The sequence below is a fragment of the Juglans microcarpa x Juglans regia genome, chromosome 5D, assembly GCF_004785595.1.
Source record: "Juglans microcarpa x Juglans regia isolate MS1-56 chromosome 5D, Jm3101_v1.0, whole genome shotgun sequence".
NCBI lineage: Eukaryota > Viridiplantae > Streptophyta > Magnoliopsida > Fagales > Juglandaceae > Juglans > Juglans microcarpa x Juglans regia.
The window spans coordinates 31,506,234-31,650,063 of record NC_054602.1 but is presented as its reverse complement, the minus strand read 5'-3'; the positions used below and the strand labels follow the sequence as shown (position 1 = coordinate 31,650,063).

At 35.6% G+C, this 143,830-nt stretch overlaps 10 protein-coding genes, 3 long non-coding RNA genes and 2 pseudogenes across 20 annotated transcripts; 12 read left to right on the top strand and 3 right to left on the bottom strand.

Moving 5' to 3' along the window:
* The first annotated feature begins 37,014 nt into the window (after window positions 1–37,014).
* LOC121266595 (L-type lectin-domain containing receptor kinase IV.1) lies at window positions 37,015–39,335 on the top strand. The gene has a single exon (XM_041170467.1). The coding sequence runs from the start codon at window positions 37,191–37,193 to the stop codon at window positions 39,207–39,209; it is 2,019 nt and encodes a 672-aa protein (XP_041026401.1). The 5' UTR covers window positions 37,015–37,190; the 3' UTR covers window positions 39,210–39,335.
* Window positions 39,336–45,597: 6,262 nt separating this feature from the next.
* On the top strand, window positions 45,598–48,828 carry LOC121266594. Its single transcript, XR_005940838.1, has 2 exons — window positions 45,598–46,997; window positions 48,135–48,828. It is a non-coding gene; the product is annotated as an uncharacterized LOC121266594 (long non-coding RNA).
* Window positions 48,829–55,901: 7,073 nt separating this feature from the next.
* LOC121266593 (glucose-induced degradation protein 4 homolog) lies at window positions 55,902–59,739 on the top strand. 4 transcript variants are annotated; one of them, XR_005940836.1, is made up of 10 exons: window positions 55,902–56,119; window positions 56,522–56,626; window positions 56,900–56,955; window positions 57,472–57,615; window positions 58,607–58,680; window positions 58,783–58,837; window positions 58,907–58,969; window positions 59,061–59,188; window positions 59,305–59,509; window positions 59,641–59,739. XR_005940836.1 is itself a non-coding variant. In XM_041170464.1 (9 exons), the coding sequence occupies exons 2-9, from the start codon at window positions 56,581–56,583 to the stop codon at window positions 59,393–59,395; spliced, it is 657 nt and encodes a 218-aa protein (XP_041026398.1). In that variant the 5' UTR covers window positions 55,902–56,119; window positions 56,522–56,580; the 3' UTR covers window positions 59,396–59,739. The 4 variants fall into 4 exon arrangements, 2 of the variants coding, with proteins under 2 accessions (XP_041026398.1, XP_041026399.1); XR_005940837.1 differs by having other exon boundaries at window positions 55,903–56,119; window positions 59,373–59,509; XM_041170464.1 differs by having other exon boundaries at window positions 59,305–59,739.
* A 1,375-nt stretch (window positions 59,740–61,114) lies between these two features.
* On the top strand, window positions 61,115–63,473 carry LOC121266591 (putative cyclin-D7-1). The gene is made up of 6 exons (XM_041170463.1): window positions 61,115–62,005; window positions 62,200–62,286; window positions 62,371–62,472; window positions 62,560–62,764; window positions 62,995–63,128; window positions 63,218–63,473. The coding sequence occupies exons 1-6, from the start codon at window positions 61,742–61,744 to the stop codon at window positions 63,446–63,448; spliced, it is 1,023 nt and encodes a 340-aa protein (XP_041026397.1). The 5' UTR covers window positions 61,115–61,741; the 3' UTR covers window positions 63,449–63,473.
* Window positions 63,474–66,060: 2,587 nt separating this feature from the next.
* On the bottom strand, window positions 66,061–69,607 carry LOC121266590. 4 transcript variants are annotated; one of them, XM_041170460.1, is made up of 12 exons: window positions 69,216–69,607; window positions 68,996–69,122; window positions 68,843–68,916; window positions 68,681–68,727; window positions 68,412–68,562; window positions 68,287–68,328; window positions 68,013–68,217; window positions 67,876–67,937; window positions 67,525–67,625; window positions 66,886–66,940; window positions 66,742–66,807; window positions 66,061–66,500 (listed from the first exon to the last, which is right to left on the bottom strand). In XM_041170460.1, the coding sequence occupies exons 1-12, from the start codon at window positions 69,415–69,417 to the stop codon at window positions 66,322–66,324; spliced, it is 1,311 nt and encodes a 436-aa protein (XP_041026394.1). In that variant the 5' UTR covers window positions 69,418–69,607; the 3' UTR covers window positions 66,061–66,321. The 4 variants fall into 4 exon arrangements, with proteins under 4 accessions (XP_041026394.1, XP_041026393.1, XP_041026396.1 ...); XM_041170459.1 differs by having other exon boundaries at window positions 68,287–68,331; window positions 69,216–69,606; XM_041170462.1 differs by having other exon boundaries at window positions 66,742–66,789; window positions 69,216–69,606.
* Window positions 69,608–72,920: 3,313 nt separating this feature from the next.
* Window positions 72,921–74,288, top strand: LOC121266589 (thaumatin-like protein). Its single transcript, XM_041170458.1, has 2 exons — window positions 72,921–73,184; window positions 73,285–74,288. Exons 1-2 carry the CDS (start codon window positions 73,094–73,096, stop codon window positions 73,956–73,958), a joined length of 765 nt encoding a protein of 254 aa, XP_041026392.1. The 5' UTR covers window positions 72,921–73,093; the 3' UTR covers window positions 73,959–74,288.
* Window positions 74,289–75,658: 1,370 nt separating this feature from the next.
* LOC121266588 (protein SRG1-like) lies at window positions 75,659–78,352 on the top strand. Its single transcript, XM_041170457.1, has 5 exons — window positions 75,659–75,998; window positions 76,139–76,386; window positions 76,466–76,790; window positions 77,727–78,244; window positions 78,313–78,352. The coding sequence occupies exons 1-4, from the start codon at window positions 75,726–75,728 to the stop codon at window positions 77,994–77,996; spliced, it is 1,116 nt and encodes a 371-aa protein (XP_041026391.1). The 5' UTR covers window positions 75,659–75,725; the 3' UTR covers window positions 77,997–78,244; window positions 78,313–78,352.
* A 14-nt stretch (window positions 78,353–78,366) lies between these two features.
* On the bottom strand, window positions 78,367–81,133 carry LOC121266587 (hsp70-binding protein 1). The gene is made up of 6 exons (XM_041170456.1): window positions 80,859–81,133; window positions 80,515–80,657; window positions 80,355–80,405; window positions 79,506–79,727; window positions 79,299–79,401; window positions 78,367–79,090 (listed from the first exon to the last, which is right to left on the bottom strand). The coding sequence occupies exons 1-6, from the start codon at window positions 80,942–80,944 to the stop codon at window positions 78,517–78,519; spliced, it is 1,179 nt and encodes a 392-aa protein (XP_041026390.1). The 5' UTR covers window positions 80,945–81,133; the 3' UTR covers window positions 78,367–78,516.
* An 8,495-nt stretch (window positions 81,134–89,628) lies between these two features.
* Window positions 89,629–91,581, top strand: LOC121266584 (E3 ubiquitin-protein ligase RDUF1-like). Its single transcript, XM_041170453.1, has one exon. The coding sequence runs from the start codon at window positions 90,021–90,023 to the stop codon at window positions 91,140–91,142; it is 1,122 nt and encodes a 373-aa protein (XP_041026387.1). The 5' UTR covers window positions 89,629–90,020; the 3' UTR covers window positions 91,143–91,581.
* Window positions 91,582–94,627: 3,046 nt separating this feature from the next.
* Window positions 94,628–95,838, top strand: LOC121266585. Its single transcript, XM_041170454.1, has 2 exons — window positions 94,628–95,009; window positions 95,508–95,838. Exons 1-2 carry the CDS (start codon window positions 94,720–94,722, stop codon window positions 95,644–95,646), a joined length of 429 nt encoding a protein of 142 aa, XP_041026388.1. The 5' UTR covers window positions 94,628–94,719; the 3' UTR covers window positions 95,647–95,838.
* A 4,097-nt stretch (window positions 95,839–99,935) lies between these two features.
* On the top strand, window positions 99,936–100,810 carry LOC121265906 (annotated as a pseudogene).
* Window positions 100,809–105,201, top strand: LOC121265905 (annotated as a pseudogene).
* Window positions 105,202–109,025: 3,824 nt separating this feature from the next.
* Window positions 109,026–110,587, bottom strand: LOC121266586. Its single transcript, XR_005940835.1, has 2 exons — window positions 110,237–110,587; window positions 109,026–110,116 (listed from the first exon to the last, which is right to left on the bottom strand). It is a non-coding gene; the product is annotated as an uncharacterized LOC121266586 (long non-coding RNA).
* A 12,215-nt stretch (window positions 110,588–122,802) lies between these two features.
* On the top strand, window positions 122,803–126,170 carry LOC121266581 (protein FAR-RED-ELONGATED HYPOCOTYL 1-LIKE). 2 transcript variants are annotated; one of them, XM_041170452.1, is made up of 3 exons: window positions 122,803–123,009; window positions 125,036–125,658; window positions 125,864–126,170. In XM_041170452.1, the coding sequence occupies exons 1-3, from the start codon at window positions 122,972–122,974 to the stop codon at window positions 125,935–125,937; spliced, it is 735 nt and encodes a 244-aa protein (XP_041026386.1). In that variant the 5' UTR covers window positions 122,803–122,971; the 3' UTR covers window positions 125,938–126,170. The 2 variants fall into 2 exon arrangements, with proteins under 2 accessions (XP_041026386.1, XP_041026385.1); XM_041170451.1 differs by having other exon boundaries at window positions 122,815–123,009; window positions 124,982–125,658.
* On the top strand, window positions 123,016–123,855 carry LOC121266583. The gene is made up of 2 exons (XR_005940834.1): window positions 123,016–123,282; window positions 123,317–123,855. It is a non-coding gene; the product is annotated as an uncharacterized LOC121266583 (long non-coding RNA).
* Window positions 126,171–143,830: the final 17,660 nt, after the last annotated feature.

Sequence of the window (143,830 nt, the reverse complement as noted above, 5' to 3'; positions counted from 1 at the left end):
TTTGGGTTTGACAGGTTATTACCGAAAGTTCGTCAAGGATTACGGCATCATAGCACGGCCTCTCACCAATCTTCTCAAAAAAGGCCAATTCGGATGGCATGAAGAAGATGAAAAAGCCTTCCTTGCTCTCAAACAGGCTATGACAACCACGCCAATATTAGCCATGCCAAACTTCGATGATGCTTTCACTATTGAAACGGACGCATCTGGAAAGGGAATTGGAGCTGTCCTGTCGCAACAAGGCAAACCAGTGGCATACATGAGTCGAACCCTTGGAGTGACAAAAAAATCCTGGTCGACGTACGCTAAAGAGATGTTGGCTATCGACGAAGCCATACGTACCTGGCGGCCTTATCTTCTAGGCCAAAAATTCTATATCCAGATCGATCAACGTAGCCTCAAATATTTTCTAGAGCAGCGAATAGCAACGCCGGAGCAACAAAAATGGGTTGCTAAACTCTTGGGCTACGATTACGAAATTAAATATAGACTGGGCCGTGAGAATTCCGCAGCTGATGCTCTCTCGCAAAAACAGGGCAATCCCATTCTTCATGGTATTTTCTTTCCGTAGGTTAGCTTATGTAAAGAAATAAAAAAGGCTACAGAAGAAGACCAGTACATTCAGTCAAAGGGCTGTGCGGCCACTGAGCAACCAGGAGGATCATATATATGGCGCCAAGGTCTGTTACTTTACAATGGAAGGGTCATTGTGCCGAATGATGCTGCCTTAAAGGCAAAACTATTACATGAAATGCACGACACCAAAGTAGGGGGTCATTCGGGCATCCTACGCATGTTCAGGAAATTAAGACAACAGTTTTATTGGCCTGGGATGCATAAATCAGTGCAAGACTACATCACGGGATGCGAGGTATGCCAGAAAATAAAAGCTGAGACGTTAGCTCCAGCTGGCTTTCTTCAACCACTGCCAATCCCGTGTCAAGTATGGGACGATATCACCGTAGACTTCATCGAGGGCTTACAAGTGTCGCAAGGAAAGGACACCATCATGGTGGTTGTCGATAGACTTAGTAAGTCCGCTCATTTCCTTACTTTAAGTCATCCTTTTACTGCAAAAACTGTAGCAGAAAAATTTGTGGAAGGCATCATCAAGCTTCACGGTATGCCCAAATCAATTGTTAGTGATCGGGACCCAATTTTCATCAGTAACTTCTGGAAAGAATTTTTCAAGCTATCGGGCACCAAACTGCAGCTTAGTTCCGCATACCATCCACAGACGGATGGCCAGACAGAAGTCACCAATCGCTACGTCGAACAATATCTTCGGTGTTTTGTTCATCAGTGGCCACAGAAATGGAGTGACTATTTACCTTGGGCGGAATACTGGTATAATACGACATACCATATTTCAACAGGGATGACCCCTTTTCAGGTGCTGTATGGAAGATTGCCACCTTCCATTCCGACGTACAAAGATGGACTATCACCGGTACATGAAGTTGACCAGCAACTCATAAATCGGGATGAACTGCTACAGCAACTGAAGGCCAACTTAGAGAGATCAGTGAATAGAATGAAGCAAATGGCAGATAAGAAGCGAAGAGACATTTCATTCGATGTCGGCGAGTGCGTACTTTTGAAGCTGCACCCATACCGGCAGCAAACGGTCTTCAAACGGGTCCATTAGAAACTAGCTAGCCATTTTTATAGACACTACCAGATTTTTGAGAAGATCGGGCCTGTTGCATACAAATTACAGTTCCTAGAAGGGGCGCATATTAACCCGGTGTTTCACGTGTCACTCCTCAAACGATATCAAGACAATGGGGGGAACGCTGAAACGCTACAGACCGAGTTACCACCATTCATTGATGAAGGGGTAGTCTTAGTGGAGCCACAAACTGTTTTAGACTACCGTTGGATCAAGCAAGGAACTCAACTGGTCGAAGAAAACTTAGTGCAATGGAAACACCTTCCAGCCGAGGAGGCAACTTGGGAGCCAACAAAGAAGTTACGGGAGATGTTTCCGAATTTGGACCTTGAGGACAAGGATCCACTTGATGGGGGAGGTATTGTTAGGCCACGTCGTTCGGAGAGGGGCCATAAGCCAAATCCCAAATTGGGATAAGTTGGGACGTGAAGAACCATTGCATGCATGCAGGCAGAGCCATTAAACACGTGAAAAGTAGGAATGGACTGGGTCTTGGCAGGCGAGAGATTTACGTGCGAGTGGTTCAGTGGGATTGTGTGAATGGGTCTTCAGAAGTGCAGAGTTTTTCGTTATTTTTATTTCCGTTAGTCATGTTCTGTTTTACGTGTATTGGCATACTCTGTTTTACGTGTTGTTTCCGTTATGTTGTTAGCTCTGTTTTACGTGTGTTTCCCTTAAGTTGTAAGTGGCCTTGCTTATTTAAGCAGTCGAAGTTGTTAATGAAAAGGAGAAAAATCATTTGCATTCAAATTGTGGTTCTATTCTCACCCGAAGAGAATATAATTATTCTTACACTTTACTATCTGTATTTGGGACTTATCAGATCTGGAGAGGGATGGGGGTTCGAGTATTCCTTGGTTGATATCTGGAGATTTTAATGTCATTTCTAATGATAATGAGAGGAGAGGTGGAAAGCCTTGCTCATTGCAGGCTATGAATGAATTTAATTCCTTGATTCATACATGTGGTTTGATGGAGATGAAGTTCCTGGGAAAAAGTTTTTCTTGGTGTAACGGCCTCTATGCGTTATTTACCTCGCACTACGTCTGATCATGCACCAATGGTTATTTCCTCAGCAAGCAAGGTAGTATCGTATGGTCCCTCTCCTTTCCATTTTCAACAAATGTCGGTGGAATATGCTGGGTTTTTAGATTGTGTATAAGAGTCCTGGGATCAAGATGCTCAAGGTATGGGATTGGTTAAATTGGTTTCTAAAATTAAAAGATTGAAGGTGAGACTAAAAAGCTGGAATAGAACTATTTTTGGATGGACGAATCAACACATTCAGGAGTTGGAGTGTCGGTTAAAAGGCCTCAAGTCCAGTTTGCAGAGGCAGTATAGTGAAGATATTGAGCAAGACTTGTTAGCTACCAAGATCGAGCTTGACACCTGGGAAAAGTTGGAGTATCCGTCTGGCGCAATGTGCACAAGTGCAGTGGATGGAGCAAGGAGATAAAAATACTTGGTATTTCCACACATTGCTCAAATATAGAAAATAGAGTCAGGTTTGTGAGATGCGGCTTCAGAATGGGTTGTCTTAAAGTCTCCACAAGAAGTTCATGATGGTGCGGTTTCTTATTTGGACAAGTTTTTGGGTCAATCTTCTAGTGTGGAGTATCCAAAGTTGGAGGGTTTAGTTGAGCCTGTTATATCAGATGAGCAAAACTGCCAGTTGAGTCATTCACCTTTGGTGAAGGAAGTTAAAGAAGTTGTTTTTAGCATTCTCGTTGATAGCGGCCCCAGATCAGATGGATTTGGTTCTGGATTCTATAGAGCATGTTGACTCACTCAAAAATGAGCAGTACAAAGGCTATCCCAAGTGCAGGAAGATGTCGCGTAATAATTAGGAATAAATTCCTAGATCGTCTCTTCCGGGAAAGTTACTTAAAATCAAACTCGTTTAAAATAGTGAAAATATTCACAAAGAAAAAATAAAAATGATGGTATGTGCAATGGATTGAAGAGTGCAACAATAATGAAAAGGGCACTAGTCATGAACTAGATTCATATTTTTGGATTTTTGAGTGTCGAAATGAATTGTAAAAGACTAATAAATTGAAATTAACAATCAAAGAATCAACTAAACTGAACAATCTTAATTAATCTGAAAATTAAACAATAAAACTAAAATTATTTAAGTCCTAATTAAAATTTGATCAATCTAATATGCAATGGAACTAAGAGATTAATAAAACTAAGTTAAGAATTAAACTAGATTAGAAAGTAATTGAAAATATGAACTTAAAATTGAAAAACCCCAAAATCAAGATTCTAGGGTTCATCCTTATATTCAAATCAAAAATTTTCAAAATTAATCCATAGCAATTGTAATCATTATTAAATAAAAGCTTAAAGAAGGGAGAAAAATAAATAACACGAAGTAAATAAACACCAAATAAAATGCCTAAAAGTCTAAGCTAAATATCTCAAAAATATTTCATAAACTTTAAACTAAAATTGAATAAAAGGTAGGGAATGAAAAGAGCAAGCCAAATGAATGGAGATGGAGGTGGTAGGCAATGGAGGAGGCGGCTGGAGCGGCAATTGGACCCTAGAAAAGTTCTTCAAATGTGCGGCGTTGCTCTCCAAAAGTTTCCAATTTCGTGCTAATGATATACTTAAATAAGGTAGGAAAGAAACTCTAATGTCTTCATATTTCCGCACATAAAATCGCTTAAATTTTAGGACTCAACTTGGCAGCCACGTATGTGCTTCAGGAGTTTGAATTTGGAAATCCTTATTAGAGACAACTTTGTATCCCTTTAAGATAGATTTTCAACGCATCAAGAATCGTATCAATATGATATTTGAGCAAAAAATTATGATTAAAATACTAAATTGTGTCCATTCTGTAAACTTGATTTTTCTCAAGTTTTTCATTTCTTGACCTTTTGGTACATTGACTTCTCTCAAACTTTTCATTTCTTGACCGATAAAAACAATAGAAAGTATAAATAAATAAAAAAAGAATAATAGAATCTCAAAAATATATTGTGCATGTAAATGAACATTATCCAATTAAATCATAAGTTATAAAATTAAGTATAAATCATGTTATTAACCAATTTAAAACACAACTCGGATTTATTCATCTTAACTATTTTTTCATTTAAAACCAATAATAATGTAATGAAATAAATAAAATATATTGGTTCTAAATATATAAAATATGCAATAATTCAGCTTAATCACATTTTGAAAATTTATTTGCAATGATGTTATAGATGTAGCCAAGGAATTTTTTAGTGGAAGTCCTCTGCCGAGATTTTTTACATCCTCTCTGTTGGTGCTTATTCCTAAGGTATTGCAACCTTCAGACTTTCATAACTTCCGCCCCATTAATTTATGCTCAGTTTTTTATAAGATATGTTCCAAGGTTCTTGTTAATCATTTAACACACCTGCTTTCATCTATGATCTCTACGGAACAAAGTGCTTTTATACCCGAAAGAAGTATCTTTGATAATATAAGTTAAATGCAAGAAATGGTTTCTTGTATTAATAGAAAGAATCTGGGAGGTAATGTGATTTTCAAGATTGATATGGCAAAGGCCTATGACAAGGTGAAATGGGACTTTCTTTTATATGTTTTGGAGAGGTTTGGATTGTCTAACGTTGTGTGTGGGGTGATTAGAAATTGTATTCAGTCGCCGTGGTATTCTATTAAGATGAATGGAACGGTTCGTGGGTTTTTTCAAGGGAGAAGAGGGTTGAGGCAAGGAGATCCCCTCTCGCATTACCTTTTTATTATCTTGGAAGAAGTCTTATCCCGTCTATTGAAGCAAAATTTTTCATATGGAAGGATTGGTAATTTTTCTCAACCATGAGGGATGCCAATAATTTTGCATCTTCTATATGCGGATGATATTGTCATTTTTGCAAATGGGAGTAAGAAATCTGTGAAAGCATTGATGGAAGTGATCAGCACGTATGAGAAATGGTCTGGGCAATGTGTAAACAAAGACAAAACAACAGTTTATTTTGCAAAAAAAAACTTCAACTGGTAGGAAGAGGGAGCTGCTTCGGATTACGGGTTTTGTACAAGGATCTTTTCCTTTTACATACCTTAGTGTTCTGATTGCTTCAGGGAAATTATTAAGAAGATTTTTGGATCCTCTCATCACAAGGGTCCGGGATAAGATTGGTGGATGGAAAAATAAAATGTTTGTTTGTTGGGGGTAAACTGGTTTTGATGAAGCATGTTTTCAACTGGAAGGTTGTGTTTTTGGTTTGATAACTAGTGGGATGGGAGTCCACTTGCTAATGTTAATCAGGTAATGGAAGAGCCGAAATTGCAAATATGTGAGTTAAAGGTAGAGAATGGCTGGGATATTGATAAGCTGGAAAGGATGGTCGACATTGAGAGGGCAATCGAAATTTGTAATTATTTGTGTTCACACAGAGAAGGCCAAGATATATTGGTTTGGACAAAAAATAATGATGGGAGGCTCTCAACAAAAAGTGCTTGGGAGTGTGTTTGTCTTCATGCTCCAGAAGTGTGCTAGGCTGATTGGGTTTAGCATGAAAGGTTACCAAAAAAAATTTGTGTTTATGTGGAAGGCAATGAATAACTGTCTTAGTGTTGATGAGAGGTTGATAAGGATTGGCATTCCAATCCCTTCAAAATGTGATTGCTGTGCAGGAGGGGATACAGAGGATTTAAATCACGTTCTAATGGCGGGTGCAGTTGCTTCAGAGGTTTGGAGATTCTTCTCGGACAGTGTTGGTGTGGTTCAGGAGGGCTTCAAGAACAACGCAAATGGGTAGTATAATTGGCTTACTACCATCTATTATTTCATAAAGGTTATGGTTCGGTCGATGTAAAGCAAAGATGGAAGGAAAATTATTTTCAATTGAGGAAATAAACCAACTGATCCATTTCACAGTAGGTAAATTGTAGAATGTAAAGTCAAAGGCTACAAGATATTCACGTGCAGATGAAGCGTCGCTACATGAGCTCAATGTCCCAATCATCCCAGTAAAATAGAAGGTGCTACAGGCTGTAGTTTGGAAGAAACCAATGTCTGGCAGAGTTAAACTAAACATAGACGGTAGTAGTTTGGGGAACCCGAGAGCTTCAGGGGTAGGAGGAGTTTTACATGATTCTTACGGAAATATTGTTCTGGCTTTTTCAAAACACCTTGATGAAGGAACTAATACTAGTGCAGAGTTGCAGGCTATGCTTTTTGGGTTACGATATTGCCAAGACATGCGTTTTCAAACAATAGAGGTGGAATCAAACTCGAAAGTGTGTGTGAAGTGGGTGCATTGGCAGCGATGTAATGTGTGGTATCTAGAAGATTTTTGGGATGAAATAATGGGTTTTGTTCATAGGGGGATGTTACTATGCAGCATATTTTTGGAGAAGGAAATGCTCCGGCCGATTATTTGGCAAAATTGGGAGCAAATGGAGTTTCGTGTGAGTGGACTTCTTTAAGTCAGGTTCCAAGGTTTTTTAGAGGTTTGATCTGCACAGATAAATTAGCGTTGCCTTATTTACAGTCTTGCTAATTTTTGTTATTTTTGGGTATGTTAGTTTTCTTTAACGATTATAATTTTGGTCATAAGGTTGTTTCAGGTTTTAGTGGAAAATTGTCAATTGAAAAAATGTAACCAAGGTATTCCCCTACCAAAAGAGAGAGCATTTCAATAAAGCCTTCGGGCAATTTATATTAAAAAAGAAAAAGAAAAAAAAAAAACTTCCTCGCCCATATAGACATAACATGGTCATGAGGTACCCACTGCTAACATTTCTCACTTGTCCACAATGGGTACAATGCCCACTAATAATCTCCACCTAATCTCTCATTAAAATGAAGCATACAACCTGACGAGAAGGCAAAGGGTATGAGTACTGAAATTACCCAAGTACCCCTGTAACGCAGCGGAAATATCTACCAATTCACTCAACAAATTGGTTAGCCGTCAAGCATACAATTAATTTAATAATTAAACAATAACATAAAATAAATAAATTGCATAACACTAAGATTGGTATCGAAGGGAAACCCTTTAAAGAACTCTTTCAAGGTAAAATTCTACGGGGCAGCCAAACCCAGAAAAGTCAATTTTATTATTTGAAAATCAATTACAAGTAAAGCTCAATTACAAAACCTTTGTCAATTGACACTCTTACTTGACCTGACAAATGACCTATTTGTCTTCTACCGCAGTAGCAGCCATAACCTCTGACGATCTTCAAACATTGGCTTTTCTCCTGGAACTCCAGTGGCTGAAACTCGACCAATCAATTCTCCAACATGGAGTATGCACGCACTAAAAAAAGAGAGATAAAACACAAGAAAATTCTCAAGAGAATTTTCTCACACTCAAGTACCACTCTCTTAGAGAAACAGTATGAAAATTCTCTAAGGAATTTTCTCACTAAAATATGCACTTGAAAGTACTCTAAAAAATATGCAAATCTGAATCTCTGCTGATCCTAACCTATAGGATCTCTAAATAAACAATCTGAAAATCAATTTCAATTGCAGTAGGATTCTACTAACGGAACAAATCTGATGGGAGTTTGATCTGTAGTAGGACTCTGCTGACGGAATGAGCCTGGTAGGAATTTGATCTGCAGTAGGACTCTGCTGAGGTCGCGAAGTCGTCTCCTGACGAAATGCTGATGTTTCACGATAACTCTTCATTGCAGTAACAGATTTCAGATCAACCTCTTCTCTAGATAAGTGCAGATTTCTTGGGACTCGATTTTTTAATTTATAACTTATCTAAACAACTTCTAATACCTCCAAGATAAACTTAATATTGTTATAGATAAAGTCAATAAATAATTTACATTCATCCAAAATTACTAACTTAATGATAGGATAAACTCTATCATTTTAGTCACCTAATCATATACAAACTAATCAACTTAGTCACCTAGTCCTAGCCAAACATTTACATCTACAATCTCCCCCTTTGGCGGATTGGTGACAAAGTCAACTTGAGGAATGTCTTGCATCTACAATCTCCTCCTTTGGCAGATTGGTGACAAAACCAACTTGATGAATGTAAAGTGTACCTGGGACAAACACAACCAGCAGACCAACATCTCGTGAAAAGAAATCTTAATACAGTAATAAAAAGAAATGACATAGAACACTCTTTGAAATTAGTCTTAATAAAATCAAAGGTTAGACGTAATCTAAACCTACTAAAATAGTGTTCTAGTCATCATCAATAACCATGTTTTGTACTTAGTTCTCCCCCTCAATATTCTACTGCTCCCCCTTAAGTGTATAGTTCTCCCCCTCAATATTCTGTTGCTCCTCCTTAATCTCTCCCACTTTTTTTTTTCAGCAATACACTTTCTTCACTTATTCATTTAACTCCCCCTCAACAACACATTTGAATCTCTCCATTTTTGTCACTAATTTGACAAGACTTATAAGATAATAAATATCACTTATGTGAGCTGAGATGAAGACACTAAAAAAGACATGATGAACAACTCCCATGTGTCTCAACTTTTCATGGATTAAATGCATCTGATGTATGAGTATGAATGCAACTAAAATCATGACAAAATGAATGAAATAGTTTGGTTCAGACATAAAAACAAACACTTGGTAGGCATAGCATAAAAACCGAAGTGTATAATCCCAACACTAACTCATACCTCAATATATTTTACATAAACCAAAATAAATAATAATAAAAATTTTTAACAAAAATTTTTATTTATTTTTATATATAAGCAATGGGGCAAGTAACATGTCTATATACATCTTAGTTCAAAATATAGTGTTACTCACAAAAAAACATTCAATAGAGTACACCCTCTTATTTGTATCAATCACCATGGATGTTCACACCTCATAAGATCATCAATGTCAAAGTTCATGTGAGTGTGTGAGTGAGCAAACTTATAGATAAAATTAACTCTTTATTTCTTTTTCTCTTCAATATATTTTAGATAAATTTATTCATGAGTATTTTCTTCTTATAGATGTGCCCAAGAGATTGTCACTCACCTCAAAAGTCAAATTTTATGCTAGGGCCTAGATACATGAGCATCTCCTCCAAACACTAGTTTGCACAATCCTTTTTTTGTGTTCATGTTTGTTGCTCATCTCTTTCCATAATGATTAGAGCAACGATTTTTTCTATAAGAACTTAAGGGGGTAGATCCGTGTAGGGTGTTTGTCTTTTTCCACAATGATTAAACACCAACTTTTTCTATATGGATCAACTCTTTGTGTTTGGCAATGGGAGATCTCTTTATTATTGTACTAGGTTCAACTAGTATTAGTCAATTCAAGGCATGTACTTCCTCTATGGTAAGCATCTCAATAATAAATATGAAATTTAATTATGAGGTGCATACACATAAGCTTCTCACAGTGTTTTGTAAATGAACTTTGTCAAGATGACTTATAGGATTAGTATGCACAAAGTGAACTGCTCAAAGTAGAGAGATGCATAAGTTCAAAAATTTATTTTGTGAGAACACATGTACTCAAACCTTTGACATATCAAGCATGCACTTCCCAAAAACAAAATAAAAACAAACCAAAAAATAATGTATTTCACACTGAAAAATAAAATCATAAAACAAACACTAAACAAAAATGCATGTCCTAGGCTAATGATATGCAAGGAATGCAAGAACATGCAAGTAGTCCTATCGCTTAATATCACACACACGTTCATCTAAAGACTTTAGGAAAACCTTCATACGAACTTCCTAATAAGCATAGTTTTTCTCATCAAAGTGTGACGGGACATATAATGACGACGACATGATCTACAGGGACACGGATCATACTCGGATGAGTGAACCACGCTTTAATACCAATTGAAATTACCCAAGTACTCCTATAACGCAGCGAAAATATCTACCAATTCACTTAACAAATTGGTTAGCCGTCAAGCATGTAATTAATTTAATAATTAAACAATAACATAAAATAAATAAATTGCATAACACTAAGATTGGTATCGAAGGAAAACCCTTTAAAGAACTCTTTAAAGGTAAAAAAACCCTACGGGGCGGCCAAATCCAGAAAAGTCAATTTTATTATTTGAAAATCAATTACAAGTAAAACTCAATTACAAAACCTTTGTAAATTGACACTCTTACTTGACTAGACAAATGACCTATTTGTCTTCTACCGCAGTAACAGTCAGAACCTCTGACGATCTTCAAACATTGGCTTTTCTCCTAGAACTCTAATAGCTAAAACTCAACCAATCAATTCTCCAACATGAAGTATGCATGCACTCAAAAAATAGAGATAAAACACGAGAAAATTCTCAATTTTCTCACACTCAAGTACCACTCTCTGAGAGAAACAGTATGAAAATTTTCTAAGAAATTTTCTCACTAAAATATGCACTTGAAAGTGCTATAGAAAATATGCAAATCTGAATCTCTGCTGATCCTAACCTATAGGATCTCTTAAATAAATAATATGAAAATCAATTCCAATTGCAGTAAGATTCTGCTGACGGAACAAATCTGATGGAAGTTTGATCTGTAGCAGGACTCTGTTGACGGAATGAGCCTAGTAGGAATTTGATCTGCAGTAGGACTCTGCTGATGGTCGCGAAGTCGTCTCCTGACGAAATGCTGACGTTTCATGATTACTCTTCATTGCAGTAACATATTTCAAATCAACATCTTCTCTGGATAAGTGCAGATTTCTTGGAACTCGAATTTTCCATTTATGACTTATCTAAACAACCTCTAATACCTCCAAGATAAACTTAATATTGTTATAGATAAAGTCAATAAATAATTTACATTCATCCAAAATTATCAACTTAATGATAGGATAAACTCTATCATTTTACAACATTAAGTTTTCATCTCATAATATAGTTCTAGGTTCAAGGGCATAGAAATTATTGATTCATTAGGGTTCACATAATGATGGAATAGTTTCATATGGTCGTTTATAGCACATACAATATGAATATATGTTACAGTAGAACTCCAACTCAATTAGGCATGTCATGTTCAAACATCGTAGGAATCTTATTCAAGTTGCCACAAAGGGATCCTAACTTAAGTTTCTTAACACAATCACTCATCTAGCACATGTCTAAGATCTCACATTCCGTTTTAATCAGGTTTTATGAAGTTGTGCAAATATTTCATATACGACTTTTGTATGTTTCATCTAAGACAAGCTAAGAAGACATTTTTTAAATTTATCTTGAATGCTTCCAAAGCACCAAGATGTTTTTACTTGCTCGTTTTTCAAGCACCAAAGTAATCAATTTGTCTCATCTTGCTCGCTATTCCAGTGCCAAGATGATCATCCATGTGAGTAGACTAATATTTGCCAAGTGACATCTTTATAATGTGTGTTTTTCACTTAGTATCAATTAGCTTATAATACGAGATAAAAACAATAATCTTATTGATACAGTAGATACTAACAATGTCAACTATATAATAAGCTCTAAGTTATTCTTAATACAACATATATCAAATTAGTTGATGTCCCATACTCTTAACATTAGTTTGGAAAACATTTCTACTAGTAGTCTTAGCAAGAGGATCGACTACCATCTTATTAGTAGAGATATGTTGTATGGTCACCCAATCTCATGCAACAACATCTCGAATGTAGTGAAAACAAATATCTATATATTTGGTTCTGCCATGGTATTTGGAATCCTTGGCATATGCCAAATATGTCATACTATCACTATATATCTTAACGACTTCATTTGCAAGAGCTGTAACCTCTAGGCACTAAAAAAATGTCCTCGATTAAAAAAAAAAAAAGAAAAAAAAATCCTCTTGTAACTATGCTAAACAAGCAACATATTCTGGCTCCATCATGGGCAAAGCAATGCATGATTGTTTCTTGTTACACTAAGAAACAACTCTCCCATTAAGCATAAATGCGTAACCCGCAGTGGATTTATGCTCATTTTTATCACTAGCCCAACCAGCATCGTTATAACTCCTCAGTCTCATATCTACATCTTGATAGCAAAGAACAAGGTCTGTTATCCAATGAAGATATCGAAAAATCTTCTTAACTACTTGCTAATGAACATGTCACGTGTTACTCTAATAACGACTAATCAATTCAATTGCAAAGCGAATGTCATGTTGTGTACATAACATAGTGTACATCAAACTTCCAATTACACTTGCATAAGGAACTCTGGTCATCTATTTCGATTTATTTTCTTCATCATTCTTAGGGCAATGTCTAGGCTCAATGTATAACCCTTCTCAATTGGAATGTGTAGAATTTTCTTAATGTAAGTCTCTTGAGACAAACCAAGAAGGAAAGAAGCTTCCTAGGTTCATCCCTTGAGATTTTAACTCCTAGCACATAATTTTCTTCACCCATGTTCTTCATCTCAAAAGTAGAGGACAACCCCTCTTTATGGTGAAACTTATTTCCATATCATTTCCAGCTAATAAAATGTCATCCATATATAGAGATAAAATTAGAAAACTCTTTCATGCAAGTTTGACATACACACAATGGTATTATTCTAGCATCTCAAAGCCAGTTGAAGTAATGGCCTCGTGAAATTTGAAGTACCATTATCTAAACGGTTGTTTAAGATCATAAATGAAACGTTTTAGCTGGCATAGTTTGCACTCGTCCCTCAACCTCAAAACCAAGAAGTTGATCCATATAGATCTCATCGTGTAGCTCTTCATTGAGAAATATAGTTTTCACATTTATTTAGAAAAGTTTCAAATCTAGATGTTCAACTATAGTCATAATGAGGCAAATTGAAGCAAATCTCATGACAATGGAGAATGTGTCTTAATAATCTTTACTCTTTCTTTGGGTATAACCATTCGCTATGACTCGGGCCATAAAACTCATTTAATCTCTCATATCAACCAGTCATTTATTTAAACAAGCCATGACCGATGGTGGACTTGAGATATCATAGAACCCTATCAGCAGCAGTGAGATGTGGTTCCTTGCTTGGTCCATGAACTGGCTAAGAACTTGACTGTAAGATTAGATCTAATGATAGTTAAGTAGAGTAATCTTCCAACTAATATGCGATAAAGGGAAGGATCTTTAAGGAGGGACCATCAGTCCTCTTTAGCTTTAACTTTTGGTCCATAAGTGTAGTAACTGGTCGAGCACCAATCAAACCAGAATCCTAAAGAATATCACGTGCATATTTCCTTTCACGTAGGGAAATAGCACTAGATGATCGAAGTAGTACTTGAGGTTGCCAAGATCCTTAAACTTGAATTTATCATCCAAACAAGACTTCAAAGAATCCACTTCAATCAAATCATTTCCATCAATAATGATGTCATCAACATATACTAAAAAACTAGTGAATGATGAATCAATGGACTTGTAAACAATGAGTAATCAACTTTAGATTGGACGAAACCAAGCTATAGAATAGAATCTTAAAGTTTGCAAGCCATTGCCTAGAAGCTTCTTTTAGTCCATAAAGGGACTTCATCAGTCGACATACCTTATTCTCCCACTTTCTAAGAAAACCTGGAGGAATGGTCATGTAGACCTCTTCATTTAGATCATCGAGTAAAAATGGATTATTAACATCTAGCTGAAAAATATGCCAATTTTTAATGAGAAATGCTTTAGCCGCAAAAAGATCTTACAAAAGTATTCCCACAAATTGACGTGGCTTGATGTTATATGTTAGATTGTAAAGCTATTTTTATTGTAAATTAGATCTAATGTACTACATCAAGCCATGTCAATTTGTAGGATTACATTTGTAGAATCTCTTTGTAGATGTAACATTTCTTATTTTTAATAGTTGCAACAAGAAGTAAACATCTGATTGTAGGAAGTTTTGCAATTGGGGAGAAAGTCTCTAAGTAATCGAGACATTCTTGTTGTGTGTAACCCTTTGCTACCAACCTGACTTTGTAGCGTTCTATAAAACCATCTGAGTGATATTTAATTCTATAAATGCATTTACACGTAATGGGAGGTTTCTCATTTAGGTAAATCAATTACAGTCCAAGTATTATTGGTCTCAAGTGCCTTTATTTTAGAATTCTTGGCCACACACCACTAAGGATCCTTAACAACTTGATTAAGAGTCTTAGGTTCATTGTGAGAGGTAATATTGGTAGCAAAACACTTATGAGAGGGTGAAAGTTTATGATATGAAAGAAAAGAAGATAGAGGGTAGGGTGTAGAAGAACTTGCCTAGGAAGAGGTGAAGGATGGTGATGAAGAAATGAATTGACAATGATATTGCTACCGGTAAGTAGGAGCATGTCTAATCCTCACAGATCTTCTTGGAGGAGCGGAGTTATTTGGAACCTGAGAATCAATTGGATTGTTGGAGACTTGAAAAATAGGCATATCAGGATTATCAGGAAGAGCAATGGGGAATACCATATCAAGATAAGAATCTTGGCGTTTGGAAGAAGAAAATGAAAAAACTTTTTAATAGAAAACTATATTTCGAGAGAGGAACACAGACTGATTTTGTAGGTCATAAAGCTTATAGCCTTTGACACCATATGGATAACCAAGAAAGATGCAAGCTTTGGCATGTGGATCAAATTTGTGTATGTTATGATAAATGCAAAAGCATAACAAAGACATCCAAAAACTCGTAAATAATCATAATAGGAGGTGAAGAGAAGAAGATTTAGTAAGGAGATTTATCTAAGAGTAATGGAGTGGGGATTCAATTAATGAGATAAGCAGTTGTCAATACACAATCACAACAAGATTTTAAGGGTAAGTTAGCTTGAAATCAAACTGATCTAACCACATTGAGCAAGTGATGGTGTTGACGCTCCACAACACCATTTTGTTGCAAGGTATCAACACAAGACTTTTGATGGAGTACACCTTTAGCATAGAAGAAATTGGACATAAGAAATTCAGAACCATTATCAATTCTAACGTGTTGAATCTTTGTACGAAATTGAGTCTCAACCATATTGAAGAAAAACTTTATTCAGAATTGAGATTGGGAGTTGTTGTGCATGAGGTAAACCCAAGTGCACCGTGAGAAATCGTCCACAATGGTTAAGAAATATTGAGAACCAGTCAAGGAAGGTGTATGAAAGGGTCCCCAAACATAACAGTGAATGAGTGCAAAACATTGTTTGGAAGTACATTGACTCGATGGGAATGGCAATCTATGTTGCTTGGAAATTGGGCAAATAGTACAATGAAGATCTTTATTGAAATTCTTGATGGTAGGTACAATATTGTGTAACATATTCAGTCTAGCATGAGACAAATGGCCTAATCTATATAATGTCATATATGAAAATCTGACAAAGTAGGACAATTGAAATTGAAAGAAGACGACAATGAAAATGAAGAAACTAGCTTTCCAACAATATCACTTGAATAGTTAGAACAAGTTCGTTGCAGGTAATATAGCCCATTTCTTTCTTTACCCAAGCCAGTCATCTTCCAAGCGGACAAGTCCTGAAGAAAACAATAAGTTGATGGAAAGACGAGACAATAAGGTAGATGTTGTGTGACTTTTCTACCTGAAATGAGGTTAAAGTTGAAACTTGGAACACATAGTACATTTGTAAGAATAAGAGAATTAGAAAGTAGAACAACACCAATATGAGGTAAGGGAACAGAGTTGCCATTTGGTAGTTTAATGGAAGTTTAAACAATAGTCAAGATTTTAGTGATCCAAGTTTTACAAAAATTTGTAGCCCATGATCCAAGGTATATTAGAGAATGCAGTGGAAAAAATGGAAGCATAAATAGAAGAGTTTGAGAATCTGATGCAAGGAAAACTGAATGTTTACTTGACATTTCCATTAGAGATTGAGTTGGATATGGAGTTAACTGAGAATGCCTACTTAGTTTCCAGAAGCACAACCTTTAACGTTAGATTGCTATTATAAGAAACTCAAAAGCTATTGGCACTGTTTTTTAGTAATAGGCAATTGAGGAACCGTAACACCATGGTAAGGGTTCCATAAGCAAAATTTTGATTCTTGCTTGAGAAAAGGAATTGTTCAAACTCATCAAGAATTGCATTGTATATTCTCGTTGTTGGTGATCCATAAGTGATATGAACCCGTGGGAATGAATTCCCTTGAACCCACAATCAATTTGAAAACTCCCCAAGAAAGCCAAAAAATCAAGTCAATGATGGAGAATCTAGACCCGATGAGAACCCTTTTCAAGAACCTAGATTATATTAAAATCTAGACCCGTTGAAGAACCCGTCTCAAGAACCCAGATTACAAAGAAGGAACTCCACAAAGGTTGTGATTTACCTTTGATAAGTTCAAGAGTTCAATCAAGAACAAGAGGAGAAAACTCAACTCACAAATAAAATTCAATATTGCCTAATCTCTCAAATGAGGCTACAAAGAGTTTTTAAACCCAAACCTAATCAAAACCTAGCCAAAATAAAGCCCCATTTACCCAAAATTACCCTTGATGAACAGTACCGGCTACAGTACCCGCGGCTACAGTAACCCCTACAATAAATTGATGAAACCCTAGTTCCTAAAATGTAACTTTCCAAATAAGCCCTTAGCCAAAATACAAGGCCTTCCCAAAAATATAGTTCATAAGAAATAAGACATGTGAGCCAAGCATCTTCAAACCCACTTATTCTAAACTAGTAAAATAAATCATTTAACCAAATTAGAAGCCTCCAATAACAATAGGCCGTATCTCTAAGTCATGTCTTCCACAGTTTGAATAAAGTGGATCAAAGCTAGTTCTCCTTCTTTCAAGCCCATCTTGAGTGTTGGGCTCTTGCCAGCTTCATCCCAAGTGGATTGCACCAATTCGTGCATTGCTTCCTTGATCTTCTTGGCCCTTGATCTTGTAATTAGCCCATCTGGAATTTGCAAATGATCTTTAAGACTAGGCCCACCTTGGTTCCCATCATTCCCCCTCTCCTCAAAAGTATTCGACCTCGAATCTCCACCTGGATCAAAAGGAAAAATGTTAGTAACATTGAAAATAGCAAAAACTTGATACTTACTTGAAAGATCTACTTCATGTTTATTTTCATTAATTTTCTCAAGAAATTGAAAATGTTCATCCAAGCTACTCCTATCATCAACAAGCAAAGCCATCAAAGGTAAAGGAGTAAGTGATTAAAACCATAAACAACCACAAATGGAGAATAAGAAATAGTAGTATGCAAGGTTTTATATGCACACTCTAATAAGGGCAAATGATACTCCCGCAAATGTCCATGTAGCAATTCAATGAATGGCAAATGATACTCCCACAAACGTTCATGAAACACACCTGAAATTTTTCTTACACCACTCTAATTATATGCAAACTCAATGAATGGCAAGTAATACTTCCACAAATGTTCATGCAACACGTTAATGAATGACAAATGATACTTCCACAAACGTTCATGCAATACATCAGTGAATAGCAAATGATACTCCCACAAACGTTCATGCAACATATTGAAAGTCTTCCTTACACCAAAGTTACCCAACAAACCACCATGTCTATCACACACAAGCAACTTAAGCATAAAACTAGTTGGCACACAAAATCTATTCTCTCTAAACAAGTACCAATCTAATTTATAGAACTTACCAAACGATGCTTTTCACATGTTCCATACACACTAGCAAAGTCATCATCATTAGCATGCAATTCCTTATTATATTCAAGTCTCAACAATTTTGCATCCAAAATGAAGATAAGGACGTACCTTCTTGCTAAAGCATCAACCACAAAATTTTCCATACCTTGTGTGTATTTGAATACATGAGGAAAAGTCTCAACACAATCCTCCCGCTTAGCATGCATTATAGTCAACGACTTACCTTGTCCCTTCAAGTGTGAAAAAAACTGATGTTCTTCAAAAAAATGTCGGTTAGGAATTGTCGCACCTGGCACAAAATCAATGTAGTACTCTATCTCCCTAATAGGTGGCAATCCACTAAACACACCTCTAGGAAACATGATCTCATATCCCTGCAACAAAAAGACAATAACACTAGGCAAAGATATGTCAAGTTCGTTAGTATTAAGACTTGCCTTAGCATAAAAACTCACTTTTCTTTTTGTTTTTCTCTCACTTTCTTCACTCTCTCTTTTCTTTCCACAATTCTTTTCTTTTTCACTCTCTTTTTGCTTTTCACTCTATTTTTTTTGTCACTCTCTTTTCCTTCATCTTGTTTTGAACTCTCAACCTGACAACTGTTTTTCAACTCATTCTCTCTTTCTCTTGAGGTTTCAACCTCACCCTCATCTTTTATCTCTCTCATTTTACTCTCTCTCTCTCGTTTTCGGCCTCACTATTTCTTTTTTTCTCAATCTCACTTTCACTCTTGCTTTTTAGCTCAATCTCCTTTGAACTTTTTCTTTTTTGATCACACTCATTTTCACTCTTTCTTTTTTGAGCAACCTCACTTTTCAGTTCCAAATGGTCCCCATGGACTTGTGTTGGAGTTAAAGGAGCAAGTTTGATTGTTTTTCCATCCTTTTCAAAACTGTACATGTTCCTTAACCCATCATGGATCACCTTCCTATCATACTCCCATGGCTTCCCCAACAAAATATGACCAGCATGCATAGGCACTACATCACAAAGGATCATATCCTGGTATTTTCCAATTGAAAAAGTAACTAACACTTGCTTATTGACCCTAACCTCCCCACAATCACTCAACCACTGCAACATGTATGGTCTAGGGTGTTTTAAGGTAGGTAAATTCAATTTCTCAACTAAAGCAGTGCTAGCCAAATTAATACAACTCCGCAAATCAATGATCATACTACATACCTTGTTGTTGATGTGGCATCTAGTATGAAAAATGTTCTCGCTCTGCTTCTCTGTATCATCCATCTTAATTTGTATATTGAGATCATGCCTGGCAACAAGAGACTCACCATACTCTTCATTCTTACAGTTATGTTCAATACAAGGTTCACTCATCCTCCTATCTCTCCTGCCTTGTAAATTTCTAATTACCACTTCTTGATGATCCATCCTATCCCTCACTTCACCTAACACCAAGTTCAACCGCTCAAACTGTTGTTGCATGGATTGCAACACAAATGATGAGTTATCTACCATCCCCTTTGGTGAAGAGCCACTCCAATGAGACATTGTAAAGTGCTGTACAAATGAATATTAGTGGAAAAACCTCACACACTCCCTTACGTGTTTATGCTCGAATAATGGCATTCCACTCGTGTTTCACTCCTAATTGGCTTTTCCCCGATAGTCTCACACTCTCTTGCCTTTTACCTTAATAGTTTTTCCTCTCAAGTTCTTTAAGAACTAGTTGAACTAAATCAAGACAATACAACCTTGTATTATTCCAACCAGTAATATAGATCCAAGAAACAAGAAACAAGGAAGGAATAAAACGACACGGGACTCAAGGAATTTATATGAGGGAAAGAGTAATTATAGAACAAGATACCAACTACAAATATGTATTCAGCCCCTTTGAGGATAAAACTCAATCAACAAATATTTTTCTTTGTTTTTGTTGTAACTATGTAGCAACCTTTAAATATGCTACATCTCCTTATCTTCATCTCTTTCTTCTTCTTCTTCTTCTTCTTCTTCTTCTTCTTCTTCTTCTTCTCTTCTTTTTTTTTTCGAATTTTCTTTTCTTTTCTTTTCTTTTCCTTTCATTTCCTTTCTTTTCTTTTCTTTTCTTTTCCTTTCCTTTCTTTTCTTTTCTTTTCTTTTCTTTTTTTCTAATTCAATCACAAACAGAAATACTCAATTGTAAAAATCAAGCAATTGAATTGAAGCACACAAGAATTGACAACGAAATAGAAGAGAATCAATGGAACGACATTCCAAGCAATTGACAAACTCAGATATGCATTAAACCCTAGAATTTTGAAACCCTAGGTGATGCAAATTTCAGCCAAACCCAAAACCCTTAGAATTTTGGCAGCCTACTTTTCGTTTCTGCAATTTTTTTTTTTTTTTGGCAACTCTAGAACAATGTAGCCCTAGAATTAAATTTAAGGATGCAAGAAATTAAAAGATAGAATCAGACCGGTTTGGAAACCTGGCTCTGATACCAAATGATATGAACCCGTGGGAATGAATTCCCTTGAACCCACAATCAATTTGAAAACTCCCCAAGAAAGCCAAAAAATAAGTCAAGGATGGAGAATCTAGACCCGATGAGAACCCGTTTCAAGAACCTAGATTATATTAAAATCTAGACCCGTTGAAGAACCCGTCTCAAGAACCCAGATTACAAAGGAGGAACGCCACAAAGGTTGTGATTTACCTTTGATAAGTTCAAGAGTTCAATCAAGAACAAGAGGAGAAAACTCAACTCACAAATAAAATTCAATATTGTCTAATCTCTCAAATAAGGCTACAAAGAGTTTTTAAACCCAAACCTAATCAAAACCTAGCCAAAATAAAGCCCCTTTTACCCAAAATTACCCTTGATGAACAGTACCAGCTACAGTACCCGTGGCTACAGTAACCCCTACAATAAATTGATGAAACCCTAGTTCCTAAAATGTAACTTTCCAAATAAGCCCTTGGCCAAAATACAAGGCCTTCCCAAAAACATAGTTCATAAGAAATAAGACATGTGAGCCAAGCATCTTCAAGCCCACTTATTCTAAACTAGTAAAATAAATCATTTAACCAAATTAGAAGCCTCCAATAACAATAGGCCGTATCTCTAAGTCATGTCTTCCACAGCTTGAATAAAGTGGATCAAAGCTAGTTCTCCTTCTTTCAAGCCCATCTTGAGTGTTGGGCTCTTGCCAGCTTCATCCCAAGTGGATTGCACCAATTCGTGCATTGCTTCCTTGATCTTCTTGGCCCTTGATCTTGTAATTGGCCCATCTGGAATTTGCAAATGATCTTTAAGACTAGGCCCACCTTGGTTCCCATCAATAAGAGTCTTCTGAATCCCACTAGTGTAAGAACCACAAGAACATCCAGGCAATGGATTGTAATTTTCTAGTTCATCCCAAAATGCCATTGCTATGAGAAAATCGATTATTGAGTTCATCCTATAGTTCTTTTGCTAAATTCCCAAATAAGGCACTGCTACCTATATCTTTCAAAAGAGAGTTTATAATCCATGATTGAATCATACTATCGCATATGTCCCATACTTCATAGAAGGAATTAGTAAAAGAGGGCTTTTGAATTCTTCCATTGATAAATCCTATTTTGTTTTTGTCTTTGAGTGCCATGATCATGGAACTGCTCCATGAATGATAGCTGTCAACCGTTAATGGCTATGACACAAGCACAGATCTTGGGTTGTCTCCATTGTGTAGAAAATAAGGGTTTGAACAATCTTCAATCACTACAGACAAAAATACTAACATATTGACTGATGAATAAAACCTCACAAAAAATCATTGTAGATTCTTTGATACCATGAAGATATTAGTATTATTAATTTTCATTTGGAGAGCAAGAAAAAGTAGAGAGAAACAGAGAAGAAAAAACTTTTGTATATTTCATGTTTACTATATTTGAACATTTGAACTAAAATGTATCATTTACATCTAGGTCTGTGCACAAAAACCGCAGATCCGGTCCATCCAAATGGACCAAATCCGACCTTACTGCTAAATACGGTTTAAACTGATCTTCGGGTCGAACCCATGAAATGTTGGTTTCAACCCAAGCAACCCATGTAAAGTCATGTTTTAAGCATAAAATACAAATCAAACCCTAGACGCTGAAAGCTTGGCTCCATTCTCTTCCTCGTTATTCCTTCCAATCGTTTGCCCCCATTTAATTCCTTCTCAGAGAGCCAGCGAAGACTGATGATGAGGATGATAAGGAAGAAGAACTGACGCTCAACTCATCTTCTCATCTCTGTGAGGAAGGGATCAAAGATGAAGAGTTTGGAATCCCCCTACCTGCATAAATCTCTTTTGTGTGAGCACCAAGGAAGAAGCAGTCGAATTCTAAGCTTTGATCTCAAGCACCCGAGTGATAGGTACCCTTTTCGAGTATCACAAAGGGCATGCCCATATTTCATTTCAAGAGTATCACAGAGGATGCCCATATTTTTTATCGAACCAATAACCCCAACAAGCATTTTGGTCCAAGAAATGGCATCAGGGCTGCCCTCTTAAAGGTACTGATACCTTCCCCTGTTTTTCCCAAAGATCTTGAAAACCCTCCTCAATCTCCCAAAATTTGAGATGATCTTCGTGGCCCACAAAAATAAATTATAGTCATATTTAACAAAACCATTTTTCTTTATGTAAAAAGAATAAAAAGCTTTTAATAGAACTAATCTTCTCGTTTTTGTTGTTTGACAGATAATTTATGGTCAGTGAGTGAGAAGTTTTTTATTTTTGATCTGTTAAGTTCCAAGATTTGAAATTGTTTTGAACTAGAATTAATATATTTTGTTTTCTTTGTTAAAACGAAAGGTCTGGATAGAAGAATGTAATTTTATTTTACTTTTCTGCGTTTCTCAACAATGAAGGTCTGGATAGAAGAGAGGTCATGGGATGAGAAAGAGAGCTCAAGATGCAAAGAGGTCATGTAGAGCTAGGCACAAAAGTAAACCCACTTTGAAGATCTAGTATTTTTTTTCCTTTGTTTCCTTTCCTTCTTGCCAAACATATCACAGAGATATAATTTCCTGCAGAAGCAATTTAACCCAACTGAGAAAGAGAGCTCAAGGTGCAGAGAGATCAGCGAGGAGGGATGTGATGTAGAGAGCTCAAGATGCAGAGAGGTCATCCAAAGCTAGGTGCAAAAGCAAACCCACTTTCAAGATCCAGTTTTTTTTTTTTTTTTTTTTTCCCTTTGTTTCCTTTCCTTCTTCCCAAACATATCACAAAGATATAATTTTCTTGTAGAAGCAATTTGACCCAGCTATTATTTAAAAAAAAAAAAAAAAAGGTGGGGGAGGAGGGGGAACAAACAAATGGGTTGACCAGACTAAAGTCGGGTCAGATCTTTGTCTGTCACCCTGGCCACCGGGTCGGTTCGGGTCCAAATCCATACCAGATTAGTCGGGTTGCAAGCCTGTTTACATCAACTAAGCCACATCATCAAAAAAACCAAGTAACTCAGTATGTCTCATACTTAACTTGTACTCTGTAACAATATCACGCATGCACATCAGCCACGTAATGCCAAAATTGTTCTCGATCGAAATCCAGATCGCCACAGCTACGACGCAATTCTACTGCCTGCCAAGTCCCCATTTTTGTTTGCTAGGTTGGGTTGCTCACCTAATCGTGGGCTATTCTTGGGGTTGGACCATTGGTTCTTCATGGGCCTCAGCGGCCCACATACTCAACAAAATAAATTGAGCATCCAATGAAAATATGTACGAAATAAGATAATAGGTGCGTATAAGTGATTGATTAGCTCTTGCAAAAGGAAAAACAGCATTTGGAGCCTAAAAATGAGTAATGTTTGAGGTGAAAAGATTTCCTTTTAGTTATTATTAATAAAACTTTTTTGTGATAAAATTAAATATTAAATAACTCATTTAATGTGTCCGCATTTGGTGCACTGTTGCTTGAGGTTGCCCGTGGCCGGAGACGCAACGCCCGAGGAGTTAGTTCTGGTGGATTGGGTCTGGGACAGATTCATAGAAGGGAAGGTCCTTGATGTTATAGACCCTAAGCTGAATGGAAAGTACGAGGAGGCTGAGGTGGTGATGGTTCTGAAGTTGGGGCTCATGTGTTCAAGCAACACGCCAATGGCACGGCCAAGCATGCGGCAAGTGGTGAGGTATTTGGAAGGAGAGGTTGAGATCCCGGACAACTTGAAGGAGCCAGGTGAGTACGTTAATGGAGGCAAGGGTCATCTTGCAGAGGGTTTCGATGATTTTGTGCACTCGTTTCCGTCTACAACCATTGATCGATAGAGTTCGTACATATTCACGAGGAACTGAGATCAGATGGATGCTAGTTTTGCTTCTTTCTCTACTTCTCCTTTCTCCCTTCTCAGTGAGAAACTGGCTAGCTTAATTGTCATTAGGAAATAAGTTCATAATTATTATTAATGTTCATTATAGTTTTTCATAATTTCCTTCTTTATTATTGCACTCTGAGTTCTCTAAAAACACTAATTCCTCATAAGGGGGAGGAGGGTGAATTAGATCATGATCTTTAGTTGTCAACGATGTAGAAAAGTCTTAAAAATCACGTAGACCTGCAAGTCTTCTTTTCTTTGGATCTATACTTCCAATATATAGTCGTTGGTATTGTGGAGTCGCGCAAAAGTTGATGATAATGTAACGTGAGTGGGTGTTGGGGAAATGTTACATGCAGTCGTAAAGTGCACAAGTGCCATATAGTCGCTTTAAAAAATAGTAAAGTTCACTATTAAAAAATTAAATTTTTTATGTGTATCCCGTATTTATTCACTTTTTCAAAATGATTGTGCAGTGCTTGTACATTGAGATATATTTAAATATAAATAGATTAATATATGTATTTGAATTTATGAAATAGATTCAGATGTGTTTAATTTTTTATTAAGAATTAAAAAAATAATAAATACCATCAATAATTGATAGTTGCACTCGTGAGCATACAAGCACCACGTAATCACTTTGAGAAAAGTAAATAAATACAGGACTCATATGAAAAAATGTAATTTTTTAATAGTAGATTTTACTCTTTTTTAAAGTGACTGCATAACACCTACGCACTCTACGACTGCATGTAACATTTCCCCAACACCCACTCACGTTACATTATCATCACCTTTCGCGCGACTCCACAACACCAACGACTATATGTTGGAAGTATAGATCCAAAGAAAAGAAGACTTGCAGGTCTACGTGATTTTTTAAGACATTTCTACATCGTCGACAACTAAAGATCCTCCTCCTCCTCCTCCTCTATCATCACCTTTCGCGTGACTCCACAACACCAACGACTATATGTTGGAAGTATAGATCCAAAGAAAAGAAGACTTGCAGGTCTACGTGATTTTTTAAGACATTTCTACATCGTCGACAACTAAAGATCCTCCTCCTCCTCCTCCTCCTCCTCCTCCTCCTCCTCTCCACAACACCAACGACTATATGTTGGAAGTATAGATCCAAAGAAAAGAAGACTTACAGGTCTAAGTGATTTTTTAAGACATTTCTACATCGTCGACAACTAAAGATCATGATCTAATTCACCCTCCTCCTCCTCCTCCTCCTCAAGAATTAAGGTTTTTAGAGAACTAAGAGTGCAATAATAAAGAAGGAAATTATGAAAAACTATAATGAACATTAATAATAATTATGAACTTATTTCCTGATAACTCTACGACTACACGGTACTTGCGTACTCCACGACTACATGTAGCATTTTTTTATCAATTTTTTCTCCCAAAATGCAAAGAGAAGCCCCATATTTTATGCTAATTCAAATTAGCAAACACAAATCTAATTGGTAGTTGCGTCTTGTCATCTAATCCGGTATTAATATTATTGTAACCAAAATATCGCCAACTACCCATATCTTTGTGAGAAAACACGATGATGATTTTAGATCAAAAAATCCAAATTTGTGCTAATTTGCTAATGAAATTGTGAATGAAGTCAACTCGATCGGTCCATGCTCATCATGTACATCATCATGAAACACGACTTATGATCACTCGCCATCTATTTCATGACTGAAAGTTTTGGCATGTCTCCCTTCATAAGGAACCGTGTAGCACAGGTTACTTTACAAACAAACGAATAGACCATATTAGATATGATTTATCATACCCGTATGGCGATAATATATGTCACGTTCGGTCAATTTCATATCATTAAGAAACGAAATAAGCGATATTGAGTTTGATATAAACAAGTTTAAGTCAAAATTGATTAACTTAATAAAACACAACTAATAAACGGATTAAGTACAGATTAATTGATGAAATCCGTAATCCATCGGTATATCATGAAGAACTTTTATTTTTAAATTTTATAAGTATATAGTATTATATTTTTCTATTGTGATATTAATATTAGTATTTGACTATGTTATATCTCAAACTATTAAACGATTTTGTTAATATGTAATTTTATTTTATAAAAATAATAGTACTTTTTGTATATATTATAGGTTTGGATATTAATAATAAAATATTTTATCATCAATCTAATTGTAATTGTGAATTATTTATATAGTTATGATTTTTTTTATATATGAAATTATATGAATTAGGTTAAAAAATAAATATACAGGTAAGTTCAACCTATTTATATGAAATGAAATAAACTGGTTAGAGCAAATTAATCCAATAAAAATTAATTATTAAACATGTTAAGCGGGTCGTATCATGTAACCTATTAATTAAATGGGTCGAGTTCGTGTTTTAGGATTTGACCTGTTATATTAAATTGGTTAGGTTAGGGTTGACTCATATAATCAAATACTTATTATTTAACATGACTCATAAACACAAATTGCCACCCTTGTAACACATACAACCATTTTTAATACCCTTTATACAACCATATTTTAAAATGTGGATATTTATTAAAAAAATAATAATAGTTACACTTTTTTAAATTGCTTTATAAAAATGTTTCTCATTTATAATTGTGTATATCATTTTACATTACACGTTGCTTTGTATAACAACAAACCCCACCATTTGAATCAAGGAGTTATCAGTAGTTTTGATTGTATAACAACAAACCCCACCATTTCAAATTAATTAGGGTGATCCCAAAGCAAATTCATAAACAATAAATGTAACAATGATAAATATATACCTGATGAAGAAGTTTTAATTCTCACCGGAAACATGAATGCCTCTTTGAGACAGTTCATTTAAAATAATTTATTTAAAAATTAAGGGTCCATGGGAGTTTTGAAGGAATGACCCACAGAGTTGAATTGTCAATAGTTTTTTAAAGGAGAAAAGCGGTGACTTTGTTTGTCTTACACCCACTAATGAAATTAAGACATGTAATACAGAGCATTAGACTAATTGTAAGTGTGAGTCCAGTGGAACCTCCCCCTCCCCCCCCCCCCCCCCCCCCCCCCCCCAACCCCAAAAGAAATCTCCTTCTTCTCAACTCCAAAAATCTCCCTCTTCACAAGAGACACCATCGTCTCACCCCCGTCATCTTCTTCCCCACAAATCTCCCTCTTCTCAACCCCAAAAATCTCTCTCGTTTATCCAAGATTCCTTATGTTAAATTCGTTTAATTTGAATTACTTCAAGTGGATTGGAATTTTGACAAGTCCAGATATTTACTTGTTTTATAGTCCAAGTCAAATTATTATGATTGCACTTCTACGTCATTTAGAAGGCTACTAGAGTCCTCTAAAATAATTTCAAAATAGTTGCTCTAAGAAATTATAGAGAGACATGATAGCCTTTAATTTGTACCTCCACTTTTTCTACACTCTCAATTAACATAAAACTCTCATTTATAGAGTTTTCTAATGGGGTGGTTAATCATCTAACCTAAACTTAAGTACCGGTGGTTGGGAGTTAATTAATTGCAATTGGCAAAAAGCGATTTTGGTTCTAGAGTTTTTACTTGTTTCTGCATGGCAACCGCAAGACCCCTTGGTGGTCCTATACCAGCGGCCAAAACTCGTTCCTTTGTAGACCTGGTATCTGCCACCTCTCAGCCACTTCTTAAGCTTCCTTTATCCACGAGAGCTCCAAAAGTGATGGATGTGGAGATTTACTTTCAGATTTCAAAAGAGGAGATTCAAAAATCAGCGGAACCATTTTGGTTTTCGTTGGTTTTGAAATTTTTAAGGCAACGCTCGTCTTTGGATGCCATCTGTTTGTTCATAAAGAGTAGATGGGGATTATTAGGGGTGGCAGTAGTCTCTGTCATGATATTGCATCGTAAAGTTTTTATCCATCTTACATCGGAAGGGGATTTCAACAAGGTTTTTTCGCGTAAGGCTTGTGACATTGATGGTATTCAATATAAACCGTTTCACCAGTCTCCAGATTTTGTTAAGGAGGAGGAGCCATCTATTGTGCCAGTCTGGGTACTCCTTCATGGTCTAGCCCCAAACTTTTATCAGTCCTCTATTTTACGTATTCTAACTGCGCCCATTGGAAAGCTTATTCGTAGTGATAATTCTACGTGATGCGCGACAATAACAGATGGTGCGAGGGTTTGTTTAAAGTTGGATGCAGCAAAGAAACCTATCACATATTTTCACAAGTCCATTCTACAATCGCAAGCCCTAAAATTTTTCTTTCACCAACCTTGTCCCAACAAAAAGAAGATATACATTTCCTCCCATAAAGCGCCATACCAATGCTCGTCTGGTAACTGTTATATAAGCAAACTCCACTAAAGGTAGATAGTCAGTCCAACTCCCTTTAAAATCTATCACATAAGCTCTTAACATATCCTTTAAGACTTGGATAGTTCTCTCAGACTATCCATCTATCTCCAAATGGAATGTTGTACTAAAAGCTAATTTCGTACCTAAGGCTTGTTTCAATTTACTCTAAAATTGTAAAGTAAAATGTGGATCTCTATCTGGATGGTTACTAGCACACCGTGTAACCTTACAATCTCTCATATATAAATTTGGGCAAACTTGTCGAGAGGATAGTTCACCTTAATTGGAAGAAAATGCGTTGATTTCGTCAGTCTATCCACCACTACCCAAATTGCATCTTGTCCTTTATTTGACCTCGGTAACCCTGACACAAAATCCATAGTTATATGCTCCCACTTCCATTCTAGAATAAGAAGTGGTTGCAATCAACTCAAAGGTTGTTGGTGTTCCACTTTCACCTGTCAACACGTTAAACATTGCTCAATAAATCTGGCTATTTCTTGTTTAATGTTATTCCACCAATATGTACCTCGAATATCTTTGTACATTTTAGTACTCCCTGGGTGTATGGTATAACGAGAATTATGAGCCTCTTCTAAAATTTGTCCTTTTCTTTTTGGATTATTTGGCATACACAGCCTGTCTCTAAATCTCAAAATACCATTATCTGGCATGTTGAATTCATACTTCTTTCCATTTTGTACTTCCTCCATGATCTTTAGCAATTTTGCATCCTTGCCAGGGTTTTCCTTAATTTTCTCAATCAGAGTGGCTTGTACACTTAAGTCACATACCTCTCTAAGTGCGTCTGCCACTACATTGGCCTTACCAGGGTGATAGTTGATTGTACAATCATAATTCTTAATTAATTATAAGCACCTTCATTGCTTCAAATTTAATTCTTTTTAAGTAAATAGATACTTTAGACCTTTATGATCGGTGTAAATTTTGCACTTCTCACAATATAAATAGTGCCTCCAAATTTTTAATGCAAATACTACAACACCTAGCTCTAAGTCATGAGTAAAATAATTTAGTTCATAGCCCTTCAATTGGCGGGAAGCATATGCAATCATGTTTCCTTGTTGCATCAACACACAACTCAATCCTTTATATGAGACATCACTATAAATGACAAAATTACCAGAATCAGAGGATATGGTTAACACCTAAGTTATGCTTATGCTCTTGGAAACTACTCTCGCATTCATCAGTCCACTCAAGCTTAACATTTGTCCTAGTTAGTTGAGTCAATGGCACTGCTATACGAGAAAAGTCCTCTACAAATCTACTATAATATCCCACGAGACCTAAGAAACTACGAACTTCACTCACATTAGTAGGCCTAGTCCATGTAGTCACAACCTCAATTTTACTAGGGTCTACCATAATTTCATCTTTGGATACCACATGTCCTAGGAAAGCAAGTTGACCAAGAAAAACTCACATTTCTTTAATTTGGCATAAAACTGTCTTTCCTTCAAAATTTGTAGTACCAACCTTAAATGCCCTTCATGTTCCTTCTGACTCTTAGAATAGACCAAAATATCATCAATAAAGATAATTACAAATTGATCTAAATACTCTTGAAAAACTCTATTTATTAAATCCATGATGACAACTAGGGTATTGGTCAATCCAAATGGCGTAACTAAAAATTTGTAGTGCCCATATCTAGTCCTACAAGCCATCTTTGGTACATCTTCCTTTTTCACCTTCAACTGATGATATCTAAAATGAAAGTCAATCTTATAAAATACTTGAGCTCCTTGTATTTGATCAAATAAGTCATCAATGAGGGGAAGGGGGTATCTATTCCTCATAGTAACCTTATTTAACTCATGGTAGTCTATGCATAATCTCATACTCCCATCCTTTCTCTTCACGAATAATACTGGAGCTCTCCAAGGTGATATACTCGAACGAATGAACCCCTTCTAATAACTCTTGCAATTATTCCTTAAGTTCCTTTAACTCCATTGGGCCATTCTATAAGGTGTCTTAGAAATAGGGTTGGTACCAGGGGTAAGATCGATAGAAAAGTCTATTTCTAGATCTGGGGGTAATCCAAGTAAATCCTTGGGAAATACGTCAAGAAAGTCTCTAACTACAAGTATATCCGCAAGTTTCAACTCTTCCTTTTGGATATCTACTATGCTAGCCAAGAACCCATAACATTCCTTCCTAAGTAACAGGTTGGCCTTTAAAACGATATAATTCGTAATGGAGACTTGGTGGACAATCCTTTAAATCTAAACTCAGATTCTCCAAAAGGTTTAAAAACTACTTCATTTTCAAAACAATGAATATTAGCATGATATACAGCCAACCAATCCATTCCTAAGATAACATCAAAATCATGCATATCTAAGACTATCAAATTTGCTAACAATTCCCTACACTTAATAATAATCATGCATGACCTGAGTACAAGATTTGTTATTAATGTACTGCCTGTAGGAGTTGAAACTACTAACTCATAATCAAGTAGTTTTGGTTCCTTATCACAATTCTTAGCAAATACCCTGGAAACAAAGAAATGAGTCGATCCAAAATAAAAAAAGTATGTTGGCATTTACGGAAATAAATTGAGTATACATGTGACCATCTCATTCGTAGCCTAGGCATCTTGCGTTGTCATAGCATATACTCGCCCTTGAACTTGTTTCCCCATACTACTATTATTTTTCTGAATTGGTTGTGGTTGTTTATTATTCGGACATTCAAGAGAAAAATGACCTGGTTGTTTACAAGTGTAACATAAATTGACCTCAGTAGTACATGGTTGCCCTCCATGATATTTTCCACATCGTGACTACCACTCATTTGCTGGGAAGAATGTCCCTTTTTATCACCCCTATTAACAATTCTCTTTTTAAAACCTTGCCCTTGGTCCTTTTCTAGTTGGGCACTAGGTTGCAAGTATCTCTTCTTGTATACATTGGTAGAATCTCTCAATGTAAAATTTTTCTCTAATTCCATGGCTCTCCTAACTATTTTCGTATGTGTTAACACCTGAAACCAGTATGAGGTGACGTATTCTATCACTCAAACCCTTATGAAATTTTTGAACTCTTTTCCCATCATTCGGAATCAAGTGAGGGGCAAAACGGGAGAGTTCAGTAAACTTAGCAGCTTATTGCTCTATGGTCATGGGCCCTTGAACTAAGTTTGCAAAATCATTTTCCTTTGGATCCTTTACCACTTCAGGATGGTAGTTATCATTGAAAATTCTTTGAATTTATCCCAAGTAGTGGTGGTACCTTAGCCAAGTTCTTCTTTTAATAGCAAATATGTACTATCTCACCACCTCTTAGAAGCGTCCTCTAAGGTGAAAATAGCATATTGGACCTTTTGTGTGTTAGTACAATTTAACACTCTTAACAGTTTCTCCATTCTAAATAACCATTTTTCCGTTACTATGAGATTTGGCTCTCCAGAAAAGGTAGGAGGGTTGTGTACTTTAAACTCTCCAAAAGAGCAACCCTCTCTTAGATTTTTATGTCTCCTAGTACTCCGTCCAATTCTAGAACATATTCTATCAGTTACTTCATCAATTTCATCTGTCTTAGTCACAACAAACATTTCTTCCTCTAAATTACGTTCCAAGGCCAAAATTTCAACAACAAACTTCTTATTTTGCTTTGGCGGCATATTTAACCTATTTTATCACCAAAATGAGTTATATAAATAAAAGCACAATAATAAGTCCAGCAAACAAAATTTTTTTAAAAATCAATAAACCTCAAATCAACTTTAGACTATAATCAACAAAACTACCACTATCAATCGACATCCAAACCAAAATATAATGAGGATCAAATCCTAATTCTATGATATCTTTAACCTATGCTACAACCATAATCAACATCCTTATTCATTTCTTAAGTGTCTACAGAATCATAAGCCTAAGCTTTGATACCACCATTGTTACGCCTCAAACCCAAAACCATAAACGGACAAAGTTCTGCCTATATTTTTAAAACTTTTTCTCTGTTTACAAATATATATTAAATACACAACCTCTAAACTATTCACAACCATAATACAATGATCCTCAAAAACTCATTCATAAGTTCGGCTAGTCATTAAGTTCTAAATAATTACAATACAGATACTTCAACAAAAACTATAAAATATCTAAAATATGACTATAAGAAAACTTTCTGTACAACCGAAACCATCTTTACACAACAAAATCATCAATCCCCAAAATTTCTAACCTAGAGTTACTAAACCAAGTCCACTCTGGAATCTTTGTGCTCACAAGTTATCGCTTCAAAGGAATGAACTTTCTACAACTCTAAAAAATATGTGAAATGAAGTGATGAGTTATCACGTGCTCAGTAAGTAGCAATTTAATGAGGGAGGGAGAGTTGACAATTTTCTTGACTATAAGAGAGTGAATAAATTCCAAATAAAATAATGTGAGCAATATAATTTTATCTCAACCAATATATTTAGCTAAATATCATATTCAATGACACATGATAATAGAGAAATCACTAATATACCACAAAGATATCAGGCCATGAAGACATCATGTCGTGAGGGCATCAATATACCACAAAGATATCATGCCATGAAAACATCACGCCACGAGGGACATCAAACATGTCAGAAAGACATTCATATCATGGGCTCAAGAATAAATAGCACGCTCACATTTAACTTTCAAGTCTAACAAGTCATATAGCATTTTTCAAACATTCCATCCATTACAAAACTTGCACAAATCCCACAATTCGAGTCAAAATAGCATAAGAATGTGCACAAATCTAAATTGTACGCAAGTTTGAAATATAATATCCAAGTGCACCATTTCAAAAAAAAACTAAGTCATTTTATTAAAAACTCATTAAAAAGTCACTTACCTCGATTTCTAGTCAAAATAATCAAGATATTCTTTTGCCAACGGTCACTCAGAACCTATTTCAAGGCCACTATAATCCGTCAACTTCTACTCTAAAAATGATCTCACTTAAATCTAAAATTTTACACAATCCTTAATAACATGAATTTAGATTTGTTTTAAAATATTATCCTCCAAAATTGATAAATTCCAAATTTCTAATTTGCAAATACGTTGCCGGATAGCACGTACACCGGCCTCTATAACCTTATTATTTCAACATAAATAAGGTCTACAGTCAACCATATAACAGTGACATATACATAGATTTATTCTAACTAATACTCAACACTAACACTTGAATATTAAATTCATCTTCAATACACTCTTACAGCCTAATCAATTAGGTATGTTATCAACAATTCACAACACTAAATATTAATAAATTTTATATTTAAAATTCATTAAATATATTATTTATGAGGGATGAGAATTTACTAATATTATCGTTAGTAATGATGAAACAACAAAAAGAAATAGTTGTGGATTAAGGTTACAGAGAGAGAATATGTATGTTCGAGGGAAGGAATTGAGAAAGAAATACGGGAGATTGAGAGAAAATATGTGTGTATATATATATATATATATATGTGGGGTTAGAGAGAGAGAATGACGGAAGTTGGGAGAAAGAATAGGAGAAAGAGAGGGTGTGTGTGGTCGAGAGAGAGAAAGATGCCCACTGGTGGGGCGGGGCAGGAGGAATTAAGGGGGCTAGTCCTTTTGGGTGGGTGGGTGGGTTGGGTTATTATATAGATAATCTTGAAATAGAAATTCTTATTCATCATCCTATTAACTATTATCATTTTATCGTTTTATAATGTGATATTAAATTATTAAAAAACTATTTTTTACTTTTCACTAATCTATTAATCATATGATCCCATCTTAAGTTTTTAAGTCGATACAACGTTCCGTAGTTGAAACGTTTTTAAGTCAACTTCAGAGTCAAGTCCCGCTCCCTCGTCATGGAATATGATGTTAAGATTCTAAAGGTGTGTTTGGGTAGTGAGAGTATTTGAGATATTCTCACTATTATTTTTTATTTTATTATTACTTTTTATCTATTTTTTATTATTTATTATTTTTTACCTATTTTTTATTATTATTTAATATTTTATTATTATTTTATTATTATTATTTATAAATATTCTCAATACTTTTCAAATATTTTTATTATTTAAACGTAGCTTAAGTTTCTGCAAGTTGGAAACGAGGAACTATTAATAATAAGACTATGGGGTGCATCTATCGAAACTGACATTTGAGCAGATACATATCGATATCAAAGACAGTTTTATTAATTAGTGGAACAGAATGAAAATGAATACTCTGATTTTGATTTTTACCGAAAAGACGGCGAAGTTCCACTGCAATAAATTTGATGGGAGCTTCCAGAAGACATGGTCCACTCATCTGCTATTTCTTCTTGTCCAAGATTCTTTGTAGACTTCATTTGCTGTGAAATTCATATTTCATCTTTTACATCAACATGAAGGTTATCCATAAGAATCCCAGAATATATAGCAAAACATCTCTAAGCATCTCTTGATTCTTGAAGACTTACCTCCTAATTCACATGATTCATGCATGTATGCATTTATCAAAAGAAAATTAAAAAAAAAAAATATATAATTTAATATGATATGTTAAATCTAAACTTTACATTAAAAATAATTTTATAATCTAATATATCATAGGATAATATTATAGCCCTTATTGGGAGCTCTTGCTGGGGACTAGCATTATTCTTTCAAGTGTTTTTTTTTAAGTTATTTATTATATAGATTTTTTTAACACTTTTACATATTTTAAAAAAATAAAATAAATTTAGAACATTATTAAAAAGCATTTCTTTAATAAGAAAGTAAAAACAATTATTAAAAAATACTTTCTTAATCACAAAGTAAAATAAAAAATTATTTTTTATTTTATTTTGTGATTAAGAAAGTATTTTTTAATAATATTATAAATTTTTTTATTTTTTTTAATATTTAAAATTAATAACAAATTCTATATAAAATAAGAATTAAAAAAAACATATAAAAATATACATTAATACAAACGGTATCTCTCAGCGGAAGTTAGAAGCGGGATGCTGAGTATTTTCCAATATTATACCTGTTTGTCAAACAGTTTTTTATAATTTTTTCTCTTTGCTTTGGAGCTGTGATTTGCTTAGGAAATTGCCAAGTAATATCGACGGTGCAGGTATCCACTTGGGTTTCTTTATTTTAATTAAGAGGGGTGCTACTCAGCTCAAAGTGTCCATTCTGTGTGCCACTTAATATAATTTATATTTTTTTTTATTTTTATGTTAAATATTTTTTAAATATATTTAAATATTTTTAAAAAATAAAAAAAATATATTAATCTATTAATAGTCAATTTTTTAATTATTTAAAAAAATTTAAAATAAAATTAAATATATAAACAGTTAAAATGAAATGATAAAATAAAGAATATACTCATTATACTTTAATTAAATATAATAAAATAATGCTCTTTATTTTAAATCTTATTATTTTTAATAATATATTTGATATCACATGTTTATCTACCTATCATACATAAAAGTATATTTAAAAAAAAATAAAGAAAAGTATGTGCTACGTGTCAAAAGAGATGTTTACTAGTTAAAAACAAAAGTCTACCACCGGCCTAGAAGGGGCAGTTGGGCAATCATCTCAACTCAACCTCGGGGTCTAAAATGGACGCATTCGAAATCTTCCCACGTAATCAAGAATGGCAGCTGTAATGGTCCCATGGCTGCTGCACTTTCATAGCACTGTCCATCGATCGTACAGAGACTATAGACCATATATATATTTTTTTCTAATCAAACATATTATATATAAATAAACATATAAAAAATTTAAAATGAATTATTTCTACTATCAATATATAAGAAATAGTTAGAAATATTCTCTAAGAATAAATTTCTAAAAACATGTTTAATAGCTGTTCATTATTTCACTGAGTGCGAATATCGATTTTGAAACCGATGTATTTTAATAAATTTTTAGTCTTAATAATGTTAGGAGATGAAAAGAATGCCTCTAATAATTATTGAGATGTTCCAAGTGGACTATAGACCATATTACTTGCAATCACACATGTTTACAAGTTTGAAAATGCAAATTATTTAGGTTTGTCATGAGACTCCAATATGCATAAATCTAGACTTATCCCCCCCTATTTTTGTGGTGGAAAATGAGAGATTCTGTCTCGTATTTCATGGGGGCCCCTGCATTGAAACTTGGGTGGAATTTAAGTGGATATTCCACGGTGATTTCGGGGCATTCACAAAGTGGGTGAGAATGTAAATACTCGAAAGTTCTTCATCTTGTAATGACGGATACGTAACCAAACGCTGCATTTACTTGATATTTAAGTACTGAAACTAAGAAACCGTGCGAAGAAGAGAGAGGTGTATGCAAAATATAGCCATGTTTTCGAAGCTTGGAATATTGTTGTCTCTGCTGGTAGGCTTCGTAGCTTCAGAAGATATCAGCTTCACCTTCAATGGATTTAGATCGGCGAATCTAAGCCTAGACGGCATAGCCGAAATCACTGCTAATGGCCTTTTGAAGCTCACCAATGACACCAAACAGCAGAAGGGTCATGCTTTCTATCCCAATCCAATAAGCTTCAAGAATTCCTTAAATGGTAACTCTTCTTCCTTCTCTACGACTTTTGTGTTCTCTATCATTTCCCAATATCCCACTTTGAGCGGTCATGGGATTTCATTCGTGATTGCTCCAACTAAAGGGATCCCAGGAGCACTTCCAAGCCAGTACCTTGGCCTTTTCAATGAGACCAACAATGGTAATTCCACCAATCATGTGGTTGCCATAGAACTCGATACAATCCAGAGCAACGAGTTTGCCGACATAAACGACAATCATGCTGGGATTGATATAAATGGGTTGAAGTCCGAAGAATCTGCTCCTGCAGGATACTTTGCTGATAATAATGGTGGGTTTAAGAACATGAGCCTTATTAGCGGCCACCAAATTCAAGTTTGGGTGGATTATGATGGTGTGGAGAGGCAAATCAATGTCACTTTAGCTCCTATCAGTGTCGATAAACCCAAAATCCCGCTGTTGTCTTTGTCTCGTGATCTTTCACCTATCATTAACGACAATATGTATGTTGGCTTCACTTCCTCGACTGGCTCTGTTCTATCAAACCATTATGTTTTGGGTTGGAGTTTTAAGATGAATGGCCAGGCTCCAGCACTTGTCCTCTCTCAACTTCCCAAGCTGCCTCGGATTGGAGGTAAAAAGAGATCTAAACTTCTGACAATTGGGTTACCTATGATGATTGTTAGTTTAGTCTCGGTGGCAATTTCAGCTGCAGTTTTTGTTGTAAAAAGGAAGAGGAAGTTTGCAGAATTGGTAGAAGACTGGGAGCTTGACTATGGGCCTCACAGATTCAAATACAAAGATCTTTATATTGCCACAAAAGGATTCAAGGATAAAGAACTATTGGGCGTTGGTGGATTTGGTAGGGTTTATAGAGGTGTATTACCTACCTCTAAAATTGAGATTGCAGTGAAGAAAATCTCCCATGAATCAAGACAGGGAATGAGAGAATTTGTTGCAGAAATTGTAAGTATAGGTCGACTTCGCCACAGGAATTTAGTTTCACTCTTGGGCTATTGCCGGCGCAAGGGAGAGCTGCTTTTGGTGTATGACTACATGCCCAATAGAAGCCTAGACAAATACCTATTCGATCAACCCAAGATCACACTCAATTGGGACCAGAGATTTCGAGTAATTAAAGGCGTGGCATCGGGTCTGCTATATCTACACGAAGAATGGGAGCAAGTTGTAGTGCATAGAGATGTCAAGGCCAGCAATGTCTTGCTAGATGGTGCAATGAATAGTAGATTAGGAGACTTTGGTCTTGCAAGATTGTATGATCACGGAACTGATCCTCAAACTACCCATGTGGTAGGAACTCTTGGGTATCTTGCCCCAGAGCATACTCGAAACGGCAAGGCCACAACAAGCACAGATGTGTTTGCTTTTGGGGCCTTTTTGCTTGAGGTTGCTTGTGGAAGAAGACCAATAGAGAAAGGAGCCGAGGATGCCGTTTTGGTCGATTGGGTTTTTTCTTTTTGGAATCGAGGGGAAATTCTTGAGGCAAGGGATCCAAATCTAGGTGCAGATTATGTGGTAAAGGAACTGGAGTTGGTATTGAAACTTGGGTTGCTATGTTCTCATTCAGAGCCTGCAGCTAGGCCAAGCATGCGCCAAGTTGTGCAATACTTGGAGGGTGATATTCCTCTTCCTGAGTTGTCATCGCTTGGTCTATGTGCCAGCGGCTTGATATTTGCGCACAACTTAGGTTTCACTGATCTCGCTATGTCCTATCCGTCTTCTATGAGCAAGGCGTTTACGCATCCCTCTTCTGTTGCAGACTCGCTTCTCTCGGGGGGTCGCTGATTCAAAGTCACTCTTGTTTTGGGTATGTGAGCAGTCGCAACTTTTTGAAATCTGTTGTAAATCGTTGTCGTGAAAAACGAATACCGAGTTAAATATCAACACAGTTCCTGTTGTTTATCTTTGGACGGATTAGTTTCTCTGTTCTACTTTTAATGTGCTTTTAGGTTGTTGGAACAAATTCATTTCATTTTAAACTAATTAGCGATGAGATTTATTATTTTTTTAATTTTTTATAAAAAAATTAAATTTATTTCAATTTATTTCATATATTTTAATTTAAAAAGTTAAAAATAATATTACGCACGATCTCTATTTAAAGACTTCAATACAAGTCTAAGTAATTTTATCTTTAAAATTTTTTAAAATTACAAAAATATTTTTTTTAAAATGATTTTTTTTTTTATTTAATGAAGGGTTTATACATATCGTTCTCAAATGAAGACTATAAATAAAATTTTTCAAAAGTTAAATATATCTCAATTTTAAAAAGTTAAACTCATCTCAATGAGATTTATAAAGTATTATTATTCACAATTCAATTTAACTCATCTGAACATCTAAACGTAAATTTTGTATCTCTTTAAATCGTTTTTAATTTTTTGTTTTAATTTATCTTTTTAATCTGTAGATTACATGTGACGTCCAGTCATTGGTGCCTGATATAACACCATTAACGGTGCATTAATGAAAGTACAAAATACTAATACTAATTCCAATTAAGTTGAAAGTACAAATAGAAAAAACTTTTAAATTAGAGAAGTGCTAATTCGACTAAAATGTAATATCAGTAGACTATTTTAGTGAATGATATAAAAGAGAAATATTTATAAAAATATTTTACACCAAGAAATTTATAATTTAATGTAATTTTATTTAATATATTAGAATTACATTATAATAAAAATAATTTTAAACTATGACATCAAATAATATTATTATGTCATTTTATTTTTATAAAATCTTTTTATAATTTTTCTCGATACAAAAACTAAAGGCTAAGGCAAGTCTCAATCCTAAATGGGTGGGTAGTTACGTCGCCTCTTCCCCATTGTTGAACTGGTTATTTCTCCTCTCCCCACACCTTCTTCCTGCCCACGATTTTATGTGTTAATACAAGATGAGTGAGCTAAATCCATGAAATGGGTATCTCACCTGCCACTTGCCTGATTTATTTGGAAAGATTACAACCCGTCCATTACTTTGGATAAATGATAGTAAGAGATAGACTAAGATTGTTTTTGGATGTTGAAGTGAGTTGAGTTGAGTTAAGTTGAGATGATAAAATATTGTTAGAATATTATTTTTTAATATTATTATTATTTTGAGATTTGAAAAAGTTGAATTGTTTATTATATTTTGTGTTGAAATTTAAAAAAGTTGTAATGATGAGTTGAGAGGTGTTTAGTTACCAAACGTATCCTAATATTTCCTATCACTTGTTTACTAGTCTATAGTATATTTGAAATTTTTATTTTTTTTATTTTTTTAAGTATTTTTTTCAACATCCTTAATCATTAAGAAAAAATTTAAAAATATATATAACATCACTAATAGTCACTTCCTTAATTATTAAGTAAAAAAATAATAATAAGAAAAATAGAAAGAGTAGTAAACATGTGATACGAGATAGTATAGCTATCATTATCTTATTTTAAATTTTCTTAGTTGTTGATATGTTATGACTTATTTTTCATCTTAAATTTTTTTCATCTTCAATCTCATATGATAATGTTTAATGTTTTAAGTGATCTCTTCTATAACTCATTTAAGTAGTGCCCACTTGAAATATGTCACATCATTATTGTGACCGGAAATGATTAGATCGAGATGAAAGAAGTACTACTCTACATATTAATGCACACACATATATCCACGAAATACATAATCCCATAGTAACAACTTATTTACCAATATTGGTTTCTTAATACTATTTTCCTTATTTGTAATGGAAAACTGCATCTAATTTTCTCGAATTAAATTTTTACTAATTGGTTTGTTGACTTTGAAATTTTCTTTGTAACTGCTCGGTTGGATTTTGTGGACTCTTTTAGTTAACGTTGGTAGTCTATTTTTTTTTTTTTTTCCTCTAAGCAAACAAATATATTTCATTAATTAAGATGATACAAAAGGAGGGGGTGTGATTCTCTAATAAACACCTCTAAAACAATAACAACAGTGTAAAATGGTGGATAAAAAAAGAAAAAAAATAATTTTTTACGACCAATATCTTGGTTGTCACCCATGTTCTACCAAGAGGATGTCGTCTTAAAAGACGGTAATAAGCTATTTGCAAAAATTTATTAACAATGGAACCACCGCCGGTAGCGGTGGAACCTTTACTGTTCGCAAAAAGCAAAAGATGTCGGTAGTCTATTTGCTTCCGTAACTTGAGAGTTGATTCTTGTTACTAATACGAGTTTGATCGATCCCTCTCTTTGGGTTGTGTTTGGAATTATTCATCTTATAATAGATGATGATCCATTTGAGAAGTGGCAGAAATTATCTTTGTCGGAGGTTGAGAAGGCTGAAGTTATACGGCCGAATTCCTCCCTTGATTCTATGGTGAATTATTCTAATAGTTGTCTCATCTTTTGATTATTCACACGAAAATTCTATAATAAGGATGTTTTTAAGTCAATTATGCGTACTGTGTGGAACCCATTTAAATGTGTGAAGTTTTTTTATTCAGGTGAAAATTTGTTCTTGGCTCAATTCACATAACAAAGTGATAAGGAGAGGGTATTTCTTTATAGTGCATAGTCTTTTGATAAGCATTTGGTGCTCTCAACGAAATACGTTTGTAATGCCCCGATCCCGTAGGGGTCGGAGAGTTACTTATTGTCACTAACACTCACATTTCATCAATATAAGTATAGACTCCAAATTCTCAATATCATAAAGAAATTTCGATTCAAACTAATTTCCTCAATATAACCAATTTTCCAAAATGCCAAGTCATCAGAACACAATAACATTTCTTAATAAAAATCGTAAATACTCATTGAAAACTTTCTATACTTAATCTACTACTCTTAAATCATCTCACCCAAAGCTTCAAAATCTTGATCCCCAGCTGAAATATCCAAAATCATTTGAAAAATATTGTGGAGATAAGGAATGGGTTATCTACAACTCAGTAAGTAGAGAATATATACTAGCATGTAAACATGAACATTTATAAAGTTCGGTATGCAGAAAAAAAGGACATTCACTTTCAGAATACAGAAACAACATATTTTCTTTCATAATGCATAAACAAAACTTGTTACAAAACATAGAACAAAATTTAAAAAAAAACAAACTTATTTCCAAAAAGAAAATCCTTTGGCATATCCAAACTGAAATATTATTTTCATATCATCTCATAGCATCACATCGGGACAAATACCATGTTTAACTCTCATGGTAGGGTTATAAACCATCATTATACCTGTGGCTGGGCTGTATACCATGTTTCACCCCCCGTGGTAGGGTTATAAACCACCATTATACCCGTGACTAGGCTGTATACCATGTTTCACCCCGTGGTAGTATTATAAACCACCATTATACATGTGGCAAGGTCTTAATAGAAACAGAACGGAACATCATCGGAACCAGATCACATTCAGATACAGAATTAGAACTTCATGCCAAGGTTTTCAGATGACACATCATATCAAAACAAAATACTAAATAGTTTCAGATCATTTCACATGTTCGAAATAAACAGAATAAAAACATATTTGTTTATTCATAGCAAAAATCTTTAGACTTTCATAGTTGCTCTTTTTGCATAGTTCAGAAACAGAATGCACAAAATTAGCTCATATCTACACCAGTCATGACAGAAAATATTTTCTCTTATATTGAATTTATGCATATGCAGAATAAACATCTGAGGTCGTTTTCAGATTTCTTTTCAAAAACAAACATGCTTATTTTCAAAGTCAACCTCATTTTATTTCTTTTAGGCAAAACTAGTACATGAACCCCACTTACCTTAGCTTCTTAGTTTTTCAGAAAATTCTCCACAACAGTACTGAATAATTGTCAATCGTCACCTATAAAAAATAATCATGTAACTCCCGTAAATTTTTAATCGAACACGTATTTCAATGTTTAAGCCTAAGATGCTAAAATAACCTATTTTAATTCTTCAAAAACCTAAATTCCCAATCCCTAAAAATATCATCGCTTTCCAAATTCCTCAATATCTAACTTAATCTCTGACTAAAGTATTAAATTCTAACTCATTTACTATTGAGGCCTAACTATAAAATATAAAACTAAATAACCTAATTATATCAAAATCATTATAAGTATAAAATCATAATTTTGCTTAAATCAAAAATATTTTTTTTAAAGGATTCAAAATAAATATTTGTAATTATTGTTCACTTCAAAAATTCATATTTAAATATATATATTACAAAAAAATATAATTCAGCTCTATAAGCTACATATTTAAAAAAATAAAAATTTAAAACTCTCATAAAATGAGCACTAGACTTATAAATATAAAACTCACCTGAAGGATGTTTTAGGAAATAAATTGGGAAGTTAAAAAAAGATTTACCAACAAAGTTTCTAAAACAGAAAAGAACTAGAACATGCGTACGTAAAGCCTAATTGCTCACCGAGAGAGTGCTGGATCAACTGCAACAGAGACACAGAGCTGGACGTCGACGGAGATGGATAGTTGAGATGAATTCTCCGGCGCTTGGAGGCGAAGCACTGAGAGAGGAAGATGGAGAGAAAACTGTCACTCGATCACGGTGGAGAGAGAGGGAGCGTAGTGAGAGAAAGAGAGGGAGAAAGGGTGTTTCGTGTATAGAGAGAGAGAGAGTTTTACCAAGGGAACATCTGGGAGGGGTGGAGATCAGTGTTTTAAATTTCGTACCGTACCGGCTAGTAAGGCCGAAATTTTTCGTTTGGCCGTCCGGCCGATACAGGTACTATATCTATTCCGTACCGGCCAAAATACCGGCCATACCAGCCGGTACCGGTCGTACCGGCCTGAATTTCGGCCTGTACCAGCCTATATTTCGGCCAGTACCGGCCGATATTTCGGCCTGTGTTTTTTTTTTTTTTCGTTTTTTCAAACTACAAGCTTATTTTTTAACCCTCAATTCAGATTAGACTATTTATAATTTATATATATATGTATTTATATATAATTTATTTATATATAGACTATTATTTTAGAATATAATTTTTATATATATAATTTATTCATATATTGACTATCCCGAAACGCTATCCCGAAACGGTACCGGTACCGAAATATTTCGTTCCAGTGCCTTGACCGGTACGGCGTCCGGTACGGTATTCAAAACATTGGTGGAGATACTGTGTGACGGCAGCTCGCGGTGGCACGAAGTTGGGCATGGTTGCGGGGATGGTGCAAAGGCACTGTGGACTTGTTGGCTTCTCGGTCAAGGCGTTAGTAGAAGCTCTATTTCGGGTGCAGTAAAATAGGGGCGTTTTGGCTTGGCAAAACCGTGGTTTACTGTTTGCCGTGGTTGTGGGAGGTGATTTCCGGTGGTTGGATGTTGTGAAGGAGCAAGGCACCTCACGTCGGAATCGTGGTGGTTACTGGTTGTGGTGCAGTGTTCACTGCACTTGGCCTCAAGTTTTGACTTCGACTGAGGGAGGCTTCGGCAGACTGACCAACATGCAACGGCTTCGACGAGGGCCACTTGTGATGGCGCCTTGGTGGCGATGGTGCACAACAGGGAGGGAGGCTGATGATTCTCTGCAATGAAGGGCTTTGTGCGAGCGGATTACTAATTGTAATGAAGAGAGGATAGGAAAAAGAAAGGAATAAGGGTAATGGCAAGAGGGATTTGAGTAACGGGAGGAAAAGATCAAATTTAAAACTGCGTGGACGTGGGGAAGATGGAGATCTGGGTGGGGTTCTTTTCGGTTTGAATAAACTAATGGACTGAGAAGTGGGCGTGGGGGAGAGAAAAAATTGTGAGAAGTTTTTGGGGAGGAGGAGGAGAAGAAAAAGAAAAAGAAAAAAAAATTGAAGGGGAAGACACCTACCTGGAATGACAACGTCTTGGATTCAAGGCTGAGTGTTCGTGGGCCAGGAGGGCCTGGCCTTGAGGCTGGTTATTACAACGTGGGTGATCTTCAACCATCAAGTATTTCATTGAATCTTGCATCCTTTTGGATCTGATTATATGATTTGCCGTTAAAAAGGGATGAATGTTGTCACTGTCTGTAGTATTGGTGAGTCAATTGGTCTGATAAAAGATATCAATTTGTTTGATCAATCCCTAGTTGAGGTGCTTTCTCGAGGGTGTGTGTTCATATTGACATTCATCAACCATTGCCCCGTGTAAAAAGACTTTGTCTATTGGAAGGAGATATAATTTGGGTTCGTTTGAAATATGAACAACTCCTAAATTTTTGCTATTGTTGTGGGAGGTTGAGTCATTCCAATCGGGACTATGATTTGTGGCTATCTAAGAGGGAAGTTGTTGAACGGGAGGGGTTTCCTTATGGTTCTTGTCTGCAGGTAGATGGTGGAACTAACATGTCTCATAGTTGTAAAAATCCTTTCGTGGTCGAGTCACGCTCTGTTCCTGAGAACCCATTAGCGGTTGGTAATCACTTGGGGGATGTCTCTTTGCTGCAAAAAAAAGTGTTGATGCATCCATGTCCACTATCTGTTGGTGGTTTGGTGATGGAGTCAAAGGAGGATGCAATCACTACTGAGGGTAACTGCTTGCAGAGGTTGAAGATGACAAATTGGGGCTCTATTCAACGAGGCTCCAGTAGTTTGGGCCTTCCTAGGCCTCCCAATGACACCGAGACTGATAATGTTCTAACATCATCTAATGGGCCTTTGATTTTGACTAGGGCTTTTGATGGTCCACAACCACTTACTTGGCCAAAAACCACACGAGTTAACTCATGAAAGCTAATTAGGGCTTCATCTTTAAAGACGAAGGGGAAGGCGCGACGGAGGGGACTGCATCTTCTCTGGAGAATACAAGTAAGCGTTTGATTTGCTTACCTTCTAAACGAAATGTTTGAGTCTTGATCTTCAACTATGGAATCACAGTTTTTTTGATCTAAATCGGATCAAATCCTCAGATGAGGACCGTTTGCTGGAGGTTGATAATCAACACCGCCGACAACCATGAAAGTTTTCAATTGGAACTCCCGTGGACTTGGAAACGCACAGAGAGTTTGTGTACTTCACGACTTGGTCTGAAGAGAAGCTTCCAATGTGGTTTTCATGATGGAGACCAATTCTGCTGCATGTTCAATGGAATGTCTAAAATTTTTATTGAGTTTTTCTAGTGTTTTGGTGGTGGATTGTGCTGACCGTAGTGGAGGGTTGGTTTTATTCTGGAAGGGGGACACTGATTTAACTCTGTTATCATATTCCAAGCATCATTTTGATACTTGGGTGATAGATTGGGATACTAGTTTGAAGAGTAGAATTATTGTTGTGTATGGTCATCCTAATGTATGGTCATTCCTGAGGTTAGTCATAGAAGTGCAATGTGGAACTTATTGAAGTCACTGTCGGTTCAAGATCACAGTCCTTGGCTCTACTTTAGAGATTTTAATAAAATTATTTCTAATTCAAAGAAGCAAGGGGGCAGGGTTCATATGGAGGGACAGATGCAAGGTTTTCGTGATGCACTAGATTTTTGTGGACCGAAAGGGCTTGATTTTGAGGGCTTTTTATTTACTTGGTCTAACTTGAGAGAGGGGGATGCACTTATTAAAGAATGCCTAGATCATTTTCTTGCTGCTCCATATTGGCTTTCTATGTTCCCAAATGTAATAGTTAATATTTTTCTTACATGTTGTTTTGATCACCATTGCTTGTTATTAAATACTGTTGGTTCTGTTGAATGTATACAAAGAGGAAGAATACCGTTTCGATTTGAGGCAATGTTGGTTGAGAGTAGGAGTTGTGAAGAAATTATCTCTAGTTCACGATAGGGAGAAAATTCTGTTGATGTTATGGAGGGTTTGTGTAGTGCACCTCTTTCATGTGAGCGTGATTTGAAAGTATGGAGTGCTGTTCAGTTTGGTGACATTAAAAGGTAGCTGGGAAAAAAAATAAAAAATAAAAAAATATTGAACTTGCCTCGTGCTTCTTGTGGTCCTCAATCAGCTTCTTCCATGTCTTTTGTTAAGTATTTACGTTATGATATCAATATGTTATTGGAAAGGGAAGAATTAATGTAGAAACAATGATCATGTGTTTTATGGTTGTCTTCGGGCAATCAAAATTCCAAATTTTGTCATAGGGAAGTATCACAACATAAGTGATTAATGGTCAATTATGTGGTATTAATACTCTTAAATATCTTGAGTTAAAAGTAGGGCCCCTAGCAGGGGCGGGTGGCGGGGAGGGCCCAACCCCGCCCCGCCCCGCCCTGCTTACATTTATATATATATATATATATATATTATATACATATATATTTATATTTTACAAATTGTGTATATATAAATATATATTATAATTTGTTAAATTTGTTCACAAATGGCAAATTTAAAAACTACATAGTTTAAAAACTAATACACTACAATTTACACAAAATATGCACTAACAAATTTAAAAATTATATAGTTTTTAAATCATAGTCATATTTACAAAATTTAAATTTATAATTTAGATCTAAAAATATATTTTTTATTACTTTTGCACTTAGAAATAATTTTTAAATCAAATAAATATGTTAAAATTACTTGGGAATCCGCCCCGCCCCATGCAGGGTGGGGTGCGGGGAAGGGGTGCCCCCGCCCCATAGGGGGTGGGTAGCACCCCTAGTTAAAAGAACTTTATATGTTAAAATACGAGTCTTAATTAGATAATGTGATTTAACCTTATCTGGCATGTGAAATGATTTTTTTTCTTGTCCCTAATTAAATTCAAATATGCTCACATAGCTTATGATGTTATAGGAGTTAGAGTTTGGAAAGAAGCTATCATAAGGAGGCCCATGTACAAGAGTTGAAACCCATGAGGATTCCTGGACTTGCAACCAAAGTCTTAATTTAAACCCAATAGAAGGCCATGTGCAGAATGAAATGGGGCACACATCTTATGCCTCACGTCTCATGCCTCAAGAGTTGGGAAGGATGCGCCTGATGCCTATGTGCAGCAGTAGTGGAACACACGAGTAAAATCGGGAGCACGCCTACGTGTTGTAGCTGGGAGATGGACGCACGGAACATAGAAATTTGATGCACGCCTACGTGCTGTAACTGGGAGAGGAAATCCTGGGGACTACGAGAAGCCGTTACGAAGAGGGTGCGGTCTGTAGCAAGGAGAGAGAGAGAGAGAGAGAGAGAGAGAGAGAAGATTATGAGAATAAAAGGAATGGGAATTTCTAGGTGAAGAGGTTAGCTAGTTTTCATTCTAATTTCCTTAAAGACTTTCTTTTCAGTTTTCTGTATTTTCTTCGAGGAGTTTCGATTTCATTTTTTTGGGATTTATTTTGGTTCTTCTTTCGGACAACATGAGTTCTCGATATTATTTTTAGCATTTCTTGTTAATTTTCCAGAGTGTATTCGAGAGGCTATTTTTGCACTCTAAAGTTTATCCCATTTGGGTTTCTTTTACTGTCAGATTTTGTGATGGCTTTATTTAGATTAATTTTTGTTGGTAGAAATATCATGTGTTGCTAATTTCTGAAGCTTGGGTTGTTGAATGAGACTTGATTTTTTTTGGGTTTTAGTTTAATGCAATATTTTGTTGATGAATATTAATTTCACTTGTTACTAGTCAGATTTGAATTGAAAATATAGTGCGGCTCTTACTCTTGATTTGTTGTTGACATAAGGCACAACAAAAGCTTGAAAATTATCAAGGCTTCTCTCAGTTGATTGTTAAAGTGTGTTTGGTTAGTAAAGTTGTGAATCCCTTAGGAAAATATTGCAAAACTTGAGCATAACTTTTTATCTTTCATTTATCAATGCCTTGACTAGATTGTTGATCGAGAAAATTTTCTAAAAATCAAAGCAAAGAGAGTCCCATACCCAACTTAAGTGTTTGTTAAATCATTTCTTTGGAATTGTTATTTTCAGCTTTATATTAAAATTTTTGTTTGTTACTTGTAGGAATTAGAATTACAGTTTTCGTCGTTTAGAATATTAAATTTTCAGAAGCTATTTCTTTTATGATTTAATCCATCTTTCTAAGATTTACAAAACCGAGATCCTTAAAGCACGACCATATATTCTATTTTCATTAAATCTTTCATTGTGAATATATTAATATCCATTTTACTCATTGGTTATACATACGTAAAAAATACAAAAATTAAGAATTTTATATTTCATTTTACTTCTTTACACTTCTCATACATCATCATACTTTCCAATTAAATTTTACAAATGTTTTGATAACCATTTGTCCCTATGGAATACGATCTTAGATTTATCCTTGATACAACTTGACACTTCTACACTTGGAAGCACATTTGAGATCATGTCTATAAGGCTTGGAATTTCATTAGCAAGTTATTAGATGATGGGGGTGTTTGACACGAGGGACAAGTAATGGAAAATGTTGTCATTAACTATTTTGAGTCGTTGTTTCCCACTTCTAATCTGAGTAATATAGGGGTTGTCCTTGATATCATCCTGTTGGAGTTATTGATTTTATGAATGATGATTTAATGAAGCCTTATTATGAAAAGGAGGTTAAACATGCATTGTTTCAAATGCAATCTTTGAAGCCTCCGGGTCTTGATGGTATGTCTCCTTTATTTTTTTCAGAAATATTAGCATATAGTGAGGAATTCGGTGACGAAGTCTATTTTATTTTGCTTGTCTCATGGGTCTGTACCTGCAAATCTTAATGAGACTTTTGTGGTTTTTATTCCAAATAAGAAGCAATATGAAAATATGAAGGATTTTAGGCCTATTAGCCTATGTAACATTGTTTATAAGATTATTGCTACAATCATAGTAAATAGGCTTAAAATTATATTACCATAAGTGGTCTTAGATTGTTAGTGCGCTATTGTACGGGGCCGTCTTATCACATATGATGTGTTGGTGGCTTTTGAAACTGTTCATGCCATTAAAAAATGGAAGCGAGGTTGTCGGGGTGCAATGTTTGTGAAGCTTGATATGAGTACGGCTTACGTAGAGTAGAGTAGTGTTTTTTAGAACAAGTTATGCTGAAACTTGATTTTAATCATCGATGGGTGGGTTTAGTTCATCATGTATTAGTTTAGTCTCCTATAAGGTGATGTTGAATGAGGTGCCTACATCATCTTTTGTTCTATCACGAGGCGTGAGATAAGGCGATCCTTTATTGCCTTATTTATTTTTCTTATATGCTAAAAGTATATCATCTCTTTTTCGGAATGCTGAGAGTCAACAATTGATTAATGGTGTCAAGGTCTATTCTAGGTGCCAACAACTAGTCATTTATTTTTTTTACGGATGATAGCTTATTATTTTGTCAAGCCACTCGTTAAGAAGCTTTGAAACATATATTGGCTATTTATGAATCTACTTTGGAACAAAAACTGAATTTGGAAAAGACTGAGTTCTTATTAGCCCTAATGTGGATGTGGAAAAGGTTAATACTATTATGTCCATTTGGAATGTTTCTTCTCTACAACACAATTCTCGGTGTTTGGGACTGACTTCATTTGTTGGGAGATCTAGGAGTTCTACTTCTCTTGATTGGAAAGAGAGTGGAGTAAATTACAAGGGTGGAATGAGCAAATACTTTCTCAAACTGGTAGGGAGATATTGATTAAGCAGTTGTTCAAGCCTTACCAACCTATTCAATGAGCTGTTTTTTGCTGCCTAAACGGTTATGTGGGGATTTGAAAGCAATGTTTGCTTAGTTTTGGTAGGGTCAATAGAATTCAGAACGCACGATGCATTGGGTTAGTTGAAAGAAAATGTGTGTTTTAAAATTCCAAGGAGGGATGGGTTTTAAACATTTGAAGTTGTTTAATTTCGCATTACTTGCTAAACAAGGGTAGATATTTTTAATTAAACCTCAATCCTTGTTGTCTCGGGTATTTAAAGCCAATTACTTTTCTAATGTGGATTTTTTGCATTCAAATTTAAGTCCAAAACCATCTTATGTTTGGCGTAGCATTTTTGCTTCTAAGAAGCTCTTATTGTTTGGGTGCATTTGGCGAATAAGGAAGGATGATAAAGCTCATATAATGCAAGATAGGTGGATTCCATTTGATTGTCACATTCAATCTATTTCTCCTCATCATTTCATTCAACCTTTCACTATTGTTGATTCCTTGCTGTTACAAAATTTATCTTTTTGAAATTGGGATTTGGTGTATTCAATCTTTCCTCCTCGTGTGGCTTCTACTATATGTTCACTTCCTTTGTTGTCTAAACAGGTAGATGATTGAATTATATGGTTCGGTAACGAAAATGGCTATGGCTCTGTGAAATCCCTTTACCATACAACTTTGCAATTGTTCCTCACATTCGATATTTCTAAAAGCTCTAACGCAGATGATTTCAAGTGATTTTGGAGAAATTTCTAGAATTTAGACCTGCCTAATAAAGTAAAAAACTTTGGGTGAAGGGTGTGTACAGACAGTCTTTCTGACAAGACATAGTTTATTGATGAGGGAGATTATTCCATCAGGTTTATGTGAACATTTTAAGTTGTTTAAGGAAGATGATTATCACTCTCTTTATGGTTGTCCGATATTTCAAGAAGTTTGGGCTATTTGGTGTCCATGGATTTTTTCTTATTTGAGGCAAGCTGGAAGATTTTCAAATTTAGTGTGGGCATTGCTGAAATTTGATTTCAAGTTAGTTCCTGTTTTTCTTACTATTTCATGGGGTATTTGGAAATATAGGAACCTTAAGTTATTTTACAATTCTGATTGTTTTCTTTTAGAGATAATTGATAACTGTCTTGCATATGTTGAGAGTTATAATCATGTGATGGGCCAACATGTGGTGGTGTATAAAGAACATATGCTCCCTTGGAAAGCCTTTCCTCAAGGTATTGTGAAGCTTAATTTTGATGGTGTCTTATTTCGCTTTTCTAAGTCAACAGGTATTGGAATCATTTTAAGAGATGCTCAAGCAACTGTTCTAATGGTCTCTAGTCGTAAGGAACATAGCATGTTTGAAGTTGATGATATTAAAGTTTTACAGTTTTAAGGGGTTTACAATTAATTTTGCATATGGGTGTGACTAATCTGATTTTGGAAGGAGATTCTTTAACTATTATTGAAGCTATTGGTTCAAGAATTCAATCTATCTAGGTAGGGGTATGTGATTGTAGAAATTCAATGTATTATTCTTTGATTTATGATGTATGATGTGCTACATATTGGTCACCAAGGGAATGAAGTTGTTCACCTACCCGCAAAACATGCTTATTTTGTAGAAGATACTATTCAATGGTGGCATTATTGTACATAATTTATTCATTCTAAAGTTATTTTAGATGCTGCCATGTAATTATTCTGCTATGGAATTTGTAATTGTCTTCCTTGTGAATGAATTATGTTTCTTTAAAAAAGAAAATCTCTCAAATTAGTACATCATTCCCTATCACCAATTGAATCATTGATTTTGTCAATCATCATCCCAAACTACAAAAAATTGTAATTTAACTCCATTTTTTTATCTTCGCAAATGCACTTTGTTAATAAAAGGTTATTTAACTCATTTACCTTAGCTTCCAAATTATCTCTACCAACTTAAAATAAGAGTAATACTAGATACAACACCAATGCTGCGTACAACCGGCATGTGCAATCTTTGCGTAACCGTATGAAATAACTGGATCCGACTTTCTCCCTTTCTTCCTCCCTCTTTCTCTCTCATTTCATTTTCCCCGTCTTCTCAAACAACTCTCTCTTTTCTTTTATTCTCAATTAGAAGTAACTCTTTTTTTTTTTTTTTTTTTTTTTTTTTTTTTTTTATATCTTCGTAAATACACTTTGTTAATAAAAGGTTATTTAACTCATTTACCTTAGCTTCCAAATTATCCCTACCAACTTAAAATAAGAGTAATACTAGAAACAACACCAATGCTACATACAATCGGCATGTACAATCTTTGCGTAACCGTATGAAATAATTGGGTCCCTCTTTCTTCCTTTCTTCCTCCCTCTTTCTCTCCCCTTTCATTTTCCCGTCTTCTCAAACAGCTCTCTCTTTTCTTTTATTCTCAATTAGAAGTATTCCATTACTCATCAGAAAAATCTCACAAACAAGAACGAAAAACAATGACAGCAAACAGAAAATGATAATTTGTAAATGATCTTCAAACATTTGAAGCAAAAAAATTCATACTCCCATCATTGAAGTCATGTTTAAACATTACATAGAACTAAAAATGAAAGAGCCTCAAGAGTTCTTCAAACTTAAAAACCGCAAATCATATCATGCTTCAGCCAAATCCTTTGCTCTTGTGGAAAAGACGGACCCTCCCTCCCTATCCTTCCTCTTCCTCAACCCTTTGGTCTCCATCTAGCTCTCTTCTCCCTCTCCCTCATATTCTCCTTCGACATAGCACTGGCAACATCTCAGCCACCTTGAATGGTAGCAATGAAGCCTCACCAGTTCCACCATGCCGACCACCCCACACACGGCAGCAAACCCTCTCTCTCTCTCTCTCTCTCTCTCTCTCTCTCTCGGTTTCTCCCTCTCTATTTCTGTCATTCTCGGCCACCACCCATAACCGCAGTCACCAACCATCAACCATCGCCTTTGGCACTGCCAGATGCCCAACTCCATTTTCACCTTCACCCTTAGACCACCAAAGTCGTGAGCCACATAGAGATGCCCAAGCCAAAGCCCCTCCCTTCTGTAACTTGAACCCACCACTGGGAGCCACCAACCAGCCTTCGTCTTGGCATCGTAGTCATTTGTGGCTCTGGTTCATGGGTTTGTGGGTTCGTGGCTCTTAGGTTCGAGGAGAAGATGAAGACCTATTGGCTTCGTGTAGAAGATGAAGTCGACGGGGACAGAGACGATGGTTTCAATTCAATGGAAAATGGCTTCGTGGGGAAGACGATGGGAATGGAGAAGACGAAGAGAATCCTCTTCGTGATGAGGGTTTCTAACTTTCTACTGGGATGGAGGGGGATAGAGGCTACTTCATCTTCGTTTGAATTAAATTATAAACGACGTCTTTTTGAAATGTGCCACATAGGACACGGTGATGTGGGGCTTCCCAGGTCTATTGTAAGAAGAATTTTTGTAGATACAATTATGGATTGTGTAAGTGCCACACACATTTTTTAAAAAATAGTTGGGTCCATCATTAAAAAATTAATATTTTCATATGGGTCTCATACTCACTTTTTTCAAAAGAAATGCACAACACATATTTTATAACTGTAAATATTATTAAACATAACACAATCATATTAAATTAAAAAATAACCCAAACGAAAAATAAAGTAGCCAAAAGAAATTTACATTTTATTTGTACTTTTTATTTTCTAATTTTTAGTAAGTACTTTTATCAACGTTTTTACATAGATGGTATATTGTAGTTTTTTGGTAATTTAGGAGAGGTTAATTGGCCGAGTTAATAATTTGAGAGGGTAATTGCAAATCAAAGGATAGTTTGAGAGTTATATGTACTTTTTATTTATTTATTATGCAGTTATGCTTTATACCACATATTGTTTTTTTACTCTCATTTTATTATGTCCATTTAAAACGATTAATCAATTCTTGATTTTTTTTTAAGAAAATCTGTTTAAAAGTCTTATTTTTAATACACCTAATACATTGTTGATGTGGAAAATTTTTAAAATCAATTATTTTAAAAAATTATTGATGTTTTGATTTTTATTTTTTAAAAATTTTACTTATCATCTCTACGTTACACACAAACACGTGATTTGTCATTTTTATCATTCTATTCAAATACACATATATTGATGTATAAATATGTGTATTTAAATAAAATGATAAAAATAAAAAATTACATATTAATGTATTATGTGGGGATAATAAGTAAGCATTTTTCTTTATTTTTAATTTATAAATAGTGTACTCACACACAATTTATAGCAAAACTTTTGCAGGAATAATTGAAGAACATATGGAATCAGGGTTGAGCAAAAATCTGAAAATTCAACTCTACTTTCGACTCTATACCGACTCCGCTCCGATTTCGATAAGTTGGAGTCGGAGGTGGCGATATACCGACCCCGACTCCGACTCTGACTACGATATTATATATATTTTATAAAAATATATTTTTTTATATATATTAATCATCTATATTTTATATAACTATAACTTATATTATTAATTAAATTTAATAATATACTAGTATGAGCAAATTATTATAAAATAATATGCTTATAATATAATATAAATAGAATAAATTGATTAATAATAATTTAGTATATATAAACACCATACTATTAATTATTATTACCATGTAACACTAATGAATAATAACAACTAATATATAAACACTAACGTATAATAATATGTAATACTAATTATATAATAACTAATGTATAGTAACATTTAACATTAACTTGTATAATAATTTATTTTTTCAGTTTTGATTATGTTTTAATAAAATTGAAATTGAAAAAATATTTTAAAAAAAATTGAAATCTAGAAGTCCAAATCTGATTAGTGAGAGTTCATGATTGTCAAATTAAAATTTCAAATGAGTTAAGAAAAAAAAGTCTAAATCCGACTCCGTTCTGACAAATCAAAGTCTGAATCAGATCGAAAGCTATATCAATTGGTGTCGGAGGTCGGATTTCCGAGAAAGTCGGTACTCATCCCTTAGTAAAATATGGATAGCAAAACTTTATCCTAACGGAGCCGGATATAACGAAGGATATTCTCTCTCCTTCGTTTATCCGTTAAAAAAAAAAAAGATGAATAATTGAGAAAGACGTAACGAATTAGATCCACTACAACTCTACAACCGAGCCAGATACTTCGTCTTTGTTAGGGATAGGGATATTCAGAAAGGAATTGTCACCGTAACAAGTAAATGGCTTTCGAGGAGCCACTACCTCCAAATGAATATTGATTGAAATTGATCTGATAACTTTCTCATTGAAGTGTAAATGAACTTAAATACGGACTGGACATAGCCCACGACTCTGCAATAATCAACGACCCACTACTTGGCCCACTGGATCCACGATTGCATTTCCTAAAGACTCGGTCCATAAGACCAGACTCAACTGAAATAAAGCCTAATTACAAACATGACCTTGCTAATTTTATAAAGACATAAATAACCTTTAACGGTAATATAAAAGCATCATAATCACGATTCTCTCTCCTGCCGTCTTCTACGCATCCCTGTCTGTGCGTAGCAATCGCAAACCCTAACAGTCTTCCACATTTGGGTACCCTTCTTTTTGGAATTGGGATTCGATCTTCAATCAAAGAAATGCCGGTGAGAGTAGTGGAGGCTTCCGCACCTTCTCAAGTTTCAGGTATTTGGCCGTCCTTCCGATTTGCGTTAGAATGATGCTCAGTGCCAGAGTTAGGGCTTCGCCTTTTTTCTGTTCATCTCGTTTCCTTACTGAAAATTTAGGTTCAAAGGATAGCCATACAATAATGGATTACTTTCACAGTGGAATTTTTTCACGATTCTGGAAACCGTCATTCATGTTGTTCCGTGTTTTTGCTCTCTACTTGTTTGGCCTTGTAAAAGATTTTGGTTTTTTGGGTAGTTCTAATTCATATGTATATGTTTACTTGTGAAGGTGCAAATTCTGGACAGACATTGCCGCCAGCATGCACGCTTTTGAGTGTTGGACAGGTTAATCTTCGTGTTTTTTTTTTTTCTAGGTTCCTTTATTGGCCGTGCCACGTATATGGCTGGATATGATTAGTTGGGTAATAGAAATCGAGCCTAATCGTCTCACGAGGTTATGTAGTTTAACACAAAAGTTTAGCCTCTTATGTCATTGCAAGATGATCATATCACTTTATGGTTTGAAGGGAGACGTGAGGATTTTGGTCATTTGAAGTGATAATAAAGATGGCAATAAATACTTTGGCATCCACCAAAAGTAAATCTACAAACTAACATGACTTGACGTGGTACGTTAAATTGTAAAGCTAATTTTATTGTAAAGTAGATCTAACGTATCATATAAAACCATGTTCAGTTTGTGAGTTTACTTTTGTGAAATTTCTTTATGGCTTTAGCACTTCTCGAACGATGCATAATGTATTCATAATTCAAATCATATTAGGAAGCTTGTCCTTTCTGCATTAGCTTGTGAAGTTTGGGTCATCCTCACCTGACCCTCACCACGTAAATTTGTCACAGGCCTTCTCTGGTACTCAGAATGTATCTGGTCCACAGAAAGATGAAGCATGGAGAGTTAATGTACGAATACAAGGATGTGACCTCAAACATGGATATCTATGTGGCACCATGGAAGCTCTTAATGTTCCTATGGCAGACACACCAGTAAGCATTTTCTGTTTTCCATGTAATCATCAGAAATTGCAAATTTATTTTTTTTGTTCTGAGTTGTTTTATGTATAGAACACAAATCTCTAAGCTCTCAATGTTCCTATGAGCGAATGAAGCGGCTACTTGTTTTTCTAGAACTTCTGTGTACTGGCCTTATTTCCCAAAGAGTAGTGCTATATATATTACAATTTTTACTTATACTTTTACTTATAAGACTCATTTTGTTAGTTTTGTTTTTAAATTCAAATTTTAAATTTCATAATTTTCAACATATCAATAACTGACATGTGAAGAAGTAAGATTTTTGTAAGTTTTTCTTAAGTACAAATAGCATTTTTCTTTCCCAAATGGTCTAACGCGATGCTGTTATGAAGCACTTGATCAAGAGGTCTATCTCCACTGGCGTTTCCAGTGTTATCATTGTTGCATGAGACTGTAATACTTGCTTACATAGTTGTATTTTTTTTTCCCATATCCACCTAGTTCATTGATTTTCATACATAGTTCATCGTCTCTGATTACAGCAGCCATATATTTAAGGGGCCCAAGTTTTCATTTTACTCTGTTTCATAGCCTATTCTATTAGTAAGATTATTCAGGATCTCAAGTATTGGGGAGATGAGTTTCGAGTAATGCTAGATACAAGCCCCAAAGGTACAAGCCTCTTATAAAAATGTGGACCCCATCAAGAAAAAGTGAGTTTTTCACACTTTTCCATGTTGGGATCCACTTTTTTATAAAGGGCTTGTGAGGCTTGTGCATTTGGGGCTTGTATGTATCATTTTTCTTTGCGTTTCTAAATAAATTCTTTGATAATTTTATAAAAAAGAGGATATGATTCTTTTGTTCAATAAAATATAATGCAAGGCTAATTTTTCGTTTAGTATATATCCTCAGTATCATGCTTGGTATGCAACTTGGATTTCATTCAAAAAGCTGCCATGGTTTCATGACCACATTTTCATATCATTTATGATTACATCAGGTAGTAACCTTCTGGGAAGGTGAGATTGTTGATACAAAAAATTATACTTTCTTCACTGGAAAATGGGAAGCAACGTATGTTCCTTTCTTATTCCATTTATTTTATCATGGAGACTTTGAAAAACCGTGATGGTCGACAAAGCAATCCATTCTCATTTGGATGATCTCTTGCTACAGGCCAGAGAATGATATAAGTCACTGGACCAAGTTTCCATCCTTTTCTCCCCTTGTGGTAAAGAGTTGGAATCTTTTCTTTCACATGTGCACTATTTGCTGTCTTAACTAACTCTGTTCTTTTCAGAGTCAAGTGAAGGTTGATGGTGGCAAAGCTTTAGACCTGAGTAACTATCCCTATATATTTATGGTAACCAACCCTCAATTTTTTTAGCCATTTGGTGAAAGAACACACTATATGTGAATCAATAACATGCCAATTTCTTTTATCTGTGGCACAGAGATGGAAAGAGCAGTACTTTGTGAATGTTGGGACAGACTGTGGGTTAACTATAGCTGGGTTTTACTATGTTTGTTTCTCTTGTAGTGATGGCTCCATCAGTGGCTTCTATTATGATCCTAATAGCAGGTATTTTTTCCCATCCTGTTTTCAAGAATTTTCTCCTTCCAATGGAAATGTGCATATGCTCATATGCTAATTTCTATTTTTGTTCTTCTTCATTTCTGTTAGCTACTCCTAACCAGTAACCCCCTCCCCCTCTCCCCAAAAAAGAAGTCACTGATGAATAGAATATACTTGAAACAACCTGCAGCCCATTTCAGAAGCTTGAGTTAAAATCAACCAATGAGGGAAGATCAGGTTTCAGTTTTTCATCATACGAGTTGCAATAAATGGAGGAACAAGCATTTGATTTTTAGGTTATCACTGTATTGAACTACTCTTGGTCAGGTGAATTGCTTGATTTACATCTTGGAAAAACTAGGGGGATTATGCAAGAAGCTCAGTGAAAGTTGTTCTAGCCATGTGATGTATATCTTGTAAAAATTGACAAGTGATATGCATCTCTTTGTATGTGTTAGGTGCTAGTCAAGAACTACGTTGAAGGAATACTTACTGTCTGTGAATTCAAGTTAAAACATGCAAGTCCAGTCCAGCCAAAGTTTTGCTAGCTCTTTAAATTTTGAGGATCATTGCAGCTATGTAAGGCCTGTAAACAATTGTCAATCTATCTAATTCTTGTCAGCACTCTCCATTGGTCATCCTAATTTATATAAGATTGCTTCATGAATCATGATCCTTGATCTCCATAATAACCAAGGTGGGACTCTGCCAGCGACTGTAAGTTGGATGTTTAGAACCTTAGGTGCCCACTGCAGATATTGGTGCTGTGGGTGACTGGTGGCAATGGTGGGGGGTGACAATGGGATGCCTGAATTCGAGGCAATGGGAAAGGTCTCAATATGTGTGCATAATTAGGGTGGAAGTAGAGATTTGTTGGCACAGGGTAAGTTTGCTGCGCGCAGTGCTTTGATTCAATGCTTAACTGATTTCTGTCATTACTCTTTTATCTTTGAAAAAAATTTATCCAAAGTTTATTCAATACTTATTGTCGCAAAATTATACAAAAGCAAAATACTCCTCCCAGGTTTTGGGAAGTCGGAGTATTATATGTCTAATCAATAGTTCGATCTCAGCTGAAAATATACATAGCCATTGCAGCCAGAACCATTTGTACGGTAAACACTTTTTTTAAACATTTCTTTAGAAAAAAAAAAAAAAATTAGTATTTTTGGTTGTAAAATAGTTGCATAAATATTACTATTCTTCTTATTCTAAGGCTGCTTGGTCGCTCGTGAATTGTCGACCTGTTTTTAGAGTAGTCTTGGGAGTGATCTCGTGGATGCAGGACAACAATTCAAGATAGCATTATTTCAACTATCTTTGGTGGTTATTCAGATGAGACGAGATGAAATATTTTGTTGAAAGTTGAATAAAATATTGTTATAATATAAAATTTTAATATTATATTTATTTTGAGATTCGATAAAATTGAATTATTTATTATATTTTGTGAGAGAGTTTGAAAAAATTATAATGATTATATGAGATGTGATGAGATAATTAGATTTTGTGTAATCAAACTAGCCGTTAATCTGATCACTTTTTGAACAAGAGAAAGAGTTGATACTTGTAGTCGTGAGTGCGTAAGCGCCGTGCAATCGTTTTGAAAAAAGTAAATAAATACGGGACTCATATGAAAAAAAATTAATTTTTTTAATAGTAGATTTCATTCTTTTTCAAAGTGACTGTATGACGCTTGCATACTTCACGACTGTATGTAGCATTACTCTTTGAACAATGAGCTAGCAAGTCATCTTTTTTTATGACATTAAGGAGTGATTTGAATTCAGAAATGAGTTGAGATGAATTGAGATGGTTTGTGAATAATTGAATAAAAGTAGAATTATTTATTATATTTTGTGTATAAATTTGAGAAAGTTGTAATGATGAAATATGTTGAGCTGTATTTTGAATTCAAATTAAGCCTAAACATGGTATCCATAAAATTAAATAAAAAAAATAAAAATAAATAAAAAGATCTTTTGCTCGTACAAGACTGGCCGATTGAACTCGCAGTTATGAGGGACTCATGATCATGAGGTGAATATGATCGGAACGTGACCCCACGCCCAACTGGAAAAGCGACCATAACAACGAAATAGGGCCCACCCACTATAAAAAACAATCTGCCTCGTTCTGTGTCAAACACTCAAAACAAGACCCAAACCCACGTACAAGTTGGTTGCTCCTTAACCCAATATTGAAGGAAAGAGCTTGCTGTTCATTTATTTCATGCAACCCACACAGTCATCCTCGTGCTCTCTCACACAATTGCTTTGCTGGGATCAAAATAAAACTCCCCCACTGTAGCATTTACCCCATTTCATGAGGGTCGTGTCCCTCTTTTTATTTCACGATCTGCCTTTAACTACCCCATGCGTCACCCCCACTCACTTATATGCATGCACACCTTCCCAGCTCCCCCCTCCACCTCCCTAGCATACTAACCCAGATATTTATATGATTATCATTGTCAGAACCTTTACAATTTCATTGACAATATATAGTACGTACGTTTTCCCTACCCATTGAACTTCTGCAGTTATTTGGGTAATCGTTATGGAAATTAACTTGCTTTGTGATGAGGAGACGTGGCTATGCAGCCCTGTAACACCCGTTCGTCATCATGCAACCAAGCTTTGCAGTTTCGAGAACTACTCATGTGGTGGTTCGTTTTTTACGACCAAGGAAGACTCTGAGCAGGCCCTTGCAATATACCTTGAGAAGGAGATCAGTTTCATACCCGCAGCTAATTATGTTGAGCATCTCCGCTCGAAAAACTTGACAACTGCTAGGTTTAGAGCTACTCAATGGCTTTTCAGGGTCAGTTTCTCGTAGTGTACACCACTTTCGCGTGTTAGTTTCTGTCCTTTCCTCTGTGGTAATGGATATATAGGGCGAGATAGGAAAATGACTGCCTTAGGTTTAAATCTTGATAAGAACTATAACAAAATCTTTAAGATATATATACTCATCAGTCTCTCTATATATGCTCTTGTTTGTTTGTTTGTTTCCAGACCAGAAGTCGCTTGAATCTCTCTTTTGGAACTGCTTTCCTTGCTGTGAATTACCTTGATCGAGTCCTGTCGATGAATCAATGCAATGTAAAGAATTTTGAATACATATAGTTCTCTTATTGATCAAAATTATATACGGATTCAGTACTAACTCTTAACATAACTTTTAAGGGATGGAAAGAAGATTGGATGGTTGAGTTGTTGTCGGTTGCGTGCTTTTCTGTTGCCTCCAAGTTCAGTGAAACCTGCACTCCAACCTTGCATGAAATTCAGGTGACTGTTGTTATTATTGTTACAGTTATTAATATCCTTCTATTATTTGGATTTGATATTGATAAGCACTTGGTGTTAATATCGAAGATGGAGGATTTGGGGCATTCATTTCAGTCAAGCACAATCCAGCGAATGGAATTGGCGCTGTTAGAGGCCCTGGGATGGTGCCTTGGCTCTACTACGGCTTATTCGTGCACAGAACTGTTGCTGTGGAGTATTGACTCCTTGAAACCTCAGCTTCATGAGGAGTGTATTACCCAAGTCACTAAGTTGCTTGTTGCAGCTGTTTCAGGTATCCTCATTATCATCATGATATTGTGCAGCTTTTAAAGCTTACATACTGTCTATATACAAAGAACAGGGACAGGAAAGTTATCAATGTGATAATTACTAAACTTCTCTTCTCCTCTTGCCACTCTAAAAGTTTAGTTGATGGTATCTATTTATGCAGACAGTTGGTAGCATTGCTAGGCCCAATCGTTTTGATCTGTTTCCACTAATTATTGAAACATAACCCTCCAGATTCAAGATTTCTGGAGTTTAGGCCGAGTGTTGTTGCAGCATCTGCTCTTTGTTGCAGCCTAGACGAGTTACTTCCATCAAAATCGGATGCTCACCTTTCCTCTGTTACAAAACTCCTTAATCAAGCTCAAAAGGTAAAATTCTGAATGAAAATATCCTCCTTCCATTTTCTCAATGCGATGCAAGTATGTTTTGTTGACAGGGCCGGTTCTTAATTTACTAGGATGATTTGGTCAAGTGCCATAGGGTCATGGAAGCTCAAAAGTATGGTCCTCTGCACAACTTAATACATTATTATGACTGCCCTCCAAGCCCCACAACAGTACTGCAGAAGCAGCCCATTGACATATATGAGGGCCATGTCGATTTCTGTTTCTTGAAGAAGGCTACTGCTGGTCCAAACAGCATTTATCACGAATCAAGTACGAAGAAAAGAAAGAGAGAAGAACAGTAGGTAATTAAACACTGTTCTTAAGAAAAAAAACATCAGCAAGGTCGACGTTTCTCTATATATGGTTGTAACTGTTTGTACGAAGGACAGTACTTAAGGTTAAGGTTGCTAAAAAAAAATGGTACTAACAAACCCAATTCATTAGATAAATGATGATGACCATAATCAGCCTAAGATCAGTACTGATTGGTCATCTCGATCCCTAACTCCTGCTTGTGGGCTGTCAATTTCAGCAACAAAATGCCTTCATCTTTACATACTACTGAACTGTAAAAGTGTTCATGTTCTCGGTGGCTATAGCTGTATTCAGACATTTACATGTACAACTGTAGGATGGTTTGATTAATCCTTTAATTCATGTCGCCAGAAGTACTTGGCCTGACGGACAATAACTATATCTTTTCTTTAATAATAAATTTTGTCCTTAAATACTAGTACTTCAGATATGTGCTTATTGAGATTTGACTTATCACTTGACTTCCCTTGAACTTAAAACTAAAAATGAGTTCGGTCTGAAAATTACACGCATGCAACTCTTTTCACAATTTTTTTATGCAATTATATTTTATATGAGATTTATTTTTATAAAATAAATTATAAAAATAATATCGTTTTATAAAAATACACTCAGTTTAAAACATGGTGGTGTATATAAAACGTTGTAAAAAAAATTTTCTTTACTCTTTCTACTGTGTATGAGATACATGCACCAGTACTTCCAATATTCAAGTTCCCTTTTAGTACATGCACCAATACAGATTTGTAATTTTTAACATTCTTAACTATTAAGAAAAAATTAAAATAAAATATATATAACTTCATTAATAATCACTTTCTTAATCATTAAGTAGAAAAAATAAAATTTATAAAATACTAGAGAGGTAACTTTGAGCGGTAACATTGACGGAATTAAGTAGCATTTTCCTTCATGCATATATTTGGTACTTTCATTCTATTATAGAATGTAATAACATGTGGTATTCTCATTCTATTACATAGATATACTAATTTTAGGCCTTGTTTGGTCCAAAAAATTTAAATTACGCTGCAATAAGATATGTATACCACTTCATTCGTATTCTAAAATACTTATATATCCACCGGGACGAGCGATTTATTCGATCAAAAGTTATTGGCTAAAAAACTAAAATAGAAAATCAATTTATAAACCCCGTAAAATAAGATTGGGTTCGTTTTAGGGAAGCGGAGCCCAACAGGAGTCCAGCTACCAACGAGTTTGGAGGCATGCACAGCTTTTTAACTTTAAGTTACGTTGGATGTTAAACTGAATTAAGTTGAAATGATAAAATATAGTTAAAATATTATATTTTAATATTATTATTATTTAAAAATTTAAAAAAAAAATTAAATTATTTATTATATTTTATATTAAAATTTTAAAAAAATTATAATAACGAGTTAGATAAATTTGAAAAAGATACTATCTCAATACATTTCATTGCTTGGTGTCACATTGGGCACCCCTTCTCAATCATGTCCACTGACTTTGATGGCCGGCTAGTCAAATCTCTTCCTCAAATATTATCGTTCTCTTTAGTTTGTGATTTAGCGGTGTTTGGATGATAAATTGAGTTGAATTAAGATGATAAAATATTATTATAATATTATTTTTTAATATTATTATTATTTTAAAATTTAAAAAAATGTAATTATTTATTATATTTTATATTAAAATTTAAAAAAATTATAATGATGAGTTGAGACGGATTTGAATTCAAAAGTACCGGCTAGAATATGTGAGTATTGTCCTAGTTTTAACCAGGTAGCACACTCTACTCCTAGAATAAATTTATTAGATGAGCACAACGTCAAATCTAAGAGCTTCTGCTATACTCTAAAGTTTTTCTAACTCTTCTCATATCATGTTGGTTTGATTATGGAAATAAAAGGGTTTTCAAAATTCAGAGCCCCTTTCCTTGAACTTGTATGATTGGCCTCATTGGAACTTTCATTGTAGAATCGGTGAGTTCCTTCTTTTTAACTTCCATGTTCTTCCTAGTGTAACCAAAAGAAGGCTTTTTGAGCCTTTTACCAAGTTTTCACTGTAGCGTTGTGGTTTTACAGATTTTGAACAAGGAAATAATACTAGATGTTATTGGGGTGGATGTGGGGAAAGGTCTTGATATTCCACTGCAATTAGAATTTGTATGAAGAATCAGTCTTTTAACTATAAGTGTAACTTGACCGTGTTACACCTTTGGACAGTGTACATAATCTAATATCTTACATCCGTATTGCGCAATGAGCAGTCCTACGTTTGCCAGCAACAACCAAGTAAAAAATTGTAAAGCAAAATCTGCAATTTCTAACAGCTGACAGCTATAGCAAACCTGCCTTGAAAAGGACTTGTTTTTCTTGAATGCCAAACGATAAAAAGCTAAAGTGAAGCCTAGTATTGGAAGAATCAATCTGTTGAGTGTTTGAAAATTGATAGCTGTTACACCCTCGAAAGCTCTTTGGTTCACCTAACTCCAATTATGTGGAGAAATACTTAATTCCATTGTCTCAGGGTCACTAGATTTACCAAACTCAAACTAAGCCGAGGCTCATCAACGATAGATCTGTAATCATATGAGGTTAGAGCTCATCAAAGATCAATCTAAGGCTCATTCATCGGTCAACCAGCTTAAGTTACACCAGACCAACTTTGCTATATGCAGTCAGAAGGCATTGCAACTGCCTGGATTATGTCTCTGCACATATAAATAGACGGATACATAATGCAGACATGAGACATCTGTCTCACATGGACGGGAGGTAGAGTGTATGTGGGTTTGGAGCGAGTTTCAAACTTCTTTGAGGTATCAAGAACAGGTACTGTGAACTCTTGCTGCAGAACCCGGAAAAAAGAGAAACTAAAGGGCTCTGCAGGTTCGAGCATCTATAACTGGCACTTTGGAAGAAGACTCCGATATTTCTAGCGCCTCAGCCAGTGACAGCCTACTGTTCCTCCATGCAGCCTCAGCCCAAGTCTTCATTTTTTCTCCTTCAGCCTTTCTGTTCTGTTGGACACAGAGTGCTTCTGCATACCCACCTACATAATCAACAAACGATATCAATGCAGAAATCCTACTAAGAGTCATCATAGTAAAGCAAACCACAACAAATAGAGCACGTTGTTGATATTCTACTTAAAGTTGGAAAGTAGAGGTTAATTACAACTCTTAAGTCCAAAGTTGGAAAGTAGAGGTTAATTACAACTCTTAATGTCCGTAGTTGATACCCCATGCCATACAGTATGCATTACAAAAAGCATCATTCACAGCAACCATTACCTCTTGCAAGAACCACAATATCACTTCTATCTACCTTTGCTTCTTGATCTACCAAAAAGAGGCAACGTGTGACATAAAAGACCAAAACAAACAATCATTCAATCGAATATGACTAAAGACAAGTGAATGAGTTGTTCACTATACCATCAGTCTCCAACTGTGGAGCTTTCAGCAACTCTATTGCCTTTCTGTATAGTCCCTAACAAAGTCATTTAAAACATTGAAGTAAGAAAACATTCCCATAAACAAACTCCAACACATTAAAGAGAATTAATGCATTGACAAAGTAATGTGCTGGAGAATCTCATGCATATGAATGGGATTGAGTGGACCCTAGGTAAACTACTCTCAGTAATTGATTGTCTCAGCAAAATCATATTTCTTATTCATAATGACACCAACAACTTGTTACAACAATGTGAGCATACATCTTGAAACCCTAATAGAATAACCTATCTGAATTGACCGTTCATTCAATCAACTGCAGAGAGAAATGAGTTGGTAATGTGACGAAGACAAACGATTATCCTTGACCCTTCACTTCCAGAATTCATTCATGCATGGCTTCACAATATCCGGTTCTTAAGAGCCCAAGAGCAAATAATAAATATTTTTTTATTGGTAAACAAAATTTTATTGATCATAAGAATAGGCAAAAGCCCAAGTATACTAGACATATACAAGAACATTGCCTATACACGCTAGTTTAAGAGATCGAACAATAAATGTTAAAAATTGGAAGTTTTCCATAATAACTAAATCAGGTCTTGTACAAGTACTGACCTCTTGAATCAAAAGGGAACTTGAACGTTCCTGCATTGCCTTACGCCTAAACATAAGAGCTATGCAGGTTAAGACAGCCCCAACCTTAGGATGGTGAGAGCCTGTACCACACAAACAAAAGCACAGCACATACTAAGATATCATTGCAGAGACAGGTGCAAATAAAAATTGCAGAGACAATTTGTATATCACTAAATTAAATGAGGGCACTTGAGAGAAGCTTCTTGCCGATGGCCTGTGCACTCCTGGGATTAGTCGGGACTTTGTTCTCAGACACCCGATGCCAATAAAAAAATAATAAATGAGGAAAGTACATAAAAAAAACAAATGAGGAAAGTCAAACTAACATACCAAAGTGGTCCTCTGCTGTAGACAATGCCCTTGTCAATATCTCTTCTGCGTCGCCAAAGTTTCTAAATATTAAAAAACAAAAAAGTTAGATTCATGTTGCAAGAATATCATACCAAGAAAGGGAATCTTGAACCTACCCCATGTGTGCCTCAAGCTGTCCTAAAGCACATGTGGCTGCCAACAATACTTCCGCAGATGACATATTACAAGCTGCTAAGGCATTTAAGTCACTAAAATCTTTGTTCTCAGCTACCCCTTGAATAACTTTTTGGTAAATCTCTTTTGCCAAGGAAAGATTCTGAGTGGCATGCAAGAATTCTCCATATGATAGAACAACACTACCTATAAACCAAAGCATCAATGCACCTGCACTATAATATCTTCCACAGTGACTAATAACATGAACCTCACCGGTACTTCCTTCATTTTCCTCACGTCCTTGCAAAAATGTCTCTGCTGCATTGAATTCGAAGCATACAGTACTTTCGGTAAGCTGTTACAATGACCCAGACAAAGGAACCAGGGCTTTGAGATACCTAATTGCAGGTCACCACGGACAAGCTCAACCAGCCCTTTAGCTGCTTTGGCACGGACACTTAAGACCAAGGGGTTTCCACCACCAGCTTTGGGTACATATTTGTCAACCAGTTCTAAGCAATTATCTGAGATCACTGTTGAAGTATCATCCTATATAGCGCGAACCAACTCCAGATAAATTTCAAAATTCAAGAATAGCAAATTGAAAATAAATAAATATATGAAAAAAAAATAGAAAACACCGTAGTGGATGCTTGTTAAGACTGACCTGCCCCAACTCTAGATGAAGCCCAACAAGAGCTTCCATTGCAGCAACTGTCTCAAGGACCCGAACAGAAGTTCTGGTCAATACCCTTTTCGCCATTTGAACCCAGTTTCACAAATACAATGAGAATGCAAGAAATTAGACTTAAAAAACGCAAATGTTTACCTTTAACGCCCAAAGAAGAGTGCTTTAAATCTTGGATTCTCTGAAGTTTTTCGATTGCCTCGCCAAAATCCCCTCTAAAATCCACCAGAATCAAACTTTTTACAAATTTCTGAAACTAAAAATTTCACAGAAAAATAAAAGGAAAAGGGAAACCTTTCAGATAATAAGGTAGACATAGCCAGAAATACCAATCCCCTTGAATTTTCAGCATCTGGGACGTCACTTGACTGAGTGGAAAGACACTGTTCCAGTATCAGTAGACCTTGTGCGTAGGATTCATCTGAAACATTGCGCACAAAGAAAATCATATCATAAAGTAAAAATTCAAATAAATATCTGAGTTTTTTCACGGATAAAATGATTAAGGAAGAACCTGATTTTTGGGACCTGGCATGAGAGATAGCGTAGTTGATCATCTGAAGAGCAACAGGATTCGCATCCGCGCCGTTGATTCCATCGTGGAGTAATCTGAACGGCCGTGGTAATGAAAAAGGGAGACGTCCGGTTGTGCGGGAAGTTGGTAAAGAGGCGACGGAGGTAGCCGCTCTATAGAGTTTAACTGCGACGCGAATCATCGCTGCAAAAGCAGAACCCTGAAGCTGAACTGCTGAAGCGGATGGAACTGTTGGCAAGGGGTTTTCGGAGGGGTAAAATCGGATTAATACGTTTTATTTGGTATCTTGACTCTCTTCGACGCGCCTCGTCCCACGTCTTGCAAAGGCATGGTCGACACGTATTCTTACTGAAAAGAACATAGAAATCCCAAAGTGACTACAGGCGAAAAACATTACTAATGAGAGACAAAAGACAGTAAGTGCATTCTATTGGATTAGTTAAAAATTAAATTTAATGAATATTTAGTTATTAAAAAGTAAAATATATTCATATTGAATTAGTCAAATTTTAAATATAACTATAATAATTTTTTTAAATTTTTTTAAATTTAAAGATTACTGTATATACATCAAATATATATTTTATTAATTATTTTTTTCTTCATTTCTTTCTATCACATATTTTATCACAATTGATATATTAATTTGAGTTAGTGATATATTAATTTAATAATAATATGATTATAAATTAATATATAATAGGTAAAATAGTAAAATATGATAAAATTAAATAAATTAATAATTAAAAAAATTAAATATTTTTAAAATTATTAGTTATTCATTATTATATAATGAATAAATGTATAATCTAATATTGAGATTTGATGTAAATAACTAAAATTAAATTCATCTTATATTATTTTATTATTATATAATGAAAAAATAGTTATTCCAATATGGAAATTTATGTGAATGGAATAGCTAAAAGTCAAATTTCTCTTACATTTATCAAAAATGTCTTTTAACTTTGGCTAATCGAATACTCTAATACTGAGAGAAAAATACTACTCACCATCTCAACTCTCATTATCATTTTATCATCTCATGATATGACATTAGGTGATTAAGAAGTATTTATTACATTTTACTTATGAACCTATCATCTAATGTCACATCATGGGATAATGGGAGGATGATGAGAATTGAGATGATGAATAGATTTTTTCTAGATATAAAATGTGAAAGTGAATAATGGCTAGCATAGAATTCTTCGACAGATAAACATATATTTTTTACATGATATTTATTTTATAATAAAATAATTTTATAATTTAACTAACTACATCAAATATGTTAATTTAAACGTAGATTACTAGATTCTATTTAGTTTAGAATATAAAGTATTTTAGTTATGTAACTTATCAAGATTCAATATAACGTAAAATGATGAAAATACCAATAGTCAAGGTTTGCTAAAAATGGTAAAAAAAACAAAATTCCAAACATGAATAACAAAGATAAGTAAATTAAAAGGATGTCATTTTGTTACCAGTAAAACAATTAAATCATGAAAACCACCAATAAATGAGAAAAGCATATAAATAGAGTTGTCATAATTATTAAAAAAAATGATAAAAATACGGAATTTCAGTGTAAACTTAGTAATTCACTGTTATGAGTCGATAAGTATACATCGAATTCGCTGTCCCAAAAGAAACACTGATCTCAAAGACAAGCTGATATGTGAACTTGATGTCTTAAAACTATGTCATTCTATGTCTTAACACTGATCTCAAAGACAAGCTGATATGTGAACTTGATGTCTTAAAACTATGTCATTCTATATCCAGTTAGTTAGTTAGTTAGTTAGTTACCTTGAAAGTTTGAGAAAATGGGAGGAGTCGAAAAAGGGAAGCACAAGGGTCTGAGTGCAGTACTCTAAACCCAAGGCCAGGAAGCCTTTCAATATAAAAAATGGTCTATCGGCCACTGGCTTTGGTCACTGCTATCTAGCACTGTAGTAAGTCTCTTTTAATACAGAGTGATTCCCTAAACTAGAATATTGCAACCAAAAAAAGAGGTCAGGTCATTCTAAAAGCTTAATACCATATCCTTGAACCAAGATGCCACTTAAAACCATGTAAAAGTGTTATGCTATCTAAGTGTGGGGTTAGGAAATATTGAATGACACAACATTGATCAGCCTTGTTTGTTTTCGCAGATAAAATGAGATGAGTTAAAATAATGTTGAATAATATTATTTTTATTTTGAGATTTGAAAAAGTTGAATTGTTTATTTTATTTTGTGTGAGAATCTAAAAAAATTACAATGATTCGATGAGATGAAAAGTTTTGTAAAAGTGAACGAGACCAAAACTATGATAATAACGTATTCACAATATGGATAAGTAGAAACTAATTAAAGATCTTGTCGTTACTAGATCAATTTCGGCTGTGAAGTAAATCATTGCACCTACAATCCATTTAATTGAAAGAGAATTGATAGATTCTTTTTCGGGAGCAATTTATCATTCTCGAACACAGTATATAACTCTCCGATATACAAATTGAATTTGATAAATTAAATCATGGAATCTACTTTAAAAAGTTGATCTTTCTCTTCTTCTTTTTTTGAGAGAAATGGTATTTATAGTTATAGAGCGTGGAAATGTCATACACTCCTTTTTAAAAAATGAATAAATATGAGACTTATATAAAAATTTTAATTTTTTAATAATAGACTTTACTTTTTTTAAAAATAAATACACGGCACTTACATAACCAATAACACTATCATGTATTACTTTTTATTATAAATGCTTGGGAGGAAAGAATCCCTAATACTTAATTAAGATATTCTAATTGGAGCTAATTACACAAGGCTCAACCTTTGATCGTCTTAATGGAATCGGTGACACATCATCCTTATCATGGTTTTATCCCCCACCGACACCCACAGATGAGCAAGTTTAATTTCTCAATTTGTTTCTCTGGGGACGCAAAAGAGAAGATCAAGCTTATAGTGCAAGGGTACGAGCATTACTTTGCTCCGCCAATTGAAATCGTGCTTTATGATTGTAGTTAATTAACTAAAGCTTAACTAAAGCTCAACTCTCTCTTCTACCTTTTTCTTAATCTTTCATATTAAAAATAAAAAATAATAATAATAAAATGACAAAACAAGCTTTATAAGGTTCTTCTATTTTTTTTTAATATTATTATTTAAGAATTCTTTCATCTTTATATATATATATATATATATTTTGTATATTGTCTGCTCTTTTTTTATAAATGGTTTAGATTTAGATATGAGGTAGTTTTAGATAAAAGATAAAAGTTGAAAAAAATATTATTAGAATATTATTTTTTAATATTATTATTGTTTTAGAATTTAAAAAAGTTAAAATTTATATTTATTATATTTTATGTAAAAATTTAAAAAAATTATAATAATAAGACGAGACGAGACGAGACGAGACGAAACAATTTCTAAATCCAAACGCAGCGCGGTCACTTTAAACTTTGAAATTCATGCCAAAATAAACTTGAGAAAATCTTGATCCCCGCATTTTATTTAGTGAAAAATATTGGAATTAAAAAGCATTAAACAATTAGAGAAACTTTGATTCACAGTACTGCGCACAGGGACGAAACCCTCCAATGGAAGCAATGCATATGCCCATCGTCAAGCTGAAACTGAAAGTGAAAAGAGAATCAGATAAAGCAAAAGAAAAGAGACTGGTGCACTCACTGAGCTACTAGTGATCTCTACAGTTCCACGAACTTCCTTAGAAAGGTCGCAGCTAGCGCTGTCAAAATCTATACTTGTGACAAGATAGCTGGAAGTCCTTCCCCTACCTAGCTACTTCCCTTGCATCTCTCTACACAACCATCCATCTCTTAAATCAAACTCTGTATGAGAAGAACAAAAAACAACATGACAATGTCTACTTACCTATTTCTCCGGCCCCTTCTCTTTTATCTAGTCGCCTCTATCTCATTCACAAGTAATTCTTCTGCTATCTTTATACGTGGTTTTGTACATTTTCCATTCAACCTCTGATGTCTTCTTTGTTTTTCTTATTTATTTCTTTTGTGTTTTTGTAGATGGGGCACAACTGATTCTAGTGAACAATTGTAATGAAAGTGTATGGCCGGGAATACTTGGTGGTTCAGGGCATCAGACCCCAAAAGATGGTGGATTCCATCTTGGCAGTGGGGAGGAAGTTGTCCTTGACGTGGCTGAGAAATGGTCAGGAAGGATCTGGGGCAGACAAGGTTGTAGCTTCGACAACAATGGAAAAGGCTCATGCAACACTGGAGATTGTTCAGGCAAACTACATTGCCAAGGCACAGGAGGTGTGCCGCCAGCAACAGTAGTCGAGATGACACTCGGCACCTCCATTTCTCCCTTGCATTACTATGATGTGAGCTTGGTCGATGGCTTCAATTTGCCTGTTTCGATGAAACCAGTTGGGGGTGGCATTGGGTGTGGTATTGCATCGTGCGAGGTTGATTTGAACATTTGCTGCCCATCTGCATTGGAAATGAAGGTAGGAGGCAAGGTGGTGGGGTGCAAGAGTGCCTGCTTGGCCATGCAATCTGCAAAGTATTGCTGCACAGGGGACTATTCCAACCCAAAGAATTGCAAGCCCACCCTTTTCGCCAATCTCTTTAAGGCTATTTGCCCCAAGGCTTATAGCTATGCTTTTGATGACTCTACCAGTCTTAACAAATGCAGGGCCACAAGGTATGTCATCACTTTCTGCCCTCCCAAGTGAGAAGAGGACCAAGTTAAGGTTTGCTGTCTGTCATTCAAGTTCTACAAGGATGTTGAATGTGGTGCCAATTTAGTAGTATTTTGGAATATTCTTAGATCATGATTATAATTGAAAACCAAGAGCTTCTTTTGGCTTGGGAATGTATTTAGATTTGCAGTTTATATTAATGTTTGTTTAGTTATACATTGTATTGTCTGGTAATAAGTTGTTGTTTTGGGCATGTACTTGGACTACCTAGAGTCAAATGAGTTAATGTTATACACTTATTAGAAGTACTATATATATCCCATGTGAAGAATAATTATAGATCAAATTAAGTTGATGAGTACTTTATATTGTTCCATGTTCCTCTTCCTTCAACCTAAACTATTTCTTGAGTGATTGTAGTATCATTCAGATTTCAGAGATAAACATCGAATCATTTGACAATTTATCTTCACACATGAGCATGATATGGCTTTATCGAATCCAAGATCTATGCAGCTTGCAACTTTCTTTTCTAAATTCAGATCCCTTTACCTGTAACCCTTGATGCAGTCTTGGTAATTTTGAATTCAACTTTGACTGCACTTTACCTTGTACTAGTCGCATGCATGCTCTACTAGATGTTTGGATAGTGAGTTGAGTTGAATTGAGATTAAATGAGATGAAAATTGAAAGTTAAATAAAATATTATTAGAATATAATTTTTGTTTTGAGATTTGAAAAAATTAAATTGTTTATTATATTTTATATGAGAGTTTGAGAAAATTATAAAACGATGAGATGAAATGAAATGAGCCGTGCAATACAGTGTCTTTGTGCAAGCTATGTAACAAGACGTGATGGATATGTAAATGTATATGATCCATTTCTTACCATTAGTGGTGTGGATGGCCAATCTATGACCAACCATGCAAGGCTTGGATTAATGTTTCCAACGTTCTGTCGCAATGGCTACCTCCATACATATCAATTATCAGGAGGCGGAGGCCACTAGGGAAACGTTCATGCATTAACGAAAATAGAGTTACAAGAAAATCCAAATCACAAACCACCAACACCAAAATTAATCATTTTACGCTTGATTCTGATCTATCAAGATCGAGATTGAATGTCCTTTTTCTTTTCGTCTTGCTTCGGACATGGGACCCTCCTCACATAAATGTAGGATTAATTATTTTTTAAATCAATCTTAATTTTTTATATAATTTATCATTTAAATTAAATTATATAATGTGTCGTGTAAAATTTTTTAAATAAAATTATTTAATTTTGTGTGAATTAGTTATAAAAAATTCCGATTTCTCAAATGAAAACATTAAAATAAAAAAAACTCAGAAGAAATTCGTTTATAAAGACTTAAAATTAGACAATTGATTTTACCTTTAATCCAATTAAGAAAACTTAAAACTCTCTTTTGCAGTCAGCGTCACTGGTGGTCTTCTAATTTCAGTCTCTTGTGCGGCAGCCGGCTCGTGATAGACAAAAGAGTAAGGCCCGTTTGGATAGTGATAAAAGGAAATGAGTTGAAATGGTTTGTGAATAATAGTGAGATTATTAGTTGAAATTAGATGAAATGAGGTGTTGTATCTCATATCCAAACGGGCCCTAAGTCGGCTTGGGTACAGGGAACCAAAGGAATTATTCACCAATTTAATCTTCACTTCTGAGGAATTCAAGATCACAAGATTGAAGTGATCATCTATGGCTATAAATTCATGGGAGCATTGAGGAACGGATTACTAATAAAAATCTCAAAGCCCAACTCTTCCAGGCATAGGAAACATGGATTCCAATATAAAGGAATTTGCAGAGGAGACTTATGTTCCCACTTATGCACCATCTCTTCCAGTTCCAAATGTTCAAGAAATGATGAGGTCTGACCCTTTTCAGATTCCTGAAAGATATGCAAGGAAACATGAAGACATGCAGAATGACACAGTTCAGCCTCATCTTTCCTTCGAGATTCCAGTCCTTGATTTATCATTGCTGTCAAAAGGAGACGCAGAGGAGCTTAAGAGGCTGGATCTTGCATGCAAAGACTGGGGCTTCTTTCAGGTAATTATATTCATTCATATTTTGCAAACGACGCAGAGATAAAAGGTTGCAGATAAGATGCTATTTTGCATCTTGGATGAGGTTGAGTCTCCAGCATATATAAAATCTCAGCTTTCACATTGAAAACTCATTTTGATCAGGTGATAAATCACGGAGTAGCAAGCGAAGTGCTGCAGAATACAAAGGACGTCACAGCTGAGTTTTTTTATCTTCCACTAGAAGAGAAGAACAGGTATTCAATGCCATCGGATGACATACAAGGTTACGGACATGCTTATGTGGTTTCTGAAGAGCAGACACTCGACTGGTCCGATGCACTTATTCTCGTCGTTTATCCAACCCAATATCGTAAGCTACAACTTTGGCCAAACCAACCCAAGGGAATCAGGTACGTTTCCAATGCATTTGAGTTCAAGAAAACTGGAGGATTCTGCAATTTGAAAACTAAGGTTATCCCACAAATGCAGGGAAGCCATTGAAATGTACTCGAGTGAAGTCAGAAGAATCGCGGTGGAGCTCCTAGGTTCGCTGTCTCTGATTATGGGGACAGAAAAGGATGCTCTGCTTGGTCTGCACAAAGAGTTGGTACAAGGTTTGCGTGTAAACTACTATCCTCCCTGCCACACTCCTGACAAAGTACTAGGTTTAAGTCCACACTCGGACTCAAGCACCATAACCATACTCATGCAAAAGGATGATGTATGCGGGTTACAAGTTAGACATGGAGGAGCATGGGTGCCCCTCAAGCCCATCCCCAATGCTCTTGTTGTGAATGTTGGAGATGCTATTGAGGTATTGGTCCCCAAGTTTCGACTTTGTCCTTTAAGAAAGCATATTCCAGAAGGAATTCCCATAATAGCAATAGGAAAAATGCTAATCTACACAAATTTTACAAAAGTTATTCTACACACAGACATGACATCCACGTTTCTTAGTGTCATGTCATCATTTGAAGAAAACCCAGAGGCATGAGAATGAGAGTATTCTATACACCATACTATCATCTTACTTTTTATCCCACTAAGTATGATGTGGTACATTTATCACCATTAAATGATCATTTATTTCATGTTTCTTTTTCATCTAATGGTGATGAATGTGCTACATACTACTTAATATGATCAAAATAGGATGAGAATGTGGTGTATAACATTACTCTTTTTTCTAAACTTGAAAGTCCCAAGTAGAAGAAAAGTAGGCACATGAAGATTGCCCTAAGTAGGTTTGGATAGTGAGATGAAAATTTTTTGTTTTAGATGAAAGTTCAAAATTTTATTTTTTAATATTATTATTATTTTAGAATTTAAAAAAGTTGAATTGTTTATTATATTTTATGTAGAAATTTGAAAAAGTTGTAATGATAATATAAGATGAGAATTTTGTGTCTCATCTCACTTAATAAATATTGTAAAACTCACTTCACATGCATCTCTCTCTCTTATTTGAGATTAGGGACCTCGATGCCCTTATAGCAAGTAATAGAGTTCATGTAGGACTCTTTAAGGTCTAGAATGGAAGAGAAAGAGAGACACAGTAAGTCTCACGACAATTATTGAATATTAAATACCGTGTGAAACTTATTTTATATGTCTATCTCTTTTTCACTCTAAGCCATAAAGTTGAAATTATAGAATATCTAAGCCATAGAGTTGGAATCAGAATTCTATGGAATCCAAATTATACCTATTCCTGGAACTAAAGATTTGGTTTGTTGTGTTGTAATATCAGATATGGAGCAATGGGAAGTACAAAAGCATTGAGCACAGGGCAGTGACAAACGAGAGCAAGGCAAGGATATCTTATGCAGCATTTGTCTGCCCACACGATGATGTAGAAATTGAGCCATTAGGGTATGTGTCAGATGCCGCAAAGTCCAGTAAGATGTACAAGAAAGTCAGGTTTGGAGATTATCTGAGGCAATCCATGAAGAGGAAAATGGATGGAAAGGCCCACACTGACTTCGCAAAACTGGAAACAATCGAGTATAGGGCAAATTGAAAGATTGACAATTTCACATACTCTGTTTTTATGTAACGTTATTTCTTGCATTTCTCTTCTCCACCATGGCTTTTACATACTTCGTACAGTGAAAGACAACCATATAAATTTATAGGAGATGATTGAACTCAATGTGTATACTGTTCATTGCAAAAACGGTATATTATGAGCAAAGTATCAATCCAAATCAGAAGGAAAGACAAAAGTTCGAAAAACACTAGATTCTACAGCACATTTAACTCATTAAGGTCTCATACGTTGCAAAGCATATTTAACACATATTTTTATGCAACAATCCCTATGTCACATCATTTAGGCTACCAAACTTCAGACTTTAATATCAAACAAAGGCAAAAGGCAAACGAGAACTTCTGGCAACATTCCTAAGATTCGGATGTGAGATGAGAACAAGGCAGGGGAGATGTGCTGAAAAAATACATAACGAAAGGCATGATACGTTAGGAAAACAAAAAATCCCACGCTCCAAAGGCTGGCTCCGGCCCCATATTCTCTCTAGGTTTTACCCATTCAACTGTCCATTAGCATCCTCTCCTTCACCTGAGTTATTCCGACCATCTGCAGCATCAGGTGGAGGACCTGATCCTAAAAGCAAAGGAGTTTGTTTCTTTTCAGAACTGGGACTTTTAGCAGATGGGTTTGCAGCCCAAGCTCTAAGAGGTGGTTCAAAATGCTTGCTGGCAACATCAGGTGGAAGTGCATCTTCCCCAGGAAGAACAAGAAGCCCCTTCTCTCGCAGAGAAGATGGCTCATTGTAACATGTATTCCACAGGGAATCTACAAGCTGCCTCTCCTCCCAAGCAGCCGCAAGATCTTCAGGAGACATCAAGCTGATACCCTTCATCCGTTCTTGGAGAAGCTGCTTCAATTTTTCATCTTCCTCACCTAGACTGCCATTGGCTCCCTCTGTCTTGTCACGAGCAAGCTCAAGAAGGCCCCGAAAGGCAGCTTCTCGTACCTCTGCATCTTCACTTGAAGCTAGGTGCATCATCATGCGAGGAAAGCCTAGCTCACTTACTACATTGCAATCTGAATTATTCTCACGCAGTAGGTAATGGATCAAATTGAGGGCCTTCCTGAAAAGTGGCTAGTTTTGTTAGACATCTAGATTAAGGAAGTTAATCTAACATATATAGTAAATTATATATGCACCTCAAAATACTAAAACCAAATATATTCAAATCTGGCCTTCTTCTTTTTTTTTCAATTTGTTTTTCAAGTTTTCAATCATTTTCCAATGGAAAAAGAAAATGACAACATAACTAAACAGTTCCCACACGTTACCTTTGAAATCTCACACTATCAGAACCTAAAGCATCTCTCAAAGCTGCATAACCATTTGCTAGACGGAATGCCGTGATACCCGGTTTGTTGTGCCGGATTAAAGCTAGAGTCAACCCCAAAGCAAAATTTACATATATCAGTCGCAGCCTAAGCAACTATAATTTAACCACAAAAGATGTTCTTTACAGAACTACAGTCAGCGCTTACAAGATAGTGCCCCAAGTGCTTTAGTTCGAACAGCCACATCAGGGTCTGAAGTAAAATTGGAGAGGAGAGGTTCTAAGCCATTAGCTTCCATGACTAGTTGTTGACTGCGGGGATTATTCTGTACAATAGTTGCTACAACTTCAGCAGCCTTTGCCCGAATATTTGCATGGGAGTTTTTCAGGTAACCAAGAAGAGGGACCAAACCACCGACTGAGTGCAGGTCTGGCACAAATGCATTAGCAGCCAAAAAGATGAGGCAAACTCTTGAACATAGCTGAAGCAGTATTAAGACAAGGAAAAAACGAAGTGCACACTACTGTTATATATATTAAAAATTATTGCATCTGATGCTATATATAAAAATCCAATGACAACATCCTATTATCATAAAACATCGATTCAAATTGGATCAATTCCTCAATTCACCTAACATCAGTCAATGGCATGACATTTTATGGGTATTTTTTGAAAATATTTTCAAGAAGAGTAAGCCAAACACTTCAGCAACTTTTTCTCCCTCTCGAGTGATTGAAGGAACAGCTAATAAAAATTCTTTGTAATAAGCAGATAGAATACATAATAAAAACCCTTTTAAGAATATAGCAGTAGGCAAATGACTAGATAATTTAGTGTCAAGCATCCAAAAGACCTGGAGAACATATGATTATATAGTGCGATATATGGACATGATATCAACCATCAAGGTGATAGTCACTAACAAGCACTCATTCGCATATTACAACTAAAAGCAAGTACCATAAGATACAACTACCAAATCCGCCAATGTAATACCACCATTAGAGAAGCTTTACAAAACAATATAAACACCCGCCAGATGTAAGAACTTACCGTTGGCCATATCAATAGACTCCACGTGCTCTTCTAACTCATCCAATATATCTACCAGAAGACAAGACCACGAACAGAAGCCCAAATCAATATTCCATAAAAACAGTATGAAAATTGGGAGAAAAAAGGACAAATAAAACTATGCTTTCGTGATTGTCACCTTCAATATCTGCGGGAGTCACTCCTTGAGCCTCTAAGACTTGCTCAGGAGTTTGCATAACAAGAGTTATCTCCTTCATGCGCTTAATGACATCAACAGTCTGTGATTGCATAGCCTCCATGAACCATCTTCGATCCTCCTCGCTGATGAACACAAATTAATCAACGCCCATTTCATTAAAATTAAATGCTGTTCGAGCACCTAACAAGATTATCTATAAGAACCTTAGATTTCCAGTAACACAGAGAAATTTGCTTCTAATAAAAGTTCAAAAAACAGCGAGAAATGATATTTAATTCATAGACTAGTTTACTTGAATCGATCAAAGGGACCACGAAGGATACCTCAAATTACGAGGGGGCTGAGTACCATCGGCGTGAGCGAGGCTCCATTTGAGCAATCCCTCCCAGTTGGGTCCGTCTTTAGCCATTATTACTACAACCCAGAAGCCTAAAATTAAAAAATAAAACACCCTTTTTTCTTCTGCTTCGTTCTTCTTCTTCTTCTTCTTTGCTTGGCTAGCTAGGAAAGCGGAAATGTAGAGAAGAATCCTCGAAATGGAATTAGAGAGTGGTATATGTAGGCAGCAAATAGAGGGTTCAGGAAAGGTCTTGAGATTGCGAGAGAAAGGTGGAGACTTCAGAGTTCAGATCAGAAAGGTAAAGTTAGTGGGCTTGACTCGTCTACGGTTTTCGAGCCCAATTAAGGCCCAGCCTGTGATGACCAATTTGTGGCATATGCGCATGCGAATGTCACAAATCAATTGGAAAAAAAAAAAAATGCAAAGTAGAAACCGATTAGACAAAAAAAAAAAAAATTAAAATAATGAAAAAGATTAGAAATTTTTTTTTATTGGTTTTAAACGATATTTGGATGAAATTTGAAACAATTATAAAAATCATAAGTTTTTTTAAGAAAAAATATATTCATCATATATTTTCTCATCATCATTTCATTATCTCATGATATGGCATTAGATGATAGATCTACAAGTGAAATATAATAAATCATTTTTAATGATTTAATACCACATCATGAGATGATGAGAATTGAAATTATTAGTAGCATACTCTTTTTCTAAAAAAATAAAACCAAATGTACGTGGCCTATTGGTTCTTATTTCAAGGTTTATAAGCATTAAAAAGATCGAGAAGTTAAATTCATTTACAATTGAATTATACCATATATTACATTTACATCACACTTTTATCTCATTGTAATAATAAGAAAAATGAGAGTATAGAGTATATAATATTTTTCTTTATAACTTTTATGATTGTTAATAAAAATTATAATTATAACATTAAATATTTAGTATATATTATGGAATAACTTTGTATTTTTATTACTTGACAAATATATATATATATATATATATATATAATTTGTTAATCAGAGCTTTTGTTCCCATTGAGTCACGTGAAAATCTTAAAAAGGTTTTAAAGACAAACGTTTGAATGACAAATATTTAATGAAAGATAGCTAGATTCGAATATTTTAGAAATCTAACTGTTGAAACTCAAAAAGTATTGAAGAGTCTCCTCTTTGGTCTCTCTTGAGAGTTCCCTCTTGAACGAAACTAGAGGTGGTGAAGGTCAGTCGAACTTGTGCTGAGTAATAGAGAAAGCGGAAGATTTTTCAAAGAGGGAGTGAATAGCGAAGGGTGGAAATGGAAGAGTTGGAGAAGTTATGAGAACAAATGAAGTTAACAAAAGAAGAAACGGAGAGGATCAACTTGAATGAAGACGAAACAGAGACAATACAAAAGAAATGAGAGAAATGCCTGATTGGGAAAGTATGTCTAGATCGAGTTATAAGCAAGTCAGTAATTTCATCTATTATGGCTAAGATATGGAGTTTGAGTAAACCAACAGTATTTCAAGAAGTGGGTACGAATTTATTTGTTATAGTCTTCAATACTCATGCGGATAAGTAGAAAGTTGAAGAAGGTAGACCTTGGCTATTTGATAATAGCCTGTTTGTCATAAGGAGATTTGAAGGTGAATCACAATCAAGGAAAATAAACTTTGATCATGAGTCTTTGTGGGTGCAATTGTACAATTTTCCATTAGCAAACACATATAGAGGCATTGGGTAAAGCATAGGCAATTCGATTGGAAAAGTGGAAGATGTAGATGTTGATGAAGATAGGATAGGATGGGGGAAGTGCCTTAGAGTAAAAGTGGAAATTGATCTTACTCAGGCACTAGCTAGAGGAAACAATCAGGGTGAATGGTTCAAAAGTGTGGATTTCATTAAAATATGAGAAACTACCTCAGGTGTGTTTCACATGTAAAAGAATAATGCATGACACTCAGTTGTGTAAACAACAGAAGGAAATGAGAGAAGGAAGAGCAAATCAACTTGGGTCATGGCTGCAGGCAGAGACTAGCGATAGAATAGGAAAGTTCGGAAGTAATGGCAGAGGGGAAGAGGGTAGAGGAGGGGTAACAGACCTCAGGCCTAAATGAGAAGGTGATCATGATGGGCGATGGGTGGAGAAAAGGGATTAAGGGAAAAAAGGGCTAACTTTTTTACAACCAATCAAAATATAGTGGAGACTAAAAAGGAATTAGGGGATAGGAAGAAATAAACAAATGTGAGTATTCAAAAAGGAAATTCAAATTTCCTAACAGTGGATGAAGGTGAGGGGTTAGGGATTCAAAATTGGGATATGATTGTATCTCCTAAAGACAATATCAGTGTCCTGGGGGAGAAAAAAATGCAGGAAATGAAAGAGAGAACCAAAGTGGGTTGGGCTCTAATTTATGGCCCAATTGTGTTGATAATTCACTAGAAGAACCATTGGCTTGTATCGACAAGAGCAAAGACACCATCTCACCTGATACTGATGTCCAGGAGGGCATGCTGCTTAGTAAGGAAAGAAATGCATAAATCAAGAAGTACAGATCAGGAAGCTAGAAACGACGGGCAAGAGGAAATGGTACATTTTCTAATACTCATGTTATAGTGGGTAAGAAAAGAGATTGGCTAGAGGTAGTGGAAACTGAAATGCATGATGTAGTGGGCAAAAAGAATCAAGAGAATGAATGATGGACCAGTGCAAGTGAATGGTGATGAATTGGTGGGGGTTGCTTAGAATTGGCGGAGGTTGCTAAGCAACCCACCATTACCAATGAAAACCTTAAGTTTGAACTATCGGGGGCTTGAAAACCCCCAGACAGTTCAGGACCTTATATTTATGATAAGTGATAAGAAGCTCAGCTTGATTTTTCTAATGGGGACCATGCTTAAGTATGGTAGAATAGATTTTCTAAAAAAGCGATTAAGGTATGAGGGATGTTTTGTGGTGGGTTTGGTAGGTAGAAGTGGAGGACTCATGCTATTGTGGAAAGAAGAATTGAATGTTGAGATTACCAATTACTCACAAAGACATATTAGTGGATGGGTGACAAATCAAAATGAGAAATGCAGGTGGATTTTAATAGGCTTCTATGGCCAACCAGAAGTAAGTAAGAGAAAAAGAAAGCTGGGAATTGTTGGAGTCACTTAAACGACCTAATAATATGTGGTGTGTTATATGGGATTTCAATAAAATTTTAACTCAGAAAGAGACATATGGGAAGAGGCCTAGAAATGAAAGTCAAATGAAAATGTTCATAATGGCTTTAGAAAATTATAATATGTTTGATATGGGTTGGACAAGAAACTTATTTATATGGTGTAATAATCACTATGATGAATCTTTTACAAAGGATAGATTAGACAACGTGGTAGCAAACTTGAAATGGCTTGAATCTTATAGTGATGTGAATGTAGAGATGTTAGCAACTTGTAGTTCTGATCATAAACCTATTATGCTACATTCGAGTAAGGGGCAGAACAACAATTTTGCATAAAGAATGCAATTTAAGTATGAAATCAGTTGGGCACTAGAGCAAGATTATGGTAAAATCATAAAAGTAGAATGGAAGAAAGAGGTTTCAATCTCAGGTCCAATGAATAGAGTGCAAAAAAGATTACAATTTTTTAGTTCTGCTATCAGCAAATAGAGCAGTCACACTTTTAAGCATGGGGAGATAATAATTAAAGAGAAAATTGAGCAATTGAGACAGATGCAGTTAAATGAAGGAATTGGGAATATGGAGGAAATAAAGAAGCCAAAGAAAGATGTGGGTATCATGCTAGAACAGGAGGATCTAAAGTGGACACAAAGAGAAACTGGTACCAACATAGAGATAGGAAAATAAAGTATTTTCATGTTTGTGCAATTAAACGAAGGAGGAGAAGCAACATGCAACAGATTAAAGATACTAGTAATAATTTGTAGACAAGAGGGAGGAAATAAAGAGGCCCTTTAAAGATTACTTTGAAGGAATTTTCTCCTCTACATCTCCTTTCTTAGAGGATATAGAAGTTGTTTTGGATACTGTAGAGGTCAGCGTCACAACACAGATGAATGAGGAATTAGAAAAAAGTTTCACAGTAGAAGAAATCGATGAAGCACTCAACCAAATGTCTCCATTAAAGTCACCTGAACCTGATGGCTTTAGAGCAGGGTTCTATAAAAAAATATTGGAGCATAGTTAAAGAGGAGAGGTATGAACTGTAGCCCTTGATTTTCTAAATAATGGGATTACTTCACCAACTCTGAATTTTACATATATTGTTTTGATTTCATAGGTTAATAATCATGTGGTTGTGCATGATTTTAAACCTATAAGTCTATGTAACGTGCTATATAAGATAATTTCAAAGACTATAGCAAATAGATTTAAGAAGGTGCTACTAGAAATCATTATATTTTCTCAGAGTGCCTTTATTCCGGAGAAGTTAATTTCTGATAATATCATGGTTTTCTATGAAGTTCTTCACACCGTGAAGACTAAGCAAAAAGGCATTCAAGGAAGTATGGCTTTGAAGCTATATATGTCGAAGGCATATGATCGTGTGGAGTATGATTATTTAGAAGCATTGATGAGGAAGATAGGATTTGAGTAAAGATGGATTGCATTAATCATGAACTGTGTCAAAACAATAAATTATTTTGTGTTAATGAATAGAAAACCAGGTGAAAGGATTGTTCCAAAATGTGGTTTGAGGCAGGGAGATCCTCTTTCTCCCTACCTCTTTATTTTATGTGCAGAGGATTTAAGTTCCTTGCTTAACAAATCAGAGCAAAAGGATTTAATAAGAGGAGTCAAAGTGGCAAGACGGGGACCAAGAATCAATCATCTACTATTTACAAATGATTGTGTCATCTTCTGTAGGGAAAAACAATTGGGTTGGGACAATTTACAACTGTTACTTAAGGTATAGAAGAAAGCATCTGGTCAGAAATCGAATCGACATAAGACATCTATCTTCTTTAGTTCAAATACTGGTGCAACAGTGAAAAATCAGATTGTTCGGGAAGCAGGTGCAGGGGCCTTTGGGAGCTATGAAAAATACATGGGATTGCCATCTATAGTGAGAAAGATAAACTATAATACATTTAGAGGAATTAAAGATCAAATTTGATGGAAAATAAATAGCTAAAAAAATAGTTATTTATCTAAGGCAGGGAAAAAAATCCTAATCAAAGCTGTATTACAACCTGTTCCTACCTACACTATCAATATCTTTAAACTCCCTAAAAGACTCTGCCATAAGATCTCAACTATGTTGGCTAAATTGTAAATTTTGGTGGGTTAATCACCAAAATAAGAATGCTATACATTGGAAGAGTTGAGATTATATGGGAGGGGCAAAGAGTAATGGAGGTTTGGGATTTTGAAATATAGAAAATTTTAACATGACTCTACTAGCAAAGCATAGTTGGAGGTTTTTATATTATCCTTCATCTCCAGTGGCAAGAGTTTATAAATGAAAATATTTCAATTGAGGAAGTATATTGGATGCTAAATTGGGTAGTTCTCCACCATTAATCTGGAGACTATGTGGTTAGCAAAAGAGTTCATGAATGAAGGCTTGATCTGGAAGGTAGGTAATGGTAAGCAGATTAAAATCTGAGGACAAAAGTGACTGCCTAAACTATCAACTTATCGTATTTAATCTCAAGTTTCTTCACTAGGTTCAGAAGTAAAAGTGAGTGATTTAATTATATAAGAGCTAAAAGTGTGGAATGAAGAGCTGATCATAAGAGCTAATTTTAACAATGAGAAAGGTGACATAATATGCAGGATACTGATTAGTGAGAGATTGTGATTAATTTGTCCATTGGAATTACTTGATTTAGCAGGTTATATTTGTCTCAAATACTAAAATACACAATATTCTGAAAAATAATTTTAATAATATGCAAAATGATTATTAGGCCCATTTACTTTCTAATGCTGGGTTTTTTGTAAGACATACTAACATGTTGAAATTAATCCATTATAGTACTCTGGCCTAAGGCCACATGATAGGCTCAAGCCCAAAATTGGCCCATGACTCTTACAATGGACTTAAGACTTGTACTGATCAGAAGGAAAAGAAGAGGGCTACATGAAGAATTTAGAGACCCTCGAGAGGAAAGAGAGAAAACCCTTGAGGGTAGATCCGTGAACATCGAGGGAGAATCAGTTACAGGAGAGAGAAAGAGGCGATGGAGATGAGAATAAAAGGAGAAGAAGGGCCAGAGGAAGATTCATTCGTTTTTGTGGGAAGCATTAGGATTTTCTTTCTCCGTTTTTCAGAATCTTTCACTGATAGTTATTAGGGTTTTTATTGTGCCTATGTTCATCAGCAAAATGGTGATGTGAGGCTAGATCTGAACTTGGGTTGTAGAGGAAGGCTTTTATTTGCTTCGATAACTGTTTGGTATCTGTGATTTTCATATTATTCTCTTCATTATGTTGACAAACATGATTTACATGTGAGTATTCGAGGAATATCTTGTTTTTGATCTGTTGTAGACTCATGACACAACAAAATTTTGAATCAATCAAGGATTCCTCTTACCAAGAGCTAAACATGATGTTGGATATTAATTTGATGAGGGATTTCAAATATTGGTGTGTAAATTGCATGCTTTATTTCAAAGTTATTGATTCCTTGATTGGGTTAGTAATAGCATGTAGCACCCAAAAATCCAATCCTTTATTCAATTCAAATGAAACCCTAACTTACAACCCAAGTGCTTGTTAAATTGTTTCTTTAGACCTTTTTCTTTGTTCAAATTTTGATTGCATCATTTTGTGTGAATCCACATCGGTACATACAAAATTTGTAATTTCAGTATCAGGGGAATTTAATCTCTCTTTTTTTTTTTTTTTTTGTTTTTTTTGTTTTTATCTTCAAAATGAAACCCAAGTTTTCACTGATTCACAACCAAATACGTGATCCATATTTCCCACAACCTCTATACATATACCATTGATCATTTTATAATTTTGTAAATTTTGTATACAAAAAACTCAGAACACAGATAGTCACATTATCTTACATTTCCTTTTTGTCCTTACATATTTTTGCATCATAAAATTTGTGAAACTCATTGTCGAGAAAATGATCATGGGATCTCACCCAATACACTAGTTATACTTTTATACTTGGAGGCATTAATTGGTGAGTCTCAGATACCTATAAGTAGTAGTGGTACAGAGGACAAGTTAATATGGAACTACAACAAAGATGGTAAATTTACCATTAAGAGTGCTTATTATGTGGCCCACAACATAAGAAGAAAGAAAGTGGGAGTCATCAAGAGTTGAGCAAGCAGATGAGAGATGAAAGAAAATCTAGAAGCTAAGTGTATGGAGGGTAGGTACTGATCCTCTTCTTACAAAAGCCTTACTTTTTAAGAGGAAGATTGGTGAAAATGCAAATTGTCTCGTCTGTAAAATTAAATATGAAACTATATTGCATGCTTTCTAGCATTGTACTGATTGATTGCTTATGAATGAGTGCATTATTTTCAACAAAGAAGTTAAAATTCTTATCAAACTCTTTTGATTAAACAGAAACAAAACTAGAAATATGATATAATTTTGCAATATTTATAATTAAGATTATAAATAAACAATACTACTCGACAAACCGTTTTAGATTGACTTATTTAGATTCAAGCTCGATTTGTCCATTAAATGAGGTGTTCATCAACATAAAATTATGATCAATTATTAAACGGTATAATTCGTATAAAATTTGGTACAACTTGCTTAAAATCTTAGATTGACTCATAGACTTTGCGATCTGAGTAGCACCGCTCTAAGTGACCGCTAAGCCAAATTAGTCTTTTCATTTTTTTTTTAATTTTTTTATTCATATTTTTTATCATTTTAAAATATTTTTTAAAAATATAAAAAAATATTAATACACTAATAGTCATTTCCTTAACTATTAAGTAAAGAAAAAAATTAAAAAAAAAATTAAAATACATGAGGTGTCATAATGAGGAGATAAGTTGAGTGGATAAAGTAGCATTTTCTTGACTCATAAATTCAAATAACTTCATATTTATTATTTTATAGTATTATATCTATATTTATAATAGAAATATTTAAGATATTTAAAGATATAGAGGAAATCATATTCCTATTACTAAACATATTTATTTAATTCTTGTGAGTCTTATCATTGAAATATGTATATATATATATATATATATATATAAACTTATAAAGATATTAAAAGAAAATTAAACTCTATTTGTAAAAATGTGTACATAAAAATATAAATAATACAATATTAATTATTAAACATGAAATTTAAAGTCATGGAAAGTTCAATTAAATCAACAAAATTTAACGTTCGTTTATTTTTAGAGATGAGATGAGATTAGTTGAAATTAAAGATAAAAAATTAAATAAAATATTGTTAGAATATATCTCTTAATATTATTTTTGTTTTAAAATTTAAAAAAATTAAATTTTTTATTTTATTTTATATTAAAAATTAAAAAAATTATAATTATTAAATGAGATAAAATATTTTTAAAAAAAAAACGACGCCTTTTAACACCCTTGAACTCGACTACGCCCCTCGGCCTCGAGACAAACACATTATCACATTTTTATTTTTATTTTTTTCCTTTTTAATGGAAAATATTAGTTTTAATAATCAAAAAAAGGAAAAAGATTAAAAAAATGAAAATGATTCAGTAATTAAAGCGTGGGCTGCACGCTTGAATTGTGACGCGTTGAGGGACGTTTCTACGCTACCTTTTGAGCATATCCTTCTCATATTCTCCATCTTCGTTTTCCACATCTCTCTCTCTCTCTGCTTCTTCAGTACATTTCCTAGAAATTAGGTTTTCGGTGCTTCCCAATTCCTCCTCAATTAGCCTCCTCATAGATCACCGGAATTCAATTTCTCTGTTTTCTTCACTATCACGATCTCTGACGACAAAGAAGTGACGCTCTTTCGGTGTTCGCTTACCATCTCATTCCATTTCTTGATTTCTGTCTCAAAGTTTACTTGAAAGTTTTAATCTTTGATCGACTTTTCTCGGATTTGACCAAGAAATTGCTGGCCTTTTTCCTCTTATTTGAGATTTGAGAGAAAGGGGGACTTTGGGTTTCGTTTCTTACAGTTTCTTTCTTTCCCAGCGGATTTCCCCGATGGCTTCGATGGGCTCCTCCTACTGGTGCTACAGATGCAACCGATTCATACTGGTTCGGGTCCGTGCCAATGACACCTTCCTCTGCCCCGACTGCGGTGGTGGATTTGTCGAAGAAATCCGGACCCCGACTCGATCTCCGCTCCGCCGGTTCCCCGCTGCCTCAGTGTACATCGATGACCCGCCCATTCCCGAACACAACGCCATTCCGAGGCTTCAGCGCAGCCGTAGGAATGGTGGGGATCGCTCGCCTTTCAACCCCGTCATCGTCCTCCGTGGGCCAGCAGATGGAGGCGGCCGAAATGAACCCGAAAGAGGTAATTTTGAGCTCTATTACGACGATGGAGCTGGTTCGGGGCTCCGGCCTCTACCCACTAGCATGTCGGAGTTCTTGATGGGCTCCGGATTCGACCGTCTCCTCGACCAATTGGCGCAGTTAGAGGTAAATGGAGTCGGGAGGTTAGAGCACCCACCCGCGTCAAAGGCTGCTATTGAGTCGATGCCTATTATCAAGATCGTCGCGAGCCACGTTTCGACGGAGTCGCATTGCGCGGTCTGTAAGGAGCAATTCGAGCTCGATTCGGAGGCACGGGAGATGCCTTGTAAGCACATTTACCATTCGGATTGTATACTACCGTGGCTCTCCATGAGGAATTCTTGTCCGGTGTGTCGGCACGAGTTGCCCACGGATGTGCGTGTGAGTGGGAGCGGTAGGAATTCACCGGAGCCTGATGGAGCTCGAGACGAAGAGGCCGTGGGATTGACTATTTGGAGACTTCCTGGTGGTGGGTTTGCGGTTGGTAGGTTTACTGGGGGGATAAGAGCCGCGGAGCGTGAGCTACCTGTTGTTTACACGGAGGTGGATGGTGGGTTCAACACTGGTGGCGTTCCCAGAAGGATTTTGTGGGAGACGAGTGTGAGAAGCTCAAGGGAAACCGGTGGACTGCGACGTGCGTTTCGTAGCTTCTTATCATTTTTCGGTCGGCTTAGACCTGCTTCATCATCCTCTCGTTCGAGTTCTGAACCGGGGCTAACTCGTAGGAGTGGCTCTAATGCGGTGTTTAATCGTTCGTGGAGGAGGCGCCGCGGCCATCCTGTGGCTTTGGATGATTCCACTCGGTGAATCTTGATTCTTTAATGTTGTATTCTTTGTTAAGTTTATCTATTGAGTTACCTAAATTGTTGCAGTAAGAGAAATTTTCAAAACTTGTATGTTGTATGATCTTACCTGCTGTACATAACAATACTTTGAAGAAGAGTTGAGGAATCTCTCTGTTAACAATTCCGTCAGAGAGAATTTTGGACTTGGCTGGCCATTAGATTTCTGACTGATGCAAGGAGAAGAAGATAGTTCTGCAGTTCGAGTAGGCCTTCGGACGTTGCAGAGGTGCTAGGCCGTGTATCTGTTCCTGTACTAGTTTTAATCCCCATATAGTCCTACTGCTGGTTTTTGACATTTTTTTACAATCGTGAACAGTTTTCTTTTTCTCTTAATGTATCGTTAGAAGCAGATTGGTTTGTAATATTGGCCTTTTTTTACAGAAGTTCTTGACATTTTCATACGCAACATGGTCTGCTCTGGTGGTCTTGTCTGCTTTTGGGCGTTCTTGACTCAATATGCCAATGTTCAATAACAATGGGCCTACTTGCTGGGATTTGTCAGGTTTTGATTTCCTTGGTCCATGTGATTGGTTCCTTCGGGTCTAATGTGTATTATGATAGGTGTTGGCTCACAAACGGGTAGTTAAGGATGGGACTATGGTCATTATTACTTTTAGGGATTGCAATGCCATTGAATGAAGAGTTAACGAGGTGACCATGTTGATCATCTTCGATTCAATAGTTTTCTGGAAACGGATGTTGGGTAGAATGCACTCATAGCTTATTGCTTGCATAGACGGGTTGCAGTACATTCATAAGACAATGTTCTTGATCACCGATACTAGTTAGGTATCTTTTATTTGTTTCTTTAAACCTATTCTTATGATGAAGGAAGAACTTTGGTTGCCACAGGTCAGTTTTCATAGCGAATTGAAGTGGAAAACTTGTGATAAGAGACTTTTGGTTTTCCCCTTAAAGCTATTGTTACTCCATCCAAGAAATATGGCTTGACTCATGCAAGGTCATTCCATGTCCTTGCAGTAAATGATAGAATATGCTGTTAAGCTTCTCCTCTTTTTAATGCTATGCAGTCTGGCTCTTGAATTTAAGCATCTCTTGCTTATGTTGGTTGGGTTACACTTCAGGCAGAGCCTGCAGAGGACTTCAGATTACATCATTGTACCAGCACTGTTGAAATTATAGAATAAGATGGGGGCACAAAAAATTATGTTGGCATGAGATTATAATTATTGATGCGCATCTTCTGTTAGGCAACTCTCGTCTACAAAGGAATAAGGTGGGAATTGGAAATCTATATGAAACATTAGAATCGGCAGGCATTTGCTTCCCCTAAAATGGGTCATGTGATCCAGTGTGGATTCGATCTTGAAGGAGCAAACCAACTTTGGTATACAGCTGATAACAAATATTGAATTCATTTTGGATCCGAATGCGAAAAGTTATATGGGAAAGCGCTAGCTAGTCATAACCCCAAAAGATTAGTCAACTTATGATTTTTCTTAGAATCAATTATAAAGTTTAGTTCACCCAGTAAATGGCTAATGTAGGATTTAGTTGTGACTATTGTTGTAACCTACTACTCACTTTATGCAAGAGGAATATGTGGGGTTGGGGTGTTACAAACTTCCCTTAAATTTTCTACATCTTCGTTGGTGCCATGTCAAACACTTCCTAGTATCACTTGACTGGTTTTATTGGGTGGCTCTAGTTCCATGTGTAACAACCAATAGAAAGCACTAGTCACATCTATGTTATAACCTTAAAAAAAACTAGTCAATTTGAAGCTTCCTTAGATTCAATTATAAAGCACAATTTAATAAGTAGCTAGTGTGAAACTTCGCACTCATGGCTAACTTTATAACTTACCCTGTCTTTTTTATAACTACAACTCAGACAGTAGTATCAAGGAAAGGGAATTTTTGAATTAGTAAAGATTTACGTTTAGGATGTTTGGAAGGAGGGGAGGACAGCTATGCAGTTAGAGTTGGCCTTCAGTTAGAATTTATAGTTTAGTCATGTGGTATGCTTCCCAATAATACATATCAGCTTGCTCTTTCTCCTTCATAAAAATGTTGTTATTGAGCAAGTGACAATGTTCATCGTTTGAAAGATCTATGGAATCATGTATTATTAGGCAAGGTCGAACTTGTAGCCCATTTTCTTGTGTGCTCATCTCTTTGGCATATTCTGAACTGCCTCTGCAGCTAAATGATAAGCATTAGAGCGGTATAAGAAAGACGAGTGCCTTTCTGTGTAGGAAAAGCCACAAGTTGTTGTTCCCATTATGAACATTACTAGAAAATAAAATGCGAAACAAGGATACATGCTGTTCTGCGTATGGTTTGTCACAGGTCTTTGCCGTCAGCTCATTTTTGCGAAGAGATATTCGAGTCCAAGTATTCTTATCTTTATGCTTTTCTTCTTAGAACTACCGTTAGCTCATCCATACAAAAAAGTGCATTAAATACGAGGGCGTCGTGTACTGCAAGCAGTTGATGCCATTTTTTGCAACCAGATAAACATTGGACCGAGCTTGAGGTCCTGTCTCTTTTGTTGGTATGCAGCCGTGCGCTGCGCGTATCTGTATTTTGGGTACGTTTGAATTGGCATTACCTGATGCACCCATTTCAGATAATTAGTTGATAGCATACCGTTGTTTAATGCATAAAACATCATGTTTTTTTTTTTTTTGAAGTTCTGGGAAGAGAGACAGAAGTTGGAAATTGAGAATGCTAATAATACCGAGCAGCAGAGTATGCAGCTGGTAAAACCAGTTCCTTTGATGAGTTATGACAAGAAAAAAACAACAAAAATAATGGGAGCGGGACAGAATATCATATTATAATACCTTCATTACACCAGACTTTTGTATGCCCTTCCTCTTATCGTGTCTATATTCCATGTACCTCAATTATCAAGCTTTCTCTGAAACCAGGAATCTTAATCGATGGACTCTTGTGTTTTTCATCCTCTTTCGAGTTTAATAGATACTGATTGATTTTTCCCTTCTGTGCGCATCAGCGAAAGTATGCTAATGCTCTTCTAAATACCAGTTCGTGAAAATGTCAGAAGTTGTGGATGTTTTGGCCATGGAATGCAGAGCTTAAAGACTTGTTTATATATAAACTAAATGAATTTTTCTACTCATCATCCATACACTACATACCACACACCAGCTTTGAGCTCCAGTCACCCATTGTTGAATCACAGCATGAGTAGGAGTTCTGCAAAGCACCAAAAACGTTAGTTCATTTCTTAAAAGTAATGGCGAAAAACTTTACAAGAACTTGCAACACGTTGAGCACCAAGCAGTAAAACCAACTCGCAAAAAATGAGAGGTTGGTTTTCTTGGATCAGTTAAGGGGTTGGGACCCAACCTTATCCACAAAACAGCAAGAATCTTGACTTCTGACGTGGCCTTATCCAAGTTGGGTAAGCAAAACCCTGTGAAAACACAGCAAGTCAGCCAAACCCTTGTATAAAAAAACCTTGCACCGTGTCATTTTGACATCCAACAATTCCAACTCTCCCATCTCTTCCTTTTCAACAGTGCAGAAGATTTATTAGAGTTAAACAATATGGTATCGGTAGCTGCTCTTAAGCCCATTTTTCCCACAAAAGCGCAGAGTCAATCAGCATTTGCCGCTAGCTCTTCTCGCCCTGGCTTTTGTGCTCCACCAGCACAAGATGGCTCAACAGCCATATCGTGGAAAAGGACTGACATAAACAACAAGAAAAGGGGATTATCAACTGTGGTTGCTGCTGTTGGAGACGTGTCTGCAGATGGCACCACCTACCTGATTGCTGGTGCTGTTGCTGTTGCCCTCCTTGGAACTGCCTTCCCTATCCTCTTTTCCCGCAAGGATTTGTAACTACACCTTCCTCTCTTATTGCTTTTGTTTTTGGGATTTCCCTTGTATTTGTTCCCCCCCACCCCCCCCCCCCCCCCCCCCCCCCCCCCCCCCCCCCCCCCCCCCCCCCCCCACAACACCTATTGAGGTCTGATATTTTGCTGGTTTCTTGAATTGATTTCAAACTTCATAAATTTTAATCAAGATGTTTATTACAAAAATGGGACCAAAGTAAGGTAAAAGAAAGTTGTATATTGTTGATTTATAAATTACATACTGGGATTCCAACAACATTACACCCTGTTATTAATTCGCTCTTCGATTAACGAAATGTTGTATATCATTTTTGGTATTGTGATCCAATCACTTTATTATATATCATATTTTAAATGATTATCGTTTTGAGTAAATTGATATATGAAGACATTTAGTGACTAAAAATGACAATCTAAAATTACTACTCGTTCAGTTTTGTTCCGAATACCCTTTGATATGTGCTCTTTTATATATAACAGGTGTCCTGAATGCGATGGAGCGGGGTTTGTCCGGCAGGGAGGGGCGGCACTGAGGGCAAATGCGGCACGGAAGGACCAGACACAAATCGTGTGCGCTCGTTGCAGTGGTCTTGGCAAGCTCAACCAAATTGACAAGTAGATGACCACTGTACCATATACCCTCTCCTCTTATTTTTCGCTCTGTAATTCAACCACAACCTTCGCTCTTAAAAGCTATGAGGTCCCTCCTTGGAAATCATGTATTTGTCGTAATAAACAAGGCAGATATTTGCAGGATTGTAAGCAATATAATGATGATGTATATCTCCCTTCCCTTATTTATTTCCTTCAATTAATTGTTTATCTTGGTGTTATTTGGACTCTGGAATGCACGGTCTTAGTGACCATGATGATAGGAACCCAATTGCAAAGGCATTAAACTGATAAAAACTCAATGGCCTGCAAAAACTCGTGTGTGCGCGCGCGCGCGTAAGTCACTTTTTATCTGCATAATGAGCTGCCTATGTCCTTGTTTCTTCCTTGGCCACAAGATAGCGCTGCTATGATCCCTTGAGATATTCCATCCAAACATGATTTACTCGGCCCTTGGCAACCTAGCTAACTTCCATATAATCGCAAAGGAAGCATCGCTGTGAAGGGGAAAAATCCCTTAGATTGGGCAAAAGGTAAGGCCCAAGTTAAAACTTAGATCTTAGGTCTGGGCTGGATTGGGCTGGACACAAGGCCCATGTACATAATATGGACTGGGTCAAACGGTAGCACTTGGGTTAAGGCTTGGGTATAAAACCTGGGTCGGATCGTGTTTACATCAGGAAACAATATGGGAAATGCAGGCGGAGCTTAAAAGGAAGGAATATAGCATTCAATGCCAGACGAGAAAACTTGCGGCAGTTCACACCCATCATTAATAAGATGGAAAGGGTCTAAGATAGGATAAACGCCGCATTCAATGCGACCCAAGGCTCTAACAGCACTCAGTAGTACTAAGCACTTCATAGCTCGACGAACTGACGGCAAAAGAATAGCTCGGCGAGTTGACAACATGAATATATAATCTCCTGCTATGCAACGCTCCACTATCGTGGAGACCAGGTTGACAAGTATAAATAACACTACCTACAGCACACAGGTAAAAGATCTAACACAATCATCGGCAATATACTTCATCTTCAACCTCAGCACCATACTGTCTTAAGCATCGGAGCATCAATAGATCCTGAGGTCCCCCTTTGTTATTGTGCAGGTGATCGCACGAGCATTGACCGAGTGAAATTGCCCAAGCCCGCGAAACATGACATCAACAATAACAATGAAACAATTGAAACTTCATCAGATATCACCAATAGGAAGGGGTAAAAAACAATCACGGACAAACTAACGAAACGGTCCTAACTTCGGATTATCTGAAAAGTGTCGCTTGCATGGTTGATTTTATTTGTCTATCATCTACCCTTAAAGAAGAAAATCTTATTCAACATCTTTAATTGAATATGTCGATGAACATTTTTACTCGTGTGACCTCACCCTCCATTGGTTTTCTAAGGGTGACTAGCTGCTTTTCTTCTTCAGCTAGCATACCAGAGACCACAAACATCTGATCGTGATTCTTTATTGAATAAACCTCTAATTTTTTAAGGAAAATTCGAAAAAGAAGATATGCCAACTTCCACACCACCTAAGTTATCTGCATCTATGGACTCCCAAGTTCTATATTGGTGTCTTGCTTTTTATTATACTCTGCAAGTTGATAATCTCTGGTTTGTAGTATTCCTGTGTGGAGTACATTATTATGATAAGCAATAATCTGGCATCATTATTCCCAGACGCCTAAGCAAAGGTGCATTAATGAAGACTATGAAGTTGCAGGTACAACACACTTCATCACAAGGCATGTACTGCTATAACGCCCCTTTCATAACTAAATCAATTCCTAACACTGTTTCAGATTGCAAGTTGCATATTGATTGCAAGTGTTGGTTTGCTCTGTTTATGTATATTTATTATTGGCACACGTATTGGTTTTGGGGGTTTTTTAAAGGAGGTAGGTGGTGTGCTTAAAAAGCCTAAAAACTGCAGGAAAAACTTAAAAAGTGTAGAGATCATCAGGGCTTTTGTTTTAATGGCTATTGCATCCGGTTCCTCCTCCAAAGCCAACGGGCCATTAGTTCTAGTCTTCTAGAAGGGCCATTAATTATAGTTGGCGCAGCTAAAAATTCATTACTCCTTTAAATTTAGATTACTGGTATATATAGCTACGAAAAGATTATATAAAAATAATTTTACAGACTGACATAATTTTATGTGATTTATTATATCTATTTTACAATAAAAATAATTTTATAATCTGACGAATCACATCAAATCACATCAATTTATGAGATTATTTTTATATAATCCCTGTAACCAAGCTTGACTTGATGAATTAATCTTGGTTTTAGAAATAAAACTTATATAATAATATATAAGGACCATCATGATCAATCGATCGCTTGCTTAGAAACTCCTTAAACAACACCTCTTTAACCAATCTACGTAATTGATCTCTCTTTATCATCAGCTTTAACCGTGTCCATGAAAGTCATGAACAAACCGTGATACGCTGTATGGTGAAATTAGACTGGGAATTAGGCATTATTGATTAGTATTATGCTATTTATTTTAAACATCAATAAAAAGAATATAACTCCATTCCCTCCCATTTAAATCTCGACTTTCTTTTGAGAACATTCTAATATGAGAAATGTTATTTACTATCTCTTTTACTATTATCATCCAACCATTCTATGATATGATATTAAATTGTCACAGACATTTTGTTTTGTATCATTTTTTTTTTAAACTTTGTTGTGTATCATTCGTGAGCCAATCATTTGATGTTATGTTAAGAAGTATTGAGAGAATGATACTAAGTATGATAATAAATAGAATTTTTTTTCTAATAGTAATCTCGACTTTTATAACGAAGCAGCAATATTTTTATCACAAGTTGTTCAATCAAGGTGCAATTGGGTAATTAGCCCTAGTTTGAATTAGAAACTCATTTCATCTCATCATTACAACCTTTTTAAATTTCCACACAGTATATAATAAATAATTCAATTTTTTCAAATCTCAAAACAATAATAATATTAAAAAATAATATTATAACAATATTTCATTTAACTCATCTAAAACATTCTCAACTCATCTCTAAATACAAACGGGGCCAATGTAATCCCGGAAATATTTGGTCCTTAGATACACACATCGTCCCAATGCTGAATGGCCTATGGATCATTGCCGGCACTATGTTTTTATTTATTTCATCGATAAGCATGTCATTTTGTTTTTGTTTAATTAGCATCCCAAATACATTGGAGAAGAGAGGCTGTGTATTTTCTTCATGGGGTAGTTGCTATGTTTTACAATTTCTTGCAAAATTATACTAAGCTAACAACAACAATAAAATGAGTACGCTACCAAATAGCCATATGATTGAAGAAATCATCCTACATATATATTCTTTTTCAAGTCCCAAATCTTTTTCTTTCTCCTCATTAAGGTTGTACTCCATTTTTGTTTGTTTGTATCTTAAACCAAAGGAGACACGACTCCCTTGTTCTATGTATACATTAGAAAAATTCTATTCATTATCCACACACACCACATACCACATACCACACAATTTTATTTTTTATTTTTTCTATTACCAAATGTGTGTTGTATGGATGATGAGTAGAAGAATTTAATTAGTTTAGGAAGAATAAAACCAAATAAAAAAAATAAATAAGTGTGGTGTGTGTGGGTGTGATGAGTTGCAAATAAACCCATTTACAGTCTATCAGACAGCAGCATCGTACTGAAACTTGAAGCAAAAATCGAAATAGAAAGGCAAGATGACAGCTTTGTTTGCATGCACATGAAAGTTGGTCGAGATAACGTGACTTGCTACTTTCTTTGGATGCATTATGATTCTTGATCATCAGGTTTTGGTTTTCCAGAAATACTGTGAAAATGTTTGTCGATCAGCGTGAGTTTTTCTTGGATAACACTCTAAAATTGTTCTTGAACTAGATTTCAATCTCTTATACATATAGCATATCTTTTATTGCAAACATTCTGGCTCCCTCACATCTAAATTAAGAAATTTCTGCATAGCGTAACACAAACACATTTCCTGTGTGTGTGTGTGTGTTTATATATATATGTTTGTACAACCTTGGAAGCTGCCAGCTAGCTGCTTCAAACTCTCTGTCCGAAGCTCAGTTCACTATCCTCCTCACCTTCTCAAAAGAGAAAGTGAGAAAGGGAGACAAATGGGTTTGTCACTGCCAAACATGAGACTATTTTTTCACATTCACAGCCTTTCTTGTCCTTCCTTGGCACCTCTATATGTATATATTATGTAGTTAGATGTTATTTATTTCTTCAAGTTTCTTGTAGATCATAATGCAAACGGTCACACGCCTGTGCCACACCAAAAGCATGGTTACTGTAAATGGACAGTTTCTAGGGCCTCGCCTTGTGGCTAGGGAGGGTGACCATCTTCTTATTCAAGTCTTCAACAATGTTGAAAGGAATATCACTATTCATTGGTATATATCCTCTAATATCAAATGGGTATCAGAAATAAGGATTATGAACAAGGTTGGCTGAATAAATCAAAGATCACAAGGTTAGTGACATAAGGCTTTGTAATTTGGAACAGGCATGGAGTTCGACAGCTCAAAAGTGGGTGGGCAGATGGGCCTGCATACATAACTCAGTGCCCCATACAACCTGGACAGAGCTATGTCTACAACTACGCAATTGTAGGACAAAGAGGGACTCTGCTTTGGCATGCCCATATTTCATGGCTAAGAGCCAGTCTTTATGGCCCCATTGTCATTTTACCCAAGCATGGCATTCCTTATCCATTCTCCAAACCTTACAAGGAAATCCCCATCATCTTTGGTAATCAGCTTGTGATTAGCTAGCTACTAATTGCTATTATTAATATTATCTTGCATGCTGTCCTTAGTAACTAAGTTTCCTAGCTAACATAAGGCAGAAACCTTAATTGCAGGAGAGTGGTTTAATACAGATCCTAAGAATATCATCAGCCAGGCCCTCCAAACAGGTGGAGGCCCAAATGTCTCTGATGCCTATACCCAATGGCCTCCCAGGACCCTTGTATAATTGCTCAGAAGGTTTCATTTTCATTTTCTTTATTAATACTAACTGTTTTGGTCGAGATAATATATTTTGATATCAAGCTTAGTTTGCTTTAGTTTTCTGTTCTTTGATTTTGCATATAAGACTATACAGATCAACTGCATATAAACAAAATGGTTTTTGGCAGATACATTCAGGCTGAAGGTAAAAGATGGGAAAACTTATTTTCTCCGTTTAATTAATGCTGCACTCAACGATGAGCTCTTCTTCAGTATTGCAAACCACACCCTCACAGGCCATATGCCACAGGCCTCGGCACCTTTGACAACTCCACTGTGGCAGGTCTCCTTGAATACGAATTTCCATCTGATTTCCCTCTTTCCACAACCTCAACTCGGAAGTCACTCTTCAAACCAGCTCTACCCCAACTCAATGACACTTCCTTTGCTGCAAACTATACAAGCAGACTTCGCAGCTTAGCGAGTGCTCAATACCCAGCTCATGTTCCACAAAGTGTGGACAAGAGCTTCTTCTTCACAGTAGGGCTTGGAACAAACCCTTGCCCGGAAAACTAAATATGTCAAGGACCCAATGGGACAAAGTTCGCAGCTTCGATCAATAATATATCCTTCCCACTTCCAGCTTTAGCCCTCCTCCAAGCACACTTCTTTGGACAATCAAACGGCGTTTACACTGCCGATTTTCCTAGTAATCCAATCATTTGTTTTAAGTATTCAGGCACTTCCCCGCAGAACAACCATACCAGGGTTATCAACGGAAACAGAGTGGTGATTCTCCCCTTCAACGCCAGTGTAGAGGTTGTGTTGCAGGACACTAGCATTCTTGGGGCAGAGAGCCACCCTTTGCATCTGCATGGCTATAATTTCTTTGTTGTTGGGCAAGGTTTCGGGAGCCATGATCCGGACAAGGACCCACTTAAGTTCAATCTTATTGACCCCGTTTGTTTGTTTGTTTTTTCTTTTCTTTTTTCTTTTTATTTTAAAGAGTTAGAGCCACATGTCTAAGAGTGACTCCTCCCCAAATTTTATTCATAAACCCTCACTTATAACGGAGGAAAACCGTGGAAATAACAAACACACTTGAGGGCTACAAGAAAGTAAGGAAAGAACTCCCAATACCCAAGTGTACAAAAGCCTTAAACTCTCTACCCAAGAACCAACAAGAGCAACAACAATGTTATAAGAAAGCAACAAACAAAAAATCATAATTAAGCAAATCTAACATGAGGAAGACCCATTTTGTCCGTCTTCAACATTCCTTTTAGTAAGTGAGGGAGTAAAGAGAAATCCTCCCATATAATCCTATTACCATTTGAACCCATCCGAGCCAAAAAATCCGCATGAGCATTGCCTTGTCTATACACATGAGAAATAGAATAGTTCAATGTATCAAGAATCTCTTCCCAAAAATCTTCAAAATACCATAAACCATAATGAGATTTTAGCACCCATTGGAAAACAACCATAGAATCAAGCTCAATATCAACATTAACTAGATTCAGACTTTTTACAGTCCGTAAGCCAAAGAGGAGCCCCATCCCTTCAGCATACTTACTAGATCCAAGGTCAATATGTTCCGCAAAACATCTAATCAACTTCCTACTATGATCTCTTATTACCTCTCTAGCACCCGAGCGGCCTGGAGGTTGGCTTGCAATTCAGTTTCAAGCAGACAACCCAAGTGGAGAAAAGTTGTACACAAATATATCTTACTGAATTCAATCCTAGTTACCACACACAAACACCGTATGGCTTCCTATACACAGGCATGGAAGGGATATTCTTTGAACAACCATGTCCTATCTGCCGTTGGTTGCTAATTCAATTTCAATAAAAGATATTTGCATTAATTTTTATTGGTCGATTCTACTTTTTTTTAAAAAGAATGTGTGCCGCTTGCACAACATCCAGCATTATTCATTTACTTTAGTTCATTTATTTCTGCAAGGAAAAACTCATGATTAGTTTGGTTACATAAATCAAACCATCTTATATCATATAATCATTATAATTTTTTCAAACTCACACACAAATATGATAAACAATTCAACTTTTTCAAATTTCAAAACAAAAATTATATTCTAATAATATTTCTGTAACATCCCGTATTTTAGTGTATTTTTAATTGAATGATTATTTTTATTAATTTAAATATTAGTTCTCTTGTTTTAAGTTTATTGGATTTTTAGTCGGTTATTTTTATGATTTTTAATTTATGAAAATTAATTTGATATGCTTTCTTAATATTAATTATTATTATGCATTTAAATTGCTCTTTATTTTAAATTAGTTTATTGTTAGATTTAATTATTTTATTTTCATTTAATCACTACGTTTAAATTATTTTATTTTATTTGCTGTTTTGAAATCTTTTTCGTTGAATCATTTGTGTGATCCAAGATATGAGGATTGTACCTCATTTATTTTCCTCACTTTTTCTTTTTCCTTTTTTCTTTTCCTCTTTTTTCTTTTCTTCTTCTTTTCTTTTTCCCCTCATTTTCTTTTCTCCTCTCCCTGCTTCTCTCCCCACGCGCGCGACACCTTTGGTAGGATCCCATTTTTTGTGGCCCATAGCCAAACCACTAGCCATGTCAGCCACATGTCTGCCAGCCGTGCCAACCATGCCCATGGCCCATGCCATGGGCCAGCCTAGGCCACCAAGGGCCAAAACATGTCATGGACCACATTGGCCATGCAAGGCCTTATCATTTTATCATTTTTATTTATTTTATTTAATAATATTCCAAGGGACCTATTGGGGGTTTCCACTTTGTAATCTTTATAAATAGGACCCTTAGGCATTGAGTTGAGAACTTTTGATCATTTGACATTTTTTTCCATTGTGGAAAGTTTAGGCTTGTTCTTGTGAACACTTTGGTGCTTTTGCACTTGGGCTACTTGGGTGACATTTGTGAACCCCAAGGAGAGGATCATCACCTTGTAATTATTTGAATAGGTGTTGTTCCATCTATCTATCTTTTGATTATTGTTTCATCATCACCTTGAAATTCATGGATATGTGTGATTCTAATTTTATTCAATATATGAGGTTTATTCAACTCTTGTGAAATCTATGGATCAATTGTTGAATTATTATCATTTGGTTCATTCAAGTTCTTAAGTATTATTACTTTTGTTCTTGGGTGTTCTTCATGAGTTATTGGTGTTCTTTTCATTGTTGCTCTTCCAATCCATCCAAACATAATTTTTGGCCAACCCAAGTGTTTGTCCATTTTGTATAAATCATTTGCTCCATACACTTTGCCCTAGCCGTAACCCACTTTCCTTATTAGTCACATTCAAATTCGGCAATCACTTGCCTTATTGGAATTGCCATAGCCGCCCACTTCACTTCCCATATTAGTGTTCCTATAATTTAGGAACCCTAATTACCCTCATCTTTTTATTCCCTTACTTACCATATTCGGCCATCATAAGCCTTCATTCCATTAAACCCTAGCCACCTACCTCAAGGCCTATAAGGAAACTCATTCCTTTTAGGAGTCTTGATTTCTTCACATTCAAATTCAAATTCCTAAACTCAAGGAACCACTCTTGCCAAATTCAAATTCAAATTCCTAAACTTAAGGAACATCCTAGACTTATTCAAACTCCATCTCATCTCCATAATCTAATCCTTTAAATCTCTCAACTTTTTCCAATCCATCTAGTCAACCAAGATCATCTTCCAAAACCGAACCACCCTAGCATTAAGGGTGAACCAAACCCAAAGTCGGCCAACCCTATAGTCTGAGGAGTAAGGGGTCGGATGGATTGGAGGATGGAATTGCTTGTGTGATTGGATTATATTGTGATTTGTTTGTTCTTGGATATTGTGTCGTTTCATGTACATTGCATATTTCCACGTATGTTTATGTTTGTAAATGAAAACTGGGTTTTCATGTAAGAAATGATTTTTGGTGCATGTGTATCACGACCCCAAGCCGAGATGGGGCATTATCTCAATGGAGCTTCTTTGGTCACTCGGGAACGGAATATACTGAGTGACGTCCCCTGGGTTGTCGCTGGGCGACAACGGGATCAGACGAGATGGTAATGCTCTTGTGCTGATTCTGTGGCCCCTCTGCTGGTGGGGGCTAGAGGATGCTTGGCCACGAACGCGTTGGGCACGAAACTGGGCATCGCTCGTTACGAAGTCACTTGCACGGTCGTTACCCATGATGTGACGAAGGGAGTCAGGGTGTGCGGATGATCCATATGGGAGATCATGGTGCATATGGTTAAAATAGATATTGGGCCATTTTCTAGGAAAATGACGAAAAAATGTTTTAAGGAAATATTTTGGGCCAAATGGGATTTTGGCGTGTAGTGGAAAATATTCATTCTTAGGAAAAATGAGGTTGTGGGATTAATGCATATTTCATCATATGCATGCATAATTTTTGGTTGCATTAAAGCATTTTTATTCTCGAGGGTTGTCTGGATTATATTTACCTGCGGTACCGTTTTATGGTAACGCAGATTTTGATGCAAATGATGCTGAGAGTGAGCCTGAGGATTCAGCTCTGTCCGAGGAGTGATATGGGATCACTCGTTCATATATTTGGCCTTGTATTATATTTTATTTTGGAATAACTATATAACTCCTTTTTAAACGTTTTACTTATGTAAATTTGTATTAAAAATTCTGATACTTAGTTGTTTACTTAAATTATCCGCTGCATTGTTCATTGTACACTGTTGCATGTACACACTTGGCACTATCGTTGGGATGCGTGACCGTGTTGTCATGATCTGGGCGTCTCGATTCTCGAGTTTCCGTACATGGAGGTCGGGGTGCCACAATTTCATTTAATTTTTAATTTTTATTTCATCTTGTCTCATCTCACCTTGTCTATAACCAAATTAGATTTTAGTTTCTTTCATTCATTTCTCATTTTTTATTGGGCGGAAAAAGTAATTCAAAGGAACTCATTTAATGGTTTGTGCAACAGGGGTATGGATAATGCATTGCCACTATGATCCACACATGAGTTGGGGTCTAAGAATGGCTTGTGTAGATGTAAAAGTTTGGCTATGATTAGGTAATTAAGTTGAAAAGTTTGTATAAGATTATGTGATTAAAATGATAGAGTTTATCCTATCATTAAATTGATAATTTTGGATAAATGTAAATTATTTAATGACTTTATCTATAACAATATTAAGTTTATCTAAAAGGTATTAGAGGTTGTTTAGAAAAGTCATAAGTGGAAAAATCGAGTCCTAATGAATCTACTCTTATCCAGAGAAGATGTTGATCTGAAATATGTTACTGCAGTGAAGAGTTATTGCGAAATGTCAACATTCCGTCAAGAGACGACTTCGCGACTGTTAGCAGATTCCTACTGCAGATCAAATTCCTACCAGACTCATTCCGTCAACAGAGTTCTACTGCAGATCAAACTCCTATCAGATTTGTTCCGTCAGCAAAATCCTACTGCAATTGGAATTAATTTTCATATTGTTTATTTAAAGGATCTTATTGGTTAGGATCTGTAGAAATTTAGATCTAAATATTTTTTAGAGTACTTTCCAATGCATATTTTGGTGAGAAATCATCTTCCATATTGGAGATTTGATTGGTCGTGTTTCAGCAACTGGAGTTCCAGGAGAAAATCCAATGTTTGAAGATCGTCAGAGGTTTTGGCTACTACTGCGGTAGAAGACAAATGAGTCATTTGTCTGGTTAAGTAAGAGTGTCAATTGACAAAGGTTTTATAATTGAACTTTACTTGTGATTGATTTTCAAATAATAAAATTGATTTTTCTAGGTTTAGCTGCTCCGTAGGGTTTTACCTTTAAAGAGTTTCTTAAAGGGTTTCCCTTCGATACCAATCTTGGTGTTATGCAATTTATTTATTTTACGTTATTGTTTAATTATTAAATTAATTGCATGTTTGACTACTAACCAATTTGTTAAGTGAATTTGTAGATATTTTCGCTGTGTTACAGGGGTACTTGAGTAATTTCAATTGGCATCAGAGCGTGGTTCACTCATCCGAGTGTGATCCGTGTCCCTATAGATCATGTCGTCATCATTATATGTCCCGGGCACACTTTAATGAGGAAAACTATATTTATTGAAAAGTTCGTATAAGGGTTTTCCTAAAGTCTTTAGATGAATGTGTGTGTGACACTAAGTGATAGGACTACTTACATGTTCTTGCATTCTTTGCATATCATTAGCCTAGGACATGCATTTTTCTTTAGTTTTTATTTTATATTTCTGTTTTTCAGTATAAAATACATTACTTTTCTAGTTTTTTTTTTTTTTTTTTTGGGAATTGCATGCTTGATATGTCAAAGTTTTGAGCATATGTATGCTCACAAAATAAATTTTTGTACTTATACATCTTTCTACTTTGTACAATTCACTTTGTGCATACTAACTCTATGGGTTATCTTGACAAAGTTTATTTACAAGCATTGTGAGAAACTTATATGTATGTTTATTATTATTAAGTTCCATATTTATTATTGAAATGCTCACCAAAGAGGGAGTCAAGCCTTGAATTGACTAATAGTAGTTGAACCTAATACAATAATAAAGAGATCTTCCATTACCAAACACAAATAGTTGATCCATATAGAAAAAGTCAGCGTTATATCATTGCGGAAAAAGATAAATACCATACACGGATCTATCCCTTAAGTCTTTATAGAAAGAATTGTGACTCAAATCATTGTGGAAAAAGATAAACAATAAAAATGGACATGGAAGGGATTGTGCAAACTAGTGTTTGGAGGAGATACTCATGTATCTAGGCCCCTAGCATAAAGTCTGACTTTTGAGGTAAGTGACAAACTCTTGGGAGCATCTATAAGAAGAAAATATTCTTGAAAAATATTATAAAAAATATATTGAAGAGAAAAAGAAATAAAGAGTTATTTTTCTATATAAGTTTACTCACTCACACACTCACATGAACTTTGACATTGATGATCTTATGAGATGTGAACATCCATAGTGATTGTTGCAAATAAGAGAGTGTACTCTATTGAATTTGTTTTGTGAATGACACTATGTTTGGACTAAGATGCATCTGGACATGTTACTTGCCTCATTGTTATTATATATATACATATAAAAAAATATTTTTTTCATGTGATTTTATATAAAATAAAAATGAGAATATTAAATATATTTAATAGTGAGGTATGAGTCAATATTGGGCATTTGTGATTTTGAAATTGAAATCAAGGACTCGGTTTCTGTTTTATTGGCATAACTCAAGTGCACACTCACAAAAACAGGTGTGCATGCGAACAAACAAGAAGAAAAATGAGTCGAATCACACATCATTTCATAGGCTGTATAAGCCATAGCTCTATATTAAGCCTCTGCACTCGATTGAGCCTCTACATTCTGCTTCTTGCTCCTCCATGTTACTAAACGTACAATAATAAAAGAATGTGCAACCTATACGAGTCCAGATCATTTTGAAGCGACCGTCAGCAAATTCCTACTGTAGATCAAATTCCTACTAGACTCATTCCGTTAGCAGAGTCCTACTGCAGATCAAACCCCTATCAAATTTGTTCCGTCAGCAGAATCTTATTGCAATTGGAATTGATTTTTAGATTGTTTATTTAAGGAATCATATTGGTTAGGGTTTGTAAAGATTCAAATCTAGATATTTTCTACAGCATTTTCCAGTGCATATGTTAGTGAGAAAATTCTTTAGAGAATTTTCATTTTTTTTTTTATCTCAAAGAGTGTGATCGTGTTCCATGTTGAAGATTTGATTGGTCGTGTTTTAGCCACTGGAGTTCCAGGAGAAAAACCAATGTTTGAAGATAGTCAGAGGTTCTGGCTGCTACTGTTGTAGAAGACAAATGAGTCATTTGTCTGGTCAAGTAAGAGTGTCAATTGACAAATACTTTGTAATTGAGCTTTACTTGTAATTGATTTTCAAATAGTAAAATTGACTTTTCTGGATTTGGCTGCCCCGTAGGATTTTACCTTTAAAAAGTTCTTTAAAGGGTTTCCCTTTGATACCAATCTTGGTATTATGCAATTTATTTATTTTACGTTATTACTTAATTATTAAATTAATTGCATGCTTAATGACTAACCAATATGTTAAGTGAATTGGTAGATATTTTCGCTGCGTTACAGGAGTACTTGGGTAATTTCAGCTTGGGTTGTATTAGATGGAAAGCTTCCCAATCAGAAGCTGCCTCCTCCACCAGCAGATCTTCCCAAATGTTTAATTTCACAACTTCTGGATCAAACTCTAAGATTTCTTCGTAGTGAACTTAATTGGAATAAAAATTTGAAATTATCAACTTGTGGACAGGTCCTATCAGCTTCGACCACAGCCCATTCGACCACTGCCCATTATATGTTTAGTTTGGAGAGTAAATGAAAGGTTTGGTAATATTAAATAGTTGTATATGTTTCCAATTCAAGCAAGTAAAATTCTTGATAGAATTGAACCTCTCTCTCTCTGGTCTCTCCTCACTCCCCAGTGAACCCCTACTCCTTTATAGAGTTGTCCCCTTTATGTTAAAATCATAACTCAAAACCCAGTTACAATCTCCACCTAAATTGGAAATGGATTCCTGATATCACAAACTGAAACTCTCGCACGGTAAGATCTCAAGCTAGAATTGGCAGTGAAAGAAGAAAAAAAAATAAAAATAAAAATAAAAATATCAGAGCTAGCATTGGTAGCGCGTCTAGTTACAACACGCCCTTTAAACAAATTTGCAATTTATGCAAGCATCAAAACTGTATGGATTTTCATATTAAAATTCTTAATAGAAGACCTGAAAGAAAATTTGTTCTTATTCACTTTCCAATCCCCTCAAGACAAACACAGAGTTCTCAACCAAGCCTTATGGAACTTTGAAAGACACTTGCTGATCCTTAAACCGTGGCCACCTGGTTCTACATTGTAGGAAATTTGTCTAAACCACTTAGCTTTTCTTGTGCTAATACATGGCCACCCATTGGACCATATGACTCATGACAATGCTACATGTATTAGAAAAGCTTTGGGCAACTTACTAGAGTTAGAAGAAGATATCCAATTTGGAATTACATGTAGGAATTTATCAGGATAAAAGTTGAGATTAACATCACGTTTCTACTGAAACAAGGTTTCACTCTCCCAAGAGCCTACAACTTAGAGACTTGGGTTTCTTTCAAATACGAAAGGTTGTTAGATTTTTGCTATGCTTGTGGAAGATTAGATCATTCTCAAATTTTCTACACTTTTCTAAAATCTATTCTCATAAATCTTCCTTCGTTCCATGGTTACGAGCTGAGAACCCCAAACTGCCAATATCTCAGACAAACCCACAAATCCCAAGCCAAGCAAAAGAACCACATTTGACCCTCTCCACTAATCGGTTCTCAACAGCCCCTCTTCAAAGCAAGCCCCTTCCACTGCATCATTTGGATCTCAACATCCCTACCCCTTAGCAAACTCTTTTAACCGGAGCAACCTATCAGATCCAAATACAACAATTCTCAACAAAAAATACAAAGGGGAAAGGGAAAATGGTTGAAAATACACATGAAATACTAGAAAGAAATTTCTCAAAGTTTCAATCGATGGAACTCACCTGCGGAAAAAGACATGATAGCGTCAGTTTGGCTTTCAAGAACCTATCGCCATTCTAGCAATCAAAAAACTCTCGGAACTTGGCGATCCGGATGCACTTTCTGGCAATCCAAGGCAAGGAGTTATTGTTGCACAATATATACTCATCTGAATTTAATCCACCAACACCAACCATCTCCAACCTGATCCAAGAGGGGTATAATTTTTTTTACTGTTAATCCTCGATCATCATCTGCCAAGGCAAAATCAAATCTCCCATCACTAGAGGCTAATTATGCCTTCCAAGCTCGGACTGATTCAGCACCTCAGGAAGGGATTTCATCTCCCTCAACACTTACAAAAAAGCCTCCCTAGTGTTCACAATGGAGACAGTTGCATCGGCAGTACAAAGTTATCAAGCACAAGACTCATCTCCTCTCAGCCCATCACAATGACTATGGGCCCATTTCTACTTTCTCGAATTTTATTCTAAAAGACTCTTTTTCTTAACAAACAAGCCCAGTCAACTACCCTTCCTAAACCTAGTAGTCCAAACCACTCAAGTCCATGGGTTATTCCAATAGTCACTCTCGAAAATGTCATTTGCTCCAATAGCCCACCTTCATCCATAGAAGTAGAGGCAAAATTGCAATGGTATTGTTGCAGATAACCAGGACCCTTGTGCATTCTAGTTGATCTTCTAAGTGGAGCGAAGTGTAAGGTATTATTTAAAGAGATGTTAGCAGCTGATAGAGAAATAGATGATGAAGAAATGTTAGAGGATGGAGGATTGTTTGAAAATAAAGGAGTATTAAAACCAGAAATTGGTTTGGTAAAACTAGGAGTAGAAAGATTAGAAAGAAAAGACTATTTTTAGTGGGATTAGAATTCTAGAAAGGAAAAATTGATTCATGAAATATAACATCTCTAGAAATAAAAGGTGTTTGAGATTCCAAATCAAAGACTTTATATCCTTTGGTACCAAAAGGATAACTCGGGAAAAGACATATCTTGGCATGAGGTGCAAACTTTGATTGATGTTGAATTGAAGTGGAAACATAACATAAAAAATAAAAAACTCAAAGATGAGAGTAACTTGGTAGGGAATGATAGAGAAGTTCATGGGGAGAATGAATTTTGTTTATGAGGTATGCAACTGTTAGAATACAACCACTCCAAAAAATCAGAAGAAGATTAGATTGAAATCAAAGGGCTCGAGCCACATTAAGAAAATGTTGGTATTTCCATTCTACCATTGAGTTTTGTTGAGGAGTTTCAACACAACTTGTTTGATGAATTATAACCTACAAGATAAATTCTTGGCCATTGCCAGTTACGATGGATTTGATTCTAATATTAAATTGGGTCTAAATTAGTCAATAGAAAGAGGATAACAAAGTCTTAACTTCAGACTTGTGCTTTTAGGTAGATCTATGTACAATGAGTGCAATCATCAACTATTGTTAAAAAATAACGAAATCCATTGTAAGTACTAATTGAAAATGGACCACAAATGTCACAATGGATGAGGGTAAAAGGATATGAAGAAACATTAGAGTCATCTAAATCATCTTCCATTGTGCTAGGTCCTGTATAAAGAAAAAATCAGATAGAAATATGAAGAAAAATTCTAAGATTTGGTTAACATTCTTGCGAAAAGAAGGTTAAAATTGAAGGAAGGTACACACAAAACATCTGTCAGAACAAGAGAATCCGAAATATAAATGGTACCAACATGCGTGTAATAAACCACTTCTGAATGTAACAAGGAAAAACAGAATACTAGAAACTATAGATTGTGATGGAAATAAGACTCATAAGATTCATATGTCTGTGCACATGGTATTCGAGGTACCCAATCCTCCAAGAAGAACAATATCGACACTCAGATTTTTCTAGAATGAATCCCATCTCTCTCCTGACCTTCTGTTACAATTCGCTCAACACCCACAACGTAAGAACCTCAACAGAAGAGTACATAGGATAAAATGTCTAAAGAAACAACATAAGAAAATGACAGGCAACGTAAACTACAAAGCTTAGCACAAAAGGCACAAATTTGACCCCAAGACAAACAACTTGATAACATAAACGCAGCATCCTATTTCTTCTTCTCAAACGACATTGTCTCCCTTCAAGCTTCAAAAGACACCATTTCGAGATGCTTCTTCTACTACACTTCAATACTTTGACAAATTCATCTCAACTCTTGCGCCAAACTCGAACGAGCTAGGGTTCCTGACATTTTTTTTCTCCTTAGAGCACCTTGCCAACAAGGTGGGGGTAGAGTTGGCATATCTTCCACAAAGTTTCTCAACTATTATATTCCTCTATCGTTCCAGCCCCCTTAATCAATACATTAGTCTTGGGTTTGTTTCCCTTGCGCCTCACCCTTCGATCCACCACAACTTCTGGTTCTGGAAGGATTTCCCCACTCGAATCCATTGGAGGCAGAGTAGCTAAGGGCTAAATTTGTGCTCCTACCTTATTCTAGACAAGAAACATGGAAGGTAGGATGGATTTTTGCTGTGAACGGCAAAGCCAACTAGTACGCCACTACATCAATACGTCGGGTCACTTGGAAATGACCATAAAAGCTAGGGGATATCTTTAGATTGTGTCAAGTGTCCAGGAGTTTTTGCCTATAAGCTACAACTGTAATTAAGAGCCCCCCCTCACAACTTTCCCTCCCCTGCTTCCCTAACCCTTCTCACTTCTCTCTCTATCACTCACACACACACACAAACACACACACACTCTCTCTCCCATCTCTGTCGCAATCCATCCATCTGTCGTACGCTTACGCCGTCACCGCTCGTCTGCATCTCTGTCGCCGAAGGTAAGTCAACTTGAGCCTTGAGTCCGAAGCTTTAATTTTCTTTTTTTTGAGTTATGGAGGTTGGAGAAAGGTTGAGATTAAATGGAGGAGTTGGAGGACGGAATTATGTCTTTGTGAACTGTGTGCTGTGGAGATTTGATTGTGCATGTGTTTTGAATCTTTGATGTTGTGATTTTGTGTTTCGGATCTTTGAAACCCCTAAATTAATTTATCAAAACCCTAAACTAATTTAGGGTTCCTACCCTTTAAGGTTTCGGATTGGACCATATTCTTAAAGAAAAGTATATATTATAAAATAAGACATGAATTCATTTATTTCCTTAATTTGTTATCATGAAAAAATATTATTAAAATGTTGAGAAGTATATAAATATGTGAAATAAGGAAGATATAGAGCATGTTCTTTGAATATATAATGACTTGTTGTGAGACCGATCCAAAAACTCTGTTCATTCCATCTTCTCAGTATTTAGAAACAATCTGGACCTATTTTGACTCATTTTTTTTAAAGAAATTAATTAAATCACCAACAATAGCAACTTATAATTATTTACTGTTTTTCTTAGTTACCGCCTTCTGTATCGTTTAATTCCTAGAAATTAAGAAACTAAAGGCAAAATATGCATGTAATTGAATTTACATTGCATTTTGAAATAGGAGAAAATATAGATGTTATTTCAAAATTCAAACATTTCCGCTGTTGATTTTTTTACATTGCATTTTGTGAATCTGTGATGTTGCTGTGAATTTGTGGTGTTTATGTGAATCCTTGATAAGGGTTTACTACTTGTATGAAATTTACTAAAATTTTAGATTTTTTAACTTTTTTAATATGGGGTTACTCCTTTTATGAAATTTACTAAAATTTCGTTCCAAAAAAGTTTTTACAACTGATCATACATTGCATTGAATTGGTTTTTTTTTTTTTTTTTTTAATGTGAATCCTTGGTGTTTATCTTTTCATTTCAAATTTTTTGCTTGTTTTAAGGAATGTCTACTCCGTAATATTTTAGTGATAGCTCTCCTCCCCCTGGATCTGATAATCTTTGATTTCATTTTATTATTTTAATTTATTTATATTCATTTTATCGATATTAATTCCAAATTTAATTGTTGTAGCAATACATGAGACAACGTCTACCTCCACTGCAGTATGACTTCACCAATTGGACCCTGACCCACCATTGCTATTTGTCATATGTTTATACAATTTGTATTATCTCTTAATTATTTTTTGTATTTATATAGTTTTTGGTATTTAATTGTTTTATAATCTTATTGTCATATGACAGCTCAAGCCTCAATCATAATCCCAAGCCCAAGGACCAAAATTGAAATGATATATTCTCATTGTCTCATTTTGATCTCCATCTCATCTTGGTTAGTCAGATTTTAATTTGTAATTTTTTCATTTCTAATGGTTCTTTGTAATTTTAATTTTTGTTTCTTGTTTATATTCTAATTTATCTTCCTATTAAATTGTTAATGTTTCAGGTTTTATGATTTCACGACTCATATTAGGCAATACTAAATTCTAATTAAGTCTTTCCACCCTTGGTCACCCACCCCAAATGTCAAATAGCTCACTTAGTAGTTACTAGTTAGTTCAGTTGTATTTAGTGATTTAGTTATTTGTAATGTTGAAACAATGTCTCTTTTATGTTTGTAATTTTGTAATTATTTTCTCTTAATTTGTATTATTATAATTGGTTAGTTATTATTATTACTTTATTAGGTAGGAGTAGTACTTCATAGTTCATTTTCTATTAATTTGTATATTATTTTTATTATTGTAAATTTATTTTTGTTTGTTATTTATTTATTTATTTATTGTTACTTTCTGGGTTGTTTTGGGCCTAGAAACAACTTTTGGGCCGATGACCCTTTTGTGTCTGTGTGTGTGTGGGGAGGGGGGGGTCTGCCCCGCACTCCGGTACCTGGACGGGGTACCCCGCCCTCGCACACCAGGGGAGGGACTACCCCGCAGGTAGCACCCCTAGTTGACCATTATAGAGAAAACAATTCCTTTCAGAAGGAACTGACAAAAATTGGATCTTTGTTTGAGACAATGCTCTTCGGCAGGCCATGTAACTTCAAGACTGAGTTTAGAAATGCTTTTGCAACATCAGATATTGTAAAGGGATGAGCTAAGGGTATAAAATGTCCCTATTTTGTAAACATGTCCACCACTACAAAAATAGTACTATAACCTTGAGATATGGGCAGACCCTCTATGAAATTCATAGAGATGTCCACCCAAGCTTGCTGGGGAATGGGGAGAGGTTGGAAGAGTCCAGCAAGGGGTATGGTTTCATGCTTCATAGTCTTGCACACCTCACATTCCTTCACCATGTTTTTAATATCTCCTTCATCCCAACCCAATAAAATCATATTTGGCCCTTTGATAGGATTTTAGATACTCTGAATGTCCTACTAGAGAATCAACATGTATATAGTGTAGAATTCTCCTCTTAAATGAAGAATCCGAGTTTCAACAATCCTCCCTTTTTTAAGCAACAGTCCCCTGCTAGAGTTGATATCCAGCTTCATAGCATAGTCCTTGAAATAGCCTTGAAACTATAGTCAGCAATTCAATTGAATGACCATAACTGCCCTTTAGCTCCTCAAACCACTCAGGATTAGGAAAAGAAATCATAGACAATGAACCATCAGATTTGTCCCCCATTTCATGTTTTCTTGAAAGGGCATCTGTCACTGCATTCTCTTTCCCCTTTTTATATTGAATTACAAAATCATAATCCCGTAATTTTGTTATCCATTTCTGCTGTACAACAATGCCAACCCTTTGTGTAGCAAAAATTTTAGGGCTTGTTGATCTGTTTTAATAATAAATAACTGTCTTAAAAGGTAAGGATGCTATTTTTGGATAGCCCCCACTAAAGCCAACAACTCATTCTTGTAGGTAGATAGTAACAATGCCCTTCCTTTCAATAACTTGCCCATATATGCTATACGTTGGCCCGATTGCATTAAAATTGTCCCTACCCCTCTTCCACTTGCATCACACTCTATTGTGAATGACTGTGAAAAATCTGGTAATTTTAGGACAGGGGATTGTGTCACTGCCCTTTTTAATTCTTCACAAGCATTTGTAGCCCTTCATTCCATTCAAATGCATTTTTCTTCAATAAATCTGTTAGGGGTGCTTCAATTTGCCTATAATTTCAAATAAACTTCCTATAATACCCAATTATGCCCAAGAACCCTCTAAATGCTTTGGTATTCATAGGAATTGGACACTCAAGCATAGATTGGATCTTGGTTGGGTCGGCCTTAACCCCATCAGCAGTGATGATATGACCCAAATGGTCAATCTCCTCCATACCAAATTTGTATTTATTGACCTTAGCACACAGTTTATGTTGCTGCAAAATGCCAGCACCTTTCTCAAATGTGATTCCAACAGTATCTTACTGTAGACTAAGATATCATCAAAAAAGACGAGTACAAACTTTCTTAGAAAATGTCTAAAGACCTTATTCATCAACCCTTGGAATATTAAAGGGGCATTAGTAAGACTGAAGGGCATGACAAGGAATTCATAATGCCCTTTGTGCGTTCAAAACGCTGTTTTTTCCACATCATCAGTTACCACCCTTATTTGGTTGCAACTGGACCTTAAGTCCAACTTAGAAAATATTTTAGACCCATATAGTTCATCCAATAGCTCATCTATGACGGGTATGGAGAATTTGTTTTTGACAGTTTTCCATATTTTAATGCTTGATAGTCCACACATAACCTCCAACTCTCGTCCACCTTCCTCACTAATTAAATTGGGGATGAAAATGGGCTTGAACTAGGCCTAATCACACCATATTGCATTGACTTAGAAACTATCTTTTCAATCTATGTTTTCTAATAGTAAGGATAACGATAGGGCCTAGTAGAGATTGGTTGGGTTCCCTCCTTGAGTACTATCTTATGGTCATGAGAGTGTGGTGGAGGTAGATTGTGAGGTAAGATAGTATTTGAAGAGATGAGAATGAAGTGTAAAAGGTTGTGAATAAGAACTACTTGAAATATTCAATTGGGAGCTAACATTATCAACTTGAAGATTAGTAGGTGAAGAATTGGAACCAAATTGGGAATTCAAGAATGATAAGATCTATTGGCATTGTTGTTGTAGTAAAGGCAACTGAGTCAATATATCCCAAGGAGAATCAATAGGAGATGTCAAAGTAGAGACTTGATTGGTAGTAGATGATTTGCCTATAGTCTTGAAGTCGAATGGATAACCATAGAGCTTATAATACGTGTCAATAGTTTCACTAGTAAGTCCACAATGAGAGCAAACGAGCTTCTTGCACAAAGGAGGTTTATTGTAAAGAGATCTTGAATTTATGTTTTCTTGTTAAGAAAAGTAGCCGTTTCAATGGCAAGAGAATTAGCATGGGCAGGTTCAAGTTGTTATTCTTCTTTCTGGACTAAAGAAAGAACTTTCATCGTAGGGGGTAAAAGATCTAGGAGTAAAATATGCTCACGAGCACGAGAAACTTCATTAGAATCTGACATTCCTGGTACTCGAGTAGAACTCGAACGGCACCACAAGAACAAGTAAGAACTGGACTACAGTTAGGCAATTCATCCCAAATAGCTTTTAACTTAATATAGTAAAGATTGACTTAAAGATCATTATAAGATAAAGAAGAAAATTATTTTTCTAATTGATAAATCTTTGGGTCATTACCTTGTGAGAAACGATCTCGAAACTCTTGCCACATTTCCTTAGCCTTGTATATTATGCTTGAAGCAATGTCTTTATAGATAATTAATAATCCACGAAAGAATTAAAGTATTACAACATAACCAAGCAATGTAAGAAGGATCTGTATCCATCAGTTGTGGAATCGTACTATCGACAACTCCAATTTTATTCTTAATAATGAGTGCTATCTCCATAGATCAGCTCCAGGTTGTGTGGTAATTATCTACTTATAAGGAATGAAAGCACCAAATTAGATTATCAACAATCAACTGCACATGATTTCAGTAAACATATCCCCCCTAAACTACAACATGTTAACTGATATGCTATTCTTGAAAAGTCTAGGCTGTTAGCTGTATAGTTAATGTATATTCTCCTTTATTGTAGCATTCTTTCAATTCTTTCCATTTGTATAGTTTCCTTAGTTGAAACAACTTGTAATGATTCTATATATGTAAATGATAAGCACCCACTCTATCTCAACTCGTGCGATAGTATTTTCTCAAAACATCTTCATATAGAAATGGTATAGTTTCCATTTCTTCGTGTAGTTCTCACACTTGTCACTATTAAACATTAGGAACTTCATCAATTAGATGCCAATAGTGCTTTCCTACATGGCTTTCTCAATACTCTTGTTTATATACACCAACCACCAGGCTATCTAGATCAAGATCATCCTCTGTATATGTGCAAATTAAATCGTGCCTTGTATGGCCTCAAACAGGCTCCTCGAGCCTGGTTTGACAGGCAAAATGATTTCCTTCTACAACTTGGTTTTTGCTCAAGCTCAACAAATTCAAGCTTATTTATCTCTCACTCAAAACATGGGGTACTAATTCTTCTACTCTATGTAGATGATATGGTGGTGACTGGTGACAATCTACAAAGAAATAAGTGGCTGATTTCCCAGCTCAGTACTCAATTCTCTATCAAAGATCTTGGTTTTCTTCATCATTTTCTGGGAATTGAAGTTCATAAACTTGGTCTAGATCTATTTTTATTTCATCACATGTATATTGTAGACTTACTGACTTGAGCAAATATGCATGAGTGCAAGCCTTTGTCTACTCCTATGCCCTCAAAAGGCCAACAACATTCTGCTTCTGATACACTATTTCCTGATGTCACGACTTACAGAAGTCTTGTTGGTGGTTTGCAGTACTAACCTTTACAAGACCAGATATCTCCTTCAGTGTCAACTATGTTTGCCAGTTCATGTAAGCATCAACAGTGGCTCATTTTTAGCTCGTTAAGAGAATCTTAAGATATTTGCAAGGCACTGCTACTCTTAGTCTCTTGGCCTACGTATTATATCTAATAGCACACTTGATCTATATGGTTTTTCTAATGCTGATTGAGCTGGCTGCCCCACTACAAGAAGATCTACTTCAAGTTATTGCACATTTCTTGGAAGTAATTGCATCTCTTGGAGTGCAAAGAAAGTAGCCTACAGTGGCTAGATCCAGTGCAGAAGTTGAGTATAGGACTATGGCCTCTACTGCAGCTGAGTTAACATAGCTATCAATCCTTCTAAGAGATCTTGGAGTACCATTAATAGAAGCCCCATCTCTGCATTGTGATAATATGAGTGCATTGTATATGACTGTTAATCCTGTTCTACATGCTCGAACTAAGCATATAGAACTTGATTACCATTACGTAAAAGGAAGAGTGGCACTCGGTTTCTTGGAGACTAAATATGTTACATCTCTTGATCAGCTTGCAGATATATTTACTAAGCCATTACTCAAAACTCCATTCAAGGTGCTGAGAAACAAACTTGGCCTCTGTTACCTACCACGACCACGTTTGAAGGGGAATATAAGGAATGAAAACACCAAATCAGATGACCAACAATCAACTGCACATTTGTATAGTTTCCTTAGTTGAAACAACTTGTAATGATTCCATATATGTGAATGATAAGCACCTTCTCTATCTCAAGTTGTGAGATAGTATTTTCTCAAAACATCTTCACTGCTAAGAGATGAGTAACAAGAATGTTACCTGGAGCACCACCATTCTGCAAGAGATAAGGGTTAATATATGGTACGTAGAATCATCAAGACCAGAAGAAGACGCCATTGAAGACCTTCGAGAATCTGCCAAAAAACTTCTGATACCATATTACAAATTGAAGTGGGAAGATTTTGTAAATGAAACTTTCTTTTTCTGTATTGGTAACAAATAGTTCCAGACAATTACAAAGACTGCTTTTTATACATCAAGAAGGCTAACTAAAGGTTAAATAACCTATCCTGCTCATAGTTGAGTTCGTATGATGACGTGTGCAAAGTATGCAAAGTAGGCATAAAGGAATTACAATCTTAATATGCAGAGTACGTAAAATGTGCATAGTATAGCATTTTCAGAACATAAAGTTTACATTATTAAGTAGTAACGTTTGGTATAACTTTTAGATGTACAAATTTCGAGCAAACACTTTATAAAAAGATAGAGTCATTAAAATAAAGTTATGTTTTTATATTGAGAAATGATATTTGTAATTATGTATTGCGTAAATGTTGTGCACTTTTTATGAAAAAAATAACTATAAAGTTCACATGAAAAAAATAATTTTTTAATAATAAATTTCACTTATCTTCAAAAGGACTACACAGCATTTGTACAATCTATAACTGTATCTAACATTACTCGTCACTGAATAAAGTTATATCTAATACATTTTTATTTTTCGGGAGGACGTTTTATATTTTGGCCTCGAGAAATAATTATTATGTTAAGTTTAGAGCACTCTCAATGGATCCTTTAAAATACATTGGATCATGTAAAACTCCAAATATGTAAATTTTTGTCTAAAAACTAGATCCAATGGATCATGTAAAACTCCTATATTTTACATCCATCTACAATAAATTCGCTACATGTAGTGGGTATTATTCATCCTGTAAATATTTTTTTTATTATTTATATTTTATTTACTCACTTATTTCCTTTTACTTTAATTTTCACCAACTAGAAAAATTCCTTTTACTTTTCACCATTTAAAACAACTCTATTTCAATTTCTTCCAAAAAAACATATTGGAAATATTCTTGATCTAATGTTTTCATATTTTGATTTTATTTTTAATTTTTATTTAGATTATATATATTTTTATTTTGTGTGTACAAGACTAAATTATATTACATTGTATATAAAAATATATTGCAAATATAACAAAACATATGGATTTTGAAAATTTATTGGTAGTTAGAGGAACTATTTAAAAAGAATAAAAAAAATTATTTAAATGATATGAAGAAAAAAAAATATAAGTTGATGTATGATATATTGTAAAAGTCAGTATACAAAATAAATAAATAAATGATTTTTTGGTGATACATTTTAAAGGATAGGATAAAGAAAAAATATATAATTTGATGTATGATATATTTTAAAGGTAAGTATGTAAAATAAAATAAAATAAAAAGTAAAAAAAAAAAAAAAAGAGTTTTGATTATACATTTTAAAGGATAGGATAAAATGAATACTCTAGAGATTTGGATAGTGAGTTGAGATGAAAAGATATGAGATGAGAGTTGAAAATTAAATAAAATATTCTTAAAATATATTTTTATTTTAAAATTTAAAAAAGTTGAGTTGTTTATTTTATTTGAATGTTTAGAAAAGTTATAATGATTAAATGAAATGAGTTGAGATAACTAAGACCTTGTTTGGATTGAGAAGTGATTTCAACTCATCTCATCTCATAATTATAACTTTCTTAAATTTCTACACAAAATAGAATAAATAATTTAACTTTTTTAATTCTCAAAACAAAAATAATATTATAAAATAATATTCTAATAATATTTTATTTAACTCATCTAAAACTATCTTATCTCATTTCTCAATTCAAACAGGCCTAAATTAGGGACGACCCGAGCAACAACTTCACGGGGGCAGTCGGGCCGTCCCCCTACTGCCCCACCCCTGTGGGGCTGGACGGATTAACCCATTCATCGCTGCGGGGTGCTGGGGGACCCTGCCCGCATCTGGGGCTTCAAGTGGAGGCAGGGGCGGGATGGGGTGGAACCGTACCCCGCTCCGCCCGTATATATATGTATATATATATATATATATATATATATTAATTATATATGTTATATATAATACATATTATATAAAAAGAAATATCCAAGCACATAATTGGGTATTTTTTTATTACCTTTGCCAATAATTACGTTTTGATTATGGATTAATACCTAGTCGAAGAGTCCCCCAACCCCTGTTTCTCTTCTTCCTCACGATTCCTCTTCTTCTCTCTCTCTGCGATTCTCGGTTCTCTCCAATTCATCGTTTGCCTCACCAATCACCATCGTCATCTCGAGTAGCCGTCGTAGATTTCCATCGCCATCTCAACCTCAGCGTTAGATAAATGTAAGTATGACTCAATGGCTCACTCCCAAATCTCTTCGTGAATCGCTCCATATTTTTTATTTATTTTTATTATTTATGGATGGAGATTGGAAGATGAGATTAAAAGAGAATGAGATTGTAAATTGTAGAGGATTTGATTGTGCATATAGTTTTATAAATTGCTTGATTGTGTTCAATGTATTGTGATATTGTGAATGACTAAATTGCTATAGAGATTAGAGAGGCGGGAGGCGGATGGTTGGAGATTCACTCCCGCACTCCCGTCAAAGAACGGAGTACCCTACTCCCGCATGGACCAAGTCGGAGCCTTCGAGAAAAATCGCAACCCCTTACTCATGCGGGACGAGGAGTGAGATAGCGATGGCTCGTCCGGTAGGGGCGGGTAGCAACCCTTTTTCTAAATCCTAAATGAGATATTTTGCAATCCAAAACAGCGAAAACACGAGGGAGAAATGGACCCCGCATAACAACGGGACCTGGCGCCAAATTGGCGAGGGATGGCTAAATCTGAGTCAGCACCAACTCACGAGCCCTTCATAGGCGTGTAGAGCACGCGTCAGCCCATTATAGTTTGAGCCGTAAACTGAAACATATACAAAGGCGATCACGATTTCCACGCGCTTTAGAGCCGCTTATAGTTTCGATACCAAAGCAACAGGGAACCAGGAAAGAGACGAAGACGGAAAGTTTAGCTCCTATACCTCCTTTCTTGTGCTCAGGCTTTCCTCCCCTCAAACTTAGGACTCTCCTCCCTCTGGGTTTCAGTGACTACTCATTGATTCGCCCTCCTTTTCTGGGTCGAGATGAACGAAGCTACGGAGAACCCAGCTGAGATTTACAGGTCACATTTCTAGTTTCTTAATTGTTTTTCTCTTTCATTTATAGGTTTTTTTAATCATTAAAGCTCTTTTTTTTTTTTTTTTTTAAAGCTAGTTCTTTTTTTCCTTTTTTTTTTTTTTGACTTAGTGAAGCTTTCTGATTCGATTAAAGTTTGTTTAGATGTCTATATATTGTTGAAAATCAGCCTAAAAGTCGCTAAATTTGGAGTGTGTATACAGTTTTTTTGGTTGCTTTGTCCGTGGTCAGCAGTGAAGTTAGTTTTCAAGCCGAAAAGGTTATCGTAATGGATTAGTTTTCAACCCGAAAAGGTTATCTTATTGGATGTTCGATGTTCTATTTAAAAGCTTTGGCTATTGAATAAGGTGTTAGAGGACAATTTGCAGCATAACCCTGTGTGTTGCTAAGCCAAGGTTCCTCATATAAACCTACCATTTAATTCTTTTCGTTAGCTTTCTTGCTTTGGTTTCTGAAGATAGTGAACATGAGAAGGAAAGACCCTTTATTCTTTGCTGTACAAAGGACTGTTACACAATCAGTTAGGCGATAACGTAGCATGGATCTACTACTCCTGACACTTAGTTAGCAAAAAGAGTTTGAGCTTGATTACTTTTCTTCTTTGGGGTGTTTCAGCAGGGACCAATTAGCTGTTCTTTTTATACCGACTTACTGTTTACTGGCTAGTACGTTTGGATGTTGAGATGAGTTGAGTTGCGTTGAGTTGTAAATAGTAGTATTTTGTGGATCCCATTGAGACGAGTTTAACTTTTTTAGGTTGAGATCTGTTTAACTTTTTAGGTTGAAATATTTGAAGTGGGTTGAGATGAGCTTAACTTTTTTATGGGAAGTTGACCAAGTAGTGGGTCCCATCAATGGGTTTGAGATGAGTTGAGTTTGGTTCAACAACCAAACACAACCTAGTGTTGTCTGGTTTCTTTTTAAGAAAATTGTGTCCAAGAGAACACATTTGAATGGAAATTTGCAAGGCTTTGTGGGAATGCCCTGGGTTTTTAGCATTCATTTCTCGTAGACAGAAAAAACGCAATTTAGTGAGGCCCTGTAAATGGAAGGAGCATTTTCTTGGGAAAATTTAAGGTCAAGATTTCAGGGGTTTTACCATGTTTATTCTAACTGCCTCAACCCCGCCACATTTGGTCCTAACCAGCAGCACAAAACCGATTGTTTTGAAGCATGACTCAATCTTATTTAGGCCAATAAAAAAGAAGCATGATCAGATGCTTGGGAATTATTACCACTTTGAAGGCTGCTAGTAGAAGGAACAGTTTAATTGCTTGTATGCCATATGGTTGTCGGATAGCTTACATAGTTTGTGATCTAAAGCAGGTTCTGATTTGATTAGTAGGTGTTCACCTTTTTGTCAGAGTATAACTGTAAGCTGTCAAGAAGAATTTCGTTGATAAATCATGTTATTATAAACAAGATATGTGTTAGTAGGCTAATGACGGCAGGGGGAGGAATATTTAGGTTTCGGTATTAAGATGACCTCAAACAGGGGATTTTCTGTTGTTCCGTTCAACAGTGTCATATCCTGTTGCCGTGTTTTAAGGACCTATATATGGTTGACCATGTGCCATACTCACCACTAACACACATCAACCAAAGGAAACAAAGATAGTGTTTTTGATTTTGTATTTCAGGTCCAAATGCTGTTGTGTTCATATCTGCTGTATTCTAGCTATTATCTTCTTGGTGCCTATAACTGAAGGCTCTTGGCTGTAAGGATTATCTCATTCATTTTTTCTCCATGTTATTTGGTTTTTATGTAGTGATTGTTTCCGCTGGATTTTTCAACAAATGTTGTTTTGTGTAGTTCTAAACCAAATTTGAGGTTAAACTTGGCAATCAGAAAAGTTGAGCTTCATGTTTCTCCCTTTATTTTGAGCTAGCAAAGACAAAAGGCGGTCATGTTATGCACATTCCTTTTAAATTTTTGACTAAATTATTGCGACATGCAGCATTCCTCTCAGGCCTTTCTTGTTTCCTATAAATATTTCCTTGTTACACTTCAGCTTCCATCTCAAAAAGAGGCTGAAGGACAACATTGTTAACTTGAACAAGAAAAGAAAATTACAGCCAGAGCAATTGGATTTGCCTAAACCAAAGCATAAATTCTGTGCTCGGAGCTTTGCTTGTGAACCAGTCTCTATGTTCGAAACAAATCCTGGAGTGGAGAGCATATTTACAAACATAAAAACTGAAAAAACAGAGGGAGCAGCCATGGATGATGAGTCAGAACCTGAATCAGCAAAAGATAGCAGCAGTTTTGGTGGAGATTCCGACCCTGCCATGTCTCCGTATGCAACAGAGAACCTGTTCGAGGGGCCTTCCCCTTCATCTGGTAATTTTGACAGTGGCGACTTAAAGGATACTGACCACTCTTCTGGTTTCAGAAAAGACAACCTAGCATTTCTGATTGGAGAGCGTTCTACCCTTCATGATGGATCACGAGCATTTCAGAACCTTGATGAGAACCTCCTAGAATTCAGTAATGAAGTAGATTACTCTTGCTCGGAATATGGAAATGACAGCTTTGAACAACTTACAGATAAGGATATTGAAGATGTTCTCTATTCCAATGGGGTTAACCCATACAAGTATGTTCTTTCATCAGGAAGATGGACTGTAAACCAAGGTAATTAAGGATTAGATGGGAGGTGGATGTGTGAGAATAGGAATTTAAGATAAATGATCATACCTGCGAATGTGCATATGCATGGGGTCTCAGACCATCCCATCTTCTTCTGTAAATCAATTTTGCCATAATCTATACCTAGTTGGATGGCTTGTTATTTTATCATTTACTGGATGGAGAAATAATTTTAATGTTTTGTATGCAGAGGCTCCATCAGGAACTAGGAAACCAACCATTGATCAAGAATTCGAGCAGTACTTTTCCAAGCTTATGCTGTAGTATTAATGACTCAAATATGAGTAGCTAACATATATATTTCCAGGTTTTTGTGTCGAATGCGAGTGTGTTGATATATTATGAAGATCTAAAACTTGTTACTTCTGATAATCCCGTCCCAACGATCCTCTGCAACAAAGAATGTGAGCCTACTCTGGTCAGCTTTTCCCCTTCTCCTGGTAATCCTTGAACTATATCATGATTCTTTATATTACGTACATTAGAAGTAGATATTATCCTCTTTGTTTCCCCCCTTTTTTGGGGGTGGATGGTGTATTTTGTATGGGTGAAGAGTGCTGGGCTTCTTTGTTGGAGTCTGTTTGTGGCAGCCCGGTTGATGACCCGACCGACAAGGATCCGTTGTTTTTTTTTTCTTTGTTTTGGTAAATTTTCAATTAGACTTGGGCCAAAAAATTCTTTTGCCTGTTTTGGCTCTTGATCTAACACAACCTACTGACTAGGATTTAGCATATATTATATTATTCTCTTATAGGGCTGCCATACGGTATTTGCTCATCATTTGAAATAAAATTCTCTTCAGTTCCATGAATGTAGGCATGTTGTTGAACTACAAGTTTTGTGTTGTGAATGATTGATTCGAGTTTTTGTTTACTTTTTCTTCTTATCATTGCTAACAAAAAGAATCTTTTAAGCCTCATTTAGATATTGAGATGAGATGAGAAATATGTGAATAGTAGTAAAATAATTTGAATTAAAATATTTTTATGCGGTTTTGGCAAAGTAGAGAAAAAAATTTGAATAAAAATATTATAAAGTTAAAATATTATTAGAATATAAATTTTAATATTATTTTTATTTTGTGATTTAAAAAGTTGAATGTTTTTTTTTTTCTTTTTGTTTAAAAGTTAAAATTGTAATAATTAGATGAAAAAGTTGAAAAATTGAAATTTAAAAATATTTGTGTTTAAGTGGTAATTGGATGTTGAGATGAGATGAGATGAGATAGGGCCTAAATCCAAACAGGGCCTAAATATTTGAGAGAAGCTCTCTCCTTTCTCCTCCATCCTCTCCAAAATCACTCACGCCTACCTTTCCTCTAGCTCATTCCTTGAACAAGCTACTGATGGAGGGAAGGATCTCCTGCTCGCCTCATTTTTTTCTTCTCCTTTTGTCTTCATCTTTCCCTATACACAAACATCTGAACTAACCTTTCATTCTTAATTAGCCCCATCCCTCTCTTTCCTAGCAACTATCTTCTTCTGCTACTATATATTGCTATGCACCTACTATTTTCAACTCCAAGTTTGTTACTTCCTCGCTTCCCAGCAAAATTCTAGCTAGGTGTGTACCGCAGACCCAACCTCCTCAAATCCTGATATGATCTCTTCAGGTCCAAAAATCTTGCAAAATTGATGTCATATTTTCTATTGCTATATAAAAGGGGAGTCCAAGTCTACTTTTTCTTAGAAATATGTATTAGAGATCTCCAATCCAATTAAGAATAGTGCACTCATGTTGCATGCAACATCAAAGTTTGCTAGATTTTACACATGATACTTTACAAATTCACTTCGTGGACTATACTACTGCTCCCCAAACTATACTGATAACGTTGTCTATGAAAATGGCTCTTTTCTTGCTGAAGAAACCAGTCTCATTATTCAGTAAGTCATGGGACGTCCGAGGCTAGCTACTCATTTCCTCTCCTTTTATTTTATTTTTTATTTTTTTGTTATAATATGCCATTTGAATTTTTCTCAAGTGATTGTTGGGGGCGCCATCCGTCTTAATTAGCTTGTTGCTTGGTGGATACTGATCAGTTTATCTATTTACTTCGGTAGAAAAAATAATTTAAAATAGAAAGACTCGATGAGAAGCCTACATATATACGTCCCTAGTAATGTGATCATGTTTGGAAATTTATATTCTTCAAAGATATGATTAAGAAAATGATATAAATCCCATTAATATGAGATTCTAGGTGGTTTAGATAGTGAGTTGAGATGAGATGAGATGGGATAAAAGTTGACAATTGAATAAAATATTGTTAAAATATTATTTTTATTTTGAGATTTAAAAAAATTGAATAGTTTATTGTATTTTGTTTGAAAATTTGAAAAAATTATAATGATGGGTTGATATCAACTCATTATATAACAAATCCTTACACTTGGTCCATCTTTAGGAATCAGCTTGCAGGAAGTTATAATTTATTCTTTCCAAAATATCACTAATTTTTTAACAAGTGTACATAAAAATTTTTAAAATATTTTTTCTATTATTTATTTCAACAAGTAGATTTTCTTAAAAAAAAAAAAAAAAAAAAAAAGAAACGAAAAACAAAAACAAAGACAGTAACATGAAATTTCTTGAAAAAATAGTTACATGAAGGTTCATTAAATCAAATAGTATCCAAAGAAAACAGTATCTAATAAAAAATAAATAAACAAGTTCGTGAAAAAGTTAAGAAATTCATGATTAATCTAACCTATATATATATAATAGATACATACACATACTAATAAGGGCTTAACGTGCTAGGCTCGTTTCCCCGATTGAAAGGGAAAAAAAAAAAAGTTTTACCAAAATATAAAAGTAGAAGTATATAATAGTACCAATTGATTAAAAAATGTGTTCATTACATACAACACAAAGCTATTGGTATTAAAGCTATAATAACTTAGAACATAACAAATGATTTTGTGCATAATTCTTTCAATTCTATTGATACATAGCTTTGATGAAACACTTATGTGTTCACCATACATTAAACACAGTATAACTCCCAATATGTGACATAGAATTGCATCTAAGACTGCTCATCCGGGTCGGATTTTTGTCCGGAACCCGAGTTCCGGTTACGGGTTTCAGCCCGGATGTTATCCGGGTTGGAACCTGTATCACCCCTAACCAGCCCAATCTGGGCCGGTTACGGTATTACACCTGGGTACCGGATTTTAACCCCGGTACCCAGTTTCAATACCAAAAAAAGAAAAAAGCTATGCCTCACTCAGGCCCACCCGTGTCATTTGATTCTCATCTCTCTGCAGACTCTACTCTCCTCTATCTCTCCCCCTCGAGCCATGAAACCCTATCCTTCTGAGTTCTCCTTCAAGTTTTGTCGCTCTCTCTCTCTCTCTCTCTCTCTCTCTCTCTCTCTCACTTCGGTACTTCGATAACCCTTTCTCTCACACTTCAATAACTCTCTCTCTCTCGATCGATCTTGATCTATGATCCATGCCTTTGAACAAATCTTTTGTGGGTATTAAGTATATGCTGTTATTTTGCTAGATTTACTATTTTCTTTGTCTCTCTCTCTCTATTTTGTTAGATCTGCTATTTTTTCTCTCACGCGAGGACTCGACAGAAGAGAGGAGTCCATTTCTAGCCACCGTGTCTCTCTATTTCAAGCTTTGGTCGTCGTCTCTCATGGAAGTAGATCTGGGCTTTCTTTCTGTTTTGGTTGACTTCATTTGTGGTAGTGAGTGACTTTAAACATTGTGATATGTGGGCATGTGGAGTCTCTGTGAGAGACAAAGAGCGACTGTTCTGGGCAAGTCTATCTCTGGGTTCTTTGAGTTTTTGCTGGGTGTTCGAGAAAGTTATACTATTTCTCTGAGTGGTGGGTAGGTTTGCTGGGTGTTCGAGAAAGTTACACTAAAAGTCTCGGTATTTGAAAGATTTTGATGGGCTTTGTTTCGTTTTTTGAGCTTTTTCTTCGAGGTGTTTGTAGCATCGCATTGCAATTTGTGTTCTGAGACTTTTGGTGTATAAACGGCATACCCTCTCCCATTTGACAAGATGAAACTTAAACTCTTCTCCTAATCCACCCCACAGAAAATCTTTTTGTAATTTCTCGAGACGACCCTCCACACTTGTTGGAATAGGGAATAAAGATAAGAAATAAGTGGGTAGATTAAAAAGTGTGCTTTTAATCAAAGTAATCCGACTCCCTTTTGACAAGTACATTCTCTTCCACCCTGACAGCTTCCTTTCTATTTTTTTAATTATTATATCCCAAATTGAGCGTGCCCTCGAAGCTATACCCAAAGGTAATCCCAGGTACATCATAGGAAAAGAAGCTATCCTACAACCCAACGTGTCAGCCAACTCCCTAATATTCTACACCTCTCCAGTCGGCACCAATTCGGATTTATCATAGTTCACTTTTAGACCCGACACTGCTTCAAAATATAGTAGACATGCCTTCACAACCCGCAACTGGTCCCGATCAGCTTCGCACATAATCAGCGTATCATCTGCAAACAACAAGTGAGATATAGTAGTAATACCCCTGTTAGGAGAACCAATTTGGAAGCCACTAACAAAACCATTAGCCACCAAAGCCGAGATCATCCTGTTTAGTGCCTCCATCACAATAACAAAAAGTAAAGGAGATAACGGATCCCCTTGCCTCAAACCACGAGTACTCTGAAAGAAACCCTCGGGGCTGCCATTAATCAACACAGAGAACTGTACCGTAGAGATGCACCACCTAATCGAGCGCTACTTGGTAAATGGCTATGGCGTTATATCAAGGAACCAGAAGCTCTATGGAGAATTGTAATCAATAATAAATATGGGGGTTTAGGGGAGGGTTGGTGTACTAGAGAAGTGAGAGGGGCTCATGGTAGGGGGATATGGAAGCACATTAGAAAAGGGTGGGAGGTATTTCATCGACACTCTCGGTTTCAGGTGGGTACAGGTGACAGGATCAGATTTTGGAAGGATGCTTGGTGTTGTAACAATGGTCTTCAAGAGTTGTTTCCTAGTCTATTCCTGTTAGCAAGTGCCAAAGAGGCTACAGTGGCGGAAGTTATGGTAATCTTAGGAAGGGGTTTTCACTGGAATATCAATTTCAACCGGGCGGCACAAGATTGGGAGATGGAGACTTTTGCAGAGTTTTATAGTTCTCTGTATTCTTATCGTCCAAATATCTAGCATGAAGATGGTCTGCGGTGGATCCCTGCAGGGAAAGGGGTTTTCACTGTTCGTTCCTTTTATAAGGTCCTTGCACAAGTGTCAGAGACACAGTTTCCCTGGAGAAGGCTCTGGCGACACAAGGCCTCTCCCAAAGCTTCTTTCTTTGTGTGGATAGCGGCATTAGGCAAGATTCTTACTACAGATAATTTGAGAAAGAGGAGGATAATCATTGCAGATTGGTGTTATATGTGTAAAGGAAGGAGTGAGTCGGTGAACCATTTATTTTTACAATGTGAGGTAGTCAGGACGCTTTGGAATGAGGTGTTTAAAAGGATGGATCTAGCATGGGTTATGCCGGAATCCGTAGTGGATATATTGGCGTGTTGGACTTCTATCCGAGGTGTGCACCAGATCAAAGCGATTTGGAAGATGATTCCTATTTGTATCATGTGATGCCTGTGGCAAGAGAGAAATGAGAGGACGTTTGAAGACAAGGAGAGATCGTTGGCGGAGCTAAAAGTTTTCTTTTTTAGGACTCTTTGTACTTGGGCCATTGCTATGGACTTTAATAGCATGGAACTTCATGATTTCTTAGTTTCTAACGTGCCCTCGTAAATAAGGCATACTTTTTTGTAATGGCAGTTGTTGCCCATTCTTGTTAATAATACTTATTTTTACTTATAAAAAAAAAAACATTGTTGTTATTGTTGTGGTTGGGTTTTTTTTTTTTTTTTTTTTTTTTTTTTTTTTCTAAATGAAATTTTATTGGCTCATACCTTTTTCTCGTATCTGCCAGAGCATTAGAAGCAGGACGTTATAACCTGGCATTTTCCATATTTATGTTGTATGTGTTGTTTCTGTAGATTTTACATATGCTGATCTTTGCTGCGAATCTTCACATGAACTTTGAAATCCAAATTTTCCTTATATATCAGCTCAATCTGATATATTAAATCATTTCCAAATTGTTTCAACTAAATATAATATCAACTTACCTATAAAAAAAATGATACTTCTATAAACTTGATAGACAACACAAGTACTGACATATTGTTTCTCTGTTGATGGTTTAGATATATATTGGACATCATTTTGAGCTAGGCTAATCTTTCATAAAGCTTTTGTTTGCTGTCTTGCAATATTTTTGACACAATCTCAATTAAAACAAGAAAGAACATTATGGCTGAGAAAACATGAGGATTTGTACTCGCTAACTGTTGCATTAATTGAGTCATGGATTCCACATTAGTTTTGAATAATACGTCATTCTTATTGAATCAATGTGTATTAATTTCTTCTCTTATATATTGCAGCATGAGTACTCCTAGTAGTGGTAGTAGTAGTTGTTTTTGTTGTTGTTTCTATCTTCATGATTATGACTGTAATATAACCTTTTGTTATAGTTCAAAGTAGCTAGCTAGATCATAACCTTTTGTTATTATAGTTCAAAGTAGCTAGCTAGTTAGATGCATTAAACTTTAATGTGGATCTTCAAAAGAAATGTGTGACTTGGGAACCAGCAGCGCGGTAAGTGTACTGGGAACGTTGTTCATCCTGCAATATCCAATTCTATAGATGTGTAGAGCATAGAAGTTTTATAGAATCCAACTTATAAAGGTATTCCTAGAAATTTATAGATGCTAATTTCTGTTCAATATGGTGACAATTAAAGTTATACATAGTTGTTTAATTTTGTACTAATTTTATATTTTGTAATTGCATTGCACATTTTAGTATTTTTTTTTTTTTTTTTTTTTTTTTTTTTTTTTTTTTTGTATTAGCCCATTGTCTAGTAATTTTGTACTGACCTTTTTTGCTTACAGAATGTGTAGGATCTCTCTCAGTCAGATCACTTGAAGTTGCTACTTGTCGGGATTATTTTGCAATTCATATCTTGTAGTTTTGTATTTTGCAATGTAATGTAATGTGTAAATAACAAAATAATGTAATATGTAGTAGATTACATGCATTTTAGTTTTTCATTTTTATATATTTTTATTATTCTGGAAAATGTTAGTATTATACTTTTTAATGATGACTCAGAAAATTTTTTCATAAATATATGCTTTTATAAAAAAATTATGATTTTCAACACTTTTAAATTTTTTTTAATAAATAAAGAAGAATTATGCTTTTTAACATTTTAATTATAGGCTATTATAAAAAAATATATATATGCTTCTAAACCAATGAGAAAAGAAGAAGAAAAAAAAAAATTGTGTACAACCCGGAACATAGATCCACCCGGGTTCCGGCCCGGGTCTAACCCGGACCAACCCGGGTTTGAAACCAGGGTTCCGGTTTGGGTATACCCGGGTTGGAACCCTGATGAACGCCCCTAATTGCATCACATTGAGTTACTTGTAAGTTCACATTCATTTGGAAGGGTGATCCCATATCCCTTTAGGAAGAAGATAGTGAAACCCAAAATAAGGTCTCGCCCTTTAAATAACTCATTTACCCTTTGCAGGAAGTTGCACTGAAGGTCTGTTTTGCTTATCACTCTTCTCCAAATATATCTGCATGGATAACCAAACCTAGAATTTAATAGTTGGTATTGTAAAAATGAGAAGACAGCAAGAGTTGACTGAATAAAAGTTGACTGATTACCAAAAGAAGATCCTTATCAGTACCATATCATTTTCGTGCTGCTTCTAGGCACTTTGAAGAGACCCTCTCATGTTTCTTGCAAAATACTCCAACCCGGTAGTTTCCATTATATTGCAAGCAAAATCTGAACATTAGTTTTTTGGCCAATAATCAATAAACATGAGACTTCAGGTGAGCAACTACAGTAAGAAACTAACATGTCAGATATGGAGGAAATATTATGGCAATTTGACTTGAAATTTCGACCACTATCAAATATATCTCAGCATAAAAGCAAATTTTAAGATGTTCAATGAACCATCTGGAGATTTTTTCATATGCTTCCAATAATGTGAGATACGTAACAACATTAAAGTTGTTGAAACAAACACCCATCAAGCTGATAGAAGTACAAATTTTCTTCTTTTTGATAGGTAGTAGTTGTCTTATTCTTGTTAAAAAAATATATTCTTTTTAATGGTAATCAGCATGATAGTGGAAGTGTTTAAAAAAAAAAAAAAAAAAAAAAAAACCACCAACTTGGAAGTTCAGGATCTCTAATCTCAAATTCATCTGCATCAGTGTCATAGCTGCAAATCACAACATAGTGACCTATAAAGACATTACATAGTCAGTAAAGAACTAATGTGTAAATAACTTCACTATATAAACTAAAAGATATACAACACAGGAATGGGGTTTCAGTTCTCATCACGATTTCATGAGAGAGAGAGAGAGAGAGAGAGAAAGAGAGAGAGAGATCTCAAAGCCATTAATAGACTCAAAGTTGTAATAATCAAATATACATAATTAATACATCAGAAGAAGAAAGGCATCACTTACCAGCGTAGCCAAAGTGCTGGCCAAAAAGCTTGTTGAGAAACTTAAGTTCTCAGGCCAAGACTGACCGCAAAGCCATATATTTTGCAGAGGCGTTTAAATAATAAATTAAATCATCCCCCAACAGACATCAATACAATTTAAGAATACACTCGTATGAACGAAGAATTAAAGTATTAAGTTTGATCCAAATATGAACGAATGTCGAACAATAACTGCAATTGCGTCAAATATTAAAGCATGACCAAATTTAATTAGAAAGAAAAACCTAATTAGAAGTTACACCAATCCCATACCTCAACTTTTATAGTGATCCACTAAAGCAATTACAATATACCTGATAAATGGTCAATTATGCTTTATTAATACTCTTAATATATTGGGTTAAATGAGTTTTAGGTGTTAAAATAAGAGTATGAATAAGATAATATGAATTAATTGGGTTTTGACATGTGAAATAATATTTTACCTCTAATATTTAAATATAGATGGGTTTATGTATTTTTTGGGCTAGCTAACATTTAAATAAGCTTATGTTTGAATCTTGGTCATTGCAGGTGTGAAGCCCATTTGAACTTGTAATCAAAGCTTACTTAGTTGCTAAACTTGAGAAGAAAAACAATAGAGGCCACGTCCACGAGTAAAGCCAATGGATAGCATGTCCAAACTCAATAAAAGAAAACCCATGTGCATACGTGAAGCCCATGAGGAGAAGGCAACCTGAGAAGAAACCAAATCTCTATCAAACCCGATAGGCTAACGCAAGTGCAATTATTTTGGAAATTTGGGAACCACGAACAGAGGAGAAGATGCGGCAATTAAGCACGATGCAAGAGAGGAAATTTGTGTCAAGGAGAGAAGAAGAGAGAAGATTCCAAGTATAAAGGGAAGGAGTTAGTTAGTTTCATATTATTATCGTTTTCTTGCATTTTTCTTTCATGCTTTTGTTCAGACAAATTTGGATTTTTTTTTAGGTTTTTTTCCATTTCCAGTATTTAGCTAGTTTAGAGGAAGATGATCGGCTAAGTTCTTAAGGCTTGGGTTGTGGTAAAACTTTCTATTATTCTCCATTGTTTTCTGGATTTTCTGTGGTTCGATTGCATACCTCACTTTGTCTGAAATTGAATTCTAAAGAGAGAAGTTTGATGAAATCTTTTGCTCTTGTTCTTGCTTTGTTGTTGACACAAGACACATCAGAGCCTTGAATTAATCAAGGATTCCATCAGCTGCGTGTTATAGTAATTTTGGTGGATGCTTAGTAAGGATATTTTGTTTTAGGCACTGGCATATTTACTTTGAATTTATATTTCTCAAATTTTGTTTTATTAACACCTTCATTGGATTACTAAGAGGAGAGTAATGCCCAGAAAAACTTGTAAATGGTGGAAACAAAGAAGTTCTAAAACCAACCCAGGTGTTTGTCAAATTGATTATGTGAACTTGTTGATTTTAGTTATTGATTAGTAATTCTGTTGAGGCTTGATAAAAACTAAAATTACATTTTAAAACCTTTTGAACCATTCTAGTTTTAGAAATCAAACTGTGCATGAGTTAATTCATATTTTAGAGCAAAGTCATATACTTGAGGATCCTCCAAGCTCCACCATACATTCCATTGGCAACAAATCTTTTACTATGTACAAATTACTTTTTATCTTTCCAAACTGTTTTCATAACCATAAAAATCCAAAAAGATTTTTACATAGCATTTTTACATAACCATATTTTTACAATAAGTCATCACAAATACTTTGAAAATCATTTGTCCTTGTGGAATACGATCATGGACTTATCCTTGATACAACTTGACACTTCTACACTTGGAAGCACATTTGAGAACACGTCAATACCTCCCAGACAAAATATAGGCCGCTTGTGTTGAGAGGCCATGTAAATGTCTTCTATGGACCTTTTCATATCTGCAAATGAAATTCCTATATCTTCAATAGCAAATCATACTACAGACTCCAATGGAAATCAAAACCTGAAAAACCAACTCACTCATTCACACGAAAGCAAGAAGCAGAAAGCAAATCTAACTGACAAAAACAAAAAAAAAATAGAAGCAAGAATTTCAATCCGGATCTCTGAAACATATCACCTTTGAAGAGCCAAATCGTGACAAAACAAAATACAAGCAATTCTCATTACTTCAATATTAAGCTACATGTGAAGGGAATATGTTATAATTATCGATGCGAAATTTATAGTGAGATAGAGAGATAGTTAAGATGCAAAAGAACGAAATCCTCCAGAAGAAGCTTTCAGAAATCATGAAAAGAATAAAGAATCATTCGTCTAAAAGAGAAACACCATGAAGATTATACGTAACAAGGAGCGGGAACACAACGATTAAAAAGAAGCTTTTACTTGTTCAATTTTAGTTAACCTAGCAGTTCGAAGCTCTCGAGTATTCCTTCTTTTTGTAAACCAAACCTCTAACTTGACATATGTTGTTGATAAGAAGAACACATACTCCGAAAATAACAAATTGTTGTGTGGTTTCCCTCCTATATGGAGGATGGCCCATGTGGGTCCATCGGCGTCGTATGTTGTCCGAACGACCAGAAATTTTGTAGACACATTCATGACTCAAGGTTCTACAATCTGAATAGTGGAGATCAGATTTAGAACAGTTTTCTGGTGTTTGTAGCCGTGAACAGTACCGCGTCTTCTTTGGTAAAATCTTTTTTATCACACTGTTTGGTTGCTAAAAAAGTATTTTCTTGAGATTATTGTTGATTGAATATCACTATTGTGATCTATAGAGAACATTTGTGTACACATTATTATTGATAGTGGAAGGTTTAACTAGACTAGGTACGTGGTTTTTCCCATTGTATTGAAGGTTTTTTCAAGTAAAAAAATCATTAGCTCTTTATGTATGTGTGATTTTGTTTTAGATTATTTTCTATTAAATTACTTCCTAACATATTCACACAAAGTGTGAGAGAATTATTTCTGCCGTTTGGTAGTTGATTTGGTTATTCCAAGTTACTATTAAGATTTCTCCCAACAAAGTGGTATCAGGCGGGGTTATAGCCGTTTAATACTTTGTGTTGAATAATAGAAGCTAATTTGAGTAAAATGGTTACTTTGGATGATTCTAATTATCACACTTAGCAAGGAAAAATGGAAGACCTTTTATTTGTGAAGCAATTTCATCTACCGGTATTTGCTTTTGAGAAGCCTGAAAATAAATCTGATGAACAATGGACTTTGCAATATCAACAAGTTTGTGGGTACATTGACAATGGGTAGATGATAATGTTTTGAACCATATTAGTGGGGAGACATATGCACGTACACTCTGGAATAAACTTGAACAGTATATGCTTGAAAGATTGGAAATAATAAAATGTATCTGATCAAGCATTTGTTGTCTTTTAGATACCAAGATGAAACTCCGTTGACAAATCACTTGAACACATTCCAAAGAATAATTAATTAGTTGGCTGGAATGGGTATCAAGTTCGACAATGAGGTACAAGGGTGTGCTTGCTTGGTACATTGCCAGACTCTTGGGAGACATTTAGAATGTCATTATCTAACTCAGCCCCAAATGGTGTAATCAATATGGATCTGGCTAAAAGCAATGTTTTGCATGAAGATATGAGAAGAAAATCACAGAGTTCCTCTTTGCAGTCAGAGGTCTTGGTTACAGAAAAAACGGGGGAGTAAAAGTAGAGGTTAAAAGAACAGAGATAAAGGTAGAAGCAAGTCAAACAAGTTTATTAATGTTGAGTATTATCATTATGGCATGAAATGACATATCAAGAAATATTGTAGAAAATTGAAGAGAGAATACAAGAAGAAAGGGAATGAGAAGAAGATTGATGATGTAAAGAATGATGATCAAGTTGTCGCCACTACTATTGGAGACTTTTTCATTGTTTATGATGGTAATGATGTTGTAAACATTGTTTCTCATGAAACTAGTTGGGTGATTAATAGTGATGCCTCAATTTGTGCTACATCCATAAAGGATTTCTTCACAAACTATGTACCCGATGATTTTGGCACAGTAAAAATGGGCATTGGTGGCTTGGCTAAGATTATTGGCATTAGAGATGTGTGCTTGAAAACTAATAACGGTACTGTGCTTGTTCTTAGATATGTGAAGCACATTCTTGATATCCGTTTAAACTTGACTTCTACAAGTAAACTTGATGATGAAGGGTATTGCAACACTTTTTGTAATGGGCAATGAAAGTTTTCAAGGGGTGCTATGGTTATAACTCGAGACAAAAATGTTTCAAATTTGTACATGCTACAAGCAAGGCTCTCCAATAACATTATTAATGTTATGGAGAATGAGTTCACAATACAATTGTGGCATAAAAGACTTGCCCACATGAGTGAGAAAGGCTTAGCAATATTGGCTAAAAAGAACTTGTCTAGAATGAAGAGTGCATCTTTGAAAAAAGAGTACTCATTGTTTGGCAGGGAAGTAGAAGAGTTTCCTTCAAAAGTTCTCCTTCTTCAAGAAAGTCAGGTATACTTGATCTACTTCATTCAGATGTTTGTGGTCCTATGAAGACAAGAAAATTTGGCAGTTCTTTGTATTTTGTGACCTTTATAGATGATCATCTAAGGAAGTCTTAGGTTTACACCTTAAAAAGAAAGGATCAAGTATTGGAAATGTTAAAACAGTTTCAGGCCTTAGTTGAAAGGTAGATTGGAAAGAAGTTGAAGTGCATCTGAACTGATAACGGGGGAGAGTATTCAGACCCATTTGATGATTATTGTAGATAGCAAGGTATTCAACATCAAAAGACACTTTCGAAGACTCCTCAGTTGAATAGTTTAGCTAAGAGGATGAATAGAACACTGATTGAGAGAGTGAGATGTTTGCTTTCACAGGCATTGCCTCAATCTTTTTGGAGTGAGGCATTGAATACAATTATACATGTTCTTAATATGACACCATGTGTTCCACTTCAGTTTGATGCACTAGACAAAGTCTGGACTGGTAAGGATGTTACCTATGATCACTTATATGTCTTTGGTTGTAAAGCATTTGTGCATATTACAAAAGATGAGAGGTCTAAGCTCGATGTGAAGACCCGACAGTGTATCTTTCTACGTTATGGCCTGGATGAGTTTGGGTACAGATTATATGATCCAGTTGATAAGAAACTAGTGAGAAGCTAAGACATTGTATTTATTGAAGATCAAACCATACAAGATATTGAGAAGACTGATAAAGTAATGATCCGGTGCAATGATGGTTCAATTGACTTGGAGCCGGTGCCATTGACAGATTTGCCAGTGCAAGTTGAACATGCTTCTTAAGATGACCAACAGAGTCCAAGTGATGTAGATGCTCCCTTATAAAATGAGACCCTTGATCAGCTGCCAAAATCAGAGATGCTACCAGATGTTCCACTCAGGAGGTCTATCAAAGACCGATATCCTTCCATTTGGTATTCTACAGATGAGTATGTGTTAACGACTGACGGGGGAGAGCTTGAGTGTCATGTAAAAGTCATGGAAGATGAACATAAGGCAGAGTGGGTTGATGCCATGCAATATGAGATGCAGTCATTGCATAACAATCGCACTTTTGAACTGATAGAGTTGCCCAAAGGCAAATGAGTTTTGAAGAACAAGTGGGTTTATAGATTGAAGCAAGATGAACACACTTCCCGACCACGATACAAAGCTAGACTTGTTGTTAAGGGATTTAGTCAACGAAAAGGTATCGACTTTGATGAGATTTTCTCTCCAGTTGTGAAGATTTCCTCCATCCGTGTGGTTCTTGGTTTAGTAGCTAGCCTAGACTTAGAAATTGATCAGATAGATGTGAAAACTGCCTTCCTACATGATGATTTAAAGGAAGAGATTTATATGGAGCAACCCGAGGATTTCAGGGTGTATGGCAAAGAAGATTGTGTGTGTCGACTAAAGAAAAGTTTATATGGTCTAAAGCAGGTGCCTAGACAATGATATAAGAAATTTGAGTCAGTTTTGAAAGAGTAAGGCCACAAGAAGACCACCTCTAACCATTGTGTATTTGTGTATAAATTTTGTGATGATGACTTCATAATATTACTGCTTTATGTTGATGACATGTTGATTGTTGACAGGAATTCTTCAAGAATTGAAAATCTGAAGAAGCAGTTAAATCAATCATTCGCTATTAAGGACTTAGGGCTAGCAAGGAAAATTCTTGAAATTCGAATTTACCGAGATAGAAAAGAAAAGAAGTTGCGTATGTCATAAAAGCGATATACTGAAAAAGTACTCGACAAATTCAATATGAATAAAGCTAAGATAGTTAGCTCTCCTCTTGCTACTCATTTTAAGTTGAGCACGAAGCAAAGTCCTTCCACAAATAATGAGAATGAATATATGGAAATAGTCTCATATGCCTCAGCAGTGGGTAGTTTAATGTATACAATAGTATGCACGAGGCCAGATATAACTCATGCAGTTGGAGTAGTCAGTCGTTTTCTCTCAAATCCAGGGAAAGAGCATTGAAATGCAGTTAAATGGATTTTGAGATAACTCAGATGTACTTCCAAGGTATGTTTGTGCTTTGGAAATGGTAAACCTATACTTAAAGGGTTTACAGATGCAGATATGGCTGGTGACATTGACTCCAAAAAGTCCACTTCAGGATATTTGATTACTTATTTAGGTGGAGCTGTGTCATGGCAATCTAAACTACATGAATGTGTTGCTTTGTCTACCACAAAAGCTGAGTATATTTTCATAATTGAAGCAAGCAAAGAGTCGATATGGATGAAGAAATTCTTAGAAGAACTAGGTCAGAAACAAGAAAAGTATACTCTCTATTGTGACAGCCAGAGTGTCATCCATCTCAGTAAGAACTCAACCTTTCATTCAAGATCCAAGCATATTGATGTGAGGTATCACTGGATTCATAATGCATTGGATATGAAGTTGTTACAAATTGAAAAAATCCATATTGATGAGAATAGGTCAGATATGATGACAAAACCACTACCTATGCAAAAACACGAAGTATGCAGAGCAAAAGCAGGTATAGTGAGTCCCCCCACATAGTCGGGAAGGGGGGAGATTTGTTTTGTGGGTTCCCTTTTATGTGGAGGATGGCCCATGTGGGTCCATTAAGCCCACATGGAGATAGGGTTTAGGCCCAGTGTAATTAGGTTTACTAAAACCTAAGTGTTGTTGCTATTAGCATAAGAGAGTGTGTGGAAAAAAAAAACAAAAAAGAAAAAAAATTGTGTGAGAGAAGAAGAAGACAAAGAGGCTATCAAAAACAGAGCAGGCCATATAGTTTCCATCAAACGTTCTGATTGGCGTTGTTTGTGGTTCGATCGGGCTGAAATTTTGTAGACACAATCATGACTCAAGGCTCTACAATCTGAACGATGTAGATCAGATTTAGAGCAGTCTTTCTGGTGTTTGTAGCCGTGAACAATACTGCATTTTCTTTAGTAAAATCTTTTCTATCACACTGTTTGGTTGCCAAGAAAGTGTTTTCTTGAGATTATTGTTGATTGTATGCCTCTAGTGTTATCTAGAGAGAACATTTGTGTACACATCATTGTTGATAGTGGAAGGTTTAATTGGACTAGGTCTCGTGGTTTTTCCCTTTGCATTGAAGGGATTTCCACGTAAAAACATTATTGGCTCTTTATGTGTGTGTGATTTTGTTTTAGATTATTCTCTATTAAATTACTTCCTAACAAATTCACACAAAGTGGGAGAGAATTATTTCTGTTGTTTGGTAATTGATTTGGTTATTCCAAGTCACTATTAAGATTTCTCCCAACACAAATCTACCACACACGAAAACAAAATAGAGCATGACTACACAAGAGAATTCTATGCAAAGCAGCAACTTTTCTTTTTAAGAAAAAAAAAAAAAAGGAAGTTTACCAAGCTCTAAACCTAGAAGATGTGCATAGATGAAGCAATAGCAATAATAAAAAAAAATAGATAGAAACTATATACTTGCAATAAAAATTGGTTAGCAATATTTGGGGAGATTAAGCAAAAACTCACTGGTGGGGATCTGAAACACTATATTTCTCAATGTATAAGTTTTATTTGTAAAATGGTGGTCTTTAATTGATATTTTGCTCACTTAGAGGGTGAGAACCTCCATTGATAGAATAGAGAAGAAAAAGAGAGAGAGAACGCAGGGAAGAAATAACAAACTTCTCATATGATTTTGCATAAAGTGTCCAGGGTGCGGACATTCCACCCAAATAGGTCTGGCACTGTAGACGTAACAAACTAAATTCCTTCTAAAAGATTATAGCTAAAACAACATGCTTCAATACAGGAAACGACATGATAATAAAGGATAAAGGGTGTTAGGGCCTTAACTCCCTACCTCAAATAGGCCTTATTTCTACTTAAAATAACCCAACATCTCTCAACAAGGCTCACGGCCTGGTCCATGACTCCCGTTCAAATGATGCACTTAACTCACAGCCCCTAGGGCACTTCAAACACTCGAATCCCTTTTGAAAGTCTCGAATCCCTTTAGAAATTCCAGCATCCTCCGTGCTTCTCTCTGGGCGTGTGACAAAGCTTCCTTACGGGTTAGGATGCCTTCAGCTCTTCGTACGCTTCCCATGATGCGTCTTCAGCATTTTGACCTTGCCATTGCCCCAAGTATTCAGTCAAGGGCTGATTGTGGTGTTTTCGAATCCTGCGATGGAGGATCTTCTCAGGCTCATACTTAAGGTTCCCATCTGTACCCGACAGTGGAAGGGTAGGTAAGTAAACATGCCTTTGTCCCAAAGTTTTTTTTCAACTGTGACACATGCAATACCGGGTGTATTGTTGAGGTTGGAGGAAGTTGAAGCTTGTAAGCCACAGATCCCACTTTCTGGAAGCCATTGCACTCCCAACACCATGTCACAGCCCACTAACACCAATACAAATGCTTTTGTGACAAATACATTCCCTTGCACCCTCACTCTCAATGAGGCACAACTTCCCTCACTCATGACTATCTCTCCATTAGCCACTTTCACCTTAATTATTTTGCCACTGTCCACTAGAATTTTTCCCTTTTTAATTATAAAAGGGTCTATGAAATTGTGGGTGCTACCAGAATCAATTAAAATAACCACCTCTTGGTTCCCAACTCTACCCTTAACCCTTATAGTTCTAGGGTTGACTAAGCTAATTAAAGCATGTAATGATATTTCTGGTTGTACTGAATTTGTAACAAAATCCAGCATCTCTCCCCTTCTATCACTTCTTCCACCTTCAAGAAATCACTCAGATCCTCCTCAACCTCCTCAATGAGGAAAAGCTTGGGTTGTTGGTATTTATGGCCCGGATTCCACTTGAAATCGCAATAGTAACAAAGACCCTTATCTCCCGGTCTTTCATTTGTTGTGATTTGATTTTATGGACTGGTACAATGGCTCTTTGTTGGTTATTTTGGTGGTTGTGGAAGCTGGAGTTAGGGATGTGTGGGGTTTTTTGGTTATTGTGTAAGTTGGAGGCAGGGATCTGTGGAGTTTTCAAAATCCCAGGGTCATGGTTATAGCTGAGTCCTCTAACACCCTTTCTAGCCAACCTTACATTCTCTTCCTGAAACTTTGCTAAACTGTAAGCTATCAAC

Excerpts from the sequence above, each read along its gene's own strand:
- LOC121266595 (XM_041170467.1), top strand. The coding sequence starts at position 37,191 with ATGCAAAATATAGCCATGTTTTCGAAGCTTGGAATATTGTTGTCTCTG.
- LOC121266593 (XM_041170464.1), top strand. The coding sequence starts at position 56,581 with ATGCCGGTGAGAGTAGTGGAGGCTTCCGCACCTTCTCAAGTTTCAG. Across the intron at positions 56,956-57,471 it reads CGCTTTTGAGTGTTGGACAG|GCCTTCTCTGGTACTCAGAA; the intron begins GTTAATCTTCGT and ends AATTTGTCACAG. Across the intron at positions 57,616-58,606 it reads TTCCTATGGCAGACACACCA|GTAGTAACCTTCTGGGAAGG; the intron begins GTAAGCATTTTC and ends TGATTACATCAG.
- LOC121266591 (XM_041170463.1), top strand. The coding sequence starts at position 61,742 with ATGGAAATTAACTTGCTTTGTGATGAGGAGACGTGGCTATGCAGCCCT. Across the intron at positions 62,006-62,199 it reads CTACTCAATGGCTTTTCAGG|ACCAGAAGTCGCTTGAATCT; the intron begins GTCAGTTTCTCG and ends GTTTGTTTCCAG. Across the intron at positions 62,473-62,559 it reads CAACCTTGCATGAAATTCAG|ATGGAGGATTTGGGGCATTC; the intron begins GTGACTGTTGTT and ends TTAATATCGAAG.
- LOC121266590 (XM_041170459.1), bottom strand. The coding sequence starts at position 69,417 with ATGATTCGCGTCGCAGTTAAACTCTATAGAGCGGCTACCTCCGTCGCC. Across the intron at positions 67,938-68,012 it reads CAGCTTGAGGCACACATGGG|AAACTTTGGCGACGCAGAAG; the intron begins GTAGGTTCAAGA and ends TTTAATATTTAG. Across the intron at positions 66,501-66,741 it reads TATTGTGGTTCTTGCAAGAG|GTGGGTATGCAGAAGCACTC; the intron begins GTAATGGTTGCT and ends TTGATTATGTAG.
- LOC121266589 (XM_041170458.1), top strand. The coding sequence starts at position 73,094 with ATGAGAAGAACAAAAAACAACATGACAATGTCTACTTACCTATTTCTC. Across the intron at positions 73,185-73,284 it reads CGCCTCTATCTCATTCACAA|ATGGGGCACAACTGATTCTA; the intron begins GTAATTCTTCTG and ends GTGTTTTTGTAG.
- LOC121266588 (XM_041170457.1), top strand. The coding sequence starts at position 75,726 with ATGGATTCCAATATAAAGGAATTTGCAGAGGAGACTTATGTTCCCACT. Across the intron at positions 75,999-76,138 it reads AAGACTGGGGCTTCTTTCAG|GTGATAAATCACGGAGTAGC; the intron begins GTAATTATATTC and ends CATTTTGATCAG. Across the intron at positions 76,791-77,726 it reads ATGTTGGAGATGCTATTGAG|ATATGGAGCAATGGGAAGTA; the intron begins GTATTGGTCCCC and ends TTGTAATATCAG.
- LOC121266587 (XM_041170456.1), bottom strand. The coding sequence starts at position 80,944 with ATGGCTAAAGACGGACCCAACTGGGAGGGATTGCTCAAATGGAGCCTC. Across the intron at positions 80,406-80,514 it reads GACTCCCGCAGATATTGAAG|ATATATTGGATGAGTTAGAA; the intron begins GTGACAATCACG and ends GTCTTCTGGTAG. Across the intron at positions 79,091-79,298 it reads GATAGTGTGAGATTTCAAAG|GAAGGCCCTCAATTTGATCC; the intron begins GTAACGTGTGGG and ends GCCACTTTTCAG.
- LOC121266584 (XM_041170453.1), top strand. The coding sequence starts at position 90,021 with ATGGCTTCGATGGGCTCCTCCTACTGGTGCTACAGATGCAACCGATTC.
- LOC121266585 (XM_041170454.1), top strand. The coding sequence starts at position 94,720 with ATGGTATCGGTAGCTGCTCTTAAGCCCATTTTTCCCACAAAAGCGCAG. Across the intron at positions 95,010-95,507 it reads CTCTTTTCCCGCAAGGATTT|GTGTCCTGAATGCGATGGAG; the intron begins GTAACTACACCT and ends TATATATAACAG.
- LOC121266581 (XM_041170451.1), top strand. The coding sequence starts at position 122,972 with ATGAACGAAGCTACGGAGAACCCAGCTGAGATTTACAG. Across the intron at positions 123,010-124,981 it reads AACCCAGCTGAGATTTACAG|CATTCCTCTCAGGCCTTTCT; the intron begins GTCACATTTCTA and ends TGCGACATGCAG. Across the intron at positions 125,659-125,863 it reads AAGATGGACTGTAAACCAAG|AGGCTCCATCAGGAACTAGG; the intron begins GTAATTAAGGAT and ends TTTTGTATGCAG.